The following is a 104,744-nucleotide window of genomic DNA, read 5'->3' on the forward strand; positions in this document are numbered from 1 at the left end:
TTCTATTTTAAAGGTAACATAAGTGATAAGATTAGACAATACAAAACTCTATGGTAAATATGGTAAAAGAAAAAAAAAAGATAAAGCTCTCTGATGGCTAACTGGTCTGACTTTCATGCCCCTGTCCCCTATGGCCTGCTGCGTATTTCATGAGTCTCTGTGAACACCTAACTTCCCTAAGAAAAATTGGAAAGGATTCCATTTATGAATTTTGAGATTAGATGAATTTTCTAACTCTGGTTTGGGCTTGAAGCGTGACCAACTGACCCTGTTTGCCTCAGACTTTCAGGTCTAAACTCAGGAAAGTTCCAGGCAAGTGGGATGGTTGGTCACTTCAGTTTCACTTAACTTCTAAGTGAGTCTTGAGAACTGAAGCCCAATCCTTGGAAGCTGGGACTCGCTGCTTTGTTCTAATTCTGTGAGATATTTCCCGTTCGCTTCAAGACGAAGCAAGAACGTCTGGCTCTCTCTCCTTGAGACATGAGTCCATGAAGACAAGGGTTTGGGAGCACGGGAGGATGGATGGGAAAAGCATCTTCTCCCGTATCAGTTATGTTGTGCCTCCTCTCTTCCTGACCCAACTGAATAAAGAGGACTTCAAAGCCATAAAGCCCACACACCCTGGAGGCCCTACTTCCTGCTGAGTTGAACGGTTGAACATGGACACGGAACTTCTCAGCTCCCACCTGCCCAGTCTCACAGTGTCATATGAATCTCAGGCGATGAGTCCATCCCCTTGGGCACAAACACACTGAAGTGCCTAGAAGCCACAGGCCATCCCTCCCAATAATATTACAATGGCTTCTGCTCTGTCTTTAGCTTAGTGAGCAGAAGCTGTGTCCCCAGGACTGTTGTGCAGTTAGATAGACCCAAGTGCAAAATAGTGGGGATATAAGAGGAGTGTCTTAGGCGGACAGCATAGCACAGAAAAATCTGTGCACCTGCCTCTCTGACAGTTTTTGCTAAGAATCAGATGAAAACAGGGGCACCTGGGTGGCTCAGTCAGTTAAGCGTCCGACTTTGGCTCAGGTCATGATCTTGCCATTCTGGAGTTCGAGCCCTGCGTCCGGCTCTGTACCGACAGCTCAGAGCCTGGATCCTGTTTCAGATTCTGTGTCTCCCTCTCTCTCTGCCCCTCTCCCAATCGCACTCACTCTCTCTCCCTCTCTCTCTCTCAAAAATAAACAAACATTAAAAAAAAAAAAACACGAATCAAATGAAAACAAGACAATCCCTCACGTGTTAGCCGGACAGAGGGGGTACTTTGGGAATAAAAGCTGGCCTAAGAACTATGAATGGTATTTGAAACAGATGGTGCCAGGTATTCATCCTCACACTATTACAAAGCGCCTTTCAATAGTCTTTCACAGTGGAGTGGAGTGGAGTGGTTAAGGGGCCCACGTTCACTAGTTAGGGCTGTGTGATCTTGCACAAGTTCTCCATTGCTCTAAACTTCTGTTGCTTCTCTTTAGAGATAAGAATGTCAAATGTATGAGATTGTTGGGACAGTTAAATAATAGGTAAAGCCCTTACAAACCTGGCCTACTGCTTGGGGCTAAAATGATCCATCCTACTTGTAGATGAGGGGATTATGGCTCCCCATGTTTAAGTAACGTATCAAAGACCTGAGGCAAGATTCAAATCTAGGTCTGTTGACTTCAAAACACTAGTCAAGTTTAAACTCAGTGTTGGTGCTAGGAGCACAATGCTCTCTGACTGAGAATTGACCAGGTACGAGGCTTATGGGATGGTTTGGATACTGTTTTAAAATAACAACAAGAAATTTTCACCAAGCTAGTATTTGATGAGTATCTACGTAGGGCAGACACTGTCCCAAGTATTTTCCTGTCCTAACTTTCACTGCATAACCTCACTGACTCTGAGGTATATGCTATTAGTATTGGATGAGATAACTGAGGCACAGAGCCCTAGAATCTTGGTAGAAGCCAGAGCTTATGTTGACAAGTTCATTTCCAACCCAAACAGTCTTGGGGAGTGAACTGGCAGCTCTGGCAATGTTCCAGCACACACCCGTGACACCTGGGTCCCCCAGCTAAGCTTCCTGAAGGGCCAGGTGCCAGCTGGAGCTGGGGGCTCCTGGCCTGTGATTGGCCGCCATCATGTGTGGTTAGCTGTCCGTGGTGGGGGAGGCTGGGAAGGACAGTGGAGGCTGATAAATAAGGCAGCAGTCTGTTCTGAGGGACGAGAAGGCAAAGAGGAGGAGGAGAACACACTTTGCCTTCTCTTTGGCATCAAGTGATATCAGACGAATTACAGACATCCCAACAATTTGGCCAGGCAGCCTGCTGAGCAAGGTAACACTCATGATTTTCATGCCTTGAGCCACAACATTTATTACATTTTTTTTTTATGTTTCTAATCAGAAGGACTTAGGCTTTTCTTCCTTGCAGGGATTGAGGGAGGGATCAAGGGAAGCTGACAACAATTTGATTTTTCTTTCTAACGTATAAAAATTGGAAAGGAGTAAGAAGCCGAGTTTAGGAAGACACTATAGGTTCATAGAGAAGGCACAGATATCCAAATTACTGGAAATGAATATTGTGGGCAGAGAAAGGCTTTAAGGAGCGCTTCCTGAATGAATGAGTAAATAAATCGGCAGAAGGAAAGCTGTGACTCTTGGAAAGGAATACTGTGCTTGTCTAGGCATGATCATCAGCAAACGGAGTCCAGGGTGGGAGGAAATGTGTAGTTTCCCAGGTATTTCCAGGTATTGCCAGGAATTTCCTGAACTGGATTGGATGAAGTAGCAGTCCAGTTTTTCTCAGAGTGTGACCCATGGACTCCTCATAGCAGGATCACCGAAATGCTTAACAAATGCATTTTCTGGACTCCATCCCAGATAAACTGAATCAGAATCTCTGGAACCTGATGATCTGCATAAAATTTTAAAAGCAAGCTCCCCAGTGATTCTAATACCCAATAATTTTGGGAATTGCCACGGTAGAGACCCTACACAGAGGTTATGTTCTTGAACCAGGATTCCTGACCAGGGGGTTGTGACAGTGCCCTTCTCTTTCCGAAGTGGTTCAAGCAAGCAGTTGCCTGGAAGAAGGGTAAGAATCTTGGGGTCATGTTGTGGATGCCTAAGACTTATAAAAAGGCTGTGGACGTTGTCAACTTTTTGATGATGGTGTTTGGCAAAAAGCAGGAAATAGTATTTGTGGAGTGAACGAACGGATGAATGAGTGGGGTGGGTGTGACAATGAGGGGTCACACTTGGGCACGCAGTGGTCACTTGGACATTGTGTAGAGACTAAGTTGAAGATGGGAAGAGGGGAGACTGTGAGTCAAGTGCTAGGATGTAGGTGTGTGCAGGGTAGGGGTTGGGTGGGGAGTCGGGGGCGGGGCTGCTGCTGTGACCCAGCCTCCTGAAGTCGCTAATGACACACTCACCAAACCGTAGCTTCTGCCCTGGTTTGTCAAAATGAATCTGTGCCCTGTGTTGACAAAGCCCCCACAGCTGTGATGGCAGGTGATGGCAACACTGAGGTGGGAATGGGGCCGGGCCACCAACAGTCACTTTGCCTTTTAGATTCTAAGGTTGGTCTGCTGCTGAGACCTTTTTTTTTAGAAGAGAGGAGATCAAGCGTTTACAAGATTCCTGAGTGTCAAACAATGACTACACGATAACTCGTTCATCATGCTAACTTCATGCTGTCTATAGGTCCATATTTTGGTTCCCTTTCTATATGTTTACCAGGAAAAAAAAAAAAAAAGGAAAGGAAAGGATGCTGGTCAGATTTGAGGCTTAGCCAGGTCTTAAAATTCGGTGAGGAGAGGGGAGAATTTAGGAAGAAATAAAAATGACTATGGGTACATATAAATCTAGTCATTAAAACATTTTTCCCTAAAGTGAACTGATCACAAAATTAAAAAAATAATACACGTCTGTTGTGAAAAACTAAAATGGTGTAAGAATGAATAAAATAGAAAATTAAAGATACCTTCTCACCAGTGTCATTCCATTTTTAGAGTAGATCTTGTTAAGATTTTAGTGCATATCCTCCCAGAATGTTTGCACTTCCGGGTCTGAGCAAATGTGCCTACGTGGAATCTTACTATACTTGTTCTTGTTGTCCGTTCTCTGCTTTGTTGTGTGGGTATCCTTCTGTATCATTTAGGCATATAGAAATCACACATGTGCACTAATGCATATGGAAATGTTAGACGTCTGTGTTGTTTTCCATTGTATATCTGGACCATAGTTTACTTAATAATGCCCTAGGGGTGATTATTTATGCTGCTGCCTCTTTTCTAAGGTAACATTTTTTTTAAACAAATCTCTTTCTGTCGCTCTGTCTTTCTCCATGTAATATTCACTGTGGGAATAACCTGTGGGATGTTTATTCCCACACAGGGAATAGCCTGTGGGAATATATCTATAGAATAACTTCCTAAAAGCAAATTTATCTCACCAACGATCAAATATATTTAAACTTTTTTTTTCTTTTGAGAGAGAGAGGATACAAGTGAGTGAGGGGCAGAGAGATAAGGGGGGGGGGAGCGTGGATCATCCAGGGCTCACGCTCACCCTAAGTTGGGCTTGTGCTCACCCGATGTGGGACTCGAACTCACAGACTCTGAGATGGTGACCTGAGCTGAAGTCAAATGCTTAACAACTGAGTCACCCAGGAGCCCACTATATTTAAACTTTTAAAAAACATTGCTAAATTGTCCACTAGAGGTATTATACCAATTTATACTTCTCCAAAGAATGTATGAAGATATTTGCATTTCCCCACACCTTCATTAATGCTGAGTAATGATAGTTTTAATCTTTGCTAACCATATAGATTAAAAAAAATACCTCATTAGGTCTAGTTATTAAAAGTTCTATCTTCTTGTAAAAGTAATAAATGTTTATTTCAGAAAAAGTAGAGATCATAGGCATGCATGAAAAATATGAAACATTTACAGCTCCCACAGATCGCCACGATTAGCATCTTGATGTATATTCCCTCAAAACAAAAAGCATAACACATCCCTTCCACCCTCTTCTTGCTTTTTGTTTGGATAAAGTTTTAGCAGTTGAGTTGAAGACAAAATAGCAAATACATTTGATTCGAATGTCAATGGCTAATAATCGGTTGGGATAGTACTCTTTCTCTGGGAGTATTTAAAGGAATGTATTTTGGCAGATCACATTTCCAGCCAGTGGGTGTCAGGAGAGGAGTGGGCAGGGAGGGGAGATAGTTCTAAGGATCCTTCCAACAAGTCTTGTGGTTGACTTACTCATTGTGGAAGCTCATTATTTAGCTCCAGAGATGGTGATGCAGTTGTTTTTTTAAAAAATTTTTTAATGTTTTTATTTATTTTTGAGACAGAAAGAGAGAGCATGAGCAGGGGAGGGGCAGAGAGAGAGGGAGACACAGAATCTAAAGCAGGCTCCAGGCTCTGAGCTCTCAGCACAGAGCCTGACGCGGGGCTCAAACTCACGGACTGTGAGATCATGACCTGAGCCGAAGTCAGACGCTTAACTGACTGAGCCACCCAGGCACCCCTCCCCCTTTTTTAAATAACACCTCAAAATATTATCTTGGAAATCCAGACAACAAGCATGTTAGAAAAAGACTGGGTAGGAAAAGGCTAATGGAATGAAAAGGCATTTGGGAAAGAGTTCCAGCCAATGGGACAGGGGAGACCTGGAAGGCCTTCACACCTGACATAGGACAGAATTTAGAAACATAACTGAACCATAAGCAATGTTGAGGTGTTTGTTGGGCTGCAGTTGAGATACTTCCGAGGTTAATGAGACTTTTGAGATGGTTGAAATTGTACAGATCTCACACAGTCCTGTGTTTAGATCTCACATAGTCCTGCAATTTCACAGGATTTCCTTTTTGATCATGTTTTCATGAAAAACATCAATCCCCGAAGCCTAGTGCATGCCAGATGGAATAAACTTCAGTAGTTTAAAGGGATGACTCAAGAAGAAACTTTGTTAGCAGCAGTTAGGATTAGCACTTGTCCCTCCTTCCCCACAGATCCCACCCCGGCTCTTTCCTCTGAGGATTAGTCTCCATGACCACATGATTATATAAAAATATCATCAATTTTGTTAGCTAATTAACTGAGAAGCCGGGGGGGAATGTGTTGCTTGATATAATTGATGGGTCAAGAGTGTTAAGCTAGGCAAATTTGGGAGAGAGATGATAGGTTGAAATATAGTTGCTATTTTTCCAGTGATGTGTACCAAGGAATTTTGAGAATAGTAGGCTGTTTGGATCTGGAGAGGACTCAAATGACATTTTCAGATTTTTTTCTACAGCATGATTGGTGTCTACACTGACACCAATCGGTAGGGTTTCCTGGCATATGCAATTGCTAATATTTTTTTATCAGAAGAAAAATCTTATTCCCACCTCTTCTTATTACAAACTATAAAGCTAATGTCCATTGTCCAGTAATGACTTCCAGGATGGCTTATGTGATTTTTATCTGAAACTACTTGAATTTTTCATCTTAAAAGCCCTTTGGAATGTTTGTACGTGCACCCTATGGTTTGTTGCAGGTTTAAAGTTCTGTGGTTTTTTGTTTCTAATAGAGACACAGCCCTTATAATTTACAGCAGTGTTCACTAATTAAAATTGTAAGCATAATTACTATCCATGATACTTATTATTAGCTAGCATTCATAAGGCTTCAAAATTCACTTCATTCTTTCAAGTAGTGAGTAATTAGTTTCTTTGGGTTTGTAGCTTTATCATCCCTTTATGGCCTGTTTAGAAGAAATAAACAACCATCCTCCTGGGAGACTGCTTTAAAAAGCTGGAAATATATCGTCCAGCTAGTGCAATGAGGCTAATACAATGCAGAAAATGTGACTTTTCCGTGGTTTCACTAGCCAGTTTTTCCTTGTATTTCTTCAGCAAATAACTATTCAACCCTAATACTAGGAATTGCACTAGGAAGTGTACTAGGAATGTTGGAGAGACAGAAATGAATTACTCAGAGATTCTGTCCTCAAAGACCTTAAGGTTTTGGTGGAAAGAAGTAAGAGTGTACATATCTATGTAACACAAACCATGTGGTGCACGGTGGTGTAAACGACCACGTGCACTGTCAAGGCAGGGAATGACTGTCCTCTGCTGTATGCTCAGCACCTAACATAGTGTATTAAAATGGGAGGTTGGAGAAGTAACTTTTTGCATCAGTGAATGAATGAACAATTGAATGTATTCATTCCTATTTCTTCCAAGATGCATCAGTGGGATATTGAATTTTTTGTCTTAATCTGACTTATTTCCATTGTTCTCAGGTAACTCAGCCATCATGGCTGTCTCTTTGCCACCCGCCCTGGGACTCAGTTCCGCCCCAGATGAAATTCAGCACCCGCATATGAAATTTTCAGAATGGAAATTTAAGCTCTTCAGGGTGAGATCTTTTGAAAAGGCACCTGAAGAAGCTCAAATAGAAAAGAAAATTTCCTCTGAGGGGAAACCCTCTCTGGAGCAAACTCCAGCAGTCCTGGACAAGGCCGATGGTCAGAAGCCAGCCCCGAGTCAACCGGCATTAAAAGCTCACCCTACGTTTTCGAAGAAATCCCATGATGATGGGAAAGCAGGAGACAAAGCAATCCACCAAGCCAACCTTCGCCATCTCTGCCGTATCTGTGGGAATTCTTTTAAAACTGATGGGCACAATAGGAGCTATCCAGTCCATGGGCCAGTGGATGGTAAAACCCAAGTCCTTTTACGAAAGAAGGAAAAGAGAGCCACTTCCTGGCCAGACCTCATTGCCAAGGTTTTCCGGATTGATGTGAAAGCAGACGTTGACTCGATCCACCCCACTGAATTCTGCCACAGCTGCTGGAACATCATGTACAGGAAGTTTAGCAGTGCCCCGTGTGAAGTCAACTTCCCAAGGAACGCACCCATGGAGTGGCATCCCCACACGCCATCCTGTGACATCTGCCACGCTGCCCGCCGGGGACTCAAAAGGAAGAGCCATCAGCCAAACGTGCAGCTCAGCAAAAAACTCAAAACCGTGGTTGACCGAGCGAGAAGAGCCCGTCGGCACAAGAAAAGAGCTCGGGCAAGGATCAGCAGCAAGGAAGTGATGAAGAAGATCTCCAAGTGCAGTGACATTCATCTTAGTACCAAGCTTCTCGCGGTGGACTTCCCGGCACACTTTGTGAAATCTATCTCCTGCCAGATTTGTGAACACATCCTGGCTGACCCTGTGGAGACCAGCTGTAAGCACGTATTTTGCAGGATTTGCATCCTCAGGTGCCTCAAAGTCATGGGCAGCTATTGTCCCTGTTGCCAATATCCCTGCTTCCCTACCGACCTGGAGAGTCCAGTGAAGTCCTTTGTGAGCATCTTGAACTCCCTGATGGTGAGATGTCCAGCAAAAGAGTGCAATGAGGAGGTCAGCTTGGAAAAATATAACCACCATGTCTCAAGCCACAAGGAGTCAAAAGAGACTTTTGTGCATATTAATAAAGGGGGTCGGCCCCGCCAGCATCTCCTGTCCTTGACGCGAAGGGCTCAGAAGCATCGCCTGAGGGAGCTCAAGCTGCAAGTGAAGGCTTTCGCCGACAAGGAAGAAGGTGGAGATGTGAAGTCTGTGTGTCTGACCTTGTTCCTGCTGGCACTGAGGGCGAGGAATGAGCACAGACAAGCCGACGAGCTGGAGGCCATCATGCAGGGACGGGGCTCTGGCCTGCAGCCAGCTGTGTGCTTGGCCATCCGTGTCAACACCTTCCTCAGCTGCAGTCAGTACCACAAGATGTACAGGACTGTGAAAGCCATCACGGGGAGGCAGATTTTTCAGCCTTTGCACGCCCTTCGGAATGCTGAGAAGGTCCTCCTGCCAGGCTACTACCCCTTTGAGTGGCAGCCACCTCTGAAGAACGTGTCTTCCAGCACTGATGTCGGCATTATTGATGGCCTGTCTGGACTGTCCTCCTCTGTGGACGATTACCCGGTGGACACCATTGCCAAGCGGTTCCGCTACGACTCGGCTTTGGTGTCTGCTTTGATGGACATGGAAGAAGATATCCTGGAAGGCATGAGAGCCCAAGACTTGGATGACTACCTGAATGGCCCCTTCACCGTCGTGGTGAAGGAGTCTTGTGACGGCATGGGAGATGTGAGTGAGAAGCATGGGAGCGGGCCAGCAGTTCCAGAAAAGGCGGTTCGCTTTTCGTTCACAGTCATGAAGATTACCGTAGCGCACGGCTCAGAAAACGTGAAGGTATTTGAGGAGGTCAAACCTAACTCTGAACTGTGTTGCAAGCCCTTGTGCCTCATGCTGGCAGACGAGTCTGACCACGAGACACTGACGGCCATCTTGAGCCCTCTCATTGCCGAGAGGGAGGCCATGAAGGCCAGCAACTTAGTGCTGGAGATGGGAGGCATCCTTCGGACTTTCAAGTTCATCTTCAGGGGCACTGGGTACGATGAGAAGCTTGTCCGGGAAGTTGAAGGCCTCGAGGCTTCTGGCTCAGTCTACATTTGTACCCTTTGTGATGCCACCCGTCTGGAGGCCTCTCAAAATCTTGTCTTCCACTCCATAACCAGAAGCCACTCTGAGAACCTGGAGCGCTACGAGGTCTGGCGTTCCAACCCGTACCACGAGTCTGTGGAAGAACTGCGGGATCGCGTGAAAGGAGTCTCATCGAAACCTTTCATTGAGACCGTCCCTTCCATAGATGCACTCCACTGTGACATTGGCAATGCGGCTGAGTTCTACAAGATTTTCCAGCTAGAGATAGGGGAGGTGTACAAGAATCCCAATGCCTCCAAAGAGGAAAGGAAAAGGTGGCAGGCTACGCTGGACAAGCATCTCCGGAAGAAGATGAACCTGAAGCCAATCATGAGGATGAATGGCAACTTTGCCAGGAGGCTCATGACCAAAGAAACAGTTGAAGCCGTCTGTGAATTAATCCCCTCCGAGGAGAGGCATGAAGCTCTCAGGGAGCTGATGGACCTTTACCTGAAGATGAAACCCGTGTGGCGATCGACATGTCCTGCTAAAGAGTGCCCAGAATCCCTCTGCCAGTATAGTTTCAATTCACAGCGTTTTGCTGAGCTCCTCTCTACCAAGTTCAAGTATCGATATGAGGGCAAAATCACCAATTACTTTCACAAAACCTTGGCACACGTGCCTGAAATTATTGAGAGAGACGGCTCCATTGGGGCCTGGGCAAGCGAGGGAAATGAATCTGGCAACAAACTGTTCAGGCGCTTCCGAAAAATGAATGCCAGACAGTCCAAGTGCTACGAGATGGAAGATGTCTTGAAACATCACTGGTTGTATACCTCCAAATATCTGCAGAAGTTTATGAACGCCCATAACGCGTATAGAAACTCTGGGTTTACCTTAAACTCGCAGCCAGGCGTGGGGGACCCAATAGGCCTAGAGGACTCTCTGGAAACTCAAGATTCAATGGATTTTTAAGCAGGGCAGCCGCCTTTGTGTTGGTTTTGCAAATAAGTTTTCTTTTGGGTTGCTCTGAGACCTTCTCCTGGCATCCTTCACTTCTGTGTGTGGGGCTTCACCACCTGAGCAGTGGTAGATCGGAGAGGCCAGTGCCAAATCCATGTCAGCAATGGATAACTGATGAGCTGAGTGCTTGAGCCGTTTAGGGAGTTCAGGAAAGCAACAGGAGAAATCAGTTATTTGGAAGCTCAATAACTCAGAACAGGAGTAACTGCAGGGGCCCAGAGATGAACAAAGATGTGCGTGTGTGACTGAGTGCCGTGGAAAATCAAAGCTAAGGTTGTCAAAGAAATAGCCAGGGAAGTCAGGAAAGGGATTTGTCTTGTGGTTTGCATTCCCCACCCCCTCAATTTATTATTCTTTGTATTGAGATGTAAGTGTTTTTTTTAAACACCATTTCTGTAGAATTCTTTATTTTATAAATTTCACAGATCTTGGCTTATTCCACAGGATTCAAAAATCTTTAAAAGCGTTTCAGATTTCTCTGATAATAACATCTTACACTTGTATGGCATGGTGACCTTTACAAAGTGCTCAGTGCATTTTCTCATTTGGTATCTTTATGCAGAAATACCCTACATCCAGAAAATTTTTGGAAAATCAGCCTTCTTCTGAGTCTCAATGATGTCAATGTCGAGTGACCTTAAGGGGCTTAGGGGGTCATCTGCCACCATGAATTTTTCAATAATAAAGTTGAAAGAATAAAACTGTTAGCTACAGTTAGTCATGAAATCTTCTGATAATACATTTTTCTTATCTATCAGTAGCCAAATATGATTTTTATTTTTACTTTTTAATTTCAATTAGAGTCTCCAATGCTTTTCTATATAATCTTGAAGCCTTTTAAAATCTGGGTTTACTTACTGTATAAAAACAGATCTAATGTTTTACTGAAAAATTTCTGCCAGATTTTCTCCATGTGAAACCGGGGTCAATTTTACTAAATCCAGATTTCATGGAGTCTTTCCCTCTGCAATGTGTTACTCTTTCTATTAAGACCAGTTTACTTTTTTATCATTTATTTTTGTTTTTATTTTTTGAGAGACAGCACAAACAGTGGAGCGGCAGAGAGAGAGAGAGAGAGAGAGAGAGAGAGAGAGAGAGAGAGAGACCCAAGCAAGCTTCACGCCCAGTGCAGAGCCTGACATGAGGCTTGATCTTGCCACTGGGAGATCATAACCTGAGCCAAATCAAGAGTTGGATGCTTAACTGACTGAGCCACCCAGATACCCCAAGATCAGTTTACTTTTAGTGTATTCAGATTTTCATAGCAAGATATCTTTGTACTTTTCACACCTGCTCTGTTTAGATGAATCCTGCTCGTAGTAAAGAGGAAGAGTTAACATTTGTAGAGTGGGTTTTTTGGGTTTTTTTTGTGGTTTTTTTTTTTTTGGCCACTTTTGAATATTTTCACATTCATTTTGCCTCGTTTTTCCTCACAACAACCCTGTGTGGGTGGATATTGTTATTATTCCCATTTGATGGAGGGTTAAACGATCTGCCTGAAGTTACTGTGATAGTAAATATCTGATCTGGAATTTGAACTCAGGCATTTTGTTTCCAAATTCCATGTTCCTTCCACCACAAAAATTAACCACCATCTTTTTTTTTCTTTTTATAAGGCGGTATCATTATTTGTTTAGGATCCAGAACTAATCGCACTACAGTTTATAATTCTTAGGAGCAGAGATGAGTGGGTTTTACAAGTCATTATTGTGCTTTGAGGTCTTTGATAGAAGGGAATGCTAATGCCCCCAAGAGGCCCCCAAATCTCTGGTGGCTCCGGTTATTTGGAAACTATTGCCTTCATCCTTAGGAATTTGAGAATTGCCAATTGCTGGCAATTTAGAGCAGGCATGGGATTTTATATGCTAGTGAGTCATAATGATATGTTAGTGTTAATTAGGTTTTTTCCCTTTCTTTGATTTTATTGGCCATAATTGCCACTCTTCATACACAGTATATCAAAGAGCTGTGTAATTTAGTTGTCAAACATGTGTCAGTGACATTATCCTAAATGACGTGCATTTAGTGCTTTTGCAGGGTTTGAGCCCTGAATTTTCCACTAAAAAATACAGCAGTCTTCCTTGCTTTTTATATATAGCATATATATAAATTGCAAAGATATTCGTAATTTAGTTGTCAAAAATATATACAGATTTTAATTGTTTTTGTTTTTCTGGAGAATGTTGAGTTTTGTATTTTGTAAACTAATGGGCTTCTGAGCCACCCCTACCCTTCATCCCATTTAATCCTTACAGCATGTCTCTGTGCTAATAAACAGCTAAATTTATGTAATCATTCATTTCCTGAGGCATGCTGGTGCTGGTTATTTGCAGATTCCCCCCCCCCCCCCATTTCCACTCTGTTACTTGATTGGTGGCACTGTAAATACTTTCTGATATTAAATTCTCCTTTCTAGCATTGTGGGATCTATTTTGAATGCATGTGACTAACAGCATGATTTATAGCACAACCTTCCCAATAATCTCTTAATCAGATCACATTTTGATAAACCCCAGGAACATCTGGCCGCAGGAGTTTCAATATGTAGAAATGCTGCCTCTGGTTGTTTGAGCCCTCGGTGTTGAGACTGCAATATCGAAGACCTGGTTTTATACTGGAGTTTTATTTTTGACAATGCCCATTGTGGGTTTTTTTTGTTTTTTTTTTAATTTTTTTTTTCAACGTTTATTTATTTTTGGGACAGAGAGAGACAGAGCATGAACGGGGGAGGGGCAGAGAGAGAGGGAGACACAGAATCGGAAACAGGCGCCAGGCTCCGAGCCATCAGCCCAGAGCCCGTCGCGGGGCTCGAACTCACAGACCGCGAGATCGTGACCTGGCTGAAGTTGGACGCTTAACCGACTGCGCCACCCAGGCGCCCCTTGACAATGCCCATTGTAAATGCACGCACATTCTCCAGGGAAATTCACCACACTGAACAGAGCATTTTGTGTTTTTTTTTTTGTTTTGTTTTGTTTTGTTTTTCTTTTGGAGTGTAGACTGGGACTTCAGATGTGCAATGCATTTTTCTCCAGTGAAACCTGATTCTACAAGTTTTCCTGCCAACCCACGGAGGCGCACTGCAGGGACCAGTGGTAATGGCTGATGAAAACTGATGAGTGGTTGGGGTGAGGTCAAAAAGTGCTCTGGGATTAATAAACACGCACTGAGAAGCAAGAGCAGGAGAAAAGATGTGTTTTCCTTCCAGGTGAGCTGGAGTTTAGTTTTGCCTCAATTTGTTTTCACAATATAGAGACGAAGATAAAGATTTTGTTGGTTGAGTATGTAGGTCTCGCATTACATCAAACAGAATTCAAATTCCGGGGACTAGTAGGGTTTGTAAGCCAGTGGTGTTTGAGAGGAACAAATCACCTTTTGGATGCAAATGATTTTTCACTGCAGATGTGTATGTGTCTTCAGTCGTTGACTGGGAGATGGTCTGTTCTTTCATTGTTAAGAAGTAAGGGTGTTTTAAGTAAGTTTACTTTCATTGTTTTAAGTAAGGGTGGATATTTTATTCTATTTCATTTTTTCTCTTTAACTGTAGTAATCTACATAAATATACCTCGGAAATCATTTTTGGTAAGATTTTTGTATGAATGGCACTTCACTTTATTTTCTTGACAAATAATCATAAAGTCTGCTTAATGGCTTCCAAGAGCTTTCCTTTTTTGTGTTTTAGGGAAAGTTCAGGTGCCAGGATGCAATGGAATTTTATCTGATGCAGCTTACCTGTGTTTCCCTATCAAATGTTTTCAAATTAAACAAACTAGGTATTGCAATACTTACTTTTGGATTTTAATATTTTTACTCCTTATTAATATGAATATTGTTTTTGTGAACAATTTTATGTTTAAGTATTTGAAATAAAGTTTAAAATTTGAAAACAGTGTATTGTGATTTATATTCAAATAATAATATTGAGGGCGACATTTGAAACAATGAAGTAACACATTTTTTCTTGAGGAAAATACAAAATAAATTTGGTGAACTTTAGAATAAAGGGCAACAGAGTAGTGATAACGAGTATGATTTATACTAATATAGGCTGAGACCATTTGTTTCTAGATATTTGAAGTGAATAGTAAGCCTTTTGAAAATATAGAATTTGAAAATCAGTGGTTTTTGGCTCTTTTTGAGAATCAAATAAAATATGGGCCTGTTTCTCAGAAAATTCACATTTTCATACCCTGAAAACTTTGGTCAGAGTGGTCGACTTGTCCAGAGCCACACGGGTAATGGCAGGAATGAGCTAGATCCCACGTTCTTTTGTCCAGTGTTTTTTCTAATGGTGATATTGATGGTGATGATGATGATGATGATGATGATGATGATACAAACATCAACAATGTCTGCCACTTAGCAAACAGGGTGTGGTAAGCAATGGCACATGGTTTTCTCATTGGATTCTTTCAGAGCGGGTACTGTTACCTCCATGTTGCACATGAGGTCACTGAAGCTTAGCTCAGCCAGAAAAGGGCAGGCCTGCAGCTCCACAATTTCCCCTCCACCTCTGTCCAGCTTACCTGTACACTACTCAGTCATCTCTTCATCATCCATGGATTTTCAAGCATCTCAGCACATCTTTGCTAGAGACCTCTGAGCTCCCTTCTGCTTAGAACAGAGATTCAGCCTGTCTGCTTCTGTGCAACCGTACCAGCTTTTTAAAAAAATATTTTTAAGGGTATTTATTTATTTTAGAGAGAAAGGGAGAATGAGTGGGGGAGGGGCACAGAGAGAGAGAAAGAATCCCAAGCAGGTTCTGCACTGTCAGCATAGAGCCCAGTGCAGGGCTCAGCCCCACGAACCATGAGATCATGACCTGAGCTGAAATCAAGATTTGGACCATTAGCCAACTGATTCACCCAGGTGCCCTGTACCAGTTTTTAAAATATTGAAATCTGTTTGTACTTGTAGGCAAACAGCCTGTGTCCCCAAGGCCCCAGTACCCTTCCAACTCTGGCAGCCCTGTCTCATCCTCAAGGAACCCAGATCCAGCAAGTAACGGGTTAATACTAGCACATCAGGGGGCCTTAACAACTGCCTCAGCGCCATTTTCTTCCATTGATTTTTTAAAACTCTGCTATCCTTGCTTTGCTTTGTTTTTCCAGTTTTGTTGAAATATAATTGACAAACAAAATTGTATATCAAGCGCACAAAATAATAGTTTAATACACATTGCAAAATATTTACCATAATCAAACTAATTAATGCATCTATCATTTCACATTGTTACCTTTTATTTTGGCGTGGTGAGGGTGCCTAAGATCTACTCTCGGAAATTTCAAGTGTACAATACGGTATCATTAACTGCCGTCACCATGCTGTTCACTAGATCTTCAGGACTTACTCATCACAAAACTAAAAGTTTGTACCTTCTGACCAAGTATTTGAATATTACTCCTGCCTTTGAGAATGAAGCATCTCCTTACCCCTTAAGGCCCGGCTAAGTTCTATATTGTTCCTGATACCCTTTCTAACTACTTCAGCCTATATTTTAAAGAAATATGTATAGGATACCTTCTATGCACATGCAGTGTGTGCCTGGCACTGGAGATACAGTGATGAACAGCGCAGTTTTTGCTCACAAAAAGCTAGGTGGAAGCAAACATGAAGACAAGAGTAAGCCTAATAAATGCATCACCGCACACTCTAGTAGATGTTATGAAGAAAAAGCACTAAGTTCAGTTTGAGTATAGTAAGACAATGGAATTTAAATTGGGGGGTCAGAAAAAGCAACTAGGAAGAAGGAACCTTTAAGGAGAGATGGGTAGAATGGGTGATGTGGGGGCAAGTGTGGGGGGTTAGACCAAGAGCAGACTTCACCCGTGGGAAGATTCTGAGGTGGAGAGCAGTTGGTAGAGTCTAGGAACAGAAGAAAGGTCTCTCTGACAGGAGCAGATAGAGTGAATGTGAGGAAGGGGTTGTGTGTATTTGGAGAATCAGGCAGAAGCCTTATTATGCAGGACATGGCGGGTGGGGTAAAGACTTGACTACTACCCCGGTGCAAATGGAAACCTTTGAAGAGTTTTAGGCGGGCAATGGATGCCATCCAAGCCACGCCAGGAGTGGGGCATGACTGAAATGTTTTCAGAAGGTATACATGGGAGGGGATTCATCCAAGATTAAGAAGGGTCACGCATAAATATTTCAATGACGGAGTAGCGATTTCAAACATTTTTTTATGTCAATTATACATGACCTGCTGATTCATATGTCTCACTACCTCACACAACTGTGTCTAACCCTAGGCAGGAGGATGTGAGGGAGGTTCTGCAGCAGCAACATCTTCTCATGAATTTAGCATTTCTTTCCATGACAGTTTTCCTTCTTTCTTGTGGAAAGTTCTTTTCTCCTTGGCTTCTCTATGATTGTTTTTCCTCTTTTCATGGTGACAATGTATCTCTGCCTTCACAAAATACACAGTGAGTTACTTGTAGGCCAAGTATGTGCATTTAAATTTATTTATTTATTTGAGACAGAGAGAGAAAGAGAGAGAGAGAGAGAGAGCACGGGGAGGGGAAGGGCAGAGCGAGAGGGAGAGAGAATCCTAAGCAGGCTCCACACTGTCAGTGCAGAGCACTATGTGGGGCTTGAACCCATGAACTGTGAGATCATGACCTGAGTCGAAGTCAGACACTTAACCGACTGAGCCACCCCGATGCCCCCAAAGTTTGAAGCTTCTAATCAAGGCTTGCTCTCTCGGGTGACCAGCCCCCATGCTGAAGTCATCCAGGGCTGTCTCAATAGAACAAAAGACTCTCCTAGCACCCTTATCACTCAAGAAATGCCAGGAGTTTTAGGAGCTCTATGCCAGAACCAGGGACAAAGACCAAATATCTTCCTATGACACCACATTCATATTTTTTAATGGTTAAAAATTGATGATTTGGTCATCTTTAATATGTACACCCACACCCCTCCTCTTTTGGTTATCACCATACATTTTGGATGGCACTTCGAGCAGTCTTTTCCACATTTTAGAGTTGTCTTGGACACAACATCTCTTCAGCTAAGGCCAATACAACAAAGGAGACTTAGAGATATTTTAGTCCAATTTTTAAATTTTACCACTATATTCCAGGTTAAAAAAAAGAAAACTGTTATTGCAAGGATAGCTTGCACTATACAATTTCAAATTTGTCACCAACTGCTTTCAGTGTACGATTTCACTTTCTGTAACTCTCCTGTCCTGCCCCTTGCCCCGTTCTACAGTAGGACAATAAGTTCCCTAAAGATGGGGCTCTTCTTTTGTTCTTTTTCAGGTCCCATAATATTTATTGTGGATCTTGGATTTTATTTTATTTTATTTTTTGTTTTTTAATTTGAAAGAGAAAGTGCATTTGAGTGGGGAGAGGGGAAGAGAGAGAGAGAGAGAGAAAGAGAAAATCCCAAGTTGGTTCCACACCGAGCATGGAGCCTGATGCATGGCTTGATCCCACAACCCTGGGACCACGACCTGAGCCAAAATCAAAAGTCAGACATTCAACCAACCGAGTCACCCAGGGACTGCCAAGGATGTTGGATTTTCAATAAACACTTACTGATGGGTCCCCTGAAATAGCCTATTAATAGAGGAATTAAGCCAGAGATTCAAGGGATCTTTATCCTTAAGCTATACATACTCACAAGCCTTTTTTTCCCCATGTTTATTTATTTTTGAGTAAGAGAGCATGCGTGGGGGAGGGGCAGAGAGAGAGGGACAGAGGATCCAAAGCCACCTCTGCACTGACAGCAGCAAGCTTCATCTAGGGCTCGAACTCATGAATTGTGAGATCATGACTTGAGCCCAAGTCAGACACTCAAGCAACTGAGCCACCGAGGAGCCCCGTATCCGCCAGCCTTTTTTTTTTTTTTAATTTTTTTTCAACGTTTATTTATTTTTGGGACAGAGCGAGACAGAGCATGAACGGGGGAGGGGCAGAGAGAGAGGGAGACACAGAATCGGAAACAGGCTCCAGGCTCTGAGCCATCAGCCCAGAGCCTGACGCGGGGCTCGAACTCATGGATCGCGAGATCGTGACCTGACTGAAGTCGTACGCTCAACCGACTGCGCCACCCAGGCGCCCCACCGCCAGCCTTTTTAAAGGGGTGTTATTGATAACTTTTCTTTCCTATTCTAAAAATAATAATTTAAATGAATATACATTTACTGGATTGATATCTAGAGACAGAATGAGGTATTGGTTCTCTTAGTAATAAACGTGCTGTATTAGATGTTTCTTGACAGAACTAGGTTTGGGAAAATGTAATATCATTTATGGCAAATTCCAAGTCAAAAGGCAATGTTCTATGGTAGAGTAGAATTTGGTGGTGTATAAATCATTTGGAATTCTTGTGACTGTGGGTTAGAATGGCTGCCTATTCAAGCTAAGTTTACCAAGAAATGCCCAAGAGTGGTACAGAAATAGACAAGTCCTAGGTGGTCTCACAGAGAGAACTGTGACCATGCTGAGAGAGGAAGGGCAGAATGATCTCCTCCATCATATGAGCCCAGTAGGGACCCAGGAAGCAGCTGAGAGAAAGCTAGATCTAATGATGTCTGGTGGTTAAGGCTGAGATACAACTCAGGAGTCATCATGAAGCTGATAACCTTGGCCCTGTGGGGGTGTGGGTATTGTAGCAGAAGCCAGTGACAAGGGATGGCGACCCTTAAGGACCAAATGCTTCAACCCTACTCATTCCCACTTCTGGAAACCCAGTATTATGTTTCTCCCTGGAACCTGGATAAAAAGCTGGGTAAAGAGGGCAGACCCTAATTTTATTGAAATTAAATTTCCAACACACAGTAAAGGGGATGCATAATACAATGTGAGTTATAGAAAAATACAAATGGTTTTGTCTCTTGTACTGCTGAGTATATAAGCAGAGATTTGTAAGTGCTATGGCCATCAAGGAGGTAATGGGGTTCAGAACAGCCTTCCTGAGGGAGAAGGTATCTGAACTGAGATGTAGAGTGGATAGGAATGGGCCAGATAGCCTAGGATATTAGCAGGAGTTATAAAGCACCAGAGGAAAGGCATGCCCAGCAGAAGGGATGGGTTGTTCAAAAGCTCAGTTTAGCATTTTTGGAGATTGAATACAAAATGCAAAGAGTAGTGAAACAGGAGGGGGAGGGGACAGGGCAAACGGTATGAATGCAGTTGTATGTGACTTTATTTTACCGATGAAAACCTCAGGGAGCCGGCCCCTTGCTTTAGGGTCATGCCATTCCATACTCCCTTTGTTTACTAAGTTTTAACCAGACTGACCTTTCAGTTCCTCAAACGTGATAAGCTTCATCTCACCCCAGGGACTTCAGACTAACTATTCCTTTTCCTTATGCTTCCTCTCTTTCTAAGACATTCAGCCCCTTAAAATGGTCACCTTGGAAAGCCAAATGCTTATTTATTGATATTATTCTATGTAAGCAGTTTCCAGACTTATCTTTAGGACATATTTATGAGCCATATCAGAAAGACCATTTGTACTCAGACTTTCTTTTTTCTTTTTCTTTTTAACCTAAAGTGGTAATACTGAGAGTTATACCCTACTAGGGCTTTGGATGGCATTTGTCTGTTTCCAGAGATGTTTCCTACTCCATCTCTAATGGTGGAAGAGGGACAGTTGTTAAGTGTTTTCAAAGGAATGAACCATAGGACCCGAAGGTGACTGAAGTGTGAGTTCTATAAATGTTTTAAGCAAAGGCAGTATATCATTAGAATAAGTGAATCCTCTTCTAATGTGGTCCATTTGAATGTTTGCATGTGCTTACTTCATCATCTTTAACGTCAGCTGCTGAATTCACTTAGGACTTAAAAAGACCTAATTCTACTAAAAAATATGGTAGTAAAACCAAAGTACTTGCTTTCGTGACACATACTCATATAACACACACACACACACACACACACACACACACACATACATACACACACACACACACACACACACACTCTAAAAGTAGCTATGCTGTTGGCATCTGAGTTTAACTATAGAACCCAGTGAGTTCAGAATTAAATCATTTAGATTATCATTGACTACAAAATAAATATGGTAATAATTCTTCAGCTACTCAGTCACTATAGATGAGTTAAGGGAATGTATCTACCTCTTGAAGAAATAACCCTTTTGAACTCCGTAAAGGATATTTCAGTTCTAACTTATGACACTTCCTATGAACAACAGAAAAAAGAAATCAAAGTAGAGTGATCCTGAGAAAATTAAATAGTATAATTTTGTCCTTAATTGGGTAACTATGCACATTAATAATGAGAAATCGATATAAACAAAAGACATTTTAATGCTTTATTGGTTTTGCATAGATGACAAAAACAACAAAAAATCAAAGCAAAGGTATAGCAAATGGTTCAAAAGGAGTATTCATTAAGCAACATTACTGAAACAAACAACAGGATTTAATTCATCCAAGTTAGTTTTAGTAGCTAAGACATGGAACTGGTAGCAGATGAACTTGTATTCCAGGGATTTATCTCCTGTACGGTCATGTGCCCCCTAAATCTGGCAATAGAACTTCACACACTGTGGACTTTCAATGAATACTGATGAATAGGAAGCTGTGGCTTAAGCTCTTAGGATAAAGTAAGATGCTTTTCTAGAAAAATACTCCAAAAGGAAAGACATTTATTTCTAAGGTCATCTAATTATCAGTTGATGTCTTAAAGCCTCAAAGTGAACAGTCTTTTTTAACTCTCTTTCTAGAAAGTATCTAATTGAACCATAGCAAGTTCATTGATTTTGCAATTTTCATTGGCATCCAACTCCACATGTCAACTAGACACATACACACACAAATTTATTTTTCCCCACTTAAAATCTTATACCTATTAACTTTAGAACATTCTTTAACTTCTTTCATTTGGGGGAAATAATACTACTGTTCTTTATGAGATTTTAACTGGTGGTCTTTTCTTAGCGTGCTCTGACTTCTTCCCTTTTCCCAGACTGCTAAGTAGCAGTGGACTTCAGTTTTCATTAAATCTCTCAAAGAATTGGTTCAAGCAATTGGCCTTGGTCCATCATCTGTGCACCAGACAGGGCAGAGAGGGGGAATCCTCTGAAGAAAGTCATGCAGGTAACTTGATAAAATATAACAAACTTGATGTAGAGTCCTTTTCTCCTCCTTCATGTCAATGGAGACTATGTTACAGCTTAAATAAGCTTTATGGAACTTTTTCTGTTCATAGACATAATCAAGAGACCAGTTTAGAGTTAGAGACATATAAAGAGTACTAGCATGGGATACAGGTGATCTTGGTTTTAATTTTTGGCCAACCACCAAATTGTTATATTGTGCAAAATAATTCATTGAATTCCTTTGGGTGTTAGTTTCTTTACTGGCTTAATTATGTCTTAACTACTCTATAGCTTATTTGTTATGAAAAATTATATGAAGGATATAAACATATCTTGATTATTACTACCGTCTCTGTATTGAAGATTGCTTGAATGAAAAAATTCAGGTCAGAAATTCTCATTTAAGATACCTTTGACTAAAATTTTTTCAAGCATTTAGCATTGTATTATGAGCACTTTCCCCTGGCACTTGATTCATAAGACTAAAAGAAAACACGGACATTTTCAATAAACAAAAATAGAAATATAATTTTCATCATTGTTATGATTCTTTAAAACAAGTTTAAAAATTTGATGCACTTGAATTTGGAAGACATTTGTGAAACTAATCAAACAGCCTTCTAAGAAAAGATTTCTTGGCAGGAGTAAAAATTTTCCCAGCACCCTTTTTGTGGAGGGATTTCAGTGGAGGCTTTTTTAAGGGTAGGACTCTTTTGGGGGTTTGTAGTGCTCTTGCTATCTTCACATGCTCATTGCAGTAATACTTGTTGCTTCCTTCTGATAGATGGATGAGTGTGCGTTCTGCCAGATCCATGCACTGGGCATGGACCCAGTGCCCATCTCCATGAGAGCAGTAGATCATGGCAGGTTTGTTGAGCTCAGTTGAATAAAATGGTACCCAAGTGTTGATATCCACATCACAAGTAGCACAGCATGTAATCCAGTAGCCTGTCTCAGACTCATCTTCTTCATCGTCTTCGTTATAGGTGTCAAATTCATCATCGCCATCAAAACTATTTGCTTCTGCACTGAAACAAAATTCTTCTGAGTCTTCAAAGGGAGTGGAGTCCCCTGGGTCTTCTGTTGATGTCTGACTATTTGTGAGTGTTTTCTGATCTTCACTCACATCATCTTCAGCACATTTCAACATATAAAAATAGAATGCCTCTGAAGAAGCCTGTTTATTGTCTCCTGGTATGCCAAGGAAAACATTTCCATTTCCCATGTTGCTCCCAAACCAGATCTTGCTGTGCTTAATATCTGGGGTCCAATCTGGGGTCTCCATCTCACGAATTTCTATCTTGTTGTCCACAAAAGAGACAATGTTGCAGACCATTCTCTTTTGATTTTCAAGCTGATAGCCACCAACAATAACAAATTCATCACTGTTTGTTTGAGTCAGGATCGCACTGGAGACAGAGATTCCTCCTGGCAATACTGTGCAATTCACAGCTGGGCTACCCAGTGGGAGATCAACCTTTATGCTGTATAGGTTGGCAGGGCGGATGTTATTGGCAAGTGAGTGTCCTCCTAAAATATAAATGGTATCATTTCTGGCAATGGAGACATGAAAAGATAACCCATCCTGAAGTTCTGGCAGAATGTATGACGTAGAGCACCCAAATTCAAAATCTACCAGGAAAACATGGGGCAGACAGTCAGCTACACTATTCCATTTTTCTGTGATTCTTTGGGCAGAAGGCATGTATGACCGTCCTCCAAAGAGAACACCCATACTCCTCCCTCGACTATACACCACATCAATGGAATGACCATATCTGGCTTCAGGGACATCTCCTACCAAGTCTTTCTCCGTGCAGCAAAAAGTAACTTTTTTGTTGTTCTTGCCAACAACAGACATGACATAAATCTTATCTGAAAGCTCATTATTTGGTGTTTTCCCTCCATGGATGATATATTGATGCTTTTCAGACTCTAAGCTGCCTCTGAAGATGCAAGTGGCTGGGTAACGAAGAGGAGGAAGGTAGCAGGAATCCTTAGAGAAAACTGCAGGCTTCAGTTTGAGATGGTTATGCTTTACATCAAAGTGGAAAACTCCAGTGGGGCAGGATCTCTTGGGCCATCCTTTTTGGCCAAAGAAGAAAACTTGCCCATCAAAATTCATCAGTGAGAAGCCTGGTTGTATTAAGGCTGTATTATTACTGACTGTTATCATCTGTAGTGACATATTTTCTGATGGTGGATGGATCTTTTATCTGAAAGAATTACACACACAAAATTACTGTGTCTCTTCATATAAATCATTATGTTTGCATCACCTTACATGTAAAACGCTTATTTAAAAAAAGTTCTTCCACAAGCTTGTAGAGGGACTGAATTAGCAAAATCCAGGCAGCTAGGTAAGTAAAGAGCCACAGAACCTTCCTTCCTAATAGGATCCAAGCAGTTGGGACATGTTTTCGACATGGACCATCCTCCCTTAGATTTCTGGGAATTGTAGTCCTATCCCCCCACCCTCTTCACAGATTCACCGCTTGTCGGCCGAAAGAACTACATTTCCCAGGAATCCGTTCTCTATGGGATGCGTGGTTGGAGACAGTTTCTGTTGCTCCAGGAGAAGCGACTCCTGGGATGCCCCTCTGAATAAAGACGCTCAAAGTGCGGAGTGACTAGAAGGGAGCCAAGGCGGAAAGCTAGGGAACGGGAGGTGAGCGCGGCTGACGCAGACCCAACATCCGGGTTACGGGAAGGCTGCAGCACCAGAAGGGGCGTCAGGCCGACTGCTGCCGAGTGTTCCCGGTGCCTCTCCGGGGACTCTTAAACAAGTGACCCCGTAGGAAGCACAGTTGTTTCTGGCTCTAGTGGGGTTGCCTGGAAACCGCAGCCTAGAAGGAAGCCCTGGATGAGGCGTCCTAGCGGACTCCTGCCTGGATGCTTTCGAGGACTCGAGTCAGTTACACCCCTGAACGTCCTTAGGTTGCTGGGTCGGGGTGGGAGTGTGGGGGACCTGAGGTCACAGAAGCTGTGACTGTTTTACGGAAGCCAAAGACCAGGCTCTGAATACCTGGAGCGCGGGGGAGAAATTACCTGATAATGATTTCGTAGTGGAAACACTAATTAGATTTCAGCGAGTGTCTTGTTAAAAGCCCCTGGTTTTTCCTCAATCGCTCTTGCTCCTGCATTTAGGGTTCTTTCAGGGAAGCAAAGAAGGTTCCTAAATACCCCCCTGCCTCCGTTCTCTCTTCCTCTTACCTCTAGGAAAATACAGTTAGTGGCCATTATTTCAGATCGCTCTTTCCTGCACAAAACATTTGACATAAGTCTTTAGAAACGCTGTCGTAAGCAGGTACTAAGAGGTGCCAGAATTATTCAGGATTTAATATTAGTCATAATATTTTTTAAAAATCTATTTATTAGATGAACTCAGCTGGATACATTTTTATTTTATTATTATCACTTACCTTAGGGAGATGCCAGGAGCCTTAATGAGAAATATACTCTGTTTGCAGAGTGAGGTCCTAGGCACCAAAGGTTAAAGGAATCAAAAGGGTACAGATTCCCGACTGTTCAGAGTAAATTATTACTATGCTTCAAAAACAGGATGAAACAGTGTCTCTGAATGTGACTCTCAGTAGAGTATGGACTCTGAGGCCGTTGGCTATAATCAAATCCTTTGTCTGTCACCTATTAACTATATGAACTTGGGCAAGTAATTTAACATCGCTCTGTCTCAGTTTCCTCATCTGTAAAATGAGATAATTTACCTACCTCCTTGGTTGATGTAAATTATCATTAGTAAATTACTGCATGTAAATTATTTACAATAGGGCTTTGCACACTGTGTTAGTTATAATTATGCTTGAACTTATCAAAAGTAGGGTTGTTAGTACACAATTACCTACAAGTCATGGCAGATGATACTTAATGTTGGAGATGGTTACAAGGAATTTAGGATCTGGGATCTGGTCAGTGGGTATAGATTGATGAATTTTTTAGACTAATAAGAATTGGATAAGCATACACAATGGAGGTGCGGGTGGTGAGTTCAATTTAAATAACAGGAAATCATTCAGTCATTCTTCTGTTACCCTTTCTCTAACCTCTCCTTAAAAATGCAGACTTTGGGGGTGCCTGGGTGACTCAGTTGGCTAAGTGTCCGACTTCTGCTCAGGTCATGATCTCACGGTTTGTGGGTTCGAGCCCTGCATTGGGCTCTGTGCTGACAGCTTGGAGCCTGGAGCCTGCTTTGGATTCTGTGTCTCCCTCTCTCTGCCCCTCCCTTGCTCATGCCCTGTCTCTCTCTATCTCTCAAACATAAATAAATGTTAAAACATTTAAAAAAAAATGCAGACTTTGCAGCCTGAGTCCAAATCTTGGTCAAGTTATTTTTTCTCTGTTCTTTCTTTTCTGTAAAATGGGAATAGTATTAGTATGTATTCATTGGGTTGTTTTGAAGGATAAATGGGATAACACGTGTAAATCACATAGCACAGTGCCTGGCACATAGTAAGCATTTGATAAATGTTGGTCGATACTATAGTTTTTATTTTGCCTGCAAAGATTCCTTGGCCCATTTAGAATCTATGTGTTCAGTGTAGTGAGATTTTGGTAAGGCATTTTGTCTTGAAGCACTTCTGTAGATCAGATGTCATTAACCACTAAATGTGCTCTTCTATTTAGTTTTAGTTTACTTGGGAGATTCCTCAAGGTGTGATATTTTAAGAATCACATCTTGTGAGTTATGAAACCAAGTGAGGACATGGTGAATGAGAAGGGTTATTGTTAAAGTCATGAAAGCAAGCCCGCCTCTTCTTCGTGATGGTTTGTAGGTTCAGCAACTTGCCCTGCTTATGAAATCACATGGGTGTCTTTTTTATTCATGGCCCATCCAAGTATGCATGAGAGAAGGCCTGGTGCAACTAAGAACATGCTCTCCATAGGGATTAAAAGGAAGTATCGTTCCCTCAATTCAGTAAATGAAAACTGTAAGTGACTCAGCGTGCTACGTGCTTGTCAGACAGTTGTCCGCTTCTGGGTAGGGGGAGCACTGAAGCCAAAGCCAGTTTGTTTTAAGTATCTCTGAAGACTGTTATTGGGATAAAAAGCAAGCTCTACGGGGGTCATGGAGTCCATATCCCAAGGGGTGAACATATACCAAGAACACTAGCTTTTAAACAGGCTTTAAAAAAAAAATTAATGTTTATTTATTTTTGAGAGAGACAGAGACAGAATGCGAGTGGGTTAGGGGCAGAGAGAGAGGGAGACACAGAATCCGAAACAGGCTCCAGGCTCCGAGCTGTCAGCACAGAGCCCAATGCGGGGCTTGGACCCACGAACCCCGAGATCATGACCTGAGCTGAAGTCGGACGCTCAACCAACTGAGCCACCCAGGTGCCCCAACAGCAGCCTTTTTTAAAAATAAGGTCTCATTGTGGCCTTTTGGCTTCATTTTAAGGTTGTCTTAGGGAATTTGGCTTCTCATAAGTGAAAACATGACTAGTACAGATGAAACAGATACATTTTCTTAGGCAAGACATAAGGAATACTACCCATTTTTTTACAGCTGAGTTTGGTTCCCTAAAGATTTCTGACCTGTTCTCCTTTTGATGCCCTGCTCTTGATGCACCTCATAATTTCAGGGCCCTAAAAAACAGGCGAGGTTTATCACTGTTAAGGTGAATTTCCTCCTCTTGTAATGCAGTTCAAGTATCTGTGTATTTAATGTTTAGATTACCCATTTAAAACCATGACCAGATGGCACACTTATTTAAAGAATAAACAGGAACACTGAAAGTGTTTTCACATTAATTTGCCATATTTTTTTAGTTTTTGAAATTTGCTTTATTCACTTAAATATGCCCTCACTGGAGTGGACTCTTGTATATTTTCCATAGTTTTAACATGACTATATTAGTCACATCTTGGTTTTTAAGAGTTTTTAAAAGGTAATACTAGAACTAAAATAATCTACTTTCTTTAAATAGTCTAGATAAAAAAGGAAGATTTGGAAAAAAAAAAAGATACTGTTCTTCAACTGAAGGAAGTTTCAAAGTCCACGCATTAAAGATTCTTTTTAAAAGACAGAAATAGAGGACCAATAAATTTATACAATTTTCCCAACCCCATGCTAACATTTCTCAGCAGGGAGGTTTTCATTTATTCACTGTGAAGCTAGGGCACAGTTGAAAATCAAAAGAGGACTAATGGTGTGAGGTCTGGGTTTGTAGTTTCCTGTGTCTGAACTGACTCTTTTTTTCCTTCCAAAGAAAGGTACTGTACTCGGAGGCATTAAATCTTACTGATCAGTGTTGCCCGTGTTTTCTTGATTGCTCTGAAAGAGTAGGTAACCTCATGTAACCACAGTCATTTCGGGCATGAATTAACACTATCTTGCACAGTTAATTGGGTCTGAGATATACGTTATTTGCTTTTTTTGCTGGCACTGAAGCCAGGATTAGGTCTTTTTTTTTTTTTTTTTTTTTTCCTGACACTTAAGCCAGAGAAGCATTTATGTACTAAGATGAACACATGGGCTCTGATGCCACAGGAATTGAATCCTTGCAGCAGCCTGACAGCAGAAAGCCCCATAGTTTCCAAATTTTACAGCATCCCTTCCCCATCTGGACACCCAATGCATCTGTAACTCACCCGCTGCTAAAGCGGGGCATCGTCTTTCCCTTCAAGTTGACAAACGTAGGTGCCCATCTTTTAGCTTTGATAGAAATGAAGGTATCGGACCTACCTGAAGGCCAGAGAGGCTGCTCACCCCTCTCTGAATCTTTGCCGCTAAACCAGGTATTAAATGTCAGCACTTGGGGAAGATTCACTGACTGCCCACTCTGACCGTGGCAAGAGGAAGGCTCACAGTAAAGAGAATGTGTATATGTGCCTGCAGATGTTCCAGTGAACGCTGATCTAACGGGAGTAACTGACTGTGACCTTTTTTTTTTTCTTTTCTTTTCTTTAGATGGTCGAGGGAGATATCTACCGGGGTACATGCTCAAGATTTAACTATTTCCTTACTGGCAAACAATGGAAACACAGTCAGCTATTTGTAAAGACGAAAACAAAACAAAACCTGGCTGAAACCTGACTTATATTTTTATTAAAAACATTTTAGAAAAATATAGAAGAAAATGAATATAATTGCTATGATTTATTTTTTTTCTCTCTTTTTTTTTATTATTATTTTTTATTTTTTTTAATTTATTTTTGGGACAGAGAGAGACAGAGCATGAATGGGGGAGGGGCAGAGAGAGAGAGGGAGACACAGAATAGGAAACAGGCTCCAGGCTCTGAGCCATCAGCCCAGAGCCCGATGCGGGGCTTGAACTCACGGACCGTGAGATCATGACCTGGCTGAAGTCGGACGCTTAACCAACTGCGCCACCCAGGCGCCCCTGCTATGATTTAAATAACACTATTAAGAATCAAATGATAAATTATTTCCTAAAGCAGAGACCACTGATACCAATGTCAGTTATTTTGATCTTGAATTGCTCTTCAACCGTCTCGTTTTCTTTAATGCAAAGCTCAGAAGTCATTCTAATTATTGGAGGCCTACTGCCAACTTCATATCATATATCAGGAGCTGCTGTGTAATATTACCCAGCAGAATGATTAAGTAAATGGGCTTTGGAGTCAAACTGACCTGGTCTTCTTTACCCAATCTGCCATTTTCCACTGGAGTCATCCTAATCTCTAAGCTCTGATTGTCTGTGTCTATAGTGGGAATAATAGAAATAGTCACCCTAAAAGATTGTTGCAAAAAGATTAAATAAGATAATGTCTTTATTTTTTTTTAATTACAATTTTAAAAAAATGTTTATTATTTTGAGAGAGAGATAGACAGACAGATAGACAGACAGAGCGCCAGCAGGGGAGGGGTAGAGAGATACAGAACTCGAAGCAGGTCCCAGGCTCTGAGCTGTCAGCACAGAGCCTGATGGGGAGCTCAAACTCGCAGACTGCGAGCGAGATCGTGACCTGAGCCAAAGTCGGATACTTAGCCGACTGAGCCACCCAGGTGCCCCTCAGTTAGTATCTTTAAAGTGCTCAGTGCCCAGTAGCAACAAATGAGTGTTCCTATAGCTGCACATCCTCACCAGCATTTGGTGTTGTCAGTGTTCTGGATTCTGGTCATTCTAATAGCTGTGTAGTAGGATTTCATTGTTGTTTTAGTTTGTATTTCCCAGATCACATATGATGTGGAGCATCTCTTCAGGTTTTTTGTTTGTTTGTTTGTTTGTTTTTGTCATCTGTATGTCTTTGTCAGGTATCTCTGAGCTTTTTTTTTTAGCCAGGTTGTTTGTTTTCTTATTGTTGACTTTAAGAGTTCTTTGTATATTTTGGATAACAGTCCTTTGTCAGATGTGTTTCTGGCAAATATCTTCTCCCAGTCTGTGGCTTTTCTTTCTATTCTCTTGTCAGTGTCTTTAGCATAGCAGAAGTTTTTAACTTTAATAAGTTATTATCAATTATTTCTTGCATAGATTGTACCTTTGGTATTATATCTAAAAAGTGGTTGCCAGACCCATGAGCTATGAACTTTATGGTTTTGCATTTTTTTTGTTTAGGTCTGTGATCCATTTGAGTTAATTCTTGTGAAGGGTGTAAGGTCTGTGGCTAGATTAATTTTTCACATGTGGAGATGCAGTTCTAGAATCTTTGTTGAAAAGACTGTGTGTATGTCTACTCTATTGCCTTTGTTTCTTTGTTAAAGATCAGTTGATTGTGTTTATGTGGGTCTATTTCAGTGCTCTCGGCTCTGTTTGATTGATCTGTTTGTCTATTTCACCAATACCACACTGTCTTGATTACTATAGCTGACTTAATTTTAAAGCAACTCATTAAAAACAGTTCCATCAGGAGAAATATATACCACTCATTAGCTTATTGCCTAAGCATAAAATTTTTTATTTGTGCTCTATTACAATGTTTATCCAAATGTATATACATTTTACCTGATTATAATAAGAATGCATTTAAATTTTATTTTCTCTTTTTAATATAACATTATTTCATATACACTATGAAATGTATATTTTATTTCCACCTTTATGATTTTTAATAACTTTCTAAAATTCCATTCAGTAAATGTAAGATAATTTTTCTGACTAACCACCATTGTTGGTTATTTAATCAGTTTCCGTGTGGCTTAGATGATAGAATGCATGATCAGAAGTAGACAGATCTGGATTTGAGTCTCAGTTTTGCCACTTACTAGCTAAATTCTCCTTTTGAGCTTCAGTTTCCTTATCTCTAAAACAGGAATGATCCCTGCCTTGTTGTAAGAATTAATGGATACAAAGTGTCTGATATAAAAGAGTGTACTAGTAAATCTTGTCTGATGATGTTGACGATGCTATAAATATATTTGTACAAGTGACTGAGTTTTTGCAAAATTTTAGTATATATATGTTCAGGGTTGATTTTTTAAAAAACTAATGAGTAGCTCAGTTGTTTGGCTGATTTTCATCATTTGAAGTGTTGGTCCATCCTTTAAAAAGGCATCATCATCTCTTCTAGTTACTTCCATGATGATTTTTTTCTTTGTCTGCAAAAGAGTATTGGATTATTTCCCTAATCTGTTTATGGTGTTATATGATGATTATAGTACTTGAAATTCCAGCATCAATGACAGCTCTCATAAAGTTGATGTATTGGGTATCTCCACAGTAAATACAAAATAAGAAATGCAACATAGAAACCATGGGTAGGTTTAGGCAAATATTTTAGCCTTTCTGTGTTACTAACATCAGAAAACAGGCAGTTTGTTGCTGAATGGCTTAGTTGTTTTCTGAAGCAGCTGGAATTAGCAACACATTTGGAAATGGATTTTAAAACCTTTAGCCTTTGCCACACCATTAGGAGAGCATTAGATTTGCAGTGATCTCAGTCAAGATCCCAATCTACTGAAGTGCTCAGCATAGAAACTAAATGTGAAATAGTAAACTGTATTTATTGTGCATCCACTATGTATAGGGGCATGTGGAGAATTATAAAAATTATCACAGACACAAATCTTGTCTTTAAGAGACATACATAGTAATAGGACGAAGCAACTTTACATCCTTCCTTACACTTACCCTTAGAAGGTCTTAAAAGTTCACCAGGAAATTGTAATTATAGGTTACTCAGCCCATTCTTAAACCCCTTTGGCACAATCAAATTCAAACTTCTGCTGAGGGGCACCTGCATGGCTCAGTCGGTTAAGCATCTGATTTGGGCTCAGGTCATGATCTCCCGGTTTGTGGGTTCGAGCCCTGCATCGGGTTCTGTGCTGACAGCTCAGAGCCTATAAAGCCTGCTTCGGATTCTGTGTCTCCCTCTCTCTCTCTGCCCCTCCCCCACTCACTCTCTGTCTCAAAAATAAACATTTTTTAAAAATTTAAAACAAAACTACTGAAATATATTAATTTCTCCTGCCTTAATCCAAAACACAGTGGATAATTAAAGAATGAGAGTCAGTACAATTACAGAATAAAATAATTTTTCTTTCACAGTGGGGAGATAAAAGAGGATATACTGACATAGTAATTGAACAATTAGGAAGCATAATTGGAGAAAAATAGAATGCCAGAGATGGGGGACAGCTTCAAGTCCAGTGCCTTTATTTTCACATTCAAACTACTTTAAGGTCAGAGAAGTTAAATAACAGAACGAGGGTAGCAGGGCTGCAGGGGTGTGTATCCATGGTGGGTTGAGGGGAGGCAGGGGAGGGGCACTCTTCTGTGAACTCATGATTGGCTTTCAAGAAGTACAGAGTGCCTCTCAAGCATTTCCATCCCCATTTTGCAAATGGAGAAAAAATTACATTGCTGCTCAACGAATTAATAAGTTTGAGTCAAGGACAACTTTTCATAGCATTCGGATAGGAATAGACAATTTTTACTTTTTAAATAAGTGGCTGATGTTTAAGGAAATAATATAAACAGCCTAGGAAAAGGAGATATTTGACTTGTTGAGTGAATCCCGTAATGGGAGCCACATTGGAAACTGGCAGAGAGGAGAAAAGAGGCAGGAAAAGGAAGTCTATGGAAGGAAGCAAACTACAGTTAGTATGATGGATTGTCAAAAGAAGGACATGACAAGTGACCTGTCACTTTTTATTTAGGACAATTAATTAAATATGGCCACCTGACTGGAATGACTGGTATTTTCCTCTTCATTGTTCTGTGATTTAAGGTGGACTCTGCTGTAAAATAAAATGGAGAAAAATTGCAGAGGTGATTTACAATGTTGTACTAAAAAAAAAAATTCACTTCAAAATTTTATTTTTAGAGAAGGAGGGATTTTGTGTTCCTTAGTTACTGTCTTTGGATATAGAAACCACATTTGTGTATGTGTGTTACGTTGTGTACATTGAGGCAAAATTGCAATTAAAATGCGGAGATTAATTGGGAGCTGGGAAGTACTGTACTCCCTGTTAAAGCTCATTTATTATTCCACAGTCATAGTCATAGGAATTTAGAATAAAAAATAGTTGGGAAATGCATCTTTAAAATCTTATTTCTTTCAAGAAATGTCAAATGAAAAGGTCGATTTTATTTGCAAGATCTGGCATTTTGAAGCACTTAGAAATGAATTTCTGCAAGCAGAGTTGGTTTAGTTGGGTTTGTCTACACCTGCTTCTAACTGGCTGTGTGGATTTTGCTTTAAAGCAGGGTTTCTGGTATTGTAACAGTACTGTGCACTGTGCAGGTGGCTTACAGGCTCAGGACGCTGGAGAGAAGGGGATAGCTTTAATTAAGAATGGATACCTTTGTGCTACAATTATTATGCAATACAGGTAACATAAGCATTAATGGGGCATTGCATCCCCTGTGAAGGTGGGATTACAACTGAGCTAAAAAAAATTCTCTTATGATTGAAATATTATTGCATGGTTATAGAGCTATAAAGTTGACTCAGAAACTCTACTGCCTCTACTGGATTCACAGCTTTATCAGGCACCTTGAAAAAATGTTCGATGAAAGACTCGTCACCATTCATAACACACTGATGTAGCTGATCACATTTCTGAAGATAGGAGATCAGTTTTGAAAGTGGTTGAAGGACACGTGTGGCACAGTTTTCTTGATAAATGGACTAGCCTAGAGTTAATGTACTTGTTGGAGTTTTACTAGGGGGTGAAGATAGGGTATTTACTTGTGATTACCCATAATGAAATTTTTCAACAAAGCAAATAATCAAAAGTGGTAGTGAAAAAGTAGTCTTTCTGATTTCCCAAACAGTGGATTTTCTGAAATTTGTCTTATGGGTATATCCTTCAGATTCCATATCCACTGGTAATCTGCTTTTTAAAAAAATTATAGGAAACGAGTGGGGGGAGGAAGTTTGAATGCTTAACTGTGTGCATTTTTCTTTGCTTAATGGAATTAATAACTGTGTAATTGAAAACAGTCTAATACTCAGTTGGCCTGCCTCAGTGAGTCAATGCAGACATTTCTGGATTGACTTAAACAGCTTGAAGGAAGAGTAAATTTTGGGGACATAAAATTGATTTTATACAATCTGCTGATGAACAGTAAGGCTTAATGAATGATAGCCTCAAGAAACCTCATTACAGTAGCTTGGATGGATGAGCAGGAAAGGGAAGCAAATTTTTCAACAGGAAAGTTTCTGCTTAAACATGTAATTTTGTAGATTAGTGTTATTCCCATTCCCCCAGAGCTTTCTGCAGGGGAAAAACAATCAACGTGCATAATTTTATTTTCTTAAATCTTTTCTTTTACCTTACTTGCCTTAGCCTTCTTCTCTTGCTCCCCTTTTCCCCTTTTAAACTTTTAACTTTGAAATAATTACAGATCACGGAACGGATTCATGTGAGGTTGCAAAAAAATGTATAGGGAGGGAGATTTTGCGCACTCTTGTTGCAGCCTTTTGCAATGTTAACATCTTGTGTATCTGTGTACATTATAAAAGTCAGGAAATTGATATTGGTACAATCCATAGAACATATCCCGGTTTTACCAGTTACATATGCACAATTTGTGTGTGTAGTTCAGCTGTCTGGCATGTGTAGCCACATGTCAAGATACGACAGTCAAGATACCCAGCTCTATCACCACTGCCAGACTAATGTTACCCCACTTATATCCACAACACAAAATTGGTGTTCTCACAATTTTTCTGATGATTTGTCTCACCCATTCTGATGAGTGTGTAGGGGTATCTCATTGTGGCTTTAATTTACATTCCTTTAATGGCTAATGATATTAACATCTTTTCATTAGATTATTTACAATTTATATATCCTCTTTGGTGAAATGTCTGTGCATGTCTTTAGTTTGTTTTTTTTTAATTGGACTTTTCTTTAATGTTGGGTTTTGAGAGTTCTTTATATGTTCCGTGTGCTAGTCCTGTGTTGGATGTGTAATTTATAAATGTTTTCTCCCAGCCTGTGATTCTTTTTTATCTTCTTAACAGGATCTTTCCCAGAGCAAAGTTTTGAATTTTGATGAAGTTTAACTTATCACGTTTTCTTCTTTTTTTATTTCAAGTTTTTATTTAAATTCTATTTTTTTTAAATTTTTAATTAATTAATTATTTATTTTTTTTGAGACAGAGAGAGACAGCATTAGCCGGGGAGGGGCAGAGAGATAGGGAGACACAGAATCAGGAGCAGGCTCCAGGCTCTGAGCTGTCAGCACAGAGCCCGATTCAGGGCTCGAACTCACAAACTGTGAGATCATGATCTGAGCCAAGGTCAGACACTCAACCGACTGAGCCACCCAGGCACCCTGTTAAATTCTACTTAACATATATTGTAAAATTGGTTTCAGGTGTAGAATTTAGTGATTCATCACTTATATATAACACTCAGTGCTCAGCACAAGTGACCTCCTTAATACCCATTACCCATTTAGCCCATCCCCCACCCACCTTCCTCCATCAACCTTCAGTTTGTTCTCTACAGTTAAAAGTCTCTTATGGTTTGCTTCTCTCTTTTTTTCCCTCCTTCCCCTATGTTCACCTGTATACATCACCTGTATACACACACACACACACACACACACACACATACACCACATCTTTATTTGTTCCTTAGTCAATGGACATTTGGGCCCTTTCCATAATTTGACTATTGTTGATACTGCTGCTATAAACGTTGGGGTGCATGTGCCCCTTTGGATCTGTATTTTTGTATCCTTTGGGTAAATACCTAGTAGTGCAGTTGCTGGGTTATAGGGTATATCACTTTTTCTTCTTAGAGACATGCTTTTGGTGTCAGTTCTAAGAACTCTTTGCCTAGTCCTATGTCCTAAAGATTGTCTATATATTTTTTTCCTGCTTCTTTTATAAAATCCACTGTTTTGTCTTGATATGTTTTTATTGTTCTTACTATTACAGCCTTCATTAAAAAATACTTTCACTCCATTCCATATTGCTCTAATTTAAAAATAATCACCAAAAAACACAAAAAATAAAAATAATCACCATACGTATGGCTCATCAGAGTCATTCTTGTTACAAAAATGGAGTCCTGTATAGAGTGCATAGATTATAATCCTCTTTAGGAAAGGAACTAGATCTGTTTCTCTTAAGGCACCTCTTGTATCTGTGTTCATGGTGAGCATGTACTTAGCTCGCATGTTTTATTAGATGCAGCTTTTAGTATGGGTGTCTCTTTTTTCTCTTTTCCTCACGGTGAGATTTTGTCAAGGAAAAAATAAGCTGCGAAATTCCTATTACTAAGACCTTTGCATGGATGACAACACAACTTCTCTCTTCTGAAGCTCTGTAGTCGGCAGTAATCCCCAAGCTTTTTTCACCTCCCTCTAAGTGCTGCCCTTAAAGCTCAATGCAGAAGTGTGCCTAGGGAAGTCTTTATATAGACATGTAGATGCTTATGCCATCAACATTTTAGTGATAATGAAGAATTCCGTGCCTTTAAGTATTAGGAAAGTCTCGTTGGGAGAAGCTTATAACTTGATGTGCAGTGTATTCTTTGATGCTAGAATTGTATGTTTTTATCTCATTCTGATAAAACGCAGCAGAGGAATTACTGTGCACACACGTATACACATATGCTTTGCCTTGCTTTGCCTCAAGGTTTTTGTATGTTGTTGAGGTACAGGATGTAGTTGGGGGCATGGTTATAACAATCCTGATGAGATTGCTGCCTTTTCCTTAATTTCCTGCTGCCTTCATGTTTGCCTTGAAATTCATAGTCATAAGCATGTTGTCATTACTGTTTTGATATGCAAACCATAGTACTGCTCCTCATCAGTAGTCCTTACTTGACAAAAACCCTACCTAAAGTTTCTTTGCCAGATTTATTCATTTATTCTCTGTCATTGGACTAGATGACCTCCAGGTTTCTCTCAACCCTGAGAATCTGTGACAATTTCAATCACTGGATTTCTTTCTCTCTTTAATAGGATCTAAAAGACATAAAAAATATTAGAGGATGCAAAATAGGTGTAGTTCAGTCAAGGCAGAAGAAATCAGTTCATACCGGGTCTCTTCTATCATCTAAATAAGTCAGTACACTTGCAATGTAATTTTGGTCTTTTTGAAATTTGCCCATTTTCCAAAAAATAAAAGAAGACCCATCCTGTGAAGTACCAAGGTTGATAGTTTTATCTCTGTAGGCAAGGTGAATTCTTTTGATAATATTCCATCTTACCATTCGGCACAGCAGGAGATTCTTGTTGAGCAGAACTATGAACATTTGAGAAAGTGGATTTTGACAGCCTCTGCACAACTCTTTAAAAATGTGTTGTTATTTATTATTTTAAAATATCAGCAGTAAACCTCACAGTTTAAAAAAGACAACCCCATTTTTGTCAACGTACAATTCTTTATGCTGTTAAAAGCAGGTTATACACTTTGAGGGGAGACCAGCTCATGGCGACTTGTTTCCAAAGACTTACCACTCTTACCTCTGAAGGTTGCAATTTGTTTAGGTAGGTTGCATTAGGCAGAGGTCTGCAGATAAACATCAAAGATGTGTTAAGTCAATGGTGATAATTCCACATGCCATGTTTCATAATTATGCTTTTCAGAGACCACAGAGCACTAATTGGCTTGGGTGGTTGTTAGTTTCATTATTTGGTAGTAGAAAACAGGACCCCGGGAAGGTTCTGTGATTTTCTCTCCATCTCTCAGTGACTGGATAGGAAGAGAACCAAGCCTGTGGTCTTCCTGTGAAATTTAGTAGTCCAAGCAGAGCAAAATATCCACCCTGTGTTTCCCTCTGGAGGCTGTGATTGTGAAAGTGTTGTGTGTGATTTTCCAGTCAATATTTCTACACATTTACTTATCGTCACAAAAGTTCTGGGTCTTTCATGTGGAGCTCTAAGCCTTAAAATATAAAATCCATGCCAAAATAAAGGATCCTATTATGGGCAAGTCGCTCTCGCTCTCGCTCTCGCTCTCCCCCTTTTTCCTTTTTAGAAATAATACTTCACGATAAAAACAAATAAACGTGAATGGCAACTGAAAAAGCATTGCTTCCTTCTAGAAAACCACTAGGATTTGCATAAACCACTTGACTGTCTGGTAAATGATTACCTGCTCTGTCAGTCCCTGGGGACTTTTAACATTAGGCTATTTGCATTTTTAGAGATAAGGAAAGTTCTAAATTTGAAGGTGGGTATTTGTTACACTCTTCAGATGATGACAGTTTACAAAACTCTTTATAAAGTCAGTAAAAACATTACCTCTTCTGTATTGGGATAACCACATGAATTAAATTAAAGGCCTTGAAGGAGTTTGAATGTGCTCTGTGCATAGCCTGTTAATTATGTCCTTTTGGTAAAACTGAGATGTGTTAAGGCTAAAATCTCAGAATATTACCACTTTGAGAATTGGAAAGGAAGTTTAAAAGATTTTCTATTGTCACTCTTAAAGCATCCACAAGGAGACATTTACAGCAATGTAAAACGGCCTGGCCGCCTCTGTTCGGTATTTGCCGCTGAAGTAGATTTGAGGAAGAGATTGATGTCATACGGAGCTGGAATTTCACTGGGGTTCCATCCTGGAAAAGCAGATTGACGTTAACATTCTTGTAACTAAGTCCATGTCCTACTGACAGTGAAATAATAGCCACCTTTGAATTTATTATTTTTTATCTGGCAACTGCAAGCATAGTTTATTAAACTTCGAATTGCTGAAGCCTGGCAGTGTTACGGGTGAATTTGCATAAACTCTAACTGATACTTTTTCCTGTATTTAATTTTCAGGTTACAAATAGTTTGAAACAGTTTCTTTCATTTTGAGTTCATATATAGTTACATTAAAATTTTTCCTTTTATTTTTATTTTATTTTTTGTGGTTTTCAGACTTCGATAGCACCATATTTTGTCTAGGGTTGTAAAGCATGCGGGCTTATCTTGATTTATCTTGAGGTGACATCAATGCCTTCAAAGTCAGAGGGGGCCACACACAGTCAAGGCAGGTCTTTGTGGAGGCAGTGGACAGAATACCAAGGCTGATCCATTATCATCATGATCATCATGGCTAACATTGTTTGAGGGTTCATTTATATCCATTTAATTCTCACCGCAATCCTGTGAAGTATGTGAAACTTAACAATTCCTTATTTAAAACCCTTAGGGTCAGATGTGTTTCAGAATTTAGAGTTTTTTGGAGTTTAGAAAGGTAATCAGGAGTAATACCATGTGTTACACAAAATCTTCAGTGGGGTCCGGGAAAACACCTCAAAAGCATCCCCCTTAGAATTTCTTCAGGGAAACGTCTGAGTGGTCACACTGAGTAGAATTAATAAAAACTATAGATACTTTCATGTTAATTCAGATCAGGTCTTGCCACCAAATGAGGTTGGCCATCATCTTATGAAAACATTTCTGTGTCTTTCTGACCTTCTGGTAGATACCAAATAAATTTAATAACATAACAAAATTTTGTGCTTGTTTTGGAAAACTAGAAGAAGCTTGGTGCTTTCTCTCCCTCCTGTACACTGTCAGAGAACACCCTCCTTTTTATTATCCCCCACGAATTATACTTCTTAGGCAGTAATTACTCTTCTGCTTTCTGTAGATAGTAAATTTCTCAAAGCTATGATATTTCATACCGAATGAATGGAATTTAACAAGGTGAAATATCACAAGGAAAAACAAAGTTAGACTGCAAGGATTGAGGCATTGTGTCCTAGCCGACAGGCGTTCAGCAGTATGTTAAGTAACTGACAATGTGAAGAGGCCACCAGCAATGTGAACACACTTCAGCATATAGTAGGAGTGCAGTATTCAGAATGTGGGAGTTAGTCAAACCTCACTGGATCCAGAGCATATCTGGAGTCTTGTCTTCATTTCTGGTTGGCATACTTTAAAGGGATGCAGGCAGTGTGAAATCTCTTCTGGGTAGACTGCTCAGGAGAGCGGAACCGCTTGAAGCAGTGTCGTGTTAAGGCACAGGTGAAATAATTGGGCAAGTTTAGTTGAGTTTTGCCAGTTTCTAGCAGTATTTGACTACCCTACCTGCTCAGATGAGTAATGTTAGCTTCATATTGATGGGTGCCAGCTGTATGCCATGTCCTGAGCTATTTAACACTTGGGATACAAAGAAGGAAAGACATGGGTCCTGCCCGTCACTGGCTTCATGTCTAATGGGACACAGAAATCTATACAACTATTTCCAATACAGTATGTTAAGTGTAACCATAGACACAGTATGAGGCCGCACAGAGAAATTGTGATTAGCTCTCTGTGGTGATGGGGTTGGAAGGCTAAAGCCTCCGGAGAGAAACTGAATTCTTTTTTTTTTTTTTTTTTTCATCGAGAGAGAGTGGGGGAGGGGGAGAGGGAGAGAAACTTTTTTGTAATTTTAAATGTTTATTTGGAGACAGAGAGAGGGAGAGTGTACACGTGCAAGCGGGGGAGGGGCAGAGAGAGAGAGGGAGGGAGAGAATCCCAAGCAGACTCTGAGCTGTCAGCATAGAGCCTGACATGGGGCTTAAACTCACTAACCGTGAGATCATGATGACCTGAGCCAAAATCAAGAGTCAGACAAGTGTCTGACTGAACCACTCAGGTGTCCTGAAAGAGACAGACAGACAGACAGTGAGAGAGAGAATCTTCAGCAGGCTCCACGCTCAGCATGGGGCTTGACGCAGGGCTCAATCCCATGACCCCGGGATCCTGACCTGAGCTGAAATCAAGAGTTGGATACTCAACTGACTGAGCCACCCAGGCACCCCGAGAAACTGAATTCTGAGCTTGGTTTTGAAAAAAAAATTAAGTGAGTGAGATAAAATTGAGAAAGGACAGCATAGGCTTGTTCAAATATTTGGAAGGATGTTATTTATAAGAAGGATTGAAATTGTGCAATATGATCCCCAGGGGCTCAGGGCCCCGTTGGGGAAATGTGCAGGGAGAGAGATTTTGAAGGAGTCTTTGATAGAGCGGTCCAAAGGCTTCTTTGGAATGTTCGGAGTTCCCACTCCTTGGATGTGTTAAAGCACAGACGAGTCAGTTGTTTGGTGGCAACAGTACAGTAGCACGTGGTGGGGGCAGGGGTATCACACAATGGCTAGAGGTGAAGCACAGTGAAGTGCTTAAGGGCATGGGTTCTAGATCTGACTCCTGGAACTGGTCCTTCTAACTACTGGCTCTGTGACCTGAGCTAGGATTTTTCGGAAGTTAACATCGAAGGGCTCAGAACTGCACCCGGTACACAGTAAGTGCTAAATAAGTAGCTAATGAATATTAGCTGTTATTGTTGTCGTTGGATGGGTGGTCGACATACCCTTTGAAGTACCTCTCACGTTGAAAGACTGAATTTCTGCAAATTTCTACATTTTCAAGAGAGGCTGGTCCCCCAACTCTCTCTAGCTCATGCTTTTCTTTGTCCCATAGATAAAGTGGCCTCGTGAATAGGAATGCCTGCCCGAATATCAGAATTGGAGATCATGGATGAAGATCGATTAACTGAAGAAGTCTTGGATAAGTTTGTTAATTGTCATGAACAAACATATGAAGAATTTCTGAGCACTTTTACTCATCTTTCAAAAGGTAAAATGGGGAAGTCGACTCTCTAGAGCAGTAGAGATAAAGAATTTTATTATAATTTTATGTCTTTGCTGTTTTTTCAAAAAGACTATTTAATAAGCATTCATTCATTCCTTTCCTTTGATCAGCTAATGCATATCAGGGATTTGAGACTGATGCATGCAAATTCCAACATTTTTCTACAACCAAGAGTTGTATTATGGAGTCAGAGCCATCGAATTTGAGAACTAAAAGGGACCCGAGAAATCATTTCGTGTAATTCATTTGCTTTTGAAGAGATATAAGTGCAAAGAGTAGAGGTTTTTAAAAGCATGTTTAAAATGTTTAAGAAATATAGCGTAATATAGGCTATGGAGTTACACTGTATCCCTTTGGGTCCTGGCATTGCCACTTTCTAGTATGTGACCTTGGGAGACGCGGTTGAGTAAGGGGGGTGGGTAATAATGGTGCCTTAAAGGTTTATGAAGGTTAATTGAGAGACTCCAAGTAAAACCCTGAGCAGAGTGGCTAACACAAGAAATACTCAATGCTAGGCATTGTTGGTTGTTGTCACTGGGATGATAATGATGCTATGGTCACTGGAGAATGGAAACACCCCTCCAGACTGGAAGTGATAAACCGAAGCCTAAAGTCCAAGCCCATGTTGTGTGTTTCATTACATGTCTTGCTTGCCTCATACAGTGGTGTTGTGTTTTTTCGATTGAGTCAACCTTTAAAAGTTGGGAAATGTTACATAGAAAATCTTTATTTATGGTCTTCTTCTCTGATCAAGAGGGAAGACCTGTTACCTCTGATTTCCCTGATGGCAAGATCAGCTAGAGCTGGGGAGCCCTTGCCCTGTGAGCGCCCTGTTTGTCATACCCTCTGGCATTCGCACGTTGTGAAGAAGTGTGTATGCGTTGCCTGCTTCATTCACCGAAGTGGCTCCTGTAGGCATTTGAGTTTGTAGTCTTTGTTCTGGGTTCTGCCTCAGATGGCCTGCCATTGGCTCAGTCTCAACTTTGGTCCTTTCTGGGTCCCTGATCCACATTTGTGAGACAATTGGTTCTCCCCCTTCCTGCACATTGGACTCACCTGAGGGGTTTTTTAGAGCATGGTGATACCAGGGCCCACTCTAAATCTTAGCTGGGGCCCGGGAATTGGTATTTTGTAAAAATTCCCCTCATGATTCCAATGTGTACCTGATTGAGAATAGGGAGTTTCATAATCTCCGGGGTGATCACACTTTCAAGATACTTCATGATTTTAAGTCATGATTCATGTGCCCTTAACAAATGTAAAAGAAGGGTATTTATAATGAAGAAAAGGAAAAGTGATTCTAACTGGTTACTTTGTGCAAGATAGTTGGAATATTGATATTTGTTTTGTTTATGCTTGAAAACTGTGGGCGACGTGTTTATTTACACTTAATGGAGAAATTAGGAAATATCTTGTTTACTTTGAGGCTGTGAACGATCTGTTTTGACATGATATGTCGATCAAATTAATCTTGCTTAAGGCCAAATCATCTTTTGGTCTATAAACTTGGGTTTGGGAAGATGTTTGCTTTCTCAGAGCCTAATGATTTAGTTCCATCCTTTCTGTACCTAACAAAGCAGTAGGAATGGTTGGGGTGGGGTGTGGAAACAAGGGCAAAACTAGCAGAATTAATATATTTTGTATGACAATTGCATTTTGTGTGTGGTTTTTTTTGTTTTTTGTTTTTTGGAAAGAGTGTGTATGCAAGTGGGGGTGGAGTGAGGTGGAGGGAGAAGGCTGGAGGGAGAGAGAATCTTAAACAGGCTCCATGCTCAGTGTAGAGCCCAATGAGGGGCTCGATCCCACAATGGTGAGATCATGACCTGAGCCAAAATCAAGAGTCGAATACTTAACTGACTGAGCCACCCAGGCACCCCACCAATGGCATTTTGATAATCCAAATTATTTTGGAAGTTGCAAAGCTGACTTTATTTTCATACTCTGGAAAAGTAAGAACTTCTTGCAAGGACTTGAATGTTTTAAAGGGGTTATGATATTTTTTGTTTTGGGGGTAAGGGGCATATTGTGTTTTCAGATTTCTGTAAGATCATTGCATGCTGAGAAAGAAATTGTGCAGTTGTGGTGACTTAATTCTGAGTTCAGTTTTGTGCCCCAAATTGAGCTGAAATAAATGATGATGCAAGTTACATTAACTGCATCTCCAAGCACACTCTTTTTTTTTTCCCTTTCAAAATATCCCTAGGCACCAGTTCACATTATAAACTAATGACCTGAAAAAATTCCTCTTAAAGCACAAAGAATTGTGAGTGCAAAAATGTGTCTTAAATCAGTAAGCATCCTTCCCCTCCCCACCCCCGAAACATTTAAGTACCTTCTGAAAAACCAAATAGTACTCAGGGACAGGCCTAGGAGTCCGCAGAATTGATCGAACTGAATGCGGTTAGTTTTGTTTTCAGGAAGAGATGAAAGCTGTTTGTTCAAAGTTTTCCCGTTCTTTCCAGCCCTTCATTTGTCTTGGTGTGCTTGCTTGTTTTGCTGGTGTGTAGAATCTTCTCTCTGTGAAAGTGGTAATCACCACACAGGCTCATGTACATTTCTTGAGTAAGTTTGGTTTCTCAAGTCTATTACAATTTCCTCTGATTGACTGTTCTATTTATTTTTATAATAGTTATATGCCAGAATGCTTATAAGATTCATTTTCTTTCCAAGACTGTTAAAAGGGTCAGTAATCCTATTAAAAATATTTCCCTGGAAAAAGATTAAACTATAGCCTGATTGAAAGAAATTCACATCACTGTTTCAGACTGTTGGAAAATCATTGGAAACTGTGAATATTGTAGCAAAAGTCTCACTCCAATACATTGATGTTGATCCTATTTTGCAAGGGTTTTGTTTTGCTTTTTAAAGCAACTCTGTTTTTTTTTTAACTATGGTACATACTTGATAATAAATACAATGTTCTATCAAAATGTTTATAGAGACACATTAATTATGTGTTTCAAACAGACAGTTGTAATTGAATTCTCAATAGTATCTTCAGTTCAAGAGAGTAAGACAAAATTGTGAGATTTGTATTAGAAAATCAGTGTGCAGACTTTGGTTTTATTCATTATTGGTGAGATGTTTATTATATTGTTGATATTATTGAGGGTAAAGATAAGAGGCTAAGTTTCAATCCTTGGCATCTCAGTTTCTTTGTGAATGTAATTCTTTTATCCATATAAAGGAAAACGCCTTTTCCTTCTTGTCTGTCATATTTCTATCATTTGCTTAGGTTAGGAAAACATAGATGTGAAAACTTATATTTGATTTTCTGCTAATGCATTTATTCATTTATTCATTCATTAATTCTGTACCTCCTAATGGTCTAGGTATTGTTTTAGGTGCTAAGGATCCCAAAATAAATTAAGATATACTTTGTGTTTTCAAGCATACATAGTCCAGGATGAGAGATACATAAGTAAACAAAAAAATTTACACTATTGTATGATAAATACCATAATAGAGAAAAGCAGGAAGTTTCGTGAGAGCTCACAGGAAGGCCATCCAGCCCCTGCCTGGGTGGGGAGGCCAGTAAAATCTACTCATTGGAGACAATGTCCACGGTGAGCCTGCGGTAACCACTGAGCCAGTGGTTCAGTGCAGGAGGTTTTGACAGATAAGAGCCAAATTGAACGATGTTAAAAATGCCTCCATTGTTGGTTGTCCTTTGGATCATATTTCCCTTTGTGTTGGTACTAATATATATATATATATATTTTTAATTTTTTTTTCAACGTTTATTTATTTTTGGGAGAGAGAGAGACAGAGCATGAACGGGGGAGGGGCAGAGAGAGAGGGAGACACAGAATCAGAAACAGGCTCCAGGCTCTGAGCCATCAGCCCAGAGCCTGACGCGGGGCTCGAACTCACAGACCGCAAGATCGTGACCTGGCTTAAGTCGGACGCTTAACCGACTGCGCCACCCAGGCGCCCCATATTTTTTAAATAATAGGTTTTTAAGGTAGAGATGTAGCCTTATCTTAGTGAGGGTGAGAGTTGTTTCTAATTTCCTTCCACACCAAGATCAATCACCACACGAGCTGATAGGGGAGGCATTTGCTCCCTTTTTTTTTAAATTTTATTTTTTTTAAATTTACATCCAAATTAGTTAGCATATAGTGCAACAATGATTTCAGCAGTAGATTCCTTAATGCCCCTTACCCATTTAGCCCATCCCCCCTCCCACACCCCCTCCAGTAACCCTCTGTTTGTTCTCCATATTTATGAGTCTCTTCTGTTTTGTCCCCTTTGCCGTTTTTATATTATTTTTGTTTCCCTTCCCTTATGTTCATCTGTTTTGTCTCTTAAAGTCCTTGCTTGAGTGAAGTCATATGATATTTGTCTTTCTCTGACTAATTTCACTTAGCGTAATACCTTCCAGTTCCATCCACGTAGTTGCAAATGGCAAGATTTCATTCTTTTTGATTGCCGGGTAATACTCCATTGTATAGATATACCACATCTTCTTTATCCATTCATCCATCGATGGACATTTGGGCTCCTTTCAAACTTTGGCTATTGTCGATAGTGCTGCTATAAACATTGGGGTGCATGTGTCCCTTCGAAACAGCACACCTGTATCCCTTGGATAAATGCCTAGTAGTGCAATTCCTGGGTCGTAGGGTGGTTCTAGTTTTAGTTTTTTGAGGAACCTCCATACTGTTTTCCAGAGTGGCTGCACCAGCTTGTGTTCCCATCAACAATGCAAAAGAGATCCTCTTTGTCTGCATCCTCGCCAACATCTGTTGTTATCTGAGTTGTTAATGTTAGCCATTCTGACAGGTGTGAGGTGGTATCTCATTGTGGTGTTGATTTGTATTTCCCTGATGATGAGTGATGTTGAACATTTTTTCATGTGTCTGTTAGCCATCTGGATGTCTTCTTTGCAGAAGTGTCTATTCATATCTTTTGCTCATTTCTTCACTGGATTATTTGTTTTTTGTATGTTGACTTTGATAAGTTCTTTATAGATTTTGGATACTAACCCTTTATCTGATATGTCATTTGCAAATATCTTCTCCCATTCTGTCGGTTGCCTTTTAGTTTTGCTGCTTGTTTCCTTCGCTGTGCAGAAGTTTTTTTATTTTGATGAGGTCCCAGTAGTTCATTTTTGCTTTTGTTTCCCTTGCCTCTAGAGATGTGTTGAGTAAGAAGTTGCTGCGGCCAAGATCAGAGAGGTTTTTGCCTGCTTTCTCCTCGAGGATTTTGATGGCTTCCTGTTTTACTTTTAGGTCTTTCATCCATTTTGAGTTTATTTCTGTGTATGGTGTAAGAAAGTGGTCCAGGTTCATTGTTCTGCATGTCGCTGTCCAGTTTTCCCAGCACCACATGCTGAAGAGACTGTCTTTATTCCATTGGATATTCTTTCCTGCTTTGTCAAAGATTGGTTGGCCATATGTTTGTGGGTCCATTTCTGGGTTCTCTATTCTGTTCCGTTGATCTGAGCATCTGTTTTTGTGCACTCCCATTTTTTTTTTTAAATTTTTTTTTTCAATGTTTATTTTATTTTTGGGACAGAGAGAGACAGAGCATGAACGGGGGAGGGGCAGAGAGAGAGGGAGACACAGAATCGGAAACAGGCTCCAGGCTCCAAGCCATCAGCCCAGAGCCCGACGCGGGGCTGGAACTCATGGACCGCGAGATCATGACCTGGCTGAAGTCGGACGCTTAACCGACTGCGCCACCCAGGCGCCCCAGCCATTTTTTAAAGTGTTAGTTACTACTCATATTGTGGTCACACAGAAATTATATATGTAGGAAGCCAGCGACTTAGAAATTGGCATTCAGTCTTTTCAACTCCATTTTGTTACATATGGTAGTAACTTTGGTGGGGGGAGGGTTATAGTGGTTACATCCAGTTCTCAATCTCTCTCTATCATACACATAGCCCGTCATTGTTCTGGTTTTGTTCTTCAGGCTGCATGATTAGTTTTCATTAAAGTTATGTACTTTACCAACTGTTTAACTTAAAATAGTTTGGAAGTTGAAATGAATACACTGTGATTTTATTAAAACAATTTTTTTAACATTATTTATTTTTTGAGAGACAGAGACAGAGCGTGAGTGGGGGAGGGGCAGAGAGAGAGGGAGTCAAAGAATCTGAAGCAGGCTCCAGACTCTGAGCTGTCAGCACAGACCCTGATGTGGGGCTCGAACTCATGAACTGCAAGATCATGACCTTAGTCGAAGTTGGACACTTAACTGACTAGCCACCGAGGCACCCCTATAGTGTGATTTTATGATTAACTCTTAAATAAGTCTTTGGTTTTCATTCTCTCCTTTCAATCTTAAAACACATAGGATCCCGTTCCCAAGTGATTTTACCAGTTTTTATGATTACCACATAATAGCTTTCTATTCACTGCTATATTTATCTAGTTTAGCTTGTTTTCTTATGTCTAGATCAAAGATTTTATTTCTGATTTTGCTGTGTAATTTCGTTTCTGGTTTTCCTTATGCTACTCTCATTTTACTAATAATACTTTGTGCTTTCAGCATTTTATTATTCTTTCAATATATCTTTGAAAAAACGCCCATCAACTCAACCGCCCTTCTCCCTTCATACTTGTTAATATTTGAATTAAATTCCCCCTGAGGTAGAACATTCAGTACAAATGGCCATGCAGTGGCTTTATAAGCTGGTGGTGTTCTGGCCTTTGTTCCAAACTCTTAAGAGTTTCAAAACCTCTGAATAGGTTTCAAGTTTTCTTAGATTTTAGTAATCTTATATAATCATAAGAGAGCTTATTCTATATTTTTCACTTTATTCACATTTAGTTCTTTAAGGAGCTGTGCCAGTGCTCTATCACCATTACAAATTTCAGGAATGTACAGTTACCATAAGATTTGTGATCATTCGGCCTGCAGTGTCCAGCACGAGAGACACAGATGGTGGTTGAGCACTTGAAATGTGGCTAGTGCTGCCCACTTGAGTTTTAAATTTCACTTAATTTTAATTAGTTTAAGTTTAAATAAAAATGCTCATATTCAGCTCAGTTATTGGAAAACTTTTAAATATGTTTAGGACAACTTGGGTATGTGAATTAGTTTTTTCAAATGTAAATTTTATGAAATATTGAGGAGTCCCCTTCTGTGGTTTCAATTACCTGTGGTCAACCAGGATCTGCAAGAAGATGGTCCTCCTTCTGAATTATCCTCAGAAGGTCATAGTAGCCTAATACTACATCATAGTGCCTGCCTCATTCACATCATTTCATCTCATCAGATAGGCATTTTATTGTCTCATCATCATAAGAAAAAGTGAATATGGTACAGTAAGATATTTTAAAGAGAGAGTGACCGACCATTCACACTTTTATTATAGTTATTGTTGTAATTATTCTACTTTATTATTGTTGTTGTTAATCTCTTACTGTACCTAATTTATAAATCAAAGTTTACCATAGGTATGTATGTACTGGAAAAAACAGTTTATATAGGGTTTGGTACTGATTGGGGTTTCAGGCATCCATTGGGGGTCTTGGAACAAATTCTTCATGGAAAAGCGGGGAACTACTATAAACACAGATCAAGTATTTCTGATGAAAAATTTTCACCTGGGGGCACCTGGGTGACTCAGTCAGTTGAGTGTCCGACTTTGGCTCAGGTCATGATCTCTTGGTTTGTGAGTTCGAGGCCCACGTCGGGCTCTGTGCTGACAGGTTAGAGCCTGGAGCCTGCTTCAGATTCTATGTCTCCCTTCCTCTCTGCCCCTCCCCTACTCATGCTCTGTCTGTCTCTGTCTCTCAAAACTAAATAAACATTAAAACATTTTTTAAAAAGTTAAAAAATTTTTTCTTCATCTGAATTGAGATAAGCTATAAATGCAAAATATGCAAGGTTTTTGAAGAATTTTATAAAAATAGAATATAAAATATCTCAGTAATATTTTCATTTTAACTGCATTTAAAATGACAATATTTTAGAAAATTGACTTAAATAAGATATGTTATTAAAATTAAATTCACTTTCGGGGCTCCTGGGTGGCTCAGTCGGTTAAGCGTCCGACTTCAGCCAGGTCACGATCTCGCGGTCTGTGAGTTCGAGCCCCGCATCAGGCTCTGGGCTGATGGCTCGGAGCCTGGAGCCTGTTTCTGATTCTGTGTCTCCCTCTCTCTCTGCCCCTCCCCCGTTCATGCTCTGTCTCTCTCTGTCCCAAAAATAAACGTTGAAAAAAAATATATTAAAAAAAAAATTAAATTCACTTCCTAAAACTTTAAAAAATGTGGTTGCTTGAAAATTTAAAACCTGGCACAAAAACAGACACATAGACCAATGGAATAGAATAGAAACCCCAGTACTAGACCCACAAACGTATGGCCAACTCATCTTTGACAAAGCAGGAAAGAACATCCAATGGAAAAAAGACAGCCTCTTTAACAAATGGTGCTGGGAGAACTGGGCAGCAACATGCAGAAGGTTGAAACTAGACCACTTTCTCACACCATTCACAAAAATAAACTCAAAATGGATAAAGGACCTAAATGTGAGACAGGAAACCATCAAAACCTTAGAGGAGAAAGCAGGAAAAGACCTCTCTGACCTCAGCCGTAGCAATCTCTTACTCGACACATCCCCAAAGGCAAGGGAATTAAAAGCAAAAGTGAATTACTGGGACCTTATGAAGATAAAAAGCTTCTGCACAGCAAAGGAAACAACCAACAAAACTAAAAGGCAACCAACAGAATGAGAAAAGATATTCGCAAATGACATATCGGACAAAGGGCTAGTATCCAAAATCTATAAAGAGCTCACCAAACTCCACACCCGAAAAACAAATAACCCAGTGAAGAAATGGGCAGAAAACATGAATAGACACTTCTCTAAAGAAGACATCCGGATGGCCAACAGGCACATGAAAAGATGTTCAGCGTCGCTCCTTATCAGGGAAATACAAATCAAAACCACACTCAGGTATCACCTCACGCCAGTCAGAGTGGCCAAAATGAACAAATCAGGAGACTATAGATGCTGGCGAGGATGTGGAGAAACGGGAACCCTCTTGCACTGTTGGTGGGAATGCAAATTGGTGCAGCCGCTCTGGAAAGCAGTGTGGAGGTTCCTCAGAAAATTAAAAATAGACCTACCCTATGACCCAGCAATAGCACTGCTAGGAATTTATCCAAGGGATACAGGAGTACTGATGCATAGGGGCACTTGTACCCCAATGTTCATAGCAGCACTCTCAACAATAGCCAAATTATGGAAAGAGCCTAAATGTCCATCAACTGATGAATGGATAAAGAAATTGTGGTTTATATACACAATGGAGTACTACGTGGCGATGAGAAAAAATGAAATATGGCCTTTTGTAGCAACGTGGATGGAACTGGAGAGTGTGATGCTAAGTGAAATAAGCCATACAGAGAAAGACAGATACCATATGGTTTCACTCTTATGTGGATCCTGAGAAACTTAACAGGAACCCATGGGGGAGGGGAAGGAAAAAAAAAAAAAAGAGGTTAGAGTGGGAGAGAGCCAAAGCATAAGAGACTGTCAAAAACTGAGAACAAACTGAGGGTTGATGGGGGGCGGGAGGGAGGGGAGGGTGGGTGATGGGTATTGAGGAGGGCACCTTTTGGGATGAGCACTGGGTGTTGTATGGAAACCAATTTGTCAATAAATTTCATATATACAAAAATAAATTAAAAAATAAATAAAAAAAGAAAAAGAAAATTTAAAACCACGTATGTGGCTTACATTATATTTCTACTGAGCATCACTGCTCTAGATCAGTAGTTCTCAAACTTGGCTAAATATCAGAAAAACTTTTATAATGTCAAACTTGTATAAGCATAAAGATTTCCAGGACCACCTGGGTCACTCAGTCAGTTAAGTATCCGACTCTTCATTTTGGCTCAGGTCATGATCTCACAAATCAAGCCCCACGTCAGGCTCTGTGCTGACAGCCCAGAGCCTGCTTGGGATTCTCTCCATCTCTCTCTGCCCCTACTCCACTCACACACTCTCTCTCACAAAATAAATAAATAAATAAATAAATAAATAAATAAATAAATAAATAAATAAATAAATAAGCAAGCTTAAAAAAAAAAAGAATAAAGATTTCCAGATGCTTTCTGGGCTTATTAAATTAGAGGCTCTATAGTGAAGGGTCCAGGAATTTTTACATTCATAACACTTTTCACTAATTCAGCTGTACCACTAGTTTTGAGAACCTCTGGTTTAGACTACAATTCTGATAATGCAGTCCCTTAAAAGGCAGGACTATCTAAATACCTTTTTTAAGGTATTTAGATTTTTTAAACAATACTTATTTAAGTAATCTTTATAGCCAACGTGGGACTCGGACTCACGATCTCAAGATCTAGAGTCACATGCTCTTATGACTGAGCCAGCCAGGCATCCCCTTGTTTCTGTTTAAACTATAATGTTAGAAGAGACATTCCAGTGCTCTTAATTTTAGCTTAATTCACTGATGTATTCACTAAGCATTTGTCTTAGTGAATGACAATGATGCAAAGAAGAGCCATTACTTACCCTTTTTATAGCTCAGAGAACTGAAAGCCATTGTAAATTAACACCTTGCCTGAGGACCGGTCAGGGGTTCAGACTCCAGACATCTGACCCTCCTCTGTATCACTATCCTCCCACAGAAACATCTGGGAAGGTGAGATTGTAGGAAAACTAGTCTAATATTATTATTGATAAGCAGCTAGCATTTAGTAGGCACTAGATATTGTGCTAAGCACTTTACCTGGGTCATCTCATTTCTTACAATAGCCTAGTGAATTTTTTCTTATGTTTTGATCTTTACGATTGCCAACTTTTAAACAGGTGAGGACATGAAGGCTTAAGGTTAATAAACACCTTACTATTGTGGACTCAACTGTGTCCTGCCAAAATGTATACAATGAAAACTGAACCACCAACGTGAGTGTATTTAGAGATAGGGTCTATAACGAGGAGATTGAGGCTAAGGGTGGAGTCCTAACCCAATATGATGTATGTCCTTATGAGAGAGACACCTCAGGGATGTGCACACACAAAGAAAGGCCCCAGGAGGACTCAGCAAGAAGGTGGCCATCTGCAAGCCAAGGAGAGAGGCTCAGGAGAAACCGAACCTTGCTAACACCTTGATCTTGGACTTCTAGTCTCCTGAATTGTGAGAAAATATTGCATTGTTTAAGCCACCCAGTCTGTGATATTTTGTTATGGCATCCCTAACAGACTTTGCAAGGTTATGTAGCTAGTTATTGGTGGAATTAGATTATGGACCGAGTCAGTGTAGCTCCAAAGCCCATAATCAACCACTTTGCTTTTTCTGTGTTCCTCGTAGCATCAGGCAGTTCTCAAGATCTGCGAGTCACTGGCATGCAGATACTGTGGACCACGGGAATAGTTGCACTTCCTCAAAAGATAATTATTTCAATGTTCTTTAGAGTGTAAGCTTCATGAAGGCTGGATTTTGTTCCCGATGTTATTCTAGTGCCTGAAGCAATGCCTGGCAATATAGAATAAATAGATGCTTAATAATATTTGTTGAGGGTCACCTGGGTGGTGGCTTAGTCAGTTAAGTGTCTGACTCTTGATCTCAGCTCAGGTCTTGATCTTAGGGTCATGAGTTCAAGCCTTGCCTTGGGCTCTGCACTGGGTGTGAAGCCTACTTGAAAACAAATATTTGTTGAATAGATGAAAAAAAAATGTAGAATGCCAAACAGGAGGTCCTCTGAGATCCAAAGAACATCCACATTTAATGGACGGGTACAAGAAGAAGAAGAAGCCCATGAAGAAGACCATGTCAGATGGCCCCTGTTTGGATTCAGTATACTAGCTAACTGGGAGCCATAGTAGAATTCACACACACGTAGACACACACACATACACAGGGAGAGAGACAGAAACAGAGACAGAGAGACAGACATTGCAAGCGATTTTGAAAGGCAGAAGCAAAGAAGGAGAGAAACAGTTGGAGTCAGGGAGACCAGCAAGGACCCTGAGCAGAAATACGTCCTTGGAGGTACGGAGGAGGGCAGTGGAGGGGGATACGGAAAGCAGGGAAGCCTATAATGAGACCCTGACAGCACCTGGCCCAAGGTGAGTGCCAGAGGAATAGGGAGAGGCGTCAAAGATGAGTCACAAGTGTCTTGCCTGGAGAGGCGGAGGCCCACGGAGGCCGAGTGACTGGTTTGAAGGCACACAAGTCTCATTTCAGGAGGCTTTTGTTTCTTTCCTTATTGGGCGTCTGCTCTGTCAAGAGCTTAGAATCTTGGGCTGGGATTTGCTTTACGCTTCCGGACTGATAAGTTTTGAGCTGTCAGTTCAGCCAAAGGAATATCACTACTCATACTTGACAACTTCTAAAAACTGTAATTAAAGAGGAAAGTGGTGACAGCGTGTAAAACAACACGTTTCCAAAGTTGACACATCACTTTGGTCCCCGAAGCTGTTTTGAATTTGAACGCTAGAAACGCATCTTTCAACTTCCATAGGGTTCCAAAGAGTCTCTTCCCAGTCTGAAGAATGAATTTAAAATCTGCGATAGAAAAATACCACAGAGAAAAATAGAGAAAGCAGCTGGCACTCTTACCCACTTCAGAGCAGGAAAGGAATTTCAGCGGAGCATGAAAACAGCTTTCTCTCATGAAAGAAAACACAACAACAAAAAATAATCCCTGCTGTGTAGCCTTTTGCAGTTGTTTCCTGTCGAGTATTAGACAGAGACCGGCGGGCTTAACATTGTTTTGATACCCCTGCAACCCGCAGACAGCGGAGGAAGTTGGAAACGAACCGCCCAGCTTCATGCTTCCAGGTGGCACGTTCGCCACATTTTCTGCGCTGTTGTTATCAGTCACTTAATTCCCTACTGAATATTGAGTGGTGTTTTTAGTTCACAGGCCATTTGCAGTGTCTTTCTGTTTCTCCTTTTTTTCTGTTAGCCACGTGAGAAAAAAAAAGGCAGCTTGGGAGGCGCTTTTGCAAATGGGAGTTTAACAGTGAAGTTCACGATAGAAAACAGCACAGCAAATAGCAGTAAACTTGCCTTGACCTAAGACATAGGCCACTGGGATGCTAACCTCAAGAGGAAGTTGTAGGAAGCATAGTATGAGGACTTGCTAATAAAAGCCACTAGGCAATTAAAAATCCCTGCTAATTAGTCTGGCATCCCCAGGGAGAGAATAAGGAAGCAGTGTTATTTTTGAAGATTTCTATTGATTTTTTTGTTTGTTTGCTTTTTGGTATTGCTGAAAGAATTTTTTTTAAAAGTTCATGATTTTATATTGACTTATATTAGTTTTATATCAGTAGTTATATGTATGTGACCTCTTTATCAAAACATAGTACTGAGAGGGGGGAAGGGGGGCACCCGGGTAGCTCAATCAGTTAAGCGTGGTGGGACTCTAGATCTCAGCTCAGGTCTTGGATCTCAGGGTCATGAGTTCTAGCCCCGCATTGGGGTCCATGCTGGGCATGAACAAAACAAAACAGAAAAACATAGTACCAAGCATCACATAGAACCCTCAAGGAGGAAGAAAGTGTTGAATAAAGGGAACTCATTTGTAGCAGAGCCCCATGGAAGAAACAGCACCAGCAGCATTAACCTATTCTTTCTCTTCCAGGGAACATCTGCAAACTGTAATTAAGCAATTTTCATTTGTTTCTCTATTTCTTTTGTCATCACTAAATCACTACATTTAGGGAGCAAATTGACAAATTAGATAACACAAAATGGCTGGTTCAGTGGTGGAAGGAAATCTCCCCTCCCTCAAATTATGATGCATTTTGAACTGATTAAGCCATTTTGTTTTAGATACATTAGCGTAAATCTTCAGCTGTGGTTGTTACAATTCATTTTCTACACATGAATATTTGGTCCATAGATAATCATTTGTTTTCTGTGTCTGCTATAACTCAGGTGCAATTGGGTAAGGAAAGAAAATGTATTGGAGTATTTACAATGTTTTGAATTATAATCATTAAACTTATTTTTGGCAATGTTGTTAACACATCGTATTTTGTTGCGATAAATTTCTAGTGTGTTTTCTCAGTGAAGTAAGATATTATGAGCTTTTAAATTGGGTTTGTGTGTAAATAAAGGATCATTTTCTTTGATATTCCTTATATGTTTTTAGTGTATATATATTGTATATATTTTGTGTGTGCATATAAATGAGAGAGGTGAATTTTCTTGGGCAAACGGAATCTTGAACTTTTACAAACTAAAGCAGAAAATTGCTAGTGGCCAAATAAATTTTTAAGATGGTCACGGTCAGCCTTTAAGTGGCTGATTAAAACAATATTAAGTGAGTGCGCAGTTTTGTATGCGTTTGTCTTTAACTTGAGATGTTATTTTTACTTATCGTTGTTAAATGTATTATTATACTTGAAGAGAAAGAGTAAATTACTTAACTTGAAACCGCGTTGGTTTTAAGACTGTGTCCTTTGATTCAGTTGAACGGGCCCGTATTCAAATGTGAGTGGTTTTCAAATCTGGAATCTTTCAGCTGTAGAACAATAATATTTTCTTTGAAATGGTCAGCTAAACCCAATGGGATACAAACAGGAAACTTTATGGTAACCAAACTCATATCTTCTTTGTATGAAAATCAAACCACAGTCTGTCTGGTTTGAGATTGTTAGTGTCTTTTTTCTCCTCTACTTGGATTGCCTCCAGATGAGATGGATTTACGTGACACCACTTAGCTCAGTGTTCTTGGAGCCCATTGTTTTTTTAGCACAGAGAAGAATCATTGTACCATTTTTGTGAGTTTTCTGGACTTAACCTGCCTTTGCATTAGCTATTACAGCGTACGGGTTGCTGATCAGAAAAAAGGGATTGTGAATCAAGTACCCTATTTCCTGCCTCTTCTCTATAAATTATACTTTGTGTGACTTGCAGCCCGTCATCTAATTTCAGGGTATAAGGCTTAGTCCCCAATTAAAGTGTCAATGCAGTTCTTGCAAATGTTGAGATCATTTCAGTATTGACTGTATTCCTGCTATGTTTAGGCATTGAGCTAAAATCTGGGAATAGAAGATGAATGAGACACAGTCCCTACTCTGATATATTGTTCTTCCTTATTTCTGTGTGCCCTGTGCTCCACACGCTCTAGATGTGTGAAGGCACATTAGCAGTCACAGGCTGCATGGTTAGGGGCTGATTGGTAAGGTAATACTAACTATTCTTTACATAGTGCTGATAAAACACTACCCAGAATATTGCGCTTGGTCTGGGGGACTCAGTTTTAGATTGAATAAACACTCTATCTGAGTTTTAAAAAGAGCAATTAGAATGATTAGAACAGTGGATTCTTCAGAATTTTTCTCCTTTTTTTTTCAAGCTTTTTAAATTTAATTTTATTTTTTATGAAAGATGCCCTGAATTACCCTGAAAAATGAGGGAATGTGAGAGACATGTATAATTTAAGTGTATTCTTGCATTGCCCTAATGCTGTATGCCAATGAATGGGTCTTGGATTATTACAGATTTGTGCAGAAGATGTTATTCCACCTCATAAAGTTTGAAAACTCCTAAAAAGCATTTATTTGTAAAGGAGATGGAAAAAAAATTACTTTCTCTAACTTTCTCCAACCTGTGTGAATAAAAGAGGTTGTTCTTAAGTTGATACATCGTTGTGCAGTTAGGCAGAAGGGCATGATCTCAGGGTGAAGGAAAGTTTTTTTGGTCGATGGGATTTTGTTTTATGAAGAGTTGGGTATACTGCCCTTGTATTTCTTATTTTGTTGCAGGCAGGGCCAGTGTATGGAAAGGATTCTATTCCAGCTTAGGATTCAGAAGACCTGGTCTAGGCATTTATTACTTCTTTGACACTACAGGCCTACCACTTAATCTCTCTGAATCGGTAAATCAGGGATAATCCTGCCTTCTCATTGTGTCTCATATGGTTGTGATGTGAATCAGCTGAAATATACATGAAGGTACTTGGTAGGTTTTAAAGATGTACACCAGTGTAGTTTTATTTATGGGGCCTATTTAGGATTTCAAAGAGAAACATCAAGGTTAAATATTAAAGAAATCTTGAATCTACAATACAGAAAAAAGAAAATATTGTTTACAGTGTTAGCGGTCCACATCCCATTCCTTGATGGAGTCACAACCACTTCTGTATAGTATATATTGTGTAGAGTCTATGTACAGTGTCTATTGTGTAGTGTAAGACTATACAATTCAGGGAATAATCCTACACTGGCCTCTGGTGGATAGAATAAATAATATGTTTACACATAACCTTCAGGCAAAGGTATTTATCTCCTTTGACAAAGATATCAGATACTACATCTTTATGTGATTTTTTTTTTTAATTTTTATTTTGAGAGACAGAGACTGAGTGTGAACAGGGGAGGGGCAGAGAGAGAGGGAGACACAGAATCCAAAGCAGGCTCCAGGCTCTGAGCAGTTGGCACAAAGCCCGACACTGGGCTTGGACTCAGGGGCCATGAGATCATGACCTGAGCTGAAGTCGGACGCTCAACTGACTGAGCCATCCAGGTGCCCCTTTAATTGAAGTATAATTGGCACACAATGTTACATGAGCTTCAGGTAGACAACATAGTGATTGAACAAGTGTGCATTATCGTGTGCTCACCACAAGTGTAGCTACCATCTGTCACCATACAACACGATTAAAATTCCTTTGACTATGTTCCTTGTGCTGTACCTTCCATCCATGTGACTTATTCATTCTATAACTAGAAGCCTGTATCTCCCTCTCTTTTTAATTTTCAATTTTTACATCCTACTCCCAAGGAATCTTTACTTGGGAGTCTTAAGTATCACCTGGGAGATGCTTATTAAAATGCAGATTCTTGGGGAATCACTCCCCAAATTTTGGTTCAGCAGTGCTAGTGCACAGACTTTTGGATCAGCTTTCAGAAATATGCCCTATATGAGATCAGGGAGAGGTATAGGAAGATGTATTCATTCCACAAAATTCTCTGCTTTTGTATATTGTGTTTTCCTGGGGATAAGGTCCACAGCTTTCATGAATCTGTACAGTTATTTCACTTTAACCATTTTTTTTTGTGCTTAATGTTACCCTATTTATATTATTTAAAAGGAACTTGGAGAGTAAAAAGTGTGATGGGTTACAGGAGCAATTTTACTGTGATCTTGCTAATTGTTAGGACATACTCACTCACATAATTTTAGGGTGGGCTTTGGTTTGGCATATGTTCTGTCCCAGGTCTGAGGGATTATAGAGCATGTGCACACAGGGTTACTCTAGCACAGGGAAATCTCCTGGATACTTGTGTTGCCAGAAGAACTGTGTTCCCTATGAGCATTTTTCCATTCGAAGTGTGCAGGCAAGAGTCTTGGGAGACCACAGGGATATAGAGGCATCTTGTGTGTACTTTAAGGAGATGCTCCTCCAATAGTTTTGGTGCTTTTGGTACATTTTTTGCTGTGTATTTTACACATGAAGGTACTTTTAAAGACTCACTCAAGTGTAAAATTTTATGATTAGGTAACTATGATTTAAAAGAGGGACATCAAAATTGAATATTAAAAGAATCTTGGACCTATAATATAAAAAATGTAATTGTGAAATATTATGTATGTATATGTATTTTTTTCTTCAGTATCTCCAGGAAGGGCTTAAAAATATTTTTTAATGTTTATTTATTTTTGAGAGAGAGAGAGAGAGAGACAGAGTGTGAGCAGGGGAGGGGCAGAGAGAGAGGGAGACACAGAATCCGAAGTAGGCTCCAGGCTCTGAGCTGTCAGCACAGAGCCCAGCATGGTGCTCAAACTCATGAACCATGAGATCATGACCTGAGCTGAAGTCAGATGCCCAACCGATTGAGTCAGTCAGATGCTCCTTCAGGAAGGACTTTTTAAGAAGGAAGGAAATCTATATAGGTATCCTCCCTAGAAGAAGAGACTTGGTTAGGTAAAATGCTTTTTGCCTATAAATAGGTTTATTTTTTTGTTCATGGTAGGAAAGCTAGAAAATACGGAGGTATGAACACACACATACTCTCTCTCTCTCTCTCTCTCTCTCTCTCTCTCTCTCTCTCTCACACACACACACACACACACACACACACACATACAAGAAAATAGAAAACATGGCACAAAAACAGACACATAGACCAATGGAATAGAATAGAAACCCCAGAACTAGACCCACAAACGTATGGCCAACTCATCTTTGACAAAGCAGGAAAGAACATCCAATGGAAAAAAGACAGCCTCTTTAACAAATGGTGCTGGGAGAACTGGACAGCAACATGCAGAAGGTTGAAACTAGACCACTTTCTCACACCATTCACAAAAATAAACTCAAAATGGATAAAGGACCTAAATGTGAGACAGGAAACCATCAAAACCTTAGAGGAGAAAGCAGGAAAAGACCTCTCTGACCTCAGCCGTAGCAATCTCTTACTCGACACATCCCCAAAGGCAAGGGAATTAAAAGCAAAAGTGAATTACTGGGACCTTATGAAGATAAAAAGCTTCTGCACAGCAAAGGAAACAACCAACAAAACTAAAAGGCAACCAACGGAATGGGAAAAGATATTCGCAAATGACATATCGGACAAAGGGCTAGTATCCAAAATCTATAAAGAGCTCACCAAACTCCACACCTGAAAAACAAATAACCCAGTGAAGAAATGGGCAGAAAACATGAATAGACACTTCTCTAAAGAAGACATCCGGATGGCCAACAGGCACATGAAAAGATGTTCAGCGTCGCTCCTTATCAGGGAAATACAAATCAAAACCACACTCAGGTATCACCTCACGCCAGTCAGAGTGGCCAAAATGAACAAATCAGGAGACTATAGATGCTGGCGAGGATGTGGAGAAACGGGAACCCTCTTGCACTGTTGGTGGGAATGCAAATTGGTGCAGCCGCTCTGGAAAGCAGTGTGGAGGTTCCTCAGAAAATTAAAAATAGACCTACCCTATGACCCAGCAATAGCACTGCTAGGAATTTATCCAAGGGATACAGGAGTACTGATGCATAGGGCCACTTGTACCCCAATGTTCATAGCAGCACTCTCAACAATAGCCAAATTATGGAAAGAGCCTAAATGTCCATCAACTGATGAATGGATAAAGAAATTGTGGTTTATATACACAATGGAGTACTACGTGGCAATGAGAAAAAATGAAATATGGCCTTTTGTAGCAACGTGGATGGAACTGGAGAGTGTGATGCTAAGTGAAATAAGCCATACAGAGAAAGACAGATACCATATGGTTTCACTCTTATGTGGACCCTGAGAAATTAACAGGAACCCATGGGGGAGGGGAAGGAAAAAAAAAACAGGTTAGAGTGGGAGAGAGCCAAAGCATAAGAGACTCTTAAAAACTGAGAACAAACTGAGGGTTGATGGGGGGTGGGAGGGAGGAGAGGGTGGGTGATGGGTATTGAGGAGGGCACCTTTTGGGATGAGCACTGGGTGTTGTATGGAAACCAATTTGTCAATAAATTTCATATTAAAAAAAAATAAAAATTAAAAAAAAAATAAAAAAAAAAGAAAATAGAAAACATATCCTTTCTATAGCAATAACATTTTTAGCTGCTCCACAGTCACTCAGAATAAAAATGACATCTCATTCTCCCTGCAGCTGGGTATAGCTGTTTGACTAAGTTTGTGCCATTAAAAAGTGAGGGGAACTGATACGTGTAACTTCTGGGTGATACCCTTAAGACACGTGCCCAAGTCTCTTCTGATCCTTTCCCCCTGTCTGGAAATAGGCAATCGTGGAGCAGTCCTTAGACACAGAGGTGGAAGCCATGTGCTGAGGATGGCAGGGCACCCTGCCAGCCCAGCTCCCTGGACCATCTCCAGGGCCTGTCTAAACTGTTACATAACAAAGAAATAAAATTATGGGGCTCGAACTCACAAACTGTGAGATCATGACCTGAGCTAAAGTCAGACACTTAACTGACTGAGCCACCCAGGCTCCCCTATGAATACCTGAATTATAGTAAGGGCTCAACTTATTATATATATATATATATACACATATACATATATATATGTATATATATATATATATATATACACTTACTATATATATATATACATACATATATATATGTATATATATATATATATACACACACACACATATATATGTATATATATGTGTTATATATTTTTTCATTCATTTATATATTCAAATTTATTATCATTATTTTATAAAAGTGATACCATACTATACATACTTTTGTAACTTGCTTTTTCACATAATAAACTTCCCAATTAATAAATATTATTTAACAGAATTTTTAAAGACTGCATAGTATTCAATTGTGTGCCCTAATTTACTTAACAATTCTCTTTCTTGTTGGACACGTAGTTATTTCCAATTTTTGGCTATTAAAAACGATGCTACATTGCACATCCTCATTCATTCAGTAAATGTTTATTGAACATCTGTGTGCCAAGTACTGCTCACATAACTGACCAAAAGAGACAAAGGTCATTACTTTCAGGGAATTTGCATCCTAGAAGGGAGAGAGAGCAATGAATGGTAAACATAATGAGTAAGAAAAATATTTGTGTTAGAAGATAGTAACTGCTCTGGTAAAGAAAAAAATGTGCAGAGCAAGATGTGGGATCATGAGTGCCGGTGGGGGGTAGAGGGTTGCATTTTTATGTAGAGTGATCTGGTTAGGCCTCCTTGGGAAAGTAAAATGTGAATGAAGTTTGGTAGGAAGCCATGGAGTGAAGCCTATGCATTCTTGAAGGAAAGGCATTTGAGCCCAAGGGAACAACCAGTGTGGAGGCCTGGGGACAACAGCGCCCCTGCCTGGTTGAAGAGCAATGAAGAGGTCACTGTGGCCAGAATGGCATGAGCAAAGTTGAGCAAGGGAGCTGAGACCAGAGGGTATGGAGGTGGTGGGGCACGGACAGCCTTGCTGGTCCTAATAATGCCTCGCTCCTTATTTATCTTTCTGGTAGCTCCAGCTTTGCACCCTTCTTATTCATGGCCTTTGGATAAATTTTTACACATGGAAATGCTGGTTCAAAGACATGCAAAAATTTAAGGCCTTGATTAAGTAAAAATTTTCAGGGGAATAGATTAGATATTTTCTTGTGGATAAATTCTTAGACATGGAAATGCTGGCTGAAAGATATGCAAAATGTTATGTCTTTGAGTCAGTAGAAGTTTTTTTTTTTTTTTAATGTTTATTTATTATTGAGAGACAGAGACAGAGTGTGAGCAGGGGAGGGGCAGAGAGAGAAGGACACAGAATCTGAATGAAGCAGGCTCCAGGCTCCGAGCTGTCAGCACAGAGCCTGACACGGAGCTCGAACTCACAACTCACAAACCATGAGATCATGACCTGAGTCGAAGTCTGATGCTTAACGGACTAAGCCACCCAGGCTCCCCGAGTGAGTAGAAGTTTTAAGAGAATAAATTATATGTCTCACAGGCAGAGGCCAAGTCTTAATAACTTTCTTATCTCCTCCTCCAGTCTTTCAGCTTAGCACTCAGTGAACTCACTGGTTGCAGGGTTGAGTATCAATCTACATTCAGTCTTAAATGTTACATGTCCTTTGGACTGGAGAATGAATGTTTTCCCTTTTAAGAACTGTAAGTACTTTCCTGACAGAGAGATTTCTTTAGGCTTACATTTTAGTGGGAAGAGATAGGCCATGAAGAGTTAAGAAAGGTAATTTGAGATGATTTCAGATACATTTGAAGAAAATGGGAACATATACTAGAGTGGCCTCATGCTAAGTCTAGACCATGTGAGGAGATAAGATGATCAGAGAGTTTTAGCTCCAATAACTACTGCATTCCTTCCATTGTCTGGGTGTGGAGGGAAGTTGAAACTATAGTTGTCTTCTGTTTTGGTTTCATCATGTTGTGGCACTGCATGGAACTGGGTTAGCAATGGCGTTCCTGGGATCAAACTCAACATCAGAATCAAGGGGGAGCAAAATGTGGAAACTACCCAAATGTCCATTCACTGGTGAATGGAAAAAACAAAATGTGATCTATCCATACAATAGATAAAAAGTAGCAAAATGCTAATACATGCTGAACCTCAAAGATGTTATGCTGAGTAAAGAAGTCAGGCACAAAGACCACATATTGTTTGATTACATTTATGTTGTCTAGAAAAGGCAAATCCATAGCTATAAAAAAGTAGATTAGTGGTTGCCTGCCGTTGGAAGTAGGAACAGAGAGGGACTCCAGATGAGCACCAGAGACCTTTTTGGGGTGATGGAAAAGACGTAAAATTTAATTGTGGTGATGGTTGCAAAACCCTGTGTTTACTAAAAATCATTGAATTATACATTTAAAATAAGGAATTTTGTAAATCATACCTCAATAAAGCTATGGACAGGTGGAGCTACTATTCATGGGTACTTAGATCCTTACTGTGAGTTCTTCACTGGATGACTATATGACCTTGTGACTCTGGATTTGGCTCGAGAAGAGGAGCATCCCATTTGTCTGTAAATATTTCCGATTAAGAAAATGAGTTGTTCGTGCACAGACTTGAAAGTTCTAAGTAGGTAAACTTGTGATACAAAAAGAAAGGAACTTTTGGATGCAGCAAGATCCTGCCTTGTGTAGACAATGTCAGCAGCAACTGTCACCCTGTTATGGACTCTGGGAGCTAAGGGAGGCCGTGCTCACGCATGAGGTATCTGCTACTAAGGCAGGCCACCTCCCTCTGTGGCCTTGGCTAAATCAGTTGGGAAGGTGAGCTTATCTTATGGGATGATATGTGTAGCCTCTTTGCACCAAAGTGTAATCCATTTCACAGGTTGCAAGCATGCCGTATTATCTACTTCCATCATCACAGAGCTTGTTAAGAAAAAAGAAGTTACTTAGGGTGTACCAAATTAAATTAAAAGAATAGTACAGGTTGCAGTGGAGAGATAAGGTGAATATTTGGAGATATCTAGAGGGAGGAAATATAACCACCTAGAGATAGTGTCTTCATTTCTGTTTGGAAGACAAAAAATAAAAAAAAATAAATAAAACAAAAGAACTCCCTTTGTGAGCTCTTTTTTTCCTTTCTTAAATCCTTTGCTGAGGGTCCCTTTAGCTCTTACCTGGATTACTTCCTGTACTTTCTACTTTTCGCTGCAGTGTCTGATCTCCTCTGCTCCAGTCTCTCCATCATCTCCTTAGAGCACAGCTCTGATTGTGACTCCCAAGGGCCTAGGTTAAACTACAGAGTTTTTGTTTGGCCCTCCGAGTATCACCCCTTCCACCTGTCACTGAAGGTGTGCTCCCACCTTCCTGGAATACTCTGTGATTCTTCCTCAGGCCCCCTGTTTTCCCACCTTGGGAGCTCTGCTCATGCAGTTTTCCCCTTTTTGTGGGATAACCTCAGCAGTGCTCCGCTGTTGAAATTGTAGCTGTAGTCTTCCAAAGCCCAGCCCAGATGCTCCACGCCTGTGTGAAGCCTTTTGTGATTCTTCCAAACCTGTTGTGATTTCGCCATTCTCTTACTTTGTACTCCCTTACATCGTCCGCCGTAGTTGTGTTCTGTTTTGGTCGTTGACACATCCAGCTTAACTTCTCTGGAGACTCTGTAAGCGCGGGGACGGGGTCTTGCCCATTTTTGTCACCTTGCATATAGCGGATGCCCACAATATAACTTTCAGACCGAATGGATTGCACGGCTCAGCGGCCACTTGGATTTTCTTCCTGTAAATCACCTTTCGGCTACTTTACACTCCCTTCACAGTTTTCTCTCTGTAAGTACCTAATGCTGGACATTTCAAAAATTTCAACTTATTCCTGTTGTGTCCCGCATCTTGGTCTTTTGACACATGTTTTTCCAGGCCAGGGTTGTACATTTGTGTCTTGGCAGCTTGAGAGCTGACTGTGAATAATGAGTCAATTATCATCCAGCCTCAGGGAAAGCACAATTATTCCTGACTGGCCTGGCTGAGGTAATCCTCTCCTCCCTGTGCCCTTTCAAATGAAGAACATAAAGCGGTTGGAATTCAGAGCACTGCAAAGGGAATTTAGACAAAACCTTTGTCTGCTGAATTTAGCTTCTTTGGATTTATTCTGATTTATGATTGATTGGTTTTTAAATTGCTTATTTAATCCTAACGACTATCGCTCCAGGGGAGGCCGGATACGAAGGAGCATGTGATCAAGAAGCAGTGGAGTGAAGTAGTTTGGCTGGACAAATCAAGAGCAAATATTATTGTCCAGAGAAACATTGCTCTAGGCTAGGAATATAAAGTGAAAATCACCCCCTGACTTTCAAAGTACCCAACCTTGTTATAAGCATGATTGCTTATCCCCTATTCTTTTTGCAGAAGGCTTTTTGCAACTGCCCAGTGTTGCACAGAATTTCCCCCCATGTATTTTTCTTTCCTTTCAGCAACATAGCCAATATCTCTTCGTGACTGAGCACATGCTCTTGATTTATATTGCCATTGATCGTGGGGCAGAAGGACAGACTCTCGAGGTTGCCGTCAGGAATCAATGGGTCATGAATTCTGATGTCGGTTGTGTTGATCTGTGAAAACTCTCCCACGAGCGTGGTGATGCTGTTCTCAGCACATGGGGTCTAGTCTAGTCTGGCTTTTGTTGGGCAGAATTTGAATTTTTAAAAAGCTTTTTTACAAAAGTGAGTTCTCTGAAAGCGATCACTTTCATCTGGAAGATACACAACCAATATGTGGTTAATGTTTAACTTATCAAGGCATCTGTGGTTTCCACCTTTTCAAAGAGTGAAATCTTTTTCCTTGGCCTGAAATTAGACATGGTAGGTATAGTTGGTCTTGTAAGGGACATCTGTTAGAAGCTTATCTGTTTGGTACCAAAAAAAAATTGAAATTCCATTGCTTCAGAATAATGAAACCTTAAAAAACCTTTAGGAAAAAACAAACAAACAGACAAACAAACGAAAACACCCTTTGATTCATCCATATTGAAGTTTTGACTCAGAAACACCCCAAGAAACTGTCTTTCAGGTCTCAATAACCTACTTGGATTCTGAAATATTGCTGCTAGATTTCTAAAGTGTATTATGTCTGATACTTATTTCAAAGCAAGAAACATTACGGATGAGATGAAAGGGGTAAAAGGACCCCGATGGAGCACAGAAGCAGATGAGACGGGCGCTTGGGTGGCACGTTTGGATTGCCACCAGGATAACTCTAGGAAGCAGCAGCTGGCTCTCTGATCAGGCTTTAGGCCACTTTGGATTCTGGGCTGTGCCAACATCTGCCATTTTGACATTATCATATCGAAAAAGAACTTTTTTTCCTATCTTATTCTGCCAAGAGATATATTATTTGCTGTTTTTTTCAAAAAAATGATAAAAGCTTTCATAAGAAGCATTCTGGGTCTTTGGGGTGATAGAATATACATTCTTATGAAACTACTTTCAAGGTTCAGGAAGGAGGCTTAAAACTGTAGGTTCCGTCAGAGAGAGAACAAGTTCTTTTCTGAATCTTCTGGTATTTTTTCTTTCTTTTTCTTTTTCCTTTTCTTTTTCTTTTTTTCTTTTTCTTTTCTTTTTTCTTTTCTTTTCTTTTCTATTCTTAAGTTTATTTATTTATTTTAAAAGGAGGGTGGCGCAGAGAGAGAGGAAGATAGAGAATCCCAAGCAGGCTTGGTGCTGTCAGCACAGAGCCCAACGCAGGGCTCGAACCGACAAACCATGAGATTAAGAGATGATGTTTAAATAAATGACTGAGCCACCAGGCATTCCTCTTCTGGTATTGTTTTTAGTGAAAGCTTTATGTTTACAAAAGGAAGTTTTAAAAGAATGAAGAAGATGTTTTGTTAGATCTGAGATGCCTGCAATAGCTCAACATCAGCATCAGACGATGGGACTTTGTTATGTATTGCTCATTATTTTGAAGGAGTCTCATTTGGTTATCTGTCAAATAACCTGAGCGTTTCATTGGAAATGGCAGAGGAGTGCATTGAGTGATTATGGGAACAATCAGAACTTGTCCTTACAGAGCATCTGTTCTTCTCAGACATCACTGCTTCTCAGGTATTTAAGTCAATAGACTATTACAACAGTGTGCTGGGACGTGGTATGTTCTTAGTAAATACTAGCTTTAGGTTGTGCTGGATTTAAAGGAAAAGCAGGGAGAAGAGAAACTATTCCACCTCCCATTAGGACAGGGCACCGAAGGGGGTGCCTGGGTGGCTTAGCTGGTTAGGCGTCCGACTTTGGCTCAGCTCATGATCTCATAGTTCGTGGGTTTGAGCCCCATGTCAGGCTCTGTGCTGACAGCTCAGAGCCTGGAGCCTGCTTCAGAGTCTGTGTCTCCCTCTCTCTCTGCCCCTTCCCCGCTTGCACTCTGTCTCTCTGTCTCTCTCTGTCTCTCTCAAAAATAAGTAAACATTAAAAAAATAAAAACAAAAACAGTGCACTTAGGAATGACTGGTAGCCACAGGAAGTCTTCTTGTCTCTAACTTTGATGAAGTTTGAGGAGCCCTTCCGTTCCTCAGGTGAATCCTCCTGTCTCCAGGCATTTCTGTTCAGGTCTTGCTCTACCCTGCTACCTTTGCTTATCTTTCCCCCAGGACCGATTTAGGACAGCTCTGGTTGTAAAAGGGGAAGAAATCGGGAAGGTAAGTCCGAAGACCATCACTTCCTCACCTATCTGATCTTTTCTAGTGCTGGTTGCTTACTCCAGCAGTATTATTGGCAACATTCCCATTACCTTCCTCACTCAGCACTCCACCCCCTGACCCCCACCCCTCCATGCCAGCTGCCAAGGCTAGTGCTTCCCATCAGAATTTCTGCCTTCCCAGTGGAAGCTACTTAGGAGTCATGGATGCTGGTGTAGGAGTAAGGAGAGAGAAGTGACCTCAGCTTGTGTTATTTATTAACACAGACTTTTAAAGGAAAAAATGATGCATTCAGTATTTGCATTTTCCCTCTCTTGTTTATTGAGTGTTAATAACGTATTACAGACTAAGTTACCTTACCTCTGTGCCCCAACAGTATTCCAGCGTTAATGTCCTGTAGATATCCCTGCAAGTCTTAATTCTGCCAATGATGGGGTAGACGGAAGCCAACAAAGGACTCTGACTGAACTTGCACTAGGCTGTAAACAACAAGAATCTCACTGCTTTTGATGCCATGCAAGTCACAGCTCCAGAGAAACAAACATGGCCACTCTGCTGGGTTAGGCTGTCTCCTACCGCTTTGGTTAAATACATGCCTAGGAAGCACACAGATCAAAGTTCTCCTGGCTCTACGACTACCATTGGTTCTTCTTGTGCTGTTGTAAACTTTTCTTTGTCTCCTTTCTGGGATTTTTTTTTTTTCTGTTTCATTCTTCTGTACTCTAAACACCCTTTCCCTTCATTTGCTATATCACTCTAAGTGGCATAGCACTGTGATTGGGAGTGTGGATTCTGAGTCAAAAGGCCTGGGTTCAAATCCCCACTCTGTGATTTGCCAGCTGTGTGACTTTGAATGGGTACTTGATCTCTCTAGTAGGTCTTGGTTTCCTCGTCTGTAAAATGGGGAGAACAGATAGTACCTACCTCTAGGGTTTCTGTGCGCCTTAAATGAGATGTATGAGGCCCTCGTAAAAGAGGATTTGACACTCAATCCATGTTAACCCTCATTATTAGTTCTAATATTGAAAATAATTTTATGGCTTAAACCCCTATCCCAGTGTAATTTTGACCAGATATTTACCTCTAGCTATGATACAGCCTATGTCTATGCTGCCTCTGGGATGTTTCCCTCACTATTTTATCCCCCACATTTCTGTTAATGGCATCATGTTATCATAATCTTTTCAGTCTCTTAATTTAGGATTACTCTTAGACCCTTTCCTTATCCTAAGAAGATAATCACAAATGTGAACAGATTTAGCACAAAGATACTATAATTATAAATAGTCCAGAATGGTCAAACATTGCTCTTTAGAATTACGTACGTGGACGCACAGATAAAATATGAGAAAAATAGCCATTGGGAAAAAATTTTGTTACAGCTTTTCTGTTTTGTAAGATTAGGAGTGATTTTCTAATTTTAATTTTTTTCTCTTGCAAATTTTCCAAAGTCATCCATACATTGTTTCCACATAAGGAAAACCTAACCTCAATTTTAGAAAAAAAAAAAAAAAAAAAGAGAAATATAATATCTAAGAGTTTTGCAAATACTGTACTTTACTGACCTTGTAATGGTGGCCGAGAACAGTGTTGGATATATAGTAAGCACTTAATAAGTATTTATTGAAAAGTGAATGAAATAGTGTTATCTTTCTATGCATTTTTAGAAATAATTTTATAAGTTGTTTTTTTTTTAATTTTTTTTTTCAACGTTTTTTATTTATTTTTGGGACAGAGAGAGACAGAGCATGAATGGGGGAGGGGCAGAGAGAGGGAGACACAGAATCGGAAACAGGCTCCAGGCTCTGAGCCATCAGCCCAGAGCCTGACGCGGGGCTCGAACTCACGGACTGCGAGATCGTGACCTGGCTGAAGTCGGACGCTTAACTGACTGCGCCACCCAGGCACCCCATAAGTTTTTTTTTTTTAATAAAAGTTTATTTATTTCTTTTTGAGTGGGGGAGAGGCAGAGAGAGAGGGACAGAGACAGAATCCCAAGCAGGCTGCATGTTCAGCATGGAGCTCAATGTGGGGCTCAATCCCATGACTGTGAGATCATGACTGGAGCTGAAATCAAGAGTCAGGTGCTCAACCAACTGAGCCACCCAGGCACCCCAGAAATAATTTTGTAAAGTTAAGAGTGCTCAATCCCTCAAGCATTCAGCTTGTAGATTTCTTTGAAAAACATTTTTTTTTTTTTGGTTGTTGTTTGGAAGAAAGATTCTTAATAAATGTAAAATTAACTAGACTCCGTGTGGTGGATGTTTTATAATATCATTTCAGAGGCTAACGTGACCAAAAGAGGAGCATTTGGAAATGATTCTTCAGAAAACGTATTTCCTTCAGAAGAGGAACAGGTAATACCCCACATTTATAGAAACAGGAAAAAAAAACATTTTTCATGAATTAGAAGAAGAGAGAAGGAGAGTGTAAGAACATAAGAAACATTGGACAGTACTGGATCAGTAACTCAGACTCTTAATTCTAGGCATGGCATTGGGATACTTCATTGAAAATCATCATTACATTTCATGATTTCAGCAAAGTTTATGATGGTAACATAGTTATCCCCCAATTTTTAAGTTCCCTTAAGGAACTGCCATCTAAAAATTCTTATCATTGTTTACATATTTTAGCTTGTCCTCTACTTGGAAAAAAAAAGAGTTCCTTTTTATAATTATCTGTGTAAAGTAGGAATTTCTTTTACCTGCTCTGGATTCATCTTTTTTTAATTGATTTTTTTTTTTTTTAATGTCTAGTTTTGAGAGAGAGAGACAGACAGACAGATGGCAAGCAGGGGCGGGCAGAGAGAGAGAGGGAGACACAGAATCCAAAGCAGGCTCCAGGCTCTGAGCTGTCAGCATAGATCCTGAAGCGGGGCTTGAACTCACAGACCACGAGGTCATGACTTGAGCTGAAGTTGGACGCTTAACCAACTGAGCCACCCAGGTGCCCTTGGGTTCATCTCTTTTTTTTTTTTTTTTAATTTTATTAAAAAAAATTTTTTTTAATGTTTTATTTATTTTTGAGACAGAGAGAGACAGAGCATGAACGGGGGAGGGGCAGAGAGAGAGGGAGACACAGAATCGGAAGCAGGCTCCAGGCTCTGAGCCATCAGCCCAGAGCCCAACGTGGGGCTCGAACTCACAGACCGGGAGACCGTGACCTGAGCCGAAGTCGGGCGCTTAACCGACTGAGCCCTCCAGGTGCCCCGGGTTCATCTCTTAAAGTGAAATCTATTATCCTGGTTTTTCCAAGATTTGGTCAATAAATATTGGATGCTCTCTTCCCAATTTTAAAGACTTAATAGACTATATTCATATTCTCCTTGGCTATGGTTCTTAACTATCAAGGAATCCTAGTGGAAGCTAGTGTACTTTTTACACCATTTGAGTTTCTACTTTCTAGTTCATCATGTCTTCCTTGTGGTATTGTGGACAAAAGTGTACATGAGATTGTGGTTTCATACAAGGGAACAAAGGTCTCTGTGTTATTAAAGTGTTTATACATAGCAGAGTCCTACAATTCTTTAATTCCAGAACTTGCTCCCAATGAGATGATTATGGGACCTAACCATTTTTTTCCCCTGTAAAGGATTCACTTTCTACTGGCAATCACTGGCAATTGGTATATTTTCTATTGAGTCTTTAACCAGCACGTGAGAGGCAAAGAATTGTCCAATGATATTGTTTCCTAATAACTTGAAAATGTTGTACTAGCATTCTCTGGTTTGTCCTTCAGAGGTTCAATGGGATGGAATGGGAGGTGGGGTAATGAGGTGGGGAGTGTTCCTACTTTACACATGAGAAAACTGAGGTTAAGTAATTTACTCTAGGTTATACTGTGGATGAGTGTAGAAGCAGAAGTAGAAGTCAGACCTCCTGAAAACTGTTCCCTGACCACTACTATGACTTAGTGGATCTGGTCCATCATGCATAGCTAATTAACAAAAACTGGAAGGGGAGTTTTATTGCCCGAGGGGCTACAATGTCAGCTCCTTTATTTTTGGTTGTTTCATTTTCCCATCAATGTGTCCTCACTGTTTTTTTCAGATAGTGATAGATGAAGGCCAAAAAGTTGGCAGTACCTTTCAAGGTGATCTGAATCGGGCAGGAAAGGTGAAGGTAAGGCTTGATTCAATTTTCTTCCGTGGTTAAAAAACAATAACAACAACAACAACAAAAAACTACAAAGAAAAAGAAAAAGTCAAAACAAAACAAAACAGAAAAACCCCACCGGACTCATTTGCTATCTCTCATACAAAATTGGATAATTCAGCACATTTTACTGGTGTTTAAATATCTTTGAAGTATGCTTGGTTGGTGGGGTTCCAGATCTTTTCCCCTGGAAGCTTAGCAAATGGAAGGGGTGCTTCAGTAGAGAAACATGACTCTAGTCACCCTGAACATACACCATTATTAAGAGAAATGGCAGTCTAACAGTTTTAGTACTGAAACCATCATGGTGAAGATAAATTCTTGCTGTCACTTGGATGCCAGGAAATAACTACAGTTATGTACTTACAAGCAATGGAAGCTTCCATTTTTAATTCATATGCCAGAGCCACGGTCTGGGAAGTAGAGCTGGGGGAAGAAAAACCCAGGCTGTGTTTTGAATTCCATTTACGAGATCTGAATTTCTAACTTTATGATATTTCGTTATGAGCATGTTTTAGGTCACGAGCATTTCGACATTATGCCTTTACTCTACTAGGTCTCCTTTATGCCGGTGGTGAAATCATTTTCTTATTTACACTCTGGTATTCACCTGAGATGAATTAGTTCGTGTCTGAAATGTTACCGTTTTGTTAATCTAAAATGTCTCATTGTCAGCTTGCTGTGGAGAGCAGGATTCCACGAGGACTAGTCTTTCATTGAAATGCTGCTATTGTGTCTGTAAAGGTCATTTGCTCTGCTTTTTGCCTTTGAAGTAATTTTCAGTTTTATTTGTTCGAAAGAGAGAACACTTGATTTTTGGCCCTGCTCACCTCTCTTGTGATTTACCTGGGGCAGGATGATTTTATTTCCAATGAACCTTTCTCTTCTGCTTTCTTTAGTTTCTTCTCTCTGACTCTAGAGTGAAAAGCCCATTATGGTAATAGCCAGACCCAACACCATCATTTGGTTGAGAAGCAAAAGCAATAAAACAAAAACAAAAAACCAGAGTCACTGTTTTGGACTGTCTTGGTAGTAGTATATATCCTGGGAGGGAATCTGGGAACAAAGTCCCTTTTCAAAAACTCCTCAGACCATCCTTTCCCTTTCAGTATAGAGATCTTACTATCGTGCCTATAAAACCCAGGCTAACTTCCAAATTTACTGCTTCTTTCAGATGTCTTTGGGAAAGCACAGTGAACACAAAGACAGTTAGTTGAGACTCAGAAGTTAATGAGAAAAGTGGATTCAGTTGCTTACTTTGAATGCTGTGGAAGGGGGTTCATTGATTCTTAATTGTATTTTTTCAGTAGGTCTCATATACATAACAATGATGTTAATCCTTTTTTAGGTGGACAATTTCCTAGATTTAGAAGATTTGGACATAGATGAAGAGACTCAGCCCCAAATGAGCAAGGGTATGCTTTCTGTTTCCTCTCTCTACTGCTTGACCTCTTTCCAGAAACTACAAATAAGACTTTAGACAGGTTTTTCTTTCTTTTTTTTTTTTTTTTTTTTTTTTTTGGCAATCCCTACCTGCACTTACCCTGACGTAGGGAAAACTACAGTCCTGCAATTTCTTTTTCAATAACAAAGATTTCAGCTGAAAGGTCAAAGCCTGTTGAAGGTTGTAAACTCTTTGGTAAAATGAAATAAAGACGCCCCTCCCTGCCCCCACCTCATATGGTTGAGTTTCAGATAATTTTAAGCCATTTGAGTCAAACCCTTATTTCTTAGAAGTACCGTGTAAATTGAATTATTTTTGAGTGATACCTAAAGTATCAATTGATCATAGAAATCCTAAAAATAGCGGAATTCATCGTAAAATAAAAACATAAAATCAAAATCTTCACTTTTATAAGTATTTATTAAATATATAAGCCAAACATTTACGACTAAAGATATATTGTAAATGTTTCTTTCAGGGCGTTTTCCCATTTGGGCTGGGCTGGGAGAGGCTTAATGCTAGTCCACTGATGTTTATGTATATGAGGCCTTTTTCCTTTCCTGCTTAACATTACTGTGTAAACATAGGTGTCCTTTGTTGCTCAAAAAAACCTTCGAAATACATTCAAAATTGGAGTCCTTTGGTTTGGAAATTCCTGTTCCTAATTTAATATGCAAGAATATCTTAAAGTTAATGTTGAATGTTAGGGAAGGGGCAGTTTCTCTGGGGGTTTGGTTGCTGGTGTTGAATTGTTGTTTACAGTCTTTAGGTAATTATAAACATGGATGACAGTGATTATTGTTGGGGAGGGTGATTAATTTATAATCACCTACACATTACAGTGTGGGTGTTGTTAGTTCCGGGGATGGTGACTCTGTGTAAACTGGTTGTATGAAAGTCCCTGCTCTGGCTTCTCTGGTTGCCCAAAATTGAGAGGCTTTGGTAATTGGGAATAATGAACATTTTTATTCTGCTCTGAAACATCACACTACTCCACGGAAGGGAGTGTTTCTCATGTTCTCTGTTAACCAGTAGACTACAGATTTTTTTCCTTACTTACTTGGTTCAAGTGAGATCAGAGATCTAAAGGAATCATGCTCCAGAGAGAGGTTCTTTTAACTTTAATACCCCAGGCAGCTCTGAATGTCTCTATATAAGCAGTTTAAGGGGTCCGATTGGTTCAGAAGGGGTAACTAAGGACTTATCAGGAAGCCAAGTTTGTAGAGAAAACACACTGTTTGGGGGAAGAAGAGATGTTAAAAACGCAGATTCCTAGGTCCTATTCCCAAGACAGAGTCTAATTCAGAAGGTCTTTGGTGACAGCTAGTGCTCTACATTTTTAACCACTATCCCAGGGGATTCTGATTCAGTTGTCTGTGGATGACACTTGGGGACAAATGGTTCTAGTTCGCATGTACTACATTTGCAATGTAAACTTAATATTCTAGGAAGGCACAAAAGTAGACAGGTTGTGCATTTTTCCATGCCTCAGATGTCTTGCTTCCTGCCATTAACAAGAATGTATGTATACTGGCATAAACCCACTTAGTCCACACATCTGATTTTGGTGATAGCAGTCTTTCAGATTCGCCTTTTTACCTTTCCCATTATTTTTACATTGTTTTCTTTAAACATTTTTTCAAGTTGTGTTTTTTTTTTTATTACCAGAGCTATTTCTTTAAAGAAAATAGCATATAAACATCTCCCTGCTATAGCAGATTTTTCCAGAAATCAGATAACAGGAAGTATTGCATTTGTGTATAAAAGGTTGCTGAGGCTAAACCAGGTCTCAGTGGACTTGAAGGAACTAGTCCCCCGTCCCATGTGGAAAGCAATGTGCAAAGGCCAGACAGAACAGCAACCCAGGCTTCGGTGATCGATTCCAATTTCTGAAAAGACCACCAGGACTTCACAATTTTCATAATGCACAATCTGGGTCATTTGAAAGGAAAAAAAAAAAGTTAGTTTGTGCCAAGGTGAATTTTCGTTTGGGCCTAATTTGTATTACACTTCAGGAATGTGAGCAGAAGGCAGATATTTATATCAGATGGGAAATGTGACATTTGAAATAGGCAAGTTGCTTGTATAATCTTGGCAGCTGAGAGGTTTACTGATTAGATTCTGTTGTTATTGTTTAAGCAACAGATTTGCCCAGGGCAACAAGGAAGAGTTGCATATTGTTTTTCTACCATTGATTTTATTTGCTCACCTTATTTGCTTCCATAAATATTCTCCAAGATTCAGGAGCATGATTCTTTCCCGGGATTTGGCTTATCATTTTGGCAGTTTGGGAGGAGACGGTGTTTCCGAGGAGCCAACTCGGCGCAGCGGTCTCGAGCTGTCGTCTGAGGGACACATTGGCCACCAAGTTTGGTGCCCAGTGTGTCTTTGACATCAAATTAACCCCTTTTGCCTCCTTTGAATTTGAGATAGGTGGTTAGCCTGATGGTTACTGTCATACCCGACTCTTATCCAGAAAAATCGTTATTTGGCACAGGTATTAGTTATTGTGCTGAAGCCTTAAAGCAGGAAGAATCTTGGTCTTCTTTCTTTATTTTTTCCCCTCATTTGGTCCAGCCTGTGTTCTGGCTGAGTGCAAGTTGACTGAAGAGAGTCTTTCGAGGTTTTATTCTCAGCATGATGCCGTCTTACACAGGTCTCTTGACTGGTGGGTGTGCTTATGCCGTGGTTATGTTGGGTGAAAAAGGGCAAGTGATTCTTGCTCAAGCATTGGCAGCCTTATCTGATTTTCATTTTCAAGCTCTCTGGTACTCCCAATTCTAAGGAAGGCACTAGTCACCTCTTGAGGCGCGTGTGTGTCTCAGTCAGTTAACTCTTGATTTCGTATAACTCTTGATTTCGTACAACTCTTGGTTTCGGCTCAGGTCATGATCTCACGGTTCATGGGATCCAGCCCTGCCTTGGGTTCTGTGCTGTCAGTGCGGAGCCTGGTTGGGATTCTCTCTCCTCTCTGCTCCTCCCTGCTCATGCTCTCTCTCTCTCTCTTTAAAAGTAAATAAACATAAAAAAAAAATTCTTTCCTTCTCTGCAACTTCAAGCAGCTTGTGCAGTCTGTGAATGGCCTGCGACTCATTCCACAGACATATAACAACTATGACTGGAGCCTGGAATATAATGAAGAATAAGCAGATCCAGGTCTGTCCTCATGTAATTCATTAACCAGATGTTAACCAGATAATCACAAATGTAGGATTATAAGTTGTTTTAGATCTCATGGGAACATATGGTGGGGTAACTTAAATTTGTCTGTGGGGTCAGAGAAAGCTCTCCCAGAGCCTGAGATCTAAAGGATTTGTACCTGTAACTAGATGAGAAGGGTGGGGGTCAGGATGAGGGGAGGGTGGAAGAGTATAGGAACAGCATAAGGAACAGCATGTGTAAAGGTCCTGAGCTCAGAAAGACATATTTCAGCCAACTTATAGCTTAGGCATTTTGTTTCTTTTATGCTTAGGACTGTTAATAATCATTCTTTTATTGTTAGAAGACTACTAAAAACACTGAGAGAGAAAAATCCTTGCTTCAAAATGTCTCTCTATCCCTGTTCCTCCAGTTTTTTTTTTTTCCTGTTCTTCCAATTTTTATATGTGCAAACTTACCTACCTATGAAGGCCCAGCTTGAAAGCCACATCAGCCACAGGGGCAAATCTGCCACCCGATCCTCATGATTGTATGAAGAAACTTCCACTCCATTCCTGAGAAGAGAACAGAATTGGGAAGACATTTCTGCCCTTCCAACATCCTCTACCTTTTTCTCTCCAAGGGAAATGTAAGGCTGTATCTACTTAGAGAGATTGGGAAAACAAACTGTGTATATATGGTTCAGTCCCTTTGTTTCTTCTTTTGGGTTCATGATCTTTGGAAGATGTATGTCTTCTTGTCTGGGTCTTTGCCATCTTTCTTATAATAGACACACTAATTTGATGGGGCCCATGCCTATCTTATCCAGTGGTTTTCAGCCTTAGAGACACAATGGAATCACTTTAAAAAAAAAAAAAAGATACTTGGATCCTACCTTTGCAGATTCCTTTTCAGTGGTTTGGTGCATGTCCATTTTAAAGCTTCTCAGTGATTCTCCTGTGCAGTTGAGGCTGACAATTGAGATCCTCCTGTGCATCTCTAGACCTCTGGAGGCACTGCTTTCTGAGGTCCTACTTGAAGGGCTCTAGGGATGTGAAGCCGTTCTTATACTTGGATAGATATGTGTCTGCTGTGTGGACTTTCTGTCAGGTGGAATAGCCTAACGTCTAGGCTTGTAGGGAAGCTTGATACATAAGAAGCCCACTTTGTGACTACAGGACAAACGCTATTTTCAAATTCAGCTCTATTGGTTGTAAAGCTCCTATTTTAATCCCCATCTTTTGACTTCTGTATGTATTTCTCTTTTGTTTCTGTACTTAAAGATAGAGGGATATGACCTATTATAACTGTCAAATCCCAACCCCACACAGTGAAATGAGTCTTCCTTCATTGTCCCCACCTTGTCCTTGGATGGGCAGTAATCTTCCTCCTTTTGCACTTCCATTTTATTTATTCTGCATTTTTTTCTCAAAGCAAGTGTTAATGTGTCTCTTGAAAGCAGCGTATGGTTTATATGTATGCATCTACATACATAATATAATTTTGAATTTTAATTGGAGTGTTTAGTTCATTTATACTTAATGTAGTAACTGATATATTTGGCTTTAAATCTAGTATCTTACTATTTTACTTTCTATTTGTCCTGCCAGTTTTATGCATTTTTCCCCTCTCATTTCTGGCCTATTTTGGATTAGTCAACTATTATTGTATTATTTCAGTGCCCACTATTTTTGCTGGGTTGAAAATTCTAGGGTTGTAATTATTTTCTTTCATTATTCAATTCTTTTCTGGTGTTAATTGTTGAAACTGTTGAAATCCAGATGTCAATCTTACTGTTGTTCCTTTGAAGATTATGTTTTTCCCCTCATCTAGCTGCTTTTATATTTCTTTCTTTTGTTCTTCAGTAATTTCACTACGACTTGGCATTGTTTTATTTGAATGTATTTTGCTTGGGGTTTGTAGAGATTTTTGTTAAGTACTGGGAAATTCTCAGCTCTTGTCTCTTCAGATATTGCTTATGCCTTGAACTTTCCACCGTGTCCCATATATCTGTCTTTTATGGGTTTTTTTTCCTGCATTTTCCATCCTTTTTAATTTCCTTTCTTGCTTCAGTTAGAATATTTTCAACTATCTATACTCTAGGTCACTAATTCTTTTTCAAATTGTGTCTATCTTCTGTTAAAGCCATCAATATTTCAGTTATTTTAGGTTAAAAAAAATTTTTTTAAGTTTATTTGTTTTAGGGGAGGGACAGAGAGAGGGGGAGAGAGAGAGAATCCCAAGCAGTCTCCACACCATCAGCACAGAGCCTGATGCAGGGCTCAAACTCATGAACCATGAGATCATGACCTGAGCCAAAATCAAGAGTCAGAGGCTTAACCAACAGAGCCACCCAGGTGCCCCGCAGTTATTTTAGCTTTTATTTTTTCAACGTTTTTTTATTTTTATTTTTGGGACAGCATGAACGGGGGAGGGGCAGAGAGAGAGGGAGACACAGAATTGGAAACAGGCTCCAGGCTCCGAGCCATCAGCCCAGAGCCTGACGCGGGGCTCGAACTCACGGACCGCGAGATCGTGACCTGGCTGACGTCGGACGCTTAACCGACTGCGCCACCCAGGCGCCCCTATTTTAGCTTTTAAAAGAGATCTGGAGTATCTGTTCTTATAGATTTCAGTTTTGTACTGAAATTCTCCATTTTTGTAATGTATTTGGGGGGAACATAATCAATTGTTTTAAAGTTCGTGTCTTATAAATGCCAATACCTGGAATCTCCTGTGGATCTGTTTATTTTATTCATTTTCCCTTTTGATCTGGTATCTTTGTATATCTGGTAATTTTTGTTTGAATGCTGAATATTGTATATAAAATATTATGTAGGGTCTGGATGATGTTATCTTTTTCTAGCATAGCTTTTCTTCAACATCTTGCTAGCAATTAGAGTAGTAATAGATTACCTTAATCCAATCTAGGGATAGGATGATATAGGATTGGGTTTAAGGCCTTGTGGGGGCTGCTTTACTTCTAGTGCTTGCTTATTCCTAGGGTGTAGCCCTACAAATAAATCACAGCCCCTCCTGCTTGGAGGCCCTAAACTCTAATTTTATCTTCATCGTACTGTAACTCTGTTGGTAAATTCTGGTAAGCTTCTCAGCATCTTAGCCTCTCTCTCCTTTGCTTTTTGGCTTCTCAGCTTCTGCTTGCAAATCAGTAAATGCCATCAATTGAAAAGCATTTTAGACTCTTGGACTCATTTCTCAGTATGTTCCATCTCTCTAGGATCTTGGCACCTCAAGTCCCAGGCTGCCCTGGTAGCTTGCCAATGCCTTTAAGTAGTTGATTTTTTGGTAACTTATCCAGCTTTTCCAGTGTTATTGGTGGGAGAGTTGGACAGACATTCGTTAGACCAGCAGACCCCTAGGGATGTGGTCTGGGAACTCCTAGGGAAATCCCAAGGTCTGAAGGGCAAATGTGTTGATGTTTGCATTGATGTAGCAAAAGCAGTGTGGGTAAAGATTCTGGTAGCTTATTGAAAGTCAAGGTAGTGGCACAAAACTATACTAGTAGTCATTGTAATCTTCACTGCCATGGATTTGTAGTTCAAATAAATGCTAGTTTCCATTGACAATGTTTTTGATGAAGTGGTAAAAATGATTAGTTTTGCTAAATCTCGATCCTTGACTACACCTTTTTTAGTGTTTTGTGTGTTGAAATAGCAAGTATGCAAAAAGCACTTGTGCATTCTGAAATACAGTGGTTGTCTCATGGAAAAATGCTTGTGTGATTGAGTGTATGCTGAACTAGTTTTTTTCTTTCTTTCATGGAACAACATTTTTACTTCAAAGAATGACAGACAAACTATAGTTCTCAAAAATGAATGAAGTGAGCCTTCAAGAAAAACAACTGGTAGTGTTCATGGCCAATGATAAAATTGGCAATGGATCCAGTGAAAATTCATTTTTGGAAAACTTGTAGCTAGTACTGTGAGCTTGACAGCTTCCCAATATCTAAAGGCTTTTCTGATAAAGTTCGTAATGCTAACTGATGTGATTTTTATACTGTATAATGAAATGTGTCAACATTTGGAAGATCTACATAAACAGTGAACCAATATTTTCCAAATGACCAATTTATGATGTTATAAAATTATGCATAGGAGAAAGATCCATTCAGTGTGTAAGATAGACCAATGAATTTTAATGTAACAGTATGAAAAATTCACTGAAATAGTTTCAGATTGCACACTGAAACTATTTTTAAAAACGTTATCATTTGTCAAGATCTGGTATAGCATCAAAGAAGAATATCCACAATTATATAAAAAGGCTATTAAAGTACTCCTCTCTTTTCCAACTACATATCTGCATGAGACTAGATTTTCTTCATTTACTTCAACAGAAAGAGTGTATTCCAAAATTGAATGCAGAAGCGAATATAAAACGTTTTTTTTTCTCTTAAGACAGACATTTGCAAATTTTGAAATTGTAAAACAATGCTTTCTTTCCCACTAGTTTACTTATTTTTGGAAAAGAGATTTTTCATAAAAATATTTATTTTACTATGTAATAGTATTATTGTTACTAATTCAATAAGTATGTGTAAATTTGTCAGTTTTAATTTCTAATATGGTGAATGTTGATAAGATCTAACCCACATAAACAAAACAGCTCTTTGGGGTCTTCAAAAATGTTTAAGAACAAGAACCAGTGAGATGGACTATCATAGCCGAAAACTGTGTGCTGAAAGCAGTTCTTACTGAAAGCAGTTCTTATCTATATTCTCTTTGATCTAGGGGTTGCCCAAATTTTCAGAAAATTTTGGCCATTTCTACATGGCAACAAAGGAACAAATTGGTTAATTCTTATGAATATGCCAGGCAGGGGTGCCTGGGTGGCTCAGTCAGTTAAGCGTCCAACTCTCTCTCCAAAAACAAATAAATAAACTTAAAAAATATATATATGCCAGGCAGATTGAAAATTATCTAAATGATCAGATGTCAGGTAAATTGCTTAATTTTTTAAAAAAATTTTAAGTTTATTTATTTATTTTGAGAGAGAAATAGAGAGTGAGCATGAGTGGGGCAGGGGCAGAGAGAGAGGGAGAGAATTTTGTCAGCGTAGAGCCTAACGTGGGGCTTGAACCCATGAACTGTGAGATCATGACCTGAGCTGAAATCAAGAGTCAGATGCTTAACTGAGCCACTTAGGTGTCCCTAGATTGCTTACTTTTTAATGTTGTACTAGACTATGTGATTATAGTTTTTGAATTGTGATTATTGGCTTAATACGGAAGGACACATGGCATCAACACACAGTTTGTACATGTTGAAATTCTTATCATTTAGTTGAGAAAGAAGATATTGGAATGTTTTCAACCCGTCTTGCCCTATGACATCGAGATTTGCTTTTGAGAGATGCCTTGATTCTACAATGCACATGAGCCAAGATGGTGGTATTTAGTGAAGATGAAAACAAGGCCTTTGGTTGTTTCAGAAACAACCATTAATAAGATCGGATTAAGTTTCACGAAGCGTTTCAGTTTTAGAGAGTGAGAACTTCAGAAATTCCATTTCCTCCCATCAATGAATACATCATTTTCCCCCCAAGAGAATGTAACTTACCTATGATTTTAAAATGGCTGAAAGATAAGATAGCCTTCTTAACATATGCCTTACCAGACTATTTCTGTATGTATTAGTTTCATTCTTCTATAAATCTGTCCTCTTTAGGGTTAAAGCTGTTCAGTTTTGTCCTTAATTATTCTCGGATTGATTTTATGTATGAAAATCTTACCCCTCTAATAAAATTTATTTTTTGTGGGGAAGGATTATATACAGTTTACATCATCCACAGTGTCCTATTATTGGTAGACAGACTCTTGATATTTTCTGTTCAGTTTAAAAGTCGAGATGCAGGGAATTCATTTCCTATCTCAAGTATTTGTTGAGAATTTGCTATGTGTAAGGTGCCGTGTTAGGCATCAGTGAATATGCATTTGTGCATTTTCGGAGGAAACCGAACCTTATTGTTTTGAGAGAATTGTTTCCATGGCAGTAGAATCTTTATGAAAGAAACCATTTTTGTTGAAATCCTACTTTCTCTGCGAACATATTAGGAAGGCAAAGAGTTTCAGCATAGGAATTAGAGAGTTGTCTTCCTTGGCGCATAATATTGTCAATCAGATTTTAAATAGCTCCAAAAACAGAATTGATTTTGATTCACATTTGAACTGATGTTTGCGCTGGCAGCCAGTGGGTCTGGTAGTTACTGGTTTTCACATTAAGAGGCCTGAACCTTTCTCTGCTTGCCTTTGTTGTTGGCAGGCCCTGACCAGCCTTGTATCCATCGTAGGCAGTTCCACCAGGGAGATCAATGTGGGGAGCTGGCTTTGAGCTCATAAATGGATATATTAGAAAGCCAATCTTTCCATCAACCTGATTGAGTTTAAAAATGCTTCTTCTCCGGGTATAAAATGTTTCAATGTAACCATGCTAATGTGCTATAGTAGTGACATTTCTTGGCTCTGAGTGTGGACGTATCATCTGATAGACTTAAATAATTTATGTAATGAAAATGCTTGCTTAGAAGAAGTTCACCATGTGACATAGCGGGCTAAGAGTCTGGGCTGTGCTGCCAGACTGTCCAGCTCTGACACTTTCTAGCTGTGGCACCTTGAATGAGGTTACTCTCAGTGCTTGAAGCCCATTGCCTGGAAAACAGGAAGTAATAGCACTGTTGGGAAGATTAGCTGAATTAATGCATATGAAATGTCACTTCATATAAGTGTTGGCTATTACTGTTGTTTTTATTTCTGCTAATTAATAAGGTCCTATTTTAAGGTTCCCGTAATTCATCTTAGCAAAGCTACCTTCTTCACCATACCCCTACCCACACGTGTTCGGTTTCTAGGCTGTGTTCTGTTGCTGGAGTCCTAAGAACTTTGTAGTTACACGTTTTGTGAAGGTGATATCTGCAGTGGTGAGAGATGTATTTCAAATAAGTTTCGGTTTTTGAATATTAATACCTGCTTGATTGTCTCCCTATATGTGCTGCCATTGGCAACAGCCACGGCATGCCTGTTGTTAATTAATCACTTCCACTGAGAACTTAATTAGTGCCTTCATTAGGATCATCATGGAGTAGCAGGCAGCGTCATCCTGAGCCAGCTGCAAGTTATTGGCTAGCTCCAGCAGCCCTTCTGGTCCTATGAAAGCTTACGCTGACCAGGAGGCCTGGTGTGCTTCCCTTTTGTGTGTGTGTGTGTCCTCTTTAGAGAAAGTGGTGGAATATCAGACCATGATGCATCCATGTTCTGTCACACATGCAAAAATAAGGCAACATACCCACTTACAATGGATAGATAAAAAAACCCAGATTGGTTATTGAATTCTTGTCATGGTGCTGAACAAGCTGGAAACAAGTTGTTGTTGTTTGCAATGTTGAAAATCAGACCATGAATCCTGTCTATGACAGAGTGTTTCATTTTTCTGCTGAAAGTCAAAACTCTTTCTTTCTGGCATCATTGTTTTTTTTTTAATACACACAGAGTCTGAAATATTGCCAGAGTGTTATGGGATGAAATCAGCCCTCCCATTTCCTGTCTCTCCATCCCTTAGGAAAATACAGGGAAATGAGGCAAAGGTAGGCATCTTCTTGCCTTACTTTTCTGCAGAGATAGAGTCTGGGTTGGGGGTGAGAGGCATGAATAAGTCACCCTATAAACGATACTTCTCCCAGAACTTTTGGATGGAATGTAACTTTGGGACAATAAGATAAAAATAAATGCACCAATGACTCCTATTTAATGGAAAACAGAATCCCTTGGGTCAGTCCCCAAATGAGCACAAGCATTGTGAAATGAACGACTTTACTTGAGCATTTCTGCTTCATTCTTTTGGCTATTGTAGGCTTCTAGGTAATTTAGGTCAGTTGTGAACGTGGTGAAATATTTTGTATCTCACAGATTTGCTGCTGCTTCCAGGAGAAGTGGAGGAGGACGTCCACACACCTGTTCCACCTTACATTCCTTCCGTGGCCCAGCCCTTCACCCCTGAGGTCGAGCTGGTGCCCACTGGGAGAGGGGCACACAAAGAAATGGAAGAGGTACCCCATGGGGAGTTCAATCGGTTTTGAAATTGCCTTGAGTTTGTAACTTGTCCTTTCAGAGATGCTGCTATATCTGTGTGCTTTTTAATATTTCTTAGATTTGGAAAAATTTTAAATTCAAGTTGCTTAATTGCATCACTCTGAGTGCCATCTGTTTCTAATGGGTGTATTTCTTTTTAAACATGGGGAGCAGAGTGCCTGGGTGGCTCAGTAGGTTGATCCTCCGACTTCAGCTCAGGTCGTGATCTAGAGGCTCGTGGGTTTGAGTCCTGCACTGGGCTCTGTGCTGACAGCTCAGAGCCTGGATCCTGCTTTGGATTCTATGTCTCCCTCTCTGCCCTTCCCCTGTTTGCATTCTGTCTGTCTCTCTCTTAAAAATAAATAAACATTAGAAAAAATTTAAAAATTACTGAGAGCTATTATGTTTTTATGTGGAAACTATTTTTATTTCATGATGTGTGTCGTGCTATCAGACAGTGTTGCCTGGGGGAGGCGCTTATGCAATAGATTCTCTCTTTTTTGTTCTGGACTGACCATTTTCTTTTTATTCTTGTTTCCAACGTCCTATAAACATCTGGTGGTCATTAAGGTAAGGCCAAGCTGTTGTCGCAGAGAATCCCAACAATAATGCAGTGGCTGAAAAGAGATAGAACTTTGTCGCTCATACAACAGCCTATGGAAAACCTTTAAAGTGAGCATTTGGCACTGTTCCCTGGGGCCATCAGGGGCCCAGTTTCCTTCTCTCTGGATCCCCACATGCCTTAGGACATTGTCATATTCCCCTGGCCACCGTTAGTTACATGTTCCTATCGAGCACAGGGGGTGTTGGGAAGGGTCATCCAGTCATGTCCTTCACAATCAGGGAGAATGACGTCCCTGCCACATGTCTCTCCCACTTGTACATCTAGAAAGTCATCTTTTGTCATCCTTTGCAGCTCTTCTGTATATACTTTACAAACATGCACTAACCAAGGCTGCCGGTGATGTTGGGTAAGGACTTTTATCACCCTGTTTACTCCAGCATCAAAGAGTATCAGGTACAAGAAGCTGTGAAGGGCTCTTTATTATTGCTTCCTAATAAAACCCCTAGGGATTGATTATTTGATCATTCAGTTACTACTAGTTTTGTCACCTGAAGATATTCTGTTATGGAAGCAGTCGTTCAGTCAAAGGTAGTCCACACATTTCAATTTTAAATTGCCCCTTTCTCATGGAACTTTAGTTTACTGACAGCACAAAAGTATGTCTAGGATGCTTGCAGGCTTATATTAAACCCCCAAATTGGTACCAGATAAACTGGTAGGGACAGCCACTTTTCAATGTGCTTTTTGGATTACAGATTGCTTTCTCTGAGTAATAAGAAATAAAATTGCAATGTTATTTCTGGCAGGAATCAGTTTCTTTTAAAGACTTGTTCATACTCTTGACTTCAGCTGTGACCATACAAATGACTGGACCAGCCAGTGGTCATGGCACCTAGTGCCATAGAGGAATTGTTATAAAATTGTTTCAGTTGATAGGTTACAGAAACGGAATGATTCCTAGAATCTATCAAATAGCCAGTAAAAATGCAAGTTAAAACCTTGTACATGATTGTATCTTTAAAAGGAATATAGATTTCTTCCCAGAAAATGTGAACATTTTTTAAATGTTGGAATCAAAATGCTCAGAACAATTTCTGTGTTGGCAAACTTCTGAAACGTAGATGAAGAACTTTTGCTGTTTTTCAAATATCTGGGATATCTTGGTTGGGATTTGTATTTCTAACCACTATTTGTTAGAGAAACTTTTCAGAACTGTCAAGAATCATAATGCTGTATCAACTGTACCTTGGTTTAACAGTCTTAATCTTATTTTAAGGCACCTACTTCCAGAAAAGATCATAAGAATCATTTTCTAGCAAATATGTCTTGTAAGGACCTACCAAGGGACTACTGTGGGCCCGAGATGATAGCTGCTTTCTGTAACTTCAGTCTCAAAAGACGAAAGTGTAGCCTGGATGTCTTGACTTCCTCTTAGTTGCCGAAGAAGAGGCCACAAATTACCAGGTTTTACACATACGCATCTCCCCCTTCGAGTCAAACATTTTCCAAGAACCTTCTATATTCTATTTGTGAATACCTTCTGGCCTTAGTTATTCTGTTTTGATGAATTTTGGACAGCTTTATAGATGAAAAAAAAAATCCACATTAGGAAGATGAAAAATTGTGTGTTGTTCCTCATAGAAGAAACTTTTGTAGTATTTCAACGGGAGATCTCCCGTTTTTCTAGTGCATAATGAGACTCTGAATTTTTTCACCTATAAAGACGGTTTATTTACTATATTACTTCATAAGATAGCCTACAGCTAAATGCTGCTCTTATTGATTTGAGCATTAGTCCTGTTTTCTTTAATTTGCCTGTGTGGTAATCTGAATGAAAATGATTCCTCCTGTAACAGGGTCTCTCTTAGAATAAGTCACATGAGCAATTGTAAGGAAACTAGCTGTTTTCTAACAGTGTGCAAATTCTATTCCCTGAGAGGCTACAAAAAAGATTTCAATTAGATTTGAAATGAGACCCCTCAAATCCACATATTTCTCTCAGCTCCTTAGGCAAAAATAACAAGTTAATAACTTAATTCACAGTTGTTTTCTTTTTAGTAGCAGGGGATTTGGTTTTCCATTGCACAAATTATTCTCTTTGAAATAAATCAGAATTTCAGTTTGTAATCCAAAATCCGTGGAGTCTTACAGCTTAGAACCCTGAAATGAACCTAACCTGAAGGAAGAGAATTCCCAGTGTGTGCCACAGTAGCCAAGAGCTGAAATACATAAATAGAATTGCAACTTTTACTGTATTAGAAAAAAAAATTTTTTTTAATGTTTATTTATTTTTGAGACAGAGAGAGACAGCATGAACAGGGGAGGGGCAGAGAGAGAGGGAGACACAGAATCTGAAACAGACTCCAGGCTCTGAGCTGTCAGCACAGAGCCCGACGGGGGCTCGAACTCACAGACCGTGAGATCGTGACCTGAGCCGAAGTCGGACGCTTAACCGACTGAGCCACCCAGGCGCCCCCCTACTGTATTTTAAAAGCTGCCATTTAGAAGATCACAGTGATGTCTTCTGAATTGCAGTATACATCTGCTTTGAATTACGTATGTGACCCTCGTCCTGGAGAACTTTGAATTCACTGATGTGTGTCTTCGTAAGCTTACTTTCATTAAAAAGCAAAAAGGTAGAAACTAGTGCCGAGTTCAGGGCTATGCATACGGTAGATGCGCAATAAGTGTTGAATGAACAAATAAATAAACAAAAAACCTCACTACCTACCGAGAGTGTTTTTTTCTGGTGTGGTAACATGGTAGGGCCCTTCTCTCTTTTCTTCTCTATTGGTTCATTCTCCTCAACATGTAAACGTGTTCAAGTCTCTTGCATCCTTAATGGAATGAAATGAAACAAAGGAAAAGAAAAACAGCCTTCTCTTTACCTCAGGCCCTCTTTGGCTACGGTCTGTTCTCCCGTTCTCATCTAGACTTGAGAAACTATTAGCCTAGCTGCTTCCTTTCCCGTCATGCCTCATTCAGTCTACCACAGAGGGTCCTTGCTCCAGCACCTGCTGGAGTGTATTCAGAATAAAGGTCCCAATTACTCTCTAACTGCCAGATCCCAATGGACACTTCCCAGCTTTATTTTAATCGAGCTCTCTACTGGGCTTCTCACTCCACTGTGCTGGGCCCTTGTGGTCCTTCTGGTTCTCCCCTCACTGCTCTCTGCAGATGCTCTGTGCATTTCTGTTTGTTCTTTCCCCGCCTCCATTGGGGGTTTCCCTGCATCCATCCCCGATGAGTTGGTGTTGCTCAGGGCTCTGTGCCAAACCTCTTCCCACTTACATACTTGAATCCATTTATCTCTAGGCTACTACCTTCTATGCTTGTGTCTCCAAATGTGTATCTCCAGCCTCAGACCTTTTTCTGAGCTTCAGGTTTCTGTTTTCAGTTGCCTGTTGTTATCTCTATCTGGATTCCTTTAGGTGCCTTCAAACCAGCACATTAGAAAGAGCTTACCTTTCTTTACCTGCTTCCCTCCTTGCGTTCATCCCCTCCTTCCCTTTCCGCATCCAGATCAGTCATCAAGTGCTGCCAGTTTTACTTTCTGATATTTTCACATCTCGCTCTCAGCTTCCTGTTCTCATTATCTCTTGCCTGGACTGCTTCAGCAGGCTCCTAACTGGCCTCCTTGACTCCAGATCTACCCTTTGTAATCTTCAAAGTAACCTATCTAGATATAACCTCCCAAGAGGGCCGGGCATCTTTCTGTTTTGTGCAGACCTATCTGTCCAGCACTGTCTCATTATAGGTGCTCAGTTAAAATTTGAATGCATGAAGGAATTTATCTGAAATGCATAGATGACCAAGTATCTACTTTGCTTCCAAAAAATCCTTCAGTGACTTCATCATCTCTAGGATAAACAGCATATTCGACCATCATGATCTGGCACCACCTTTGTCTCTCGCTTCTCTCTACCTTAACATTAACACTTAACTACTTGCAGAGCATTACATGTGAGACTTTGTATCTTATTTCCTTGGCCTGTTCCCTAGAACTCTCCTTATCTGCAAAGTTCTTCTTCCCTCAACCTTGTTAACTGATATGACGCTTTAAGATTCTGTTTAGATATCACCTCTGCCAGCAAGCCGTCTCTGATTCTTTCCCGTTGCCTTCCAGTCCGTGCTGGGTTAGGTATCCCTTCTCTGTTCCCAATACTCCCTAACTATGTGATTTGTACTTACTGTATTTTACTGTACTAACTTGTTCATATGTCTATCTCCTTTCTCTGTGATTTCGTACAAGTCTTCATCTTTGTATCCTCAGCACCGAGCACAAAGCCTAGAATTTAATAGGAACATAGTGTTTGTGGAAAGAATGGGAAATATCTGAATGACTACGGGAGGCTCATCCTCTGACATTTTTGAATCAGGGATATACTGGCCACATTACAGTGATATCCCCAAATGGTTTAAAATGTCTGGAGTATGATCACATTTTGGCATTGCAAATATGAAATTATTCCATTCTTTTTTAAAACAATTATTGATATTCTTGGTTTCTTGCTTTTGCATTTGAGCATTTAACTGATTGCCTAGGGAATTAATCTAACAACAGCTACCATTAATAATTCAGCTCCCAGGTGAAGAAATTTATATTTTTAAGTATGCTTTTATAGCTTTAAGCGTATTATGAATGAATAATTCTTGCCTTGGCATCAAATTTATTGACTAGCTAAAAACTTTATTCTTTGTTCTTGTTTTGGCTAGTACCAAATGATTGATGAAAAGACTCATGCTCCATGACAGAAAAAAATTTGTGTATTAAAAAAAAAAAAAACCTTAAAGGAAAATAAGATTTTCCCACTTAAGGATAAACTTCTACATCTCTAGTACTGTAATGTTGGATATTACGGCTGTAAGATATGTTGGGACCTTAGGGAATAGGGAGGTGATGGGTTAGACCATATGTAGAGCTAAGCTGGCTATGGGAGTGAGCCCTTATCAGAGAGTCTAGATGTCCACCATGTGAACCTTACTCTGTCTGGGTTGCTGATACAAGGTGGGTCATGAGCGGGGTGATGATTAGGGAGGCAAGTAGGATTTTTCAGAGAGTGGCAATACTCAGCTGAGGGTAAGGTAATCTTCAGCACTTCCCCTCTGTGCTTCTCTAACCTTTTTTGCATTGCTCTGTTGGAGAGCATGGCACATGATGTTGAAATCATTCATTTACTTCTGTCTTCTCCCTGAAGTTAGGAAACTTTGTGGACACAGGTTTTGCTGTTTTCATCCTGTGTTCCCCATATCTAATACATATTACACATTCAATAAATGTTTATGGAGTGAGCAACTCAAGGGGAGTGGGGTGGGAACATGAGAGTTGTTTATGTGTTAGGTAGGGGGAATGTGAGGAGTGTGGTCCGGCATCACTGGGATTTTAGCACAGCAAAGGGATTTGTCTTCTTTGAAACCTCATTCCAGCCTCGAGGGGAGGCGGGTGAAGACAAAGCAACCTCTAATCTAGTGAGAGTGGCCAGTAAGGTGGCCTCTTGGTGGACAAGTAGGTGCCAGGACTTTAACCGGGCATGAAAGGGCAGCAAGAATCCCGTCAGACTGGATACATGGTAGACATGGGGTTCCTCCTCGTCCTCTCCCAGGATCTTTTGGAATCAGCTCAGGACGCAATGTGGCCAGGCCTGCCAGCCCCAGTGCTCACTGCTGAGTAGAAGTAGAAATGACAGGGATGCTGATGTTCGGGAAATGAACATATTGTAGCATTGTTTGTTTATACGTTTCCTCATTTGAGATGTTCTTAACAATATTATCACTCTGTCGCTTTAACTTAACCTTAGAAACTGACCAAAATGGACAGATCCACTTACGCCGCAGACTCACGGGTTTCCTGTGTACAGCCACTCTCTTAAAGGCAGTCACGGTGTTACATGGAGCCTTGAATGTGTTTTTGATGATAAGCTCTGAGAATTGCGTAGCTTATTTGGAAAAATTCTTTTCTTCCAAAGAGCTATGTATGACTTGGCTTAGCGAAAAGCTCAAGGTTAATTCTTAAAGGTAAAGATTTAGCGAAAGCAGATTGCCCTGGATTCAAGTCTTGCTTCTCTCCCTTACTAATTGTGTAGCCTTGGGCAAGTGGCTTAATCTTTCAGAGCTTCAGAAGAGTCCTTATTCCTGCTAATGCCCACACCGTTCCTGGTCCTGGGGCTGGCACGTGGTGGGAACTCACTCAGCAGCAGCTCCCATTATTACTTTTGTCAGGAGAGCACGCAGACACTTTGAAATGAGGAGGAAGTGAACAAGCCTCTGAAATTTGTTCTCTTGCTGGTTTTACTGAGAAAGGATGGTAGATGGCTATGTGATTGCTGTGAGCACCGCACCCCTAACCCCGAGACGCAGCTTGCCAAATAGATGGGGGATGGCCACTTTTCATGCTTTTTATTTCACCTTTAATAACAGCACATAGCTTCTCAGCTACGTGCTCTATTTTCAAGAACATTGCAAAATCCACTCAATGAGATAATTGTGAATGCAAGAATATTTAAAGCTGATTACAGCTTCAGGGCATTTTTTTTTTTCATTCTTCCATAAACCATGGTTTTCAATTATTTTAGTCTCACCATACATATTACAACACAGAGGTGCTAGATAATTTCATTGTATCACACACCATTTGCTTTTCGAGAGTCTCTTTAAGGGGTGATACAATGTGATTTAAGGTATTCTCTTTTTGTTTATTGGAAAATATGCTTCTTTATCTACCTTCCTCTAGGAAGTCTTTAAAACTCACAGATTATGAATAAATAGGTGCAAAATTATTACATCGCTTTGCAGCTACTCTGACTTGTAGATAAATTCTGCAAAACTTTAAAAATTCTTAGTAGGAAATTGGGGCACCTGGGTGGCTCAGTCGGTTAAGGGTCTGACTTTGGCTCAGGTCATGATCTCCCGATTTGTGAATCCGAGCCCCACATTGGGCTCTGTGCTGACAGCTCAGAGCCTGGAGTCTGCTTTGGATTCTGTGCCTCCCTCCCTCTCTCTCTCTCTCTCTTTCTCTCTCTCAAAAATAAATAAACATTAAAACAATTTTTAAAAATTCTTGGTGGGAAAAAGGGATCCTGGACTTTTAAAGGTGATACTAATCCCACTGTTATTGGCCCAAGAATTATAGGTAGTTTCTGAAGAAGTAAGTTTATTGAGTGTAGAGTATTTTTATCTTTGAAAATAGTTTTTTTGAGGGTTGCCTGGGTGGCTCAGTTGATTAAGCGTCTGGCTAGCCATTTTGGCTTGGGTCATGATCTCATAGTTTTGTGAGTTGGAGCCCGGTGTCAGACTCTGCACTGACAGTGCAGAGACTGCTTGGGATTCTTCCTCTGTCACTCTCTCTCTGCCCCTCCCCTGCTCATCCTGTCTCTTTCTCCAAAATAAATAAACTTGAAAATTACTTTACTGATATAAGGTGTTTTTGTTTTGTTTTGTTTTGCTTTTTTTTTTTTTTTTTTTAGTAAATGGTGAAGGTGTATTTAAGGTTGATCAAAATCTTAAGGTGTATCTTCTCTAATGTAACTCTTCGTTTTTCCATATGCCTCTAGCCCTAACACTACAAGTGGTAAAAATGTAATGAATGTGTGCAAGAGAGACTTTCTGATTCTTGCCGTGGGTGGAATTAGTTAATGATATTCATTCAGATTCAGGATGGTACAAATGGGGCATATCAAGAGACTTAAATTAGGTCAAATTGAATAATTGAATGTATTCCTTTACTTAAAAACATCTTAATCAGCAGAGAGTGCTGAAGTCTGAAAAAAAGTTGAATTAAATATTAATAGGGAGTTTATGTTTTCAACTTTTTCTTTGTTTACAGTGATTGTAGGATTTTCCTCCTTTGTTACCTTTTACAGGTACTTGGAGATGAAGTTCAGCCCTTCTCACTTGATGAAGAATTTGATTATGATGCTGTGACGCTAACCCCCAAGTTCACGCCTGCCGAGAGAGAGGCGATCACGGAGCTATCCAAGCAACAGAGGCAGATCACCAACACAGGTTTAGAGGAACCCCACGCCTGATTTCACCAAGACCTTTGTGTCAATGTTTACTGTGTTGTTATGCAAGCAGCATCGGAATAAAAGGTAGACCTACCAGAACTCCCTTTGTGGAAATTTACTTGTGCGTTGATCAATCAGGGTTTTTGTCTGTAGGGAGATGTAACTAAGAAGACCAAAGAGATCTCTGCACTTACAGGGTTCTCTTCTGTCATGGTGTTGCTGAATCCCATGGCAGGTAGGGGGAGATGGAGGTGGCAGATGGGGACAGGAAGTGACGCCTACAGAGGGCTTCTTTTTTTTCTTTTAACTAAAAATTTTTTTATTTGAGTATAGTTGACGCACAACGTTACATTAGTTTCAGGTGTACAACATAGTGATTGGACAAGTTTGTACATGATGCTACGCTCACCACAAATGTAGCTACCATGTGTCGCCATGCAATGCTGCTACACCGTCTGCCTTGACTGTATTCCCTATGCTGCGCCTTTTGTTGCTGTCACCGGAAGCCCGTATCTCCCGGTCTCCTTCGCCTGTTTTGCCCATCCCCTCAGCCCCCTCCCCTCCGGCAACCCGCTTTAGTTCCAGCCTGACCCGCCAGGGTACCCTCTGCTCAGAGAGCTCAGGGACCTCCTGGCCCACACCTGCCTCAGCTCCACCCGCCCTGCCAGGGGACCACCTGTGCAGAGTGCCCCGGGACACCCTGGCCGTCCCATTTCAGCTTCAGCTGTCCTGCCAGGGTGCCCACGGTGCACAGAACAGAAGGGTCCATTTTGAGTGCCCCGGGACACCCTGGCCGTCCCATTTCAGCTTCAGCTGTCCTGCCAGGGTGCCCACGGTGCACAGAACAGGAGGGTCCATTTTGATGAGAACACAGCAACTAAGTAATATACCGGCTATTCCAAGATTGGAAACCACATCCCACCTCCTTGGGATGAAGCATCAAAGCACACTGTAGCACATAGAGAGGAACCGGTGGGGTCGGGAGGTCCCTGGTCCCGGCCATGCAGAGACAGCCGTGTGAATGTGAGTGCCGAGAGGCTGGGCTTCTAGGATCGATCGGGAAAGGCTTTGCCAAGAAAGGAGGCATCTGAGAATTGATTATGTGTCATATGTTTATTTCTTGTACTTTATTATTGCCGTTAAGCCGTGTGTGTGATGATGGTTACAAAGTACAAGGAATGATGTCTATCTATCTCCAGAAGCTTAACATATAATTTCAGAAGGCAAGACCTAGACAGAGAAGGTAACTGGAGAATGTGGAAACATATTATGAACTGCTAATTGTGAGGAATACGCATAAATGTGTAGGAAGGAGAAAAGAACAGTGAGGGCACAAAAAGGGGGAATAGCATGTCAAAGTAATTTTTACTATTAAAGGGATCAGTGACAAATCAAATGTACGAAGGCTTAATGAGTTTTCACGCAGGCTTGTGCTTGTGGGTGCCTCTTACATTCCTCATAGAGAATGTTCTTGATTTAATGTTGGGATTGTCAAGTGACTCCCACTTCTCTTTTTCTTTATCTAGTCAACAAGCTTTCATAAAACACCATTTACATGCCAAACCTTAAGCTAGGTGCTGGGGACGATATAGTAAATTGGACACGGTCTGATTTAGTGGGAAAGACAGACCCACACACTAATTATAGCAGAGTTACACTGTCCAATATAATAGCCAAGAGCTGCACGTTGGGCTATGGGGCATTTGAAACATAGCTAGTATGACTGAGGGACTGATTTTTAAATGTTAATTTTACTTTAAATTAAAAAGTAGATGTAATGTACACCATGGGGCATGTAGTCAATAACATTGCATTAACTTTGTAAGGGGACAAATGGTAGGTAATTAGACATACAGTGGTAACCATTTCACGGTGTATACAAATATCCAATCCTTATTTTGTACACTTGAAAGCGATATACGGTAGGCCAATGACAAAGGAAGAAAGGGCACAAGTCTTTTTTTGTTTTGTTTTGTTTTTAATTTGAGAGAGAGAGTATGTAAGCGGGGGGGGGGGGGGGTTGAGAGAGAGAGAGAGAGAGAGAGAGAGAGAGAGAGACAAAGAATCTTAAGCAGACTCCATGCTCAGCAAGGAGCCTGATGGGGTCTCGATCTCATGACTGCAAGATTTTGACCTGAGCTGAAATCAAGAATTGGACACTTAACCCTCTGAGCCACCCAGGAGCCCCACAAGTCTTTTTTTTGAAAAAGTTGCTATTTGATGCAGTTACTGTAATACTTTTGAGTAGGTTTGGAACAATGTGGGTGAATGACTGTACGTTTTCATCTGTAAGTTTTATGACAGGTAAATACAGATCAATTATTTTTTATGACAACTTAGTACCTAATTTAAAAATGCTATAGGGGCGCCTGGGTGGCTCAGTTGGTTAAGCATCCGACTTCAGCTCAGGTCATGATCTTGCGGTCTGTGAGTTCGAGCTCCGCGTCGGGCTCTGTGCTGACAGCTCAGAGCCTGGAGCCTGTTTCAGGGTCTGTGTCTCCCTCTCTCTCTGACCCTCCCCCCATTCATGCTTTGTCTCTCTGTGTCTCAAAAATAAATAAACGTTAAAAACAATTTTTTTAAATGCTATAAATGCAGGACACACATTGGATTTTGAAGAATTAAAATGAAAAATTATAGAATATTGTATGCTTTATGTTGATTACATGTGGAAGTGATAATATTTTGGATATACCAGGTTAAATAAAATGGATTATTAAAATGCATCAATTTCTTTTTACCTTTTTAATGAGGTTACTAGCACATTTAAATTTGCACACATGGCTTGCATATTTTTGACAGCACTGCAGGAGGGAGAAATCTGTGTTGTAGGAGCGGTGTGTACCAAAGGTTACCGGGGCAAAGCAAGTGGAGTTGTTTAATCATGGATGGAGAGCTGGGGAATCTTCACAGGGGAGGTGACATTTGAGCCTGCTCAGGACCATCAGTAGGAGTTTTTGGCTGGAGGCTCTTGGAATAGTTTGTATGGGAGATAAGAGCTCGAATCAAGGCGGTGGAGGTGGAGGGATTTGATTAGAGATTTTGAGGTAGGACAAGCAATAACAAGCAAGGATTATTGATTGATACAGTGTGGGAAAGGAAGAGCAACTGTGAGATGAAGACAAGATTTTAGCACACAATCTGTCTACACACTGACTTGAGGAGACAACACATTGTGATATAATTGTTCACACTTGACTCGGAATATATATGCAGTATTTTGGTATTTTGAATAAAAAAAAAAAGACGTCACCATTTTTAAGACACCTCAATGTTATGGACTTAAATGTTTTGTAATAGAAAAAAACACTATCTTTCTACGTGTTTAAGAACTGCATTTTGGTGGAGTATTTCAGTAAGCAGCCAGGCTAAATGCAGGCGGGCAGTGCCACAGAGCATTCCGTCTGGGTAGCCGGTGCACTAGGTTTCGGCTTTATTCCTTTTGGCAATTTTTGATTCCTGTATTACTTGGGGCAATTGTGCGTTGCAGCAAGAGCGACACTGGAAAATGGGTTCCTTAAAGCCTTTGTGTGAAATAGTTGCACCGTGACTCTTGCCCTAACTAGCAAATGCTCCTCCATGACTTTCGGCTTTAGGTATCCCTTGAATTGATGTAAATGGTTCGTTTTACGTCGGCTGGCAAACCCCTAACCAAGCACCTTTAGAAGAAGCCTGCACTTGTATCGATGGATAACGCGCACCTCGATTAGGGAGTGGCATCAGAGGTAAGATTAATAAAGAGCAAAAGATAGAAGAGAACACCTGCATATATATATGTGTGTGTGTGTGTGTGTGTGTGTGTGTGTGTATGTATATGTGTGTGTGTATATATATATATACGTATACATATATATATATATATATATACATATATATACACATATATGTCTGTGTGTGTGTATGTGTATATACCAAAATGGGAGGGAAGAACACAAACAGTTTAAAAGCGTCTTGAAATAACGCAGGAGTTGCAACACAACCTGGCTTGAATAGAGACCATTTCGCCTCAAGCCTGCAGCGCCCGTCCTGCCTGCTCCGTGTGGTGGCCTGTGCGTTGAGCAATCGTACGCTTTCAGGTTCCACCTCAAGTGGATCAGCGCAAGAAAGAGGATAAGATCTTTGGATCTGATACTGAATTCCCTTGATTCCTTCATCAAGGATTCTCTTTTCTTTTGCCATGAACGTGATGGAACTGTAGCCTCATTTCAAAAAGAAAGAAGAAAAAGAAAATTTCTTTAGTCAGAGAAAGACAAATATCATGACTTCACTCATATGAGGAGTTTAAGAGACAAAACATAAGGGAAGGGAAGCAAAAATAATATAAAAACAGGCAGGGGGACAAAGCATAAGAGACTCTTAAATACAGAGAACAAACTGAGGGTTTCTGGAGGGGTTGTGGAAGGGGGGATGGGCTAAACGGGTCAGGGGCATTAAGGAGGGCACTTGTTGAGATGAGCACGGGGTGTTATACGTAGGGGATGGATCACTGGGTTCTACTCCTAAAATCATTTTTGCACTATCTGCTAACTAACTTGGATCTAAATTAAAAAATAAATGTGTAAATAAACAAAATTTTAAAAATTTCAAAAATTTTTTAAAAAAGAAAATTTCCTTAGTGCTCAGCAACCATATGGTTGAAATAAAATGTGAAAACAACAGTTGAAAAAAACTTCATTTGCTTGTTTGTTGGCAGTTGATGGTGAGTGAATACAATAGTATAGTCAGTCTTATTATGAATTTTCTAGAAAAATATTTCTCCATATGTGAAGAGAAATCCATACTCTTGACCATGGCCTACCCAGCCCTTACATATTATGGCCCTTGCTTACCTCTCCAATCTTATCTTGAATTGTCTTCCTCATTTTTTGTTATATTCCCATCAGTCCCTATTCTTTTTTATTTTTCTCTTTTTTAAATGTTTATTTATTTTTGAGAGGGAGAGAGAAACAGAGTGTGAATGGGGGAGGGGTAAAAGGAGAGGGAGACACAGAATCGGAAGCGGGCTCCAGGCTCTGAGCTGTCAGCACAGACCATGATGTGGGACTCAAACTCATGAACTGCGAGATCATGACCTGAGCCGAAGTCAGATGCTTAACGGACTGGGCCACCCAGGTGCCCCGCATTCTTTATTTTTTAAACACACCACTTCCACTTATCTTTACTTTTGTTATTTTTTCTGCCTGGTCTTCCCTGGTCTTTGTATGGCTGGATTCTGTCACTATTCAGGTCTCCAGTGAAATGTATCTCCCCAAAGTGTCTCTCTGACCACCCTATCCAAAGCAATTTCTTTCTCACAACCCTCACCCTGTCACTACGCATCCCTACCCTACCTTGCCTCGTTTATTATCAGACGCTCCCATGAGAACATAAGCTACAAGAGGGCATGGGCTTACTCTGCCTTTTTATTGACAAAAAGGGCCCGGAGAAAAGTAGGTGTTCAATAAGTATTTACTGAATGAACCGAACCTGAAAGTGTAAGCGTATCAGTTTGAATAATCCGGAGATCCATTTCATCTAGTCAGTTTGGTTAGACATATATTGGGCACTTTTTGGATTCACCTTATCAACTTCTGTATAGGAATATGTAAGTTCTTACTTCCTAGACTCATGATAGTCTGATGGCCAATGCAAATGTGGAACACCTAAGCTAATTGAATAGAATGGTTCCATGTTCCACGTTGCCTTCTTTTCCTCACCATAGCCCCATGGAGCGTTGAGAGAATCTTGGAAGCTTCACCTACTTCTCAACTGCTCTTTTGAAATTTTGTTATGACTTCTTCCATTAAAGATCTCATTCAGGAGCCATTCGTACAATCCTGGTATGACCAACAATCCGCATTAAAAGAGTGCATTGATGACTGAAGTCAAACTGAAAGGGAAAAGAACACAAGCCTCGAGGAGAGAGGTAGGAAGAAGAAAAGTTCCATTTTGGTAGCCGTCTGTAGAGCAGAATCCTTTATCCATTCATTCAAAAATGTTAATGCTCATGAGAGTCATCCGACTTTAGAAGTGGTCTTAAAGTCCAATTCCCCTGTTTTCTTTATATTTTTATTTTTTCTGAGAGCACAGAAGGTTTGAAACAGAGGAGGGACCTGGTCTGACTTCTATTTGCGGGGAGATGGGTGGGAAGGGGGCTGGGCTGGATTGTGCTGGGGAGAGGTGACCCTGGAGGGGGTGGTATGCATGGCTGGATTGTGAAGGAAATGTATGCAAGTTCGTTATCCTCAGCATTCTGAAAATGTATGATGATGTGTGTTGACATAAGACTGTTTTTGTCTTTTGATACTGGGCATTTCAGTAGCCTTTTAGTTTGGAAAACTATGTCCAGAGTTCTGAGAAATTGTCTTGAATTATTTTTTGATTATTCTCTTCCTTCAATTCTCTTCCTCTTTCCTTTCTTCCTAGAATGTCCACTTTTCAGATGTTGAATTTCTTTGATCTCTGCTCCCTTCTCTCCTATTTTCCTCTTTTTGCTCTATTTTTCTGAGATTGTGTTCAACTTTATCATCCACATTTTTTAAAAATAAGGGCTTTAAAAATTTTTTGTTAACGTTTATTCATTTTTGAGACACAGAGTGTGAGCAGAGGAGGGGCAGAGAGAGAGGGAGACACAGAATCTGAAAGAGGCTCCAGGCTCTGAGCCGTCAGAACAAAGCCCGATGAGGGGCTCGAACTCAGGATCTGTGAGATCATGACCTGAACCAAAGTCAGACACTCAACCGACTGGAATCCCCCAGGTGCCCCAAATAAAGACTTTTTTAAAAGTTTATTTATTTATTTGAGAGAGAGAGGAAGAGAGAGAGAGAATCCAAAACAGGCCCCACACTGTCGGTGCAGAGCCAACACGGGGCTCAAACCCATGAGCCGTGACATCAGGACCTGCACCGAAGTTGGACGCTTAACCAACTGAGCCACCCCGGCTCCCCTATCATTCATGTTTTTTGTTGCAATATGTGTATTGTTTTCTTTTTGAATTTTATACTCCTTTTAAATCCATAAAACAGCAAAACCATTTCCGTGAACAACAAAGGACAAACAGCAAGAAAACACATCCTCCTCGGCCAAGTGCTGCAGCAGGACAAGACTGTCAGAACTGTGAAGGTGAAGACAGCATGTCTTGTCCTCGGTCGTGTTGAGAAAGGTGCCTGTTGATGGGAAAGCTCTTGTGTTGGCTCTGTTGAAATGACTGGGCAATAGGAAATGGAGTGAGAGGTCGAGAGGGTAGTAGATATCCCTGCATGGGGTAGAAAGCCTCAGGTGTGCACGTGTGGAAGCCTGGATCCCTGTTCTGGGATCCTTGATGCTGACGGAGGGTACAGGTGCTTTAGGGTGGTGGATCTCCGGGTGCTTGCCGTTAGTGTGTCCCAGGCATTCGTGCGGTAGGCGCCCCATCCTCTAAAGCAGCTCCTTTTTCTCTTCCTGATGCTCCTGTTTGTGGCACCACTTTGGTTGCCAGAGTTTGGTGTTTTTGCCTCTGTGCTACCTTTTGATCCCATTCCCTCCCCTGAATCCCCCTTGCTGTTACTCAAGCCTTCATTTTTTACTTCTCTTCTCCCAGAAGCCTCCTTACTTCCCAGTTAGACTCTAAATGCCTCTGTTCTCTCAATTCTGGGTTGTTTTCCACGTTGCTGGCACACTAATCTTCACTGTCGCTTATCTTGTTTCGAAACTACCACAGCTGCTCATTGTCTACTTATTCCAGAACTCCTCAACCTAGCACTCAATGCTGTGTACCCACGTACCCCCACGATACAGATGAAGCGGACTACATGGGGCTGCCAGATGTTTCCTTCCATCTTCACACTTTCTTTCTTATGGTTCTTTCTTTCTGGATGGTCACCCTTCATTTCTGCCCAGTGAGTTTCTACTCTGCCTTTCAGATGTCCCCCAGTGGTCACCTCCTTCATGAAGACTTCCTCATTCTCCCACCCAGGTATAATTTCATCTTCCCCAGAACCTTGATATTTGTCACTTGGTTAGTACTTGTCACATTCTGCCTTGTATTGTCTGTGCACACGTTTTCCTCCCGGGCCCAAGGGCAGGCACCAAATCTCATCCATTCTTGCATCTTGAGTAAGCACTGTCTCGTGAACATCATGGCTCTGGTCACTGGCATTACTTACTTAGAAAATCCAGGTCGAGTGCTATAAAAATGGATCAGTTAAGATCTATTCATTCAACTAATGCTTATCTAGTGTCTGCTTTGTTTGTTAGAGTTTGCTATAGAAACAATTAATGTTATGGTTTATTAACTCATTGAACTTACGGTAAAGAAACTAATGCAAAATATCTGTACAAGCTATGCCGGAATGTTGATGTACTGAGGTAACAATTAGGAAAAATAATTCCATCCAGTAAAAAAGTTGGAGGGGAAGAAAAAGCAACAATGTAATTCCAATGTAAGTAAGTTTTGCATGAACAGATATAGGAGGACATTTTAGTATCAAAATAATGGCAAGTCAGTAATCATGGTTATGTACATGATATATAATTATAACTTTTCATGTCTATAAAAATGTGCATTCTTTCCAAAGAGTTTTGTCGTTGCTGGTTCCACTTCAGATGGCAGTAGATTATCTTCATTTTGTGCACTTAGAATATTGACATCCCTGTTAAGATTAAAAAAGTAAATCCAATAACTCTCCAAATTGTGTTAATATTGGCAATATTCTCAGAAGAAATTAGCATCAATTTTAGTTTAGACTGAAAAGTATTTTCAGAGGACGGCTTATGTGCCAGTGGCGGTAATGACGCTTGAAGTAATTAGGGTGTTTAACAACCAGGCAGAAAAAAACCCCACTAATTATTCTCTTCTTCTTCCCCTCCAGCCCCACCCCCACAAGGATGGGGAAACCTGGAAAGGATTTCAATCATACACAGATTGGGGCATTTTTATTTTAAACCAGGATATCAGATGCCTTTGCAAAAATGATTTCCAAAGTCCTTGGGTTTAAGAAGGTTGGTGTCACAGACCTGCAGAGGACTTAGCTTTGGAAAATAAAGTCAACTGATCCCTGAAGAGGCTTTAGTTCTTACAGAATAGTTTATGCCTTTCTTAAATGATTTGGCTATAGGGTCATCCCATAATTGATGCATATTCATATGTATATGATATATATTTTATATGTACATTCATGAAAATGATTATTTTTCAGTGAATCCAACTTATTTCCACATGTCAATAAGTTCCGCAGATTAGTTCATTTGTCGTGCCTTTTTGTTTTGCTGAAATTGAGTTTGTTAACCTTTTTCAGGGAAAAACGAGCAGCATCCGTCTTTATTCAACTCTGTTCCTTTTTATTGTTTTGACCTGTGTCTTTGCCTATAGCATCTGTGTCTGCTTCCCCCAATCCATCAGTGTAAGCATAACATAGAGAGATGTGTGTTGCTTGTTGTTTTGTATTTAAACAGCTGAACACCTGTCTGCTCATGTGCAGGTGCACAGAACTCGGGAGAAGGGTTTTTAATTTAAGACAAACAAACAGAGGAATATATGCAACTTGCAGATGGGGTCTGGGGTGTTGGACTTGAGATGCTTCTGTGTTCAAAAACACTAAGGACATGTGACTTTCTTATATGTTGGTGACCATGTAAAATACTGGTCATTGTATCTCTGGAACATTTGTTCCCTTACATCATGGTTTCCATAGTTGTCAGCCTGAACAGGTCTATTATATCTTATTTAGTCATCGTCTTCAATTTACAAGGATCACAGAGAGTTTTACACAGATGGCACCTAAAGCGATCACTCATCATGCTGAAATCAAACTCTAATATGCTGTGTATCAAATAAATAACCAGTCCCACGCCATAACAATAGTTCAGAATGAGAAATGAAATATATTTTGCAAAAAGTGTGCTCACATGTTCATTTCCCCAAAATTGGACAGTTATCACATGTTACCCCATTTAGACAATAATTAATCAAAAGAGAAAGTGTTAAGAACACAGTATCACTTGGGTGTCTACCGAACGTCCAGCATCATCTTAGGCGAGATGTGGGAGAAGGAGAAAAGAATGAATATATACTTTGGAACACGACACAGTGGCAAATTTTGACCCAGGAAAGAGAAGTCGATGCAACACCCCAGGCAAGCCAGTGGTGAACCAGTGCCACGCTAGCTAGACTCGTTGCTGCAAATACTGACTTTTTGTAGCTAAGAGAAGTAAATCGACTTTCTTTATAACTTTCTAGAAGTTGAGCTCAGTGGTCTTTTGGGCAGAGATGGCTCCTCTAGATTATGTAGCATCAAAGGCAAATACCATTTGTGTGATGTATTGGGCAGGTATTGTGAGATTGTATTTTCTTAGCCTGTCCTGCTCCCCTGTGAGACGCTTCGCTGCACCACAGCTGGCACATGCTTATCCTGTGGTAGCGAAGGGTTGACATCAAAGGCAAAGAAACCCTTGAAATCCATCCCTCTCTGCCCACAAGAGCAGCTTCTCTCTACCACAGCGATGAAAGCCCACGATAGCAGGGGCATTCCCACCGCTGCGCCCTCTCTTGTGGGCAGCTGACAGTTGACACAGGTGGGCGTAAGGTGCTGCCCGTCTTTTGAAGGTTGTCTGTTGAAGGGAATGCCACCTCTTTGGGATCGGTGCCCTGCTTTGGCACGTGGAGCTGCTTCTGAGAAGTGACCAGGTGGTGAATACCTGCCTGGCTTTTCAGAAAAGCACAGGTGGCTGTCAAAAGACCCAATATCCGTTCAAAGGCCGTCAGGCAAAGTGGTGAGTCTTTGACAAGTGGCTGTTGGAGGGGCCACCTTGATTCTTGCATTTTTCCGAGGTCAAATTCGATTGCTCAGCAGCTGGCTCATCTACCGCCTCCCCTGAGTAGATGGGACAGAGGCCGGGTCTGTTCGACTTGGGGAGTACACGGCTAAAGTGCATTAGGAAGGAAGCAAATGTTAAATGAGTGTGCCGTTCACCAAGCAAACATCATTTCGTTTAAATTACACTGTGCTATTTTATCTTGACCCACAACCCAGTGGAGCTCATTGTAATACATTATCACATACAAGATAGTGGCTCATTAATAAAACCCTAGGAAGAAGTCAGGGATAAACAATGAAAACTCCCACACATTAGCACCATAATGTACTACAATATTTTTCCTTCTTTTCATCAAAATCCTCCACGTAATTAAATCTCAAGTAAGTCAGCAAACAAATCCCTCAGCTTCTATTACTACACTTTTTAAAAAATAAGTGATTAGTTATTTTTCAAGCTAAATAGCAACTCAGACAATAAATATTTCTTGAGTGCTCATTATATGCAAGGCACCGGCACTCCGGACTTAAAGCAGGGAGTAAGACGGAAT

At 40.3% G+C, this 104,744-nt stretch overlaps 3 protein-coding genes across 9 annotated transcripts; 2 read left to right on the forward strand and 1 right to left on the reverse strand.

Moving 5' to 3' along the window:
- The first annotated feature begins 2,189 nt into the window (after positions 1-2,189).
- On the forward strand, positions 2,190-11,440 carry RAG1 (recombination activating 1). Its single transcript, XM_019812286.1, has 2 exons — positions 2,190-2,315; positions 7,280-11,440. The coding sequence occupies exon 2, from the start codon at positions 7,294-7,296 to the stop codon at positions 10,423-10,425; it is 3,132 nt and encodes a 1,043-aa protein (XP_019667845.1). The 5' UTR covers positions 2,190-2,315; positions 7,280-7,293; the 3' UTR covers positions 10,426-11,440.
- Positions 11,441-20,746: 9,306 nt separating this feature from the next.
- Positions 20,747-28,386, reverse strand: RAG2 (recombination activating 2). The gene is made up of 2 exons (XM_004001424.6): positions 28,253-28,386; positions 20,747-23,765 (listed from the first exon to the last, which is right to left on the reverse strand). Exon 2 carries the CDS (start codon positions 23,735-23,737, stop codon positions 22,154-22,156), a length of 1,584 nt encoding a protein of 527 aa, XP_004001473.3. The 5' UTR covers positions 23,738-23,765; positions 28,253-28,386; the 3' UTR covers positions 20,747-22,153.
- Positions 24,059-93,523, forward strand: CD1H11orf74 (chromosome D1 C11orf74 homolog). 7 transcript variants are annotated; one of them, XM_006937204.5, is made up of 8 exons: positions 24,059-24,217; positions 41,337-41,492; positions 70,318-70,391; positions 72,087-72,158; positions 73,540-73,606; positions 84,278-84,372; positions 84,695-84,834; positions 93,281-93,523. In XM_006937204.5, the coding sequence occupies exons 2-8, from the start codon at positions 41,360-41,362 to the stop codon at positions 93,339-93,341; spliced, it is 642 nt and encodes a 213-aa protein (XP_006937266.1). In that variant the 5' UTR covers positions 24,059-24,217; positions 41,337-41,359; the 3' UTR covers positions 93,342-93,523. The 7 variants fall into 7 exon arrangements, with proteins under 7 accessions (XP_006937266.1, XP_006937263.1, XP_023095541.1 ...); XM_006937201.5 differs by lacking the exon at positions 84,278-84,372; XM_006937202.4 differs by lacking the exons at positions 24,059-24,217; positions 84,278-84,372 and adding an exon at positions 24,298-24,459.
- Positions 93,524-104,744: the final 11,221 nt, after the last annotated feature.

The sequence above is a fragment of the Felis catus genome, chromosome D1 (genome assembly GCF_018350175.1).
Source record: "Felis catus isolate Fca126 chromosome D1, F.catus_Fca126_mat1.0, whole genome shotgun sequence".
Taxonomy (NCBI): Eukaryota; Metazoa; Chordata; class Mammalia; order Carnivora; family Felidae; genus Felis; species Felis catus.

Excerpts from the sequence above, each read along its gene's own strand:
- RAG1 (XM_019812286.1), top strand. The coding sequence starts at position 7,294 with ATGGCTGTCTCTTTGCCACCCGCCCTGGGACTCAGTTCCGCCCCAGAT.
- RAG2 (XM_004001424.6), bottom strand. The coding sequence starts at position 23,737 with ATGTCACTACAGATGATAACAGTCAGTAATAATACAGCCTTAATACAA.
- CD1H11orf74 (XM_006937201.5), top strand. The coding sequence starts at position 41,360 with ATGCCTGCCCGAATATCAGAATTGGAGATCATGGATGAAGATCGATTA. Across the intron at positions 72,159-73,539 it reads ATCGGGCAGGAAAGGTGAAG|GTGGACAATTTCCTAGATTT; the intron begins GTAAGGCTTGAT and ends ATCCTTTTTTAG. Across the intron at positions 73,607-84,694 it reads TCAGCCCCAAATGAGCAAGG|ATTTGCTGCTGCTTCCAGGA; the intron begins GTATGCTTTCTG and ends TGTATCTCACAG.